Source organism: Oncorhynchus gorbuscha, linkage group LG11, assembly GCF_021184085.1.
Source record: "Oncorhynchus gorbuscha isolate QuinsamMale2020 ecotype Even-year linkage group LG11, OgorEven_v1.0, whole genome shotgun sequence".
Lineage (NCBI taxonomy): Eukaryota > Metazoa > Chordata > Actinopteri > Salmoniformes > Salmonidae > Oncorhynchus > Oncorhynchus gorbuscha.
Genome location: NC_060183.1, coordinates 49,298,346 through 49,410,838, shown reverse-complemented (window position 1 = coordinate 49,410,838; position 112,493 = coordinate 49,298,346). Strand labels below are relative to the sequence as shown.

The 112,493-nt window shown below is 42.2% G+C and overlaps 5 protein-coding genes and 1 long non-coding RNA gene across 13 annotated transcripts in view; 2 read left to right on the top strand and 4 right to left on the bottom strand.

The window, feature by feature from the left end:
- Nucleotides 1-10,121: 10,121 nt before the first annotated feature.
- Nucleotides 10,122-21,758, bottom strand: LOC124048861 (cytosolic purine 5'-nucleotidase-like). 4 transcript variants are annotated; one of them, XM_046369983.1, is made up of 18 exons: nucleotides 21,452-21,754; nucleotides 19,221-19,294; nucleotides 18,323-18,440; nucleotides 17,661-17,756; nucleotides 15,595-15,686; nucleotides 15,439-15,496; nucleotides 15,219-15,312; nucleotides 15,060-15,113; nucleotides 14,770-14,853; nucleotides 14,623-14,664; nucleotides 14,423-14,524; nucleotides 13,396-13,462; nucleotides 11,947-12,117; nucleotides 11,743-11,794; nucleotides 11,581-11,641; nucleotides 10,974-11,150; nucleotides 10,768-10,863; nucleotides 10,122-10,600 (listed from the first exon to the last, which is right to left on the bottom strand). In XM_046369983.1, exons 1-18 carry the CDS (start codon nucleotides 21,607-21,609, stop codon nucleotides 10,559-10,561), a joined length of 1,638 nt encoding a protein of 545 aa, XP_046225939.1. In that variant the 5' UTR covers nucleotides 21,610-21,754; the 3' UTR covers nucleotides 10,122-10,558. The 4 variants fall into 4 exon arrangements, with proteins under 4 accessions (XP_046225939.1, XP_046225941.1, XP_046225942.1 ...); XM_046369985.1 differs by lacking the exon at nucleotides 21,452-21,754 and having other exon boundaries at nucleotides 17,958-18,440; nucleotides 19,221-19,240; XM_046369986.1 differs by lacking the exons at nucleotides 19,221-19,294; nucleotides 21,452-21,754 and adding an exon at nucleotides 17,958-18,046.
- Nucleotides 21,759-28,047: 6,289 nt separating this feature from the next.
- Nucleotides 28,048-31,130, bottom strand: ska1 (spindle and kinetochore associated complex subunit 1). Its single transcript, XM_046368177.1, has 7 exons — nucleotides 30,950-31,130; nucleotides 30,052-30,143; nucleotides 29,729-29,853; nucleotides 29,508-29,605; nucleotides 29,056-29,190; nucleotides 28,768-28,937; nucleotides 28,048-28,569 (listed from the first exon to the last, which is right to left on the bottom strand). The coding sequence occupies exons 2-7, from the start codon at nucleotides 30,137-30,139 to the stop codon at nucleotides 28,421-28,423; spliced, it is 765 nt and encodes a 254-aa protein (XP_046224133.1). The 5' UTR covers nucleotides 30,140-30,143; nucleotides 30,950-31,130; the 3' UTR covers nucleotides 28,048-28,420.
- A 4,081-nt stretch (nucleotides 31,131-35,211) lies between these two features.
- Nucleotides 35,212-44,658, bottom strand: LOC124048860. 2 transcript variants are annotated; one of them, XR_006841321.1, is made up of 5 exons: nucleotides 43,653-44,658; nucleotides 42,967-43,251; nucleotides 42,622-42,818; nucleotides 41,691-41,861; nucleotides 35,212-35,264 (listed from the first exon to the last, which is right to left on the bottom strand). It is a non-coding gene; the product is annotated as an uncharacterized LOC124048860 (long non-coding RNA). The 2 variants fall into 2 exon arrangements; XR_006841320.1 differs by having other exon boundaries at nucleotides 42,967-44,658.
- A 2,966-nt stretch (nucleotides 44,659-47,624) lies between these two features.
- On the top strand, nucleotides 47,625-86,697 carry LOC124048858 (small conductance calcium-activated potassium channel protein 2-like). 4 transcript variants are annotated; one of them, XM_046369979.1, is made up of 9 exons: nucleotides 47,625-48,471; nucleotides 49,794-49,889; nucleotides 67,272-67,690; nucleotides 68,069-68,210; nucleotides 69,424-69,534; nucleotides 69,732-69,859; nucleotides 73,215-73,223; nucleotides 76,547-76,616; nucleotides 84,439-86,697. In XM_046369979.1, the coding sequence occupies exons 1-9, from the start codon at nucleotides 47,710-47,712 to the stop codon at nucleotides 84,712-84,714; spliced, it is 2,013 nt and encodes a 670-aa protein (XP_046225935.1). In that variant the 5' UTR covers nucleotides 47,625-47,709; the 3' UTR covers nucleotides 84,715-86,697. The 4 variants fall into 4 exon arrangements, with proteins under 4 accessions (XP_046225935.1, XP_046225936.1, XP_046225937.1 ...); XM_046369982.1 differs by lacking the exon at nucleotides 67,272-67,690 and having other exon boundaries at nucleotides 48,448-48,471; XM_046369980.1 differs by lacking the exons at nucleotides 73,215-73,223; nucleotides 76,547-76,616 and having other exon boundaries at nucleotides 84,439-84,594.
- Nucleotides 86,698-87,634: 937 nt separating this feature from the next.
- Nucleotides 87,635-91,128, top strand: LOC124047852 (developmentally-regulated GTP-binding protein 1-like). Its single transcript, XM_046368175.1, has 9 exons — nucleotides 87,635-87,843; nucleotides 88,372-88,495; nucleotides 88,600-88,775; nucleotides 89,126-89,195; nucleotides 89,289-89,458; nucleotides 89,621-89,751; nucleotides 89,944-90,111; nucleotides 90,245-90,367; nucleotides 90,772-91,128. The coding sequence occupies exons 1-9, from the start codon at nucleotides 87,805-87,807 to the stop codon at nucleotides 90,869-90,871; spliced, it is 1,101 nt and encodes a 366-aa protein (XP_046224131.1). The 5' UTR covers nucleotides 87,635-87,804; the 3' UTR covers nucleotides 90,872-91,128.
- Nucleotides 91,129-101,154: 10,026 nt separating this feature from the next.
- LOC124048857 (stAR-related lipid transfer protein 7, mitochondrial-like) overlaps nucleotides 101,155-112,493 on the bottom strand; it is a 15,573-nt gene continuing 4,234 nt past the window's right edge. The window contains exons 3-8 of the mRNA XM_046369978.1: nucleotides 106,763-106,812; nucleotides 106,276-106,386; nucleotides 104,388-104,470; nucleotides 104,141-104,240; nucleotides 103,923-104,007; nucleotides 101,155-103,288 (exon numbers count right to left, since the gene is read on the bottom strand). Of these exons, the coding sequence (XP_046225934.1) occupies nucleotides 103,122-103,288; nucleotides 103,923-104,007; nucleotides 104,141-104,240; nucleotides 104,388-104,470; nucleotides 106,276-106,386; nucleotides 106,763-106,812 (596 nt within the window). The 3' untranslated portion in view covers nucleotides 101,155-103,121. The remainder of the gene's footprint in view (nucleotides 103,289-103,922; nucleotides 104,008-104,140; nucleotides 104,241-104,387; nucleotides 104,471-106,275; nucleotides 106,387-106,762; nucleotides 106,813-112,493) is intronic.

The following is a 112,493-nucleotide window of genomic DNA, read 5'->3' as shown; positions in this document are numbered from 1 at the left end:
ATCATTTATCTATTTTAGATTGGATTCAGTTCCCCTTAGGAATCCATAAATGCAGTTCCGCAAACATTTTCCCATCAATACCTCTTATTTGCAGTCCATGGCAAGTCTCTCTCAGACCAACAATAAAGTTTATCTCAGTGAGACTATAAATGACAGTTAATTGGCCGGTATCTTGTCAAATGTCATCCCCTTTCCATTCCTTTAGCTTCCCCTCTATTCTCTTTCATAGATTGATCGATTGTATATTGTAACTCATGTTCATGAAAATGTTAATGTTTTTCTATTTGGTTTCTATGTCAGTTTGCAATCTTGAACAAAATCGATAGTAGTTATAATTTGTAATGATCTCTTTGGTCTGCATTGTGCTCTGACATGGCAAGAGATAGACTGCATCCCATAGTAAGCCGGGGCTTTGAAGACAAATGTCGAAGAGGGATGAATGAGGTTTGCTATCAAGACTTGCTATCAAGAAACTTGTTTGAGTGGCACCTTTCACAAATCAATGTTTCACATGTTTCACACCTTTCACATCAATGTTCATGACTGTTGTCTGTTCTCTTTTTATATAGAAAACAGTTTAATCAGACTACTTCTGATAAACTAAGGAGTGGTGGTGAAGAGACGTTCTGTAGCCCACTGCTTTATAAAAAGAGACGAGTGAGAAACAGAGGGACAGTGAGACCAATAACTCCTCTTCTGTGGTGTTTAATGGCAGTGTGTAAACCAAGAGATAGAGAACATCACTGTCCTATAACATCTCTGTATCCCTCTGAATTCATCATGCCCCGCCTTACATCAAACATTTTTTTGCCGATTGGCAGCACAATCAGATCCCTTCAGAGTGGGGTAGGGTGGGGTGGTGAAAAGTGGGCCCTCTCCCACAGGACAATACCATTATTTCAGCTCCCCTGATCAGGAATGCCAGATTTCACAGCCCACTACTCTCCTCCAGGCGTCAATCAAAGCTTTGCAAGGGTTCAGTCGCCTACTGGGACCGCCCCCACTGGTCCCCTTCACAGTTATGAACCAACCTGAGAGCTTCCAAAAATCTTTAGTCTATATTCAAGTCATGAAACAGTTCAAAACAGTCGTCACTACTGGAGACAACAGTCCTTATACTTAATTTAGAGTTTAAATTACCCAAATTACATATTGTTCATACACTTTTGGGTGGTTGTAAGAAGTGTCAAATGTATTATTTGCTTATTTGAGTGGCATAGCTGTGTGTACAAAAGTGTGCAGGAGTCAAGTCTTATTAGCTAAATCTGGGTAATTAGATGGGTGGAGGACTATGTCCAAATATCTACATCTCTGACTAAAATATTAATAGGTCTAACATTTTAAATATGAGGTTATTTAGTTAATCACAAATAACTGTTTATTATAAACTAGGCTACTTTATACATATCTTGAGTGGGGTTGAGGTTAACATATGTCCTAAAGCCAATCATTCTATGAAAATGGTGGCTTCCTGTCTCCTGCCTTAACCACCAGGAAAAACACTTACATTTCAGATAATGACACAAAATATGTGTTTGTTTAAATTGAGTGTTTTATTGTTAATAAAACATATCTATGACAGTTATATTGCAAAATAAAATTGCAAACATATTGTAGAATACGGTCAGTACCAGGAAAATGTCTGGTCCTTTGGGTTAGGAGTTGTGGTTTAGTGAAATTTTTTGAGTAAAATATATCATTTTAAATGTCGTAGTACAAAGGAAAGTATCATAGTTATTTAGTGGATTACTTAAACTAAAAGATCAACTAAATATTACAAATATCAATTTCATGTCACTGGTGTTACCCTTCTATAAACATTTTAAAAATAATAATAAATAATAATAATAAAAACATCCTTGCCAACTTCTTACTGGGTTAAAGGTTCATGGTGTGTCTGCACTCTCTCTTCATTTGTTAGCAATTTGATGATTAAGTTGGTCATTTCAAGCGAAGAGTTAGGATGTGTCACTGGTGTTACACAGTTTATAGTAAGGGGGAAAGGACATTTGATGAACATAATTAAGCAAATCACATGATTTTCTGATTAATTTACAATTTAAGAAGTGTGGTTTGAGCTACTGTGGCTGCCTACTTAGATATTCTTCATTTTCTGAAGATTTGGTGTTACTAGTCCAGGTTTTCCCAAACTCGGTACATGGGACTCCAAGGGGTGCACGTTTTGGCTTTATGCCCTAGCACTACACAGCTGATTCAAATAATAAATTAATAATCAATCTTTGATCATTTGAATCAGATGTGTAGTGCTATTCCAAAACAAAAAGAAAGTTGTACTAGTCACTGGGGTTACCATCACTGGTGTTATTATAGAAAAATTGGTTTTGTTTAAAGTCCATTATTACTCATCAAAAACATGTCTTAATATTATCATTAACCTTTTATGTCTTTGATTATATAAGCAAACTAAATAGTCAAATTATATTCTAGGAAGCCTGAATTGTCATTAAAGTATAGGTGACACCAGTGACAAAAAGGCAACACAAGCATATTTAATGTAGTACAAATATTAAAATGCATTACATTGTTAACTATTATCTGACTAAGTTTTGGTAAAAAATAATAGTAGTAATATTTTTTTGTTGAGTTGGCTGGTCAAAAAGCCTCGACCCTAATAACATCCACAAGCATAACCTTATCGTAGTCATTATGGTTTAATCCTGTTATAATCCATTTAAAGGCGCGTGTGACTTTTACAGTCGAAAAGGTGGATAGAGTGTACTGAAAAGTAATGGTGATGAGAAATTTGTGAATGGAAGATAGTTAGTCATGCATTCATTATTGGCTGTGGTGCTCCTTGTAGCCTATGTGACCAATCCTGGAACCGATAAAACATTGAACACCTCGAAACTAAACCAATGGCTTATCATATGGCAAAGACTAGCGCAAGAAGAAGCCAATCAGTAGAAGGCATGCAAACGAGGAATTTGCTCCGGCAGCCTCTGAATGTCAAGTAGTCAAAGATGGAGGCTGGATCTGGGAGGCCGTGCGGTTGTGCATGAAAGATTTGCTATTTTCTCTACAAGCGCGAGAGAAATGGCTTTGTACTTACGCGTTTTGAAATGACGGGATGAGTTCCTACTGTTGCGGACACATAGTTGTGGTTCATAGTGGGTTTTGTCCCTATATTTTTGGTCAACTTTTCATTTTTTTTGCCTGACGGATTGATTGTGGTCCCTCCCTTGGCTAGGTATCATTTATGAATTTGGGGGGTCCTCTGTGTGAGTGGCATTGGGCGGAAATGGCGGGAGCTCAGGGCGAAACCGGTAAATTGGGAAGGGTGGAGAAGAGTGATATTTAAAAATAATTAAGGGAAGAGAACATCAAAAGAAGGGTTTATTATTTTCATGCGCATCAAGACCTTGCTTTAAAGACTGGGCAAGGAAGAGCTCCCTCTACAAGATTCGACCAGTTTGTGTTTTCCTTATTCTGGATTAATCAGGAAAAATGCATGTTTAGTCCTTAATCAATGCACCACGTATAATTTGATGGCAATTAGAATTGTGAGCGACGTTCACGATCATGGATTGTGCATAGAGTCCATGTAAGCTATGTAACAAGTCGTCTGTGTGATAGTGAGAGAGCTGGCACGTTTGTTTTGCAGATTGTATCCATGCCTGCTACTGATAAGTATCCTTTTGACATAGAAGTTGAAAGCTCAAGAAAAACAAAAGGTTCGTTGACAAGTTTGCGTTCTTATGTTGGTATTAGGCCTATGTGAAATACCTGAATTATGTCATTGTAATCCATGGGAACTACAGAGGTAACACTGGTCTACTTTGCAATTTTACACGTAGGCTATTCGTTTTGCACATTTCCCATCTTTTGTTTATTTGTCTTGTTATAAAGTAATACCACGTTTATTTTATTACAGGACCTACGGTGGTCTATTCACTAGCAGCTGTAGATTAATTTCACGAGTTGAGCAAAATACTATGTTCAAAAGTTGTCGCCTGAATGGCTGACCAATGATAGAAAAAAATATTAAAGCCTACCTAATTATCTTTTAAATAGCCTACCTCGAAGTTTTTATTTTGTTGCACAGATAATACAACAAATAGGCATAATACATTATTGGTTGTTGAAGTAAGATTTCAGAGTCTAAACACAAAAGTGAGCAAATAATAAATGTTCCTGATTAAGTTTCAACTATGGTTTTAAGAGTACAAAGTCTACATGAAAATGTTGCACAGTAACAAAATGTCCCCCTGTTCTCAGAATTAGAATACATTTCATTAGAACTAGTCATGATTCAGGGAAAACCCCTTCTCTCGCAGTTGTGTGAGGAACAACTTGTCTTTTTTTTATGATGCATTTAAAAATGATATAGGCACAATTAAACCTGTATAAAGTAATTAGATGATTGACAAATATTTGTGTGTTTTGTATTAAAGGGAAAGAAGTTAAAATAATTAACAGTTTAGGCCTATGTGATAATGATGCTTTCAACATCTATTTTTCTGGCAAAGGAGTTCTGGTTAAATGTAGGCCTCCCTTTAAAAGATGTTTGTGTGAATTAGAGGGCAAGTAGTCTACTTGCATGTTTTTTCTGAATTGTCTCTAGAAACAACTTCTTGATAACTAATTATTTCCCTCTTAAATTGCTGCATTTCCTGAACTACTTGGTGTTAACTATCGTGACTCTCTCTAAACATTGTATATTTCGTGAGGAGTAGCCTATACCTTGTTTTTAAACTGGGTCAATTAATCTAGCAGATTAGAGTTGATCAACCATTGCTTGTTTGATAGTGTCATGGTAGAACAGGAGGATTGGAGTAAGAAGCACTACTATCTTCTGATGAGGCTGATGGTGTCCATGTTGTCGTCCATTGCCCTTTTTCTGTTGTACTACTGGGCATTGAGATGAGCAGTGCAATATTAAAAGGGCATTGGCTGATGAAACGGAGAGCCACACCTCCCTCTATTGCCTTAACCTCTCACCCCTCTGAGTTGACAGACAATAAATATGAGGGGCCTACACATGTGGCTGTGTGTGAGGCAACAGGAACACTAAATATCAGGCTCCTTCATAACTTCCTTTACAAAGATTAAACTTGTTTGCTTCTGAAGTTGAACATGTGGACCGCTGTCAGAAGATTTTTAAGTCAGTGCAGCTTTATATCTTTAGATATTATTGTGCCCACATGATATGAGTCAATTGAACAGTAATTTGCAGCTATGATCATTTTACATCTGGTGTGTACAGGTATTTGTAAAATTGTTAGGTTTGAATCTATATTATGGCAACCTAAGTAATGTTCAAACTATTGATGGGAAATGTGAGCTACACACGGCTGCTTATGTAAAAGTGGTTTAGTTTTAGCTGAATCTCTTCTATTGGCAATGGAGAATGGCTGTCCCCATGTCCACGTGCTGACACATGCTGAGGTCAGCTGCTTTGACAATGTTGCACTACTGTACCATTCATTCTAGCAGTGCAATAGTATTGTCATAGCATTTGGCCTCAGCCCTCTCTGAATTGGTGGTAAGGGGATGGTGGGTGAGACAGGAATAGGTTTATTGCTTTCAAAGTCTGTTTCAGGAGTATAGTAGTGAACTCTTGTGAACTATAGACATGTGGCCCCAGTGTGCTTTTGGAACAGGATCTAAACGTAGCCCATATAGCACTGTAAAAAGTTTTAAATAGCTCACTCTAACATCCTAATTTAATTGAGTAAAATATGTTTTCCAGATTCCAAGTAGTTATAGTGGTAAGTGAAACATCAGTAGAGCACAGCTGTATAAATTAGGAAACAAATTGCATCCTAAGACTGAAAATATTTCAATGTAGGCAAGACACTAGACAACATTTGTTTGTGTAGTTATTTTGTATTCAGATTCTTGATGTTTTCTAAAATATGTCCTTTTAAAATGCAACAAAAAATAAATAAATGCTTAAATTTCTGTCTCTTAAGTCAGTTTTAAAAGTTGTACAGTAACTTAGTGATTGTATCTTGTTGTGTACCCATGTGTAAGTTCCCCAAAGTAAATGAGCACCCTCTGTACTGGGCAATAATTTATATATACACTAGATGACTATTAGGGGGCGCTGTGTTGAAGCCACCATGCTGCCATTTTGGCACTCCCCCACTGTTGTAAGTTTTTTTAAAATTGGAAGCCATAGAAATGCATTTATTATTATGTATACATTATTTTTTGTCACATTTTTTTCTATTACAGACACATTAATCCAATGCATACTTTTAAATTAGATTATGTTAGCGAAACATTTAAAAAATGAAGACGTATGAATATATTTTCCTTAAAGTTTCATTTTTAGAGATTACTAATGTTACTGTCCCCACTACAACAACAAATAAATACTTAAATACATGTCATTTTGTCCTTGAAACGTCAATTTAAATATTGTAGAATTCAAATAATTCCTATGTAGAACCGCTCTTACTAGGGAGTACCAATGTGGCCGACCAGTGGCTTCAAAGCCTTTCAATGGCCAATAGGCAATCCAGGGTTTATATACATCATTGGTAGTGGCAGGCAGATCGGTGGGGGAGGGGAGTGTTTTGGAGGAATGCAGTGAGGCAGGTCCTATTCTGTGTATGGTGGTGGTGGGGAATGGGGTGAGCTGGGATGGGGGTGCAGGGAGTGCTCCTGTGTGTGCCTCATCTGGGAGCCTTTCAAAGGATTAGACTGCTGGGAAGTTGGTTGTGAGTGTCATCAGGAAATGTATTGTTTTGCTTCAAATAATTATAAACTCAGCTCTGTTTTTAGCTCAAAACTAAATCAAATTCATGTTTAAGCTAACATTCAACTGCCAAAGATTAAACATTTCTTAACTGTACAGAGAAAAAAGTTTGAGTGTTGGAGAACATCTCAAGGCAAAGCTCCTTGATCAATGTTACACAATGTTGGTGTACTTTTGTTTCTATTTTTCTCTTTAAAACCCCTTCAACTGTCAGTCTGAGCAAACAGTCCCATTAATACATTAGGTTCATGTATTTTCTGTTACTGAGCCTATTTGATATTTCTGCAGCTACACTATATACACAGAAGTATGTGGACACCCATTAAAATTTGTGGATTTTTCAGCCACACCCATTGCGGAGGACACAACTAATGCAATCGCCATAGACAAACATTGACAGTAGAATGGCCTTACTGAAGAGCTCAGTGACTTTCAACATGGCACTGTTATAGCTGCCCCGGTGAGTGATGTTATTGTGAAGTGAAAACATCTAGGAGCAACAACGGCTCAGCCATGAAGTGGTAGGCCACACAAGCTCACAGAACGGGACCACTGAGCACGTAAAAATAGTCTGTCCTTGGTTGCAACACTACTGAGTTCCAAATTGCCTCGAGAAGCAAAGTCAGCATAAGAACTGTTCGTCTGGAGTGCCATGAAGTGGGTATCCATGGCATGGCGTTCTCTGGCATGGAAACGCGTTCTCTGGCATGATCAATAACGCTTCACCATCTGGCAATCTGATGGACAAATATGGGTTTGGCGGATGCCAGGAGAATGCTACTTGCCCCAAATGCATAGTGCCAACTGTTACGTTTGGTGGAGGACGAATAATGGTCTGGAGCTGTTTTTCATGGTTCGGGCTAGGTGAAGGGAAATTATAACGCTACAGCATATAAATGACATACAACTATATTCTAGACGATTCCGTGCTTCCAACTTTGTGGCAACAGTTTGGGAAAGGCCCTTTCCTGTTTCAGCATGACAACACTCCTGTGCACAAGGCAAGGTCCATAAAGAAATGGTTTGTCGAGATTGGTGTGGAAGAACTTTACTGGCCTGCACAGAGCCCTGACCTCAACCCTATCGAACACCTTTGGGATGTATTGGAACATCGACTGCGAGCCAGGCCTAATCACCCAACACCAGTGTCTGACCTCACTAATGCTCATGGCTGAATGGAAGCAAATCCCCGCAGTAATGTTCCAACATCTAGTGGAAAGCCTTCTCAGAAGAGTGGAGGCTGTTATTGCAGCAAAGGGGGATCAACTCCATAATAATATCCATGATTTTGGAATGAGATATTTGACGAGCAGTTGTCCACATACTTTTGGTCATGTAGTGTACTTAGGCTTTGTACATTTTTGAAGAATATTAATTAAAAAGTGACTTTGTTTGCTTTAGGGAGGGACAAGGTATGTATTGATCATTGAGTTGATTTCATCTTGAAGTGAAGTCAGTATTAGTAAGGTGGAGCAGATCTATCTCAACCACTTGACTGTGAAATTCCCCCAGAGTGAAGAATGTGACTTGTTGAGGCTTGCTTGCATTGCTTTCTGGGAAATCCTGGAATGCGTGGAATGGGGGACGGTGCCATGGGTGTGTGTGTCTGCAGTCATATCTGACTGGGTAGAGCACTGAGAGTCCTGCACTGAATCCAACAGGTCAGTGGTTTGGAGCACCACTTGTGTGTGCCTCAGGCAAGCTCCATTACATCCTGTTAACTGCAGAGGATAAGTTAACGAGTTAATTAGCTAGTCATACGGTCTCCCACAAAGTACTCACAATTGTTTCACACACAAATAAGTTTAAAAAAAATTGTATTCCCAAAAACATTTTCGTAATGTTAAAATGTATGCTTTTGATTGAGTAAATGTGCTGTGAATAAAAGCTACGGTTTTAATCAGGGTTTTGTGTTGATCAGCTGTTAGAATAAATGAGGTAGTCTATATGTTTGTTTGAGAGAAATAAGATCAAAAGGAAAACCGCAAACATTTAATCATTAGGTTCAAATGAACTGTTGTCATAGTTGTATTCATTTTCTTTAGATGCCTGACTTTATTTAGTCTTTATCAAGATTGAGTCTCAATAATGAAATGTTAATACTGTACATTGAAATATTTTGATTCATCATCGAAATTGGTCTTCATTGTATAGTTAAATAATCATTTGTATTTATTTATAGATCTATGTAAAGGCCACATTGCCTTGAACAGTTTTGTGTTTTTGTCTTGAAAAGCAATAATATGCCATTAAATCTTGTGTAGTTATAGTCACGGCTAACTGCAATGATTGGCCATTGTATAGAGAGGGCTCGTGAATAATGAGAAACAAGGGCAAAGTGGATAAACATGACGCACCCGTGTTCCCAAACGTGACTCAGCTTCAATCTGTGAGGCCACCTTTAGCAGTGAAAATAGGAAGAATATGCCATATGTTTTCGATCGGAAAATACCAAATTAGGCCTAGGTTTCTACATTTATGAGATGTAGTAAATATAACTAAGCCTATATTTCTTGTATCATTTGAAGGTTGATAAATAAATCATTTTAAACTGCTGAAAACTTGGGAAGATTGGGATATACGAGCAAATTACTTAGCTTAAGTGCTTTAATTATCCCACGATTCTGTGTTACTAAAATCAAATCTTTAAGAAAATGATTTTGACAGCAAATGCAGTAATCGGATGTTATTAACATTTTCAACGATCAGGCGAGAGGCAACGAAAAAAACATCCATTGGGCCAGTAGCACACGCTTGCACCTCAATATGACTGTAGCCTATTTGAATACTCAATATTTGTGTTATTCGATTAATTCAGTTACACGATCCACTTCATATTTCATGAACCAATGCTTTCGATGGTAAAGGGGTTTTAATCCCTCTTATTTTGAATGTGGAAGAAACACATTATGAACCTACAGTATAGCCTTCCAAGTTTCGATGATAAAAATGACATCCCACCCATAGGTTTGCATACAGTGCAGTTGGCTGCAAGCGTTTTGCACAGAACAGCGATTTGATGCCATCCAATGGGCAGAGAGCGTACGTACACCTCAAGAACCTTGTTCGTTACACTCAAATTCATGTTAAAATGCTGTAATTTCGTTTCACAGTTATAGAAAGGATACATGTTTTGGACTCCTTACTTTTAGTTGATCTATGAATGTTTAAGACAAACAGCTAATTACATGGTCCCCATAGACTAGGGTAGGATTCTAAAAATAAAATAGGGTATGCTGTGACGAGTAGCCAACAAGAGAAGGAAATATTTGTTATACTGTATGTAATAATTGTCATAAATCCATCTAACCTTGGACTTGTGATAACCACCAAACAAGCATATCAACCACAAAGGAGCTAGCTACATCCTTATTGAACATAGGCTGATGAGCCAACCTGCATAATAATTCACCACAAACGAGTAGCATTTAATAAATGGTCACTGAACATGTTTCAGTTTACATGCTCACTGAAGTTAATATACATTTGCACAGGGAACAAAATCAGTATTGCATATAGGACGTGTAAAAGTACTGTAGCTAAATAGATACATAAAAAATACATATATTATTAAGACAATTATATTCACTTATATACATGAATCTAGAATCAGTGGCTACCCAAATGGTCTTTTCCCTAACCCTTGGCAATCTGATCACATGGGGAAAATGCAGGGGTGATTGATGAAAAACGACTTATAAAACTGTATTCCAGCAGGTGGCGCTATATTTGTCATATTGTGCCAGAGAAATTGCCAGTCCAAAAAAAACACTTTTTTTTGATCTGGAGGAACAGTCATGTCAAAACGGAATAATTGTTTTGTCAAATACATCCTCACGTGTCTTTCAGTTCCGCTGTGTTATCCTCACTCGCCCTCTGTAAGAAAATAAAAGTTATATTTTAAAATAAATATGGACTACAAAGATAGTCTTGCTTTAAGTCCTGAAAAAGTATGTCTATTTTAACAGATAAATACAGTGTTTATTTAAACAGAAAATGCAATTTGTAAATAACAGATAGCTCTGTAGGTATGAGTGTCAAACCTTGGCTTCGGCTATCTTCTGGATTTGATCCAGAACAGAGAACTCAGGTGAAGGGAAGTCAAGGGGGTGATGATCCCCCGAGGACTCATGGGGCATCTGGACAACATCAGGAAGAAATGTTTTTTTCATGGTCATTTCAGAGATTTTATGCAAGAAGAGATGCATGTCCTTGTTATTATCACAGGGATATCTGAGGTGGGACTCACCAGGACAGGTGGGGCTCTGAACAGGTAACTGAAGGGGTAGTGGAGCAGGTTGATGCAGGTGGAAGAGTACAGGTCTGCGTAACGCATGAGTTGGCTGGCAAACAGAGTCTGTCTGGAGCCACTCCGCAGCAGGCTGCCCATCTGCCCATAGGACAGATCCATCCTATAGGTCACCACCTGTAAAACACAAGGCGACGTACCCCACATTAAAAAATACTACAGTTTACTATAGAATACTGCAGTACTTACTACATAATTCTGTAGTAAACTATAGTATACTTAAGCAATAAGGTACTGTGGGGTGTGGTATATTGTCCATATACAACACCCCCCCCCATCCCTTATTACTTAAGTATACTTAAGTTATATACCTTATTTCTCTAGTATTGATGCCCTCAAGGAGAAAGCCTCCACTTCTATGTTCAAGATAATAAAACAAAAACAGTATACTAAATACTACAGTAAATACTATTATTGAATCAGGTTTGTTCTGTCAGAGGCTACAACAAAAATGTGTGCTGTTGGGGGTACTCGAGAACTGGAGTTGGGAACCACTGTATTAAAACATTTCTCAGAGAGGGATTATGTGTCAGTGGGCATGGTTTACCTTCATCCGTGTCTGGATGGCAGTGATGTCTGGGCACTCTCTACAGCTACTGTCCAGGTGCCTAAGGAGAGAGGCCAGTCAGATTGACAACATCATGCACAGCTCTGTCAAGTGAAATAATAGGTGAGTGTCACTCATAGAACAAAATAAATGCCCACTCACTTGTACAACTCAGCTAAAAATATATCAAGATGCTTCAGCTCTTCAAAAAGATCTTGAGGAAAAAGAGACACTCGTCAAAATGGTGTCCAAGATTACATTACCTAAGGTATGTAAAGTGGCCACGTTATGTGTGTGGTATATGATAGGTCAGTTTTAGGGTCACTGTGAGGTCATGAAGAGGAGGTTGACCATGTTTGTACTCACGGTTCTTCTCTGTCCACACCTGCAGCTCTTTGGCCAGCTCAGGCACCACCAGGAAGGTCTTCCAACCTTGCCTCTTCTTAGACTTTAGGATGTCCCCAAAGATGTGGTCACCCACATAGAGAATGTCCTTCCCCTTCACATCCAGCAGTTCACATACAATGTCTGAGGAGCCTGCAGGGAGGAGAGACAGATAAGAGAGGATGGAAAGTTGAGATGTGACACCCACTGAAACCAAGATGGGTGAAACTCACTATTCCTCTGTCAATTTAATACCATCTTAATCCCTTTCTCCTAACATATAGAATATGTTACCTTTTTTGATGATAATATCCCAGCTAAGTTTTGGTTGCTTGGAAGTTGGGGGCATGTATGTTTTTGGTTTCTTATTGGTTCTGGGAATGAAGCCATATGTTTCCTGACTGGTAAAATTCTGATAACAGAAGTGAAAACTTTGCCTGTTCTGGAAACAAAGTTTGTTCAAAACTTTTTACTATGGTTCCCTGAAAGTTTTCCTGGGAGGTTTTTAGTAATGTTCTGAAAATGGAAATTATAGGTTATATGAAGATAATTCAATAATGTTCTGAGAACATGTTTCAATAAGACTGCTAGCTTAGTTTTGGTTAACTGTTTTGAACACCAGCACAGATAGGACACATGGAAATGAATTTACTTAGGCATTAATCATGCAAACACATTTCTTTTTAATTGTGGCACGGTGCCAGTCAGATTCAAACCTATGATCTTCTGTTCTCTATCCATGTAATTAGTCCACTGTGCCACCAGGATTGAACTAGCATGGCCATGTTTTTTTTTACACATACAAAGCTGGCCATTTTAGTCTACACAAACAGACCCCATTTCAAAAGAAAATAAACACTCATTTAGTGGGCGCGGCCAAACACTTGAGCATTGTTGCTGAAAACAGAATGTATATGTTTTTAAATAAATTCTTAGAACATTCTCTGTACATTAGTAAAGTTTTCTTGTGTTTTTTTTATGGAAAGTTTTCTTAACATTCTCAGAACAATTAGAGAACATGACTTTAAATAGAACCATGAGAAAACCTGTCGGAAATGTTATGCTGAAGTACTGGAATTCCCACAAAAGAGCGTTGATTCTTAACGTTCTCGTAATTATTTGAGAACATTCCCAATGTCAAACCAGTTGGAGAACGTTCCTAGAACATTACCAACATTTAAATGACATGTAACCATGTTTTAACTTTTAGGAAATGTTCTGTTAAAGTAATGAAATACCAAGAAAATCATGTTTTTTGTCAAGTTTCTTAAATGTGCTGAGAATGTTCCAAAGCCAATCAACTATCCTGCACCATTCCCAGAAAGTTGTGGGAAGGTTGTATGGAAAATAACCATAGTACAACCATGCTCTCACCAACCTCTAAGAAACATTTTGTTATGTGCTAGCTGGGATTAACATTTGAATTCTTACCGCCAGAGTAGACAGTTCCATGCTGGAGGTCTCCAGTGTATGTTCCAATACGGAGCTTCCCTGTGTTCTATGTTGGATAGATATGAACAGAGCCATGTATTTAGAGAGTTGTGCCAATGTGGTTTCTGCATTATGAAGCATTTACAGTGCCTTCAGAAAGTGTACACACCCTTGACTTTTCCCAAATTTTGTTGTGTTAAAACCTGAATTTTGAATGGATTTTTCCCCCCACTACACACAATACCCCATAATGTCAAAGTGGAATTATGTTTTTAGAAAGTTTTACAAATTAATAAAACATGTAAGCTGAAATGTCTTGAGTCAATAAGTATTCAACTCCTTTGTTATGGCAACCCATACGTTCAGGAGTAAAAATTTGCTTAACAAGTCACATAATAAGTTACATGGACTCTGTGTGCAAAAATAGTGTTTAACAGGTTTTTTCAATGACTACCTCATCTCCATACCCCACACATACAATTATCTGTAAGGTCCCTCAGACAAGCATTGAATTTAAAACACAGATTCAACCACAAAGACCAGGGAGGTTTTCTAATGCCTTACAAAGAAAGGAAACTATTTGTAGAAGGGTAAAAAATAAATAATAATAATACATTGAATATCCCTTTGAGCATGGTAAAGTTATTAATTACACTTTGGATGGGGTATCAATACACCCAGTCACCACAAACATACAGGCGCCCTTTTTTTTTACAATTAAATCCATTTTAATCTCGCTTCGTAACACAACAAAATGTGGAAGAATTCAAGGGGTGTGAATAATTCTGAAGTCACTGTACTGTACAACATTCTATGGCAGCCATGTTAGCTCCCCATTAACATTACATGGGGAATATTTAAACAATGCTTTATAACTGAATGTATAGAATTACAACAATATACACAATTCTAAAAGCTGGCATAACTCTAAATATATAACTTTGGATTAGAACATTAATCTAATTGCGAGGTGTGTTAAAGGATATTTTCTATACACACCATGTGATGATGAGTGAAAGGTTCTTACCGTGTCCACTTGTCTCAGCACAGTTCCCTCGGCAAAGAACAGTGGCTTCCTGGTATCCACGACGACAAGGTCAAAGAAGGCGCGCCACGGTTTTTTGGGGTACTTAAGAAAAAATATATTGAAATGTTGATTAAAATGAATGGTAATTTGTTCCCCAAAACCCTTTTCCTTCATTTGAAACTGGAGACACCTAGACTAACCTTGGCACCTGGTGGAGTTTCAAGCAAGTATTTCATGATAGCCTAGGAAAAAGAACAAAGACACATCCTTAGTATAAAAGTGAATAGAATAGACATCATGTATTGTATAGAATGGTCATCATGTACCATGCAACATTGACAACTGACCTCCGTGTAGTTGTAATCACTGTTGGTCGCCAGGAACACTTTGGCCACCTCCTTAATACGAGTCAGGAGAACAGGCAAGTTTAGCTATCGAGAAGAAGAGAAAGGGAGAGGGTCGATTCCTCTGGATAGAGAACGTTTAGGTAATCTCAGAGACTTGTTGAAAGTCACTAATTAACTGAGGTATCATCTCATAAATTATGTCCAAAACACTTAGTCAATATACTGTATCCAGAAAAGGTATCCAATATGGAACAGCAATTAAGGGAGGTTTCAAAGTTATTTTCACTCACGTCTCTGACAACATATTTATCCAAATTCCTCAGAGTGCTTTCCTTCAGACTGCCCTATATGACAACATGGAGAGAGTCAGTCTACACATACAGTAATGTTTCATAATGTGTGAGTACGTGTGTCGGGATGGGGTGGCGTATGTACTGTATAATGCTGACCGTATCATGAACATAGTCCATTGCATCTCGAACATCCTGGAACATGCTTCTGAAGGACATGAACAAGTCACCATGTTTGAAGCCTTTCTGGCAGCTAAAAAAAAAGGACAGAAACAACAGTCACATTATTCACTTATGTTTTATGATTTACTATTCTCACAGCTGTAGAGAAAAAGAGTCGGCAACGAGAAGAGGGAAGAGGATAATAGAGTCCACTCACTTTTCGTATCTGCTGCATCTGGTGAAGAGGTCCACAAGGCAGCCATCCAGATAAGTCTCTGTGGGAGGAGCAGGAGGGCGTTACAAAGCCATTCTACTTTACTTTATTTGCAGCATGATTGTACAGAACTACACAAAATAACACGGCTGTTGCTACCTGAAAGGTTGAAGAGAGTATTGAGGATATAGAAGCGGTCAGTGTTGCCTCTCTGAATGAAGTTGTTGGGGTAGTAGTCTTGGATCTTGTCCCTGTAGAGAAGGAAAGTATGTGTACAACTAGCAAATTAAGGAGTAGCTACGGGTGCATATAAAGACGTGTAAACATGATAAAAACATGCATACTGTGTAGTAGAACCTCATTAAGTAAGCTGGTCTGACAACCTCCCCAATAACACACCAAACAGCTACTATTGGAGCATTTCTGGATGATGAGTCATTCAGAGAGCACCCACTGAGCCAGAAGATAACAAGATAACAGACAGAGTGCACGTATTCCACCAGCACTATCAACGTCACAAGACCTCTCTTTTTGGAGTCTCTTGACTATGACGTTCAGCTTGAGCTGGAGAAACATCCACTGGCCTTCTCCACTGAAGCAACACTGTAGTTTGCCTTTCTGTAAGAGTATGAGGCAAGGATCCAGTGGCAATTGAGTGGATTTGAACTGGAACAGGAGCTTCTCGATAGCTTAGCTGCTGGTAGGGGATCCCAAAGACATCTAAATCCTGTTATATGAATGGAAGATGGGCACTATGTACATGTCCAGCTAAAGTATAATCAATGTTGTCTTTCATGATAAAAAAACTAAATACACATAGTCCTACATAAGACTCACAATAACCCAAAGATTAACTCATAAGGAACTCACGTAATCATGCAATAACACACATGTAAACACATACAGACATTCATTCGCAAATCCCACGGCACCAGGTGGTGGATATAAATGTACTTTTTAATATTTGTGAGCTGGTTACATCACCATTGTAAGCCAATGGATGAATAAAGAATTCCAAATAGTGCTGCTATATCTACACCAAACTAATGTTCAGAAAAAAACTTTTAACATTCCTGCACACCTTGTGGAGTATCATGTTAGCTATGAAACAAGTTTTAGGGGATATTTTGCATTCATTTCTCAGTCCTCCATGAAACAACCAAGAACATAGGGGCTGTTTTATGTTGTAAGCTGAATATATTGGCAGTATGTAGGCCTACTGAGACAGATGCTCACAGTTGGATCTGACCAAGGTCAGGATCAGGCTCCCTTGGTCTCCAACATCGTCAGTTCTTGGGTAGAGCAGGGCAACCCACAGCCCATCCCCCTGTCACCTCATAGCCTAGTTTCTCAGTCAGTCCATCTCCTGTACCCTCAAGATAAAAACAACTCCTTCATACAGCTGCAATATATAGCCTACACACAGGTAGTGTATTCTGCTTCTTCTTTGAAATGTAACCAGCAGAGAATTACAAAACTCAGTGGATTCAGATTGATAAGATGTGTATAATATATTGGTCTTTCAGAAAACATGGTATTTTAAATGAGACATGAAAATAGTCACATATTGACCTTGTGGTTTTCTGTGACCATACTCTTTTGATGTTTGACAGAAGAACTGTTTCACCTTGATGACCCACTGTGTAGACATGCCGATTTGCTGTGTGTGTGTGTGTGTGTGTGTGTGTGTGTGTGTGTGTGTGTGTGTGTGTGTGTGTGTGTGTGTGTGTGTGTGTGTGTGTGTGTGTGTGTGTGTGTGTGTGTGTGTGTGTGTGTGTGTGTGTGTGTGTGTGTGTGTGTGTGTGTGTGTGTCATTCCCCTGTTCCCCTGCTTAGAAGACTTTGCAAAGTGGTTGTGCAGATGTGCCCTCAGTGACTGTGTTGACCCAAGGACATCCTGTTACAGAATTACAAACAGTATACTCACACACACAGTCTTGTATAACTAACTTTGTGGGGGTCACACAATTCAGTCCCATTCAAAATCCTATTTTCCCTAACCTAACCCTTATCTGAAAACCTAACCTTAACCCTAAACCTAACTCTAGCTCCTAACCCTAACACTAATTCTAACCCTAAACCCTCTAGAAATAGCATTTGACCTTATGGGGACTAATACAATGTCCCCAGTTGGTCAAATTTATGTTTACTATTCATGTATAATGAAACACGTCCACATGCGTACACACACACAAACTATTGTATTTCCTGTGATGTATCACTCACCTTTTTAGAAAGGTGAAACCATGACTGCACAGCAGAATGTTTCCATTGGAGTCCACCTTCAGCAAGTTACCATACATTGTGTCAAACACCAGGCCGCTAAGGAGGGAGGAGAGATTGGGATGAAAAGGAGGAAGAGAGAGCCAGGGGTGAATATGGTTATGCAGAGACAAGCAGAGAAAGGAATGGATGGGAGAGGGATAGATGATATCTTTTAGATTTGTGGCTGCTCTTGATAGTATCAGCAGGTTACTTTTTATTGCTGCTCTATTTTGACCAATCTTGTTATTCTACTGTTACCAGGCCTTTGGGGTAACTATCCCTGCAGGAGGTCTCTATCTGCTGATGAAGTGATAAAATGTCAGATGTTTCTCCAGCATAGTGTCCCCCTGGGTGCAAGGATACAGAAAATAGAATGCACAGAGCAACAAATGACTTGAAAAAGAATGGTTAGGGGTCATTTCATAAGTCGAGTCCCATGAAGAGCCCCATCCTAACAAACCATGCTTTGCGTCAACACAATGCTAAGGAGCTCTATTTCATGTAGAACGTAAGAAAAATAACATTTCTGAGTAAAGGGTCATGTTATGTATTACCAAACTGATCATGTAAAAATAAACCGTATGTAAATGTGTGTGGGATCAACAGGAAGAGAGGGACCTCACCGTGTGGGGAAGGTAGGGTCGTAGGTGTAATGCAGTAGCTCATGGGGATAGCCTATAGACACCAGCCTGTCTCTGAGCAGCTCAAAGCCCAGGTCCTCGTAGTCAGGAGACTTGTACTCTACACACACAGGACACATGAACAATCAGTATTCATCAATGAAAATGTAACAATGTTGCTATCCTCATATACTGTTCAATAGTTCTGAGTGGTATACTGTAGGAACATGCCTAAATATTTCGAAATATTTTTTTTTTTAAGGATAAGCTTGAAATTGGCATAGTCTAACATCTGGATCGATGTGTACAACACATCACTATATGCAATTGGGCAATTGTCACACCACTCTATGCAAAAAAATGCAATTGTGTTCGCTGTCCATAGCGTATGCCTGCCTGTACAATAACTCCACCACTGGAATTCTGTTCACAACATTGACATCAGCAAACAGCTCGCTCACACGACGCTATACACATGGTCTGAGGTTGTAAGAACGGTTGGACGTACTGCCAAATTATCTAAAACTTTGTTGGAGGTGGCGTATGGTAGAGAAATTAACATTCAATTCTCTGGCAACAGCTCTGGTGGACATTTCTGCAGTCAGCATGCAAATTGCACGCTCCCTCAAAACTTGAGACATCTGTGGCATTGTGTTGTGTGACAAAACTGCACATTTTAGAGTGGCCTTTTGTTTTCCTCAGCACAAGGTGCACCTGTGTAATAATCATGCTGTTTAATCAGGTTCTTGATATGCCACATATGGATTATCTTGGTAAAAGAGAAATGCTCACTAAGTGCATTTGAGAGAAATAAGCATTTTGTGCGTATGGAACATTTCTGGGATCTTTTATTTCAGCTTATGAAACATTTGATATTTTTGTTCAGTATAGATGAACCTACCTGCCAGAGTGTAGTCCATGTCAAAGCCATAGCATTTGATGTTCTCCAATGGTACACTCCTATTGACAAACACCCTGTAATCAAAGGAAAACAGGACAGTTGGAGTTTCTGAAGTGATTATCTGGGAGACAAACAGGGGTCAGTTGAGAAGCAGATCTCAGATGGGCATGTCAAAGCTTTTCAGAAAACCCAATCAGTTTTATAAGAGTATTTAATGGCATGGCTTGAATGTGGCTCCAAATCTGACCTATTGTCTAAGACCAGTTGCTGAAACCTTCAAGAGTAGAACTCATTTTGACAAATTGACTCAACTTCCTTCAAGCCCATGGAAATCAATCAACTTGAGCCCAATGCTGGTCACATTGGGATATGCCTCACCAACTATATTCTTGGGAACCAACCATTAAATTAAATCTTATGCTGCACATTCAGCTCGTAGTGGCGTATCGGGCTCTATATCCTACTGCACTACATCACATCACCACAGTCCTACTCTTATCAGTTCATTAACATATGTCTTCAAGCCTGCCAACACGAACAGCCACGTCCAACTAGACTCTAGAGGAAAGCTATTTAAGGTGGTCTTTTTTTAGGAGGCTGCAATGGTATTGGCAAGGATTTCCTAGACTTGGCACTGCTTATTTCTTAATGACAGTCACGTACCGTGATTCATGTATCCTGATTCAACTCATTGAGCACACTCTGCATGTGATCAAACTTTGCAGTCGGTGGTGCTGCAGCAGAAATTGTAGTCAGTTCTCTCTAGCCTCTACCACACAGAACTCCACCTAATCATCAGTAACAGGTTTATATTTCAGTAATGGATAGCCTATGTAATAACTAAATCCATATGTTATAACAAAAATATATTTGCTTAATCAAGAATGGAACAAAGACTTGGAAACCACAATGAAAAAGACAGAATGGGCAACTTCTGAAAATAGATTGCTGTATTCAGAAGAATTACCAAACTAGTTAAAGAGAGATTGCTTTCATATATATCAAATCAGGACTCTGATCAGTTCAGTCATTCACAAGGTAACCACAGAGGGGTTTCCTGTGTCACCAGGTGATATGGAGCCTCTATCAGTGACACCCGGGGAGAGAAACCCATCTCCCTCCTGCCAGAGTGGCCTACACCTCACCCTCCCTCCCTCCGTCCGTCCGTCCGTCCGTCCGTCTGTCCCCAGATCCTGCCAATAGCAGCCAGTTCAAACATATAGGGTAGCTGTTAATAATTCACCTGACAGCTTGTGTTCTAGAAGCGTATTGCTGAGGAAGCCTCACTTGAGCGAACAACAACAGTCACCCTGAGCCAGTGGGTGCCTGGGAGGTATGAACAAGGCTACTGATGGAGAATATCTGGTTTGAAGCATGAATAGCGTACACTGACAGTAATCTGTTAAATAATATACCTAACACTTGGCTGATATTGAAGTGTCCCCCCAAGTGTGATTTACACCTGAGTGACTGAGAACCTGTATCAAGGCTAGAAAATACCTAAGATTATCTTCTCTTTTAGATCTCAGCCAAACAACTAGCCTATAATGTGGAGGAAGAACAGAAATGAGTGACTCTTACAATCGAGGAGTGAAAGAGAAGGTGTCCCTGACCTCACATACCATTCCTAATCTCCACTCCCATCCACCAATCAGAACAGGTAATGTAAGTCTGTCTGACAGATCTCTGGGGCGGCAGGTAGCCTAGTGGTTAGGGTGTTGGGCTAGTAACCGAAAGGTTGCTAGATCAAATCCCCGAGCTGACAAGGTAAAAATCTGTCGTTCTGCCCCCGAACAAGGCAGTTAACACACTGTTCATAGGCCGTCATTGTAAATAAGAACTTGTTCTTAACTGACTTGCCTAGTTTTAAAAATAAATAAATCTCTGTGCATTGTCAGAACCTGATATACAGCAAAGGTGTTGGATCACTGTAACAAAGCCTATAGGCTATGTTTTCACAAAGTTATAAAATGCTCATGTAAAAAACAGAAAGCACATCTTCTCCACGTTTTTGAAAAAAATATTTAAAAAAATAAGCTGAGCCAATTAGTGTATGCCCTATGACCTTATGACCTTGATTGGCCTCTACAGCCTACAGGTTTGTGTCACATTTATACTACAGCATTGCCAGTTTTGTAAGCACTAATGTGGGATTGGACCCAATACTGAGCTACACATGTCATATCTTTATGGGTGTAATAAATATTATGCTACATCAAATAATAACTCACTTGTGCTGACATTCCATGTTCTTCACCAAGGGCACATCCGGTGAAATGCTCGGGTCTGTATCAGATTTAGTAGGTTGATCTGTCACAATCCGAGTCGGATCCTCCATAGTCGTCGCTGTAAAAGCCATTCTAGATAGGGGGATAGTGAGATCTGACATGGGTAGCCTAAATCCTAGCTGTCATCTCACTAGAAGCTTACTAATTGGAGAGGCTTTTAAAGCTCCAAAATACGCAGAACTGTGCGTAAAAGGGTTTCACTGCACGTCAGTAAACAGCCACTCCCTTGCTTTAAACTTCGTGGTTCGGTAGTTAAAAGTGGGTGCGGTGGCTCTGGGACCTACTGCATCCTATCTTGTCTATGAATTGGTCAAACTCACAGCGGACTGGAAACTGGCTTAAAAATACCGAGATAATGTAATCAGTCGCACACACGCAGAGAGGAACGTGCGTATGGCTTGAGTTCGCTGATATCACTTCTGCGATATGAGCGAAGCTGGACGATTTTCAAAAAACAACACAATGAAAGTACTAAAGAAAACAACAATTCGTTTTACATTAGGCCACATACAGGTAACTGCTTAAATAAAAGGAAACACCAACATCGTGTCTTAATAGGTCGTTGGGCCAGCACGAGCCTCCAGAATAGCTTCAATGGGCCTTGGCATAGATTCTACAAGTGTCTGAAACTCTATTGGAGGGGTGAGACCCCATTGTCCCACGATAAATTCCATAATTTGGTGTTTTGTTGAAGCTCTAGAATCTCCCATAATTGTTCAATTGAGTTGAGATTTCTGGTGGGTGGGTGAGTGACACGCACACACACACTTTATACCCCATATGCTCCTTTAAGACCCGTCTTTCAAAGTCACCGAGATCTCTTCTAGCCATGGTACCCAAAATAATGATGGGATTTGAATTGCTTAATTAACTCTGTGTGTAAGCACCTGCTTTCAATACACTTTGTATCCCTCATTTGCTCGTGTTTCCTTTCTGTTTGCAGTTACCTGTATATCCAGAACACTTATCCCCGAATACAGGTGAGAGAGAGAACACATTGAATAATTCTGATAATCTTAAACACCACAGTAATGGGAAAAAAATACTATCTCAAAATGCATGTAGTAAATCAGACAGATAAACTGTGTATGGCAGCCCAGACTCACTAATAAGAAACTCAAGGCGAGCTGATTGAATCATTCCCTAAGGGATTTAACTTGTTCATCAGGAAACCACATACAGTATGCTGACTTTAGGAGTGTCAGAGGTAAAACCTCTCCCTCCCTGATTAGCGCCTGTTTGCCTGGGGCCAGAGCCTGATAACGACAGAGACCTGGGCCTGCTCACAATACTAAACACATTTCGTAAAAGAGGGCCCAGAGAATTAACAGTTTTATCACACGGTACTCACCATCCCAAAGGTCAAAATTATTGATTTGCCATTGTGTCATTAGACTGGAAATGGCTTGGGTGTGGGGCAAATCTTTAGAGGAGTTTTAACAAATATGTTTTAACAGGAAGGACAACTATGTACAAGTCAGACACAATGTCAATGATGATGGCAAATGTTCAGAGTTTGGTGGTTGTGAGTGCCTTGATATTATGGGGTTTAATGAGGTAAAGTCTATCCCTCCCCTGAGGATCCCCTGTTGAGATTCACAGGATGCATCCCACCAGTGATCTCCATCATGGTGAGGTTCCTGGCCTCAGACATGTTGTACCACCCAAACACCCCAGACAGCAAACAGTAGTAGTCCAACTTCTCCTGTGTATAAACATACTGTGAGTGTATGTGTATGACATCAGCTGCCACGGTCCCACTTAACAAATAAGAGTCCCAATACCTATGTAATTATGGTGTAATTACAATCTAGGTACACCCTGTCACATAATACTTACAGTACCACTGTTATACCTGTTTGTGTATGTGACAAGGAATGAGAGCGAGGTTGATGTGCTCACCACTATGAGGTGGACGAACAGCACCAGCCAACTGAGGGTGCGCCAATTGTGAAGGCTGCTGACTTGAACGATTGGTTGAAGTGGAGAAGAAGGTGAAGATGAGAACTACACTGCAGTAAGGGATCCAGGAGATTTGGATCTGAACAACAAATGACAAACGGTGTGGCTTATTGATGAGCCACTGATGTTGCCACCTATTGTAAAAGATTGATGTAACCCAGTGATCATTTATAGGGACATTCTGTGGCATTATGAATGAATGACATTCATTCATAATGAGCATTGTTCCATTCATTGAAAAGATGTCACCCGTGATGACAGAGCAGTGTGTTGCTTATAAAGTGTGACTTACCTGCAGGTAGAGTAACCCAGAAGACCCTGGGTAACTGCCATGCATAGGTAATCCCTGTAGAGGAGCAGCCTTTTTCCTGTGCTATCAATGGCGAACGTGCATTAGGATGGCAGATATGGCGTCATTGTTTTAGAACTATACATTGAGTTTTTAAACTACGGTGCGCAACATGGTTCCATGTGCCAAAAGAATCTGCACAATCGACTGTGAAGCTAAAATTGGGATCATGTATACTATGCAATTCAACATACAAAAAAAGAGCAATGGAAAGCATTGTACAATATGACAAACTTAGCGAAAAGAGGAATTTGTGTTAAGTGCATGGGGCTGCCATCTGTATGCACCTCTGATATTACCATCGCCTGTCATACCAATCAGTGTCAAGTAGTTACGGTAGAAGTTTCACTGTTGACTCCAGATAAATGACATGCCACGGGAGGGGGGGGCACTCTTAGTACATACAGCGCCTTTAGAGATTATTCCACATTTTGTTGTGTCACAGACTGAATTCAAAATTTATAAAAAAGTATTTATTTTATTTACACAAAATACAGCATAATGACAAAGTAAAAGTGTTTTTGTACATTTCTGCACATTTATTGAAAATAAAATACAGAAAAATATCTCATTCAGATAAGTATTCACACCACTGAGTCAATACATGTTAATTACCTTTGGCAGTCTTCCGGAGTAAAAATTCTTCAAGCTCTGTGAAGTTGGTTGTTGAGCATTGGCCATTGTCTGTTGGACTACAGACCAAACAGGATTTTGCCTGTGCTTAGCTCTATTCAGTTCCTTTTTATCAGAAAAAACTCCCTAGTCCTTGCCGATGACAAGCATACCCATAACATGATGCAGCCACCACCATGTTTGAAATTATGAAGAGTGGTACTCAGTGATGTGCTGTGTTGGATTTGCCCAAAACATAACACTTCGTATTCAGGACATAAAGTGAATTCCTTTGCCACATTTTTTGCAGTTTTACTTCAGTGCCTTATTGCAAACAGGATGCATGTTTTGGATAATCTTTATTCTGTACAGGCTTCCTTAATTCCACTCTGTCATTTAGGTTAATATTGTGGAGTAACTACAATGCTAGTGATCCATCCTCAGTTTTCTCCTACCACAGCCATTAAACTCTAACTTTTAAATCCACCTTCGGCCTTATGGGGAAATCCCTGACCGGTTTCCTTGTTCTCGGTACCCTTCTTTGTTAGGCATTGGAAAACCTCCCTGGTCTTTGTGGTTAATTCTCGGTTTGAAAATCACTGCTCGACTGAAAGACCTTACAGATAATTATATCCTGAACTTATTTAGGCTTGCCATAACAAAGGGGTTGAATACTTATTGACTCAAAACATTTAAGCTTTTCATTTTCTATTAATTTGTAAACATTTCTAAAAACATAATTCCACTTTGACATTATTGGGTATTATGTGTAGGCCAATGATAAAATCTCAATTTAATCAATAAAATTCAGGCTGTAACACAACAAAATGTGGAAAAAGTCAAGGGGTGTGAATACTTTCTGAACGCACCGTAGTTACAGGCTTGATAACATGTAAGCTCTGTCAAACCCCTCCTTTTAAAGGTCAACCAAAACATGAAGAATGGTCATTCTCAGTACAGTGCTGATAGTTCATCAATGTTAATATAGGGTTAATTAGGGTTAGTGGTGAGGGATGTGTGAAATAGGACTCACACAGGCCACAGAGGTGGAAATGTCACACAGACCGGTTCCCAAGGCAACATGGCGCAACTGGTGGGTGGGGATCCTTGCCATATGGAACACGTCAAATTAGTAAAGGCACATCTGAAGAGGAGCAGAATGACAAAGTTCATCACTCAGTCAATCAGACTTACTGTATCTAACTGAAAAAAAAACGTACGATTCTAGGTAGGCTTTGATCAGAAAATGACATGACCATGCCATTCTACATTTGTATACCCTTTTGCTCACTCTAAACACACTGATCTCATGGATCAACTTCCTGCATCAACTCACAGCATTGAAGGTGACGAGGACGGTGAAGAGTTGCCAGCGTACGGCCTGCTCCACCACAGTGTGGCTGCGAAACCCCTTCAGGGAGGCGTTCTCCACCAGCATCTCTCCACCTCCACACTGTGGTCTCTGCTGCCCCACAGCCTGCGGATGGCTACAGAGGGGAAAGGCCAAATAAGATACACAGGTGGAAAAGGACATAAAGACAGCTAAGTCAGGCATAATGATAGTGATGATTGTGAGGATGACTATGATAACACTAATTGCAAGTACATTTTTGGTGAGGTAGTTTTCCTTAGGCAACCTGTTACCTGTCCATATTCCTCAGAGAGCTCCACCCAGGTGCTTACTTTTCTCACAGCCCTGTTGGTCGCCCCGGTCCAGCAGCAGGTATCGGGGTGACTCTGGGAGGAGTGGCAGGGTGGCAGGCTAGAGCAGGGAGGTCGCACCACTGAAGCCCAGCAACCACTACCACCTGTCCTCTGTCCCCAATAACTCACTGCAAGGACAGAAGGCTATCACATGGCATCACATAGAGTTCGTTCACCACAGGTTAAACTGATAAGCATCCCTGAATGACACACCAGAACCAGACAGCTTACCTGATCCCCAGAAGCTGAGGTGGCTACAGACACAAACCACCATTCCTCACAGCCTTTAAAGGGCACATTACATCACCACATTGGGTGGAGACTGAGGCTAACACACTGGAAAGAACAAACCATATCACAGACACGGTTTGGCAGCATAATTCCTCTAGTGAGATATTAAAAGACAGGTATAAAGATGACCTTGTTTTGTGGCCTACAGTAAAATAATTATATCAATTCATAAGATGAAAATCAGCTGACATGCATTAACGCCGTAGAGGAAATGTCCAACCATGATCATCTCAAAGGACATGGCCGTTTTGCTCAATAGCATCATCACAGCACTGCCAATGACAAACAGGTTGTTCAATAACAGGCATCTCTTTTTGGAAAGTGTGGTGGACAAAATCATCATAATTAATGTTCTACATCAAATAGTAACCACACCTTCATATAAACAGAGGCCTCTGGAGGCCCCAGATGCAGATGATGAAGGATCAGATAAGTTACTTCCCACTGCTCTTAGGAGATCCTATGCCGCTGCCGGCATGTGGTGTTCACCAGCTCCTTTATCAACTGCAGTAACACCAAGAGGGTGTCTGTGACGCTATGGAGGTTGGGTCAGTCAAACATTTATGGTTCTCAAACCATTTCTCATTTTCATTGGCATGTATCCAACTGAAATTGTTAGTTTGTTGAGAAAAAAAGTTATTCAGAGCTATTACACTCATTTCCAAAACAATAAGGTAACAATAACTGCACTAGTTTTTCAAAGCCACATTTATGTTAATACTGACGTAGTCTACTCTTGACATTTTAATACTTTTGATGTGGATTTAACAGTACTCACAGAATTGAGGTCAGGACAGATACACAAAAGTATGTGGACACCTGCTTGTCGAACATCTCATTCCAAAATCATGGTCATTAATATGGAGTTGGTCCCCCCTCTGCTGCTATAACAGCCTCCACTCTTACGGGAAGGCTTTCCACTAGATGTTGGAACATTGCTGCCGGGACTTGCTTCCATTCAGCCACAAGATCATTTGTGAGGTCGGGCACTGAATGTGGGCGATTAGACCTTGCTCGAGGTCGGCTTCACAATTCATCCCAAAGGCGTTTGAAAGGGTTGAGATCAGGTGTTCTGTGCAGGCTAGTGGATCTCGACAAACCATTTTGACCTCGCTTTGTGCACAGGGGCATTGTCATGCTGAAACAGGAAAGGGCCTTGCCCAAAATATTGCCACAAAGTTGGAAGATTGTCATTGTATGCTATAGCATTAAGGTTTTCCTTCACTGGAATAAAGGGGCCTAGCCCAAGCCATGAAAAACAGCCCCAGACCATTATTCCTCCACCACCAAACTTTACATATGACACGGTCTAGGCATGTGACATGTATGTAGCTAGTCCCTAGTTCAACGTAATGTCTTGAACGAGGGCAAATGTGACATCCAAAATAAAAATGCCTAACTGAAACTGGTGAAATGTTAACTTATACAGCTAAAATGAGTAACCAAAAGGATCAAACATCAAATCAAACACACAGTGCCCTTATAAAAATAAATGCACATCCTTGTAGGGAAGAATAAGATACAACTTATTGTGTGCATCAAGTGGTATCTGGAAAGAGATTCTTACACATTGCACACAATTGACATTAATATAATAACTGATCCAAAAGATTTGTTTAACTATTATTTTTTTTAAATATATTTATTGCCTTTCTACCTATATAAAACATGGTTGTTATGGACAAAGTCACATTGATCATCACATTGATGATACAATTCAAATGATTTAATACACACTTTGAATTTAAAAATAAGTTGCATGAATGAAACTACGTTCAAATACTAACCTCCACCCACCCCAAACAATTATTCTTCACTAGGTACATATACGTTGAGCCACAACCACTATTCTCAATATAATTATTTGTTGTATTTTCACCCCTCCCTAGGTCAATATGACAGATGTTGTAGTCGATCATGCTAGAGACAGAGGACAAATCAATATATTCAGATCAAGCTCAGTGACAACCCCCCTTTCTCCATCTCTGCTCCTTTCACAGCAGGACGTAGCGTGTGATACCTCCCCCTCGCTGTTCTCGCAGACGCTGGCAGTGACGCAGCATGCTGAGGATGCTCTGGAAGCGCTTGTCCACCTTCATCTGAGTGAACTCTTTAATATCAGCCTCTACAATGAAAAACAGACCTGTAGGGAACACAGAGGAGTAGTGTGATAGTTTGTTTTCATTAGTATGCAGGTTGTCATAACAATGCCATCTGGGTTAGAGAAGATAATGGCCCTTGTTTAGAGACAATTACTCAATGCAATGACCAACCTTGTTGTGTGTCAAAGGACAGCAAAACAGAGAGCCTTCTTTAGAACAGAGTAGTTTGACTGAGGTACCTTTTGTGTCCTTGTTCTCTTCCTCCTTAAATCGTTGATGAAGCTTGCGTGTGGCATTATTAAGGGTTTTTGCTGGCTGGTTCAAGATCTTGTACTTCCCTGTTACGGCTGTGTTAATGCTTTCCACAGCAGTGTTTAGCTGTTCATATGTCAAACGGCCTTTCATGTACCTAGAGAGAGAGAGAGTTAGAGGAAAGAGATCTTACAATAACAAAAAAGAAAAAAAACATTTAAATAAATAAAGCTGCATTGCAGTATGTGGATATAGTGCTGCTGAGGAAGACTCACTGAGGGATGGTATCAAACTCTGGGCTGGTGATGAATTCCATCTCTCTGATCTGGTTTTTGGAGGTTTTCCTGGTGTGAACCTGCTGGACTGCCTGCACATTCACAGGTCCACTCTGACCCGCAGACCCTTTTCCACTGGGATATCAAAGGAGGGGCAAAATAGAGGACAACATATTTACTTGGTTTGTACTCAGTAGCTTCTCCTCTGGGCTCCCAAGTGGCGCAGCGGTCTAAGGCACTGCATCTCAGTGCTAGAGGTGTCACTACAGATGCTGGTTCGATTCCAGGCTGTGTCACAACCGGCTGTGATTGGGAGTCCCATAGGGTGGCGCACAACTGGCCCAGCGTCGTAACGGTTTGGCCGTCATTGTAAATAAGGTCTTTTCTTAACGGACTTGCCTAGTTAAATAAAAATTTAAAATGACATCCTCCAACACACACACACTCCTTACTGGACTGCTGGCTGTCCCTTCCTGGGCATGTGTGTGGGCATGTTGTCCCTAAGGTTCTTTCCATCCTGCACATCCTCCTCAAAGAATCCCTCTAGTTCCTGTGAAACAAAAAAATAATTTGACACTGACATACAGTACAAATACCATACTTAAAGATATTGCAATCCAGACAAGCTAAAAGGACCCACCTAAAAATGTATTGTGAAGAATGCATGAAATACCTTTAAATGCTTCAGTAGGTCTTTTTGGCGGCCAACACATTTCTCAAACTGGTCAAGGAGTCCATCTATTGCAAGGATATCTTGTCCTATCTTCCCTAGAATGACCCGCTTGTCTTGATCTTTTGCTGAAAGTAGGGAATAATTCATGATAAGTTTAAATTAAATATGCAAAACCATTGAGTTCCTGTTAGCTGAAACAGTGTTTAAATACATGAAATAACAAGCTATATACACACACACACACACACACACACACACACACACACACACACACACACACACACACACACACACACACACACACACACCTCAGTTCATCATACCAATTGTCCGCAGCTCCAAGACACGTCTTGTGGATGAAATCCTGTCATTCAAGTGCAGGGTTATATCCTCAAGCTCACAATGACTCATATTGCTGAAAAAGAAAATGGGAAAAGGCCCAGCTGTTCAATGAAATGAAAAAAGGCACAGGATGGAAGACTTCCTGCTGTTCAGTCAACGTTCATTTTGACATTTGAATCTTGAAGAATGCCTTAGCCTAAATGCCTCATGGGCTTATTAAATGTCTTCCACTATCATAACCCAAAATATAACGGTTCATTACCCCATTGTTTGTTTTTGTTGGCGCTTGATGTCTTATGTGGGGAGGACTAGTTAGGAAGTGGGAATACATAGTCAACCTCCTAGACTGTCAATCCTATCTAGCTCAATATATGCATTTTGAGAGTAGCTGGCTGCATTCAACCACATTGATCATCAATTACGAACACTTACTGACAATTACGGCTGCTTCGCATGATGTATTGTTGCCTCTACCTTATTGCCCTGTGCCAAATACTGTTTGTACCATGTTTTGGGCTGCTACGATGCTATGTTGTTGTCTTATGTCTTTACGTATATAACATAGTGTTGTCTCTTGTCGTGATGCGTGTTTTGTCCTATAATTTCCTTTGGGTTTTTTTAACCCCTGCCACCGTCCCTGCAGGATGCCTTTTGGTAGACCGTCATTTTAAATAAGAATTTGTTCTTAACTGACTTTCCTAGTTAAATAAAGGTTAAATAATATTACTTTTTTTTAAATGTAGTCACAACGATGGCTAGCTAAGTTAGCTAACGTTAACTAGCTAGATAGTTAGCTAGCTTATCTGAATCCACACTGGCTCAACCGCCCAGTTAGTAAAAAACACGTTAAAAATCCAAGTAACAATGAGAGTAATTTACCTAAAGTTAGCAACACGTAGTTGACTGAGTGTTTCCGAGAAAGCTAATGTTCTGTTCTTCAACCTCCCTCACGCGGGCACGATTCGAATTTTACCGCTGTGTTCAGAATGATCACTGCTGCAACGCAGCTGCGCAGCCAACTAGACGGAATGCCCTGCCAATCTTTAAAACAGTAATATTTCCTCAGCCTCATGGCAACATTTGTAGAACAGCATGAGACTGGCTATACATCTGCAAATGGTCTCCCTGCCCCATGGCAACATTTGGAGAATTGCAGTAATTGTTTTCCTAAAACAAAATGTTTTCGTAAAATGTTTAATACGAAACTGCAGTACCCCACTGCAGTACCCCACTGCAGCCATGGCTCTGAATACCCTGATAAATCAACAACCGCGAGGACCCCTCCAGACGAATAGATAAAGCCCCAGTGATGCCTTCGGAAGAAGGAAAAGACGGCGGAAGTGTATGTTGAGCTCGAATGAAGCAGACCATCGAGCTCCAGTGGCAAGAAAAAGTATGTGAACCCTTTGGAATTACCTGGATTTCTGCATAAATTGGTCATACAATTTAATCTGAACTTAATCTAAGTCACAACAATATCAAATCAAAATCAAATCAAATTTATTTATATAGCCCTTCGTACATCAGCTGATATCTCAAAGTGCTGTACAGAAACCCAGCCTAAAACCCCAAACAGCAAACAATGCAGGTGTAAAAGCACGGTGGCTAGGAAAAACTCCCTAGAAAGGCCAAAACCTAGGAAGAAACCTAGAGAGGAACCGGGCTATGTGGGGTGGCCAGTCCTCTTCTGGCTGTGCCGGGTAGAGATTATAACAGAACATGACCAAGATGTTCAAATGTTCATAAATGACCAGCATGGTCAAATAATAATAAGGCAGAACAGTTGAAACTGGAGCAGCAGCACAGTCAGATGGACTGGGGACAGCAAGGAGCCATCATGTCAGGTAGTCCTGGGGCACGGTCCTAGGGCTCAGGTCCTCCGAGAGAGAGAAAGAAAGAGAGAATTAGAGAGAGCATATGTGGGGTGGCCAGTCCTCTTCTGGCTGTGCCAGGTGGAGATTATAACAGAACGTGGCCAAGATGTTCAAATGTTCATAAATGACCAGCATGGTTGAATAATAGTAAGGCAGAACAGTTGAAACTGGAGCAGGAGCATGGCCAGGTGGACTGGGGACAGCAAGGAGTCCTCATGTCAGGTAGTCCTGGGACATGGTCCTAGGGCCCAGGCCAGTTGAAACTGGAGCAGCAGCATGGCCAGGTGGACTGGGGACAGCAAGGAGTCATCATGTCAGGTAGTCCTGGGGCATGGTTCTAGGGCTCAGGTCCTCCGAGAGAGAGAAAGAAAGAGAGAAGGAGAGAATTAGAGAACGCACACTTAGATTTACACAGGACACCGAATAGGACAGGAGAAGTACTCCAGATAAACAAACTGACCCTAGCCCCCCGACACATAAACTACTGCAGCATAAATACTGGAGGCTGAGACAGGAGGGGTCAGGAGACACTGTGGCCCCATCCGAGGACACCCCGGACAGGGCCAAACAGGAAGGATATAACCCCACCCACTTTGCCAAAGCACAGCCCCCACACCACTAGAGGGAAATCTTCAACCACCAACTTACCATCCTGAGACAAGGCCGAGTATAGCCCACAAAGATCTCCGACACGGTACAACCCAAGGGGTGGGGGAACCCAGACAGGCCGACCACAACAGTGAATCAACCCACCCAGGTGACGCATCCCCCCAGGGACGGCACGAGAGAGCCCCAGCAAGCCAGTGACTCAGCCCCCGTAACAGGGTTAGAGGCAGAGAATCCCAGTGGAAAAAGGGGAACCGGCCAGGCAGAGACAGCAAGGGCGGTTCGTTGCTCCAGAGCCTTTCCGTTCACCTTCCCACTCCTGGGCCAGACTACACTCAATCATATGACCCACTGAAGAGATGAGTCTTCAGTAAAGACTTAAAGGTTGAGACCGAGTTTGCGTCTCTGACATGGGTAGGCAGACCGTTCCATAAAAATGGAGCTCTATAGGAGAAAGCCCTGCCTCCAGCTGTTTGCTTAGAAATTCTAGGGACAATTAGGAGGCCTGCGTCTTGTGACCGTAGCGTACGTATAGGTATGTACGGCAGGACCAAATCAGAGAGGTAGGTAGGAGCAAGCCCATGTAATGCTTTGTAGGTTAGCAGTAAAACCTTGAAATCAGCCCTTGCTTTGACAGGAAGCCAGTGTAGAGAGGCTAGCACTGGAGTAATATGATCAAATTTTTTGGTTCTAGTCAGGATTCTAGCAGCCGTATTTAGCACTAACTGAAGTTTATTTAGTGCTTTATCCGGGTAGCCGGAAAATAGAGCATTGCAGTAGTCTAACCTAGAAGTGACAAAAGCATGGATTAATTTTTCTGCATCATTTTTGGACAGAAAGTTTCTGATTTTTGCAATGTTACGTAGATGGAAAAAAGCTGTCCTCGAAATGGTCTTGATATGTTCTTCAAAAGAGAGATCAGGGTCCAGAGTAACGCCGAGGTCCTTCACAGTTTTATTTGAGACGACTGTACAACCATTAAGATTAATTGTCAGATTCAACAGAAGATCTCTTTGTTTCTTGGGACCTAGAACAAGCATCTCTGTTTTGTCCGAGTTTAATAGTAGAAAGTTTGCAGCCATCCACTTCCTTATGTCTGAAACACATGCTTCTAGCGAGGGCAATTTTGGTGCTTCACCATGTTTCATTGAAATGTACAGCTGTGTGTCATCCGCATAGCAGTGAAAGTTTACATTATGTTTTCGAATAACATCCCCAAGAGGTAAAATATAGACAATAGACAAACAGTCTGCTTAAACTAATAAACAATTATACGTTTTCATGTCTTTATTGAACACACCGTGTAAACATTCAGTGTAGGGTCGAAAAAGTATGTGAACCCTTGGATTTAATAACTGGTTGACCCTCCTTTGGCAGCAATAAACTCAACCAACCGTTTTCTGTAGTTGCGGATCAGATCTGCACAATGGTCAGGAGGATCTCTATACTTTGCTCCGTTCATCTTTCCATAGATCCTGACGAGTCTCCCAGTCCCCGTCGCTGAAAAACATCCCCACAGCATGATTCTGCCACCCCCATGCTTCACCATAGGGATAGTGACAGGTTTCCTCCAGACGTGAAGCTTGGAATTCAGGCCAAAGAGTTCAATCTTGGTTTCATCAGACCACAGAATCTTATTTCTCATGGTCTGTGAGTCTTTAGGTACCTTTTGGCAAACTCCAAGCGGGCTGTCATGTGCCTTTTACTGAGGAGTGGTTTCCTTCTGTCCACTCTACCATAAAGGCCTGATTGGTGGAGTGCTGCAGAGATGGTGTCTTTCTGGAAAGTTCTCCCATCTCCACAGAGGAACTCTAGAGCTCTGTCAGTGGTTCTTGGTCACCTCCCTGAAGAAGGCCCTTCTCCCCCGATTGCTCAGTTTGGCCGGGCAGCCAGCTCTAGGATGAGTATTGGTGGTTCCAAACTTCTTCCATTTAAGAATGATAGAGGGCACTGTGTTCTTGGGGACTTTCCATGCTACAGACATGTATTGGTACCCTTCCCCAGTCCTGTGTCTTGACACAATCCTGTCTCGAGGCTCTACGGACAATTCCTTCGACCTCATGGCTTGGTTTTTACACTGACATAGAAACATCAAGAATGATCAATGGAAACCGGATGCACCTGAGCTCAATTTCGAGGCTCATAGCAAAGGGTCTGAATACTTATGTAAATAAGGTATCAAGGTTTTCAATTAAATTAATTTGGTAAAATGTAATGTTGTTTTGAGGTGTTAAATGGTGAAGTATGCGCTGAGAAAAGTGGAGTCTATCAGAGTGACCAGGAGTGGTCTTATTTTGATTCATTGTATTTATTAAGAACAGTGGAAGATTGCAGTGAGCCTCAAAATAATCCTTACATCCAAAGAAGTTTTGTGTTTTGAACTTCGGAGTAGAGCACCCGTCAAAGGACTCATCTCAGGGGTGACGACAGATATTCAGGTTGAATACCCGAAGAACATTCCTGGTGTGGTTGGTGCCCGTCGTCTGACCCGCTGGGTCAATGGAGAAAAATAATTAAGTCTGTCGGTCTGGTTGTTTTTTGATGAAAAGCAAATACCTACGCATGTGAAGCTTGGTTATGTAAGATACGCCGTAAGAGCTTTCGTTCCCAAACCACTGTAGTGTAAAAATTGTAAAGGATTTGTCCATGTTGTCCTGGGACTGAGGCAGTCATGTCCTCTATAGAGTCCTTAACGCTCGATGACGTACAATGTCCTGCAACATACATAAAGGTGACATCATTTTACAATTGGGCATATAAACTCACATCTAGTGTATGAGCAACACAAGCTCAACGGAAGCACACAAAAAAAGCACATAGCCTGGGTATGGCGGGTAACGTTAGCAAAATGCTTGTGTGTAAACAGTTTCCCCCTCCTCACTGACCTTGTGACAGCAGTCCTCTCCCTGCCTATCATTATAGGGGTTGCATTTGATGTCGTGCAACATGACCATATAGGCTGAGGTCAGGTTGATGCCCAGGCCTCCAGCCTTCGTACACATTAAGTACTCAATGATGTCAGCTCTGTCTTGCACTGGCCAATTCAAATTATTCTACAAGAGGATGGGAGGGACTTGGGAACTAAATAATCAGTTTGCTACCCCCCCATTGACATAAAGAGATGGGGGGGGGTGGATAAAGAAATTTCAAAAGACTTCAGTCTGCATTACCAACATTCATCTTGGCCAAACAGTTAATCTCACCTACAAAACTCAAACCACCAAAACAATTTATACATGTCTCAAAATAAGCTCGTTCGACCATAACACTGGCAACAATTTTCACTCAGAAAGCATACATTGTCACTCATAACACACTGACCTAAAAAACACTAACAGGGAGCATTACATAAATTAACTTTTCTCTTTTAAGTTTGAATGATTTTTCACATAAATCAGTATTTCATTACAGAATAAGAATAACACCTTTTCATTTTATTGACTATAGTATATGTAACAAGAATTAATTAGAAATGCAGCAATTTGCTTCAATATACTTTTTTTTCTCTATATCTTTGCATATAGTAATTTACTTGTGAAAAATAAAAATTTGAAACAAAAAACAAATTCCTGAAATTCCAGGGCTGCAATAATAATTACAAAAAACATGTATCACCGCCTGGTACAGCAACTGCTCCGCCCACAACCACAAGGCTCTCCAGAGGGTAGTGAGGTCTGCACAACGCATCACCGGGGGCAAACTACCGGCCCTCCAGGACACCTACACCACCCGATGTCACAGGAAGGCCATAAAGATCATCAAGGACAACAACCACCGAGCCACTGCCTGTTCACCCTGCTATCATCCAGAAGGCGAGGTCAGTACAGGTGCATCAAAGCAGGGACCAAGAGACTGAAAAACAGCTTCTATCTCAAGGCCATCAGACTGTTAAACAGCCACCACTAACATTGAGTGGCTGCTGCCAACATACCGACTCAACTCCAGCCACTAATAATGAAAATTGATGTAAAAAATGTATCACTTGCCACTTTAAACAATGACACTTAATATAATGCTTACATACCCTACATTACCCATCTCATATGTATATACTGTACTCTATATCATCTACTGCATCTTTATGTAATACATGTATTACTAGCCACTTTAAACTATGCCACTTTGTTTACATACCCTACATTACTCATCTCATATGTATATACTGTACTCGATACCATCTACTGCATCTTGCCTATGCCGTTCTGTACCATCACTCATTCATATATCTTTATGTACATATTCTTTATCCCTTTACACTTGTGTGTATAAGGTAGTAGTTGTGGAATTGTTAGGTTAGATTACTCGTTGGTTATTACTGCATTGTCGGAACTAAGAGCACAAGCATTTCGCTACACTTGCATTAACATCTGCTAACCATGTGTATGTGACAAATAAAATTTGATTTGATTTGTATTGTATAATCACTCATACTGTACAGTACTGTGAAGGTTCTAGTTATCCCTCTCTCCTGCATTTGGCCACAAGTTCTCAACAACATCACATCTTATGTCTTCTCTGGCGATGCATCTTGGAAAGTGTCTTCTGGAATGTCTAATCCAACCCTGGCAGTCTTCAGGAGAAGTGTCTCCACACCCTCGCAGTCTTCAGGAGAAGTGTCTCCACACCCTGGCAGTCTTCAGGAGAAGTGTCTCCACACCCTGGCAGTCTTCAGGAGAAGTGTCTCCATACCCCCGCATTCATGGCATCCAGTAAGGACATCTGGTCATGTGGATGGTGGTCATAAACCTTCCTCCTCCACGCTGAGAAAAACTCCTCTATGGGGTTTAGGAAGGGGGAGTATGGAGACAGGAATAGTACTGACATCCTGGGATGTGCATCAAACAAGTCTGTGACTGCAGCAGAGTGGTGGAATATCACATTATCCCACACAACAACGAAGGTAGGGGAGTTTCTTGCCCCTCTCTCCTCCACTGGCACAAGTCGATTATGCAGGTCATCCAGAAAATAAATGAGCCTCTCTGTATTGTAGGAGCCAATGAGTGGTATGTGACACAGCAAACCATCATTGGACAGTGCTGCACACATTGTGATGTTAGCTCCTCTCTGGCCTGGGACATCCACGGTCAGCACAACGATGTGCAGTTTGCCTGACTTCCATCTCCATTACTCTCTAAAATACAGTAAATCCACAGTTTTACAGTACTTTACATTATGCATACCTGTGTATGTACCATGTTTTGGTTATTGAACAGACAACTTCCCTGGACATATTGATAGCGGAGTTCTTTCACACGTTCACTGTTTCATCCTTATTTTATGTTTCTCTAGGACTCTGGCAATTGTCGTTGTGCTGACCGTATTCACATTCCCAAAAGTGATATTATCTGCCAGCACTCTGTCCCAAATTTCTAGCAGTTTTGTGGTCAACAATGGCAATTTCCTGTGCATCTGATAATATTCTGCCTCTCCCTCCGGTGGGAGGCCACCCTTGGATCCTACTGAAAAACACAAAACAATCAATATATTTCAAAATGTCAGTACAGGTAAAAATGTGAACATACTGTAATATGTAGTTCAATTATCATTGAAGGATGCACATCTCACCTGTTGTTTTTACGGAAAATTCGTACTATTGATAAAACTGTTAAATGCTGCAGATTTGGTTGCACTCAGAGAAGAGAGGCTGGTTTACAACATGGTCAATAATTGTGGCTCTTATCTCGCCAGAGACCCCGCTCTTGGTCTTCCTCTCCTTTGTCCTCCATACATTCTCCCTCTCCCTGTCACTCTTCTTTCCCCACCAACCTGTCTTCCTTGATTCATGTTTCCGAACTAAATCATTCCGAAGCCATCTTCTTTTGTCTGTTTGGTAACGAGACTAAAAACAGGATACGTGAGTAGGCTTTCAGCTGAAATTGCCATCAGCTGTGTTTAGAATGATTAAATATTCTGCTGAGATTTTCTATATGTTTCAATCTGGCTACTGCAGAAATGCACGACCTTTGCCATCATTCTGTTTTGAATGTGTTTTTAACAGTTTTGGAAACAGTATTTGAAAACATGTGCTACAAATATATAGTTTTGCAGGTGGTGGAGTATGAATGAGAAAAGAGTTCATGGATTTCGGAGAATGTGGTCATTGAATGCATTTTGTGTGAAAGCAATGAAAAATGATTCACAGATTGGTCCACATACACTTCTGTTTCACTGACTGTGTGAAGAGTTTTGACAATGTGACTTCAGTTTTGACCAATTGCTGTTAGCCAATTTGAAAAACTAGGGACAGAGTACAACGCCCTGATTCATCAGACAATTTCTACCTGTCAGACATGGGTGAATCGAATGTAGCGATGCTTCACGTGCTTCGGGAACATCTCCTAGAATGTCCAGCATCATGGTGAACTGGCTGAAAAGCACCACTCTATCCCCCTGACAGAGGAACACAGTCACTGTGATTAATGACTACTGGACTGGAGGGATCAGAGAGAAATGTGGTTATCTGCATGTTAGAAGAGGAAAAGCCAAGGAAAGAGTGATTGTGATTGAGAGCAGGGAGAAGATGGAGTGTCTGACAAAGGTAGAGGAGCGGGGAATAAAAGAGTGACTGGTTTTATGGGGGGGGGGAGAAACCCCCAGGGAGGGCGATGGAGAAGGCTATAGCTGGTTCATTACAGGTGAGGCATACTAGCGCATAATAAAGAAGCTGTCTCCATTTGTTCAACTTCCACTCCACTTTCACACCTTGTTTTTGAGAGAGGTCAGAAGCTGTGTGAGCAGACTGAGTTTTCCTGAGTCCAGGAGCATGTCTGTGTTCAGCTGATAGTCTTGTACGGACAGGTACTGCAGACAGAGCCAGTGCAGCTCAAAGTCTGTCATGACGTCCATATCCTCCTTGGTCAGCACTGGGTCTGCGTCACGGTGGGTCGGGTCAAGAGTCAAAGCAATTACAGACTGACCAAAACACACTGTAATACCCTTAGCTTCCAGAAGCCCCATCAACAGCAGTTGCTGTAGTGGTAGCAGTAGACAAAACAGCAGTAACTTTAATATTAGTGGTAGTGGAGGTAGAACTGCCAATAGCAGTTACAAACTCATTCAATAACTGTAATTATCTTAAAACAGGTAAGTGTTCAGGCTTGACCTTGAGCATGAGTCACTCATAGCAGGCAGTTTAGTAGTGGTATAATGCTACCGGTGCAGCAGTGGATGATTGACCATCTTTTTCAACTGTTTTTATTTATTTCACCTTTATTTAACCAGGTAGGCCAGTTGAGAACAAGTTCTCATTTACAACTGCGACCTGGCCAAGATAAAGCAAAGCAGTGTGACACAAACAACACAGAGTTACACATGGAATAAACAAACATACAGTGAATAATTCAATAGAAAAAGTCTATATACAGTGTGTGCAAATGAGGTAGGATAAGGGAGGTAAGGCAATGAATAGGCCATAGTGGCAAAATAATTACAATATAGCAATTAAACACTGGAGTGATAAATGTGCAGAAGATGAGTATCATCCCATTGGTCAGTTCTCTCTCTGAAGACACATGGACACATGCTATGGTCTTAAATCAGTTAATCTGTGCATCTTAAAATTAAACTTGTTTGGCGTTTTAGTATTCCCTCAAGTATATTATCACTTTTCAAATGACCAAGATACCTTTCTCTCATTATTCCTCTCCCTAACATACTCTCTCCATTGGTGAATCCCTACAGCTTCTGCATCAAGGTGATGTAGAGCTGCTGCTTCTTGTCACTCATGGCCCAGAATGTTGGTCATACACTAGACAACTTCTAAAATCTTAACTTACGTCAGCATTTCCCCCCCTATGACAACGGAGAAAAGCATGGCAGGATCAACTGGGGAATCATTGTGCATTGTGAGCACCCACGTCCTGGGGCTGAGGATGGACGGAATGAAACATTTGGGACAAGGAAATCAGGAAATGTGAGCACGTCCAAGTTGTTAAGATTTTAGAAGTTGAGGCTATCTCCATTTTAAAATAGTACATTTCCTTCTTCTTCATTGGCTGATTGCTCCCAACTCATAGGAATCCCCACCCAGTTGACTATTTTAAGATAGTGGAAGCCCTCAATGCCAAAACATATTACATCTCTCTCTCATCAGTGCATTCGTAACAACCTAACCATTATGCAACTTCTATTCAATCAAATAAGCCTCATGGAGCAAATGAGCAATTCAGTGTTTTGTTGACCAGTTTTGACACTCTCTCATCTCTCTCTCACTCACTCCCCATACAAAAATTCCTCACTTTGTGGGTTTATTTTCGTGGACAGATTTTGGGCAGAGTAAAATCTATCACTTCACCTCTTCCTCTCTGCTGTTTCAACCAAGATGACCAATGAAAGCCCTCCCTCTCCCGGTGCCTCTAGCAATGAACTGATGTTGATGGCCAAGAGGTGGCAGTAGAGCAGCGAAGCTCATGTTCTTCAGCTCATGCTCAGCGTTCTGAGCTTTCGGGACAGGCTGCGGTCATTTGGCGATAGTCAGAGCGTAGCTGGCAGCAGACACACGGCAGCTCAAGGAGCCACACAAGGTTCCCACAAGTAGTCTGTGAGGCATGGCAACCACTTGACTACCATGAATAATGAATGAGTCACAGGTTCAGCTTACAAAGACCTTTTCAGGTTCAGTCAAACGCTGAATATATTATCATTATTGGAGTGTTAGCAGAAACCTGGCTGGGGTGACTTACACGGCTGATGGTTTTACAAGATCTCCACTAATTCCCCTGGATATTTCCAGAGGCACTTAGGCTAAGTGTCTCGCTCAGAAGACACCCAGCAGTTAGCTAACACAGTAGGATGTGAACCTGTAGTCTAATAGACTCAAGTGTACTTCTGTGTATAGTCATTCTTACATAATCGTCATTCTTCGATTTTGGACTTACGGGAAATTATTATGTTGTAGTCGACCCATTTGTTGAGAATATCATATCGAAAGAACCTGCCATCCTCCACAGACCATATACACACACACACACACAATATAAATAGGACAATCTAAACTGAATCTATATTTGGGAATCCTTTCACTTCTGGTGACTTAAACCAACAGGTTGAAATCTGTATAATCAAATCAATGTTAAGCCTTAACCATGATGGCGACAGTATGATGTGTCCCACCACTCAGAATGAACAGATGAGTCACTCACCATAGTACACCAGAGAAGCAAGACCGAACTAACAGCTGATTGAAGACGGGACAGCCGGGCATTTGTGCAGTTGACTCTGTTTCCATGGTAACGTGGATTCTCTACAATTGTTGTTCCTTGCTTTAACAACGAAACAGGAACGAGATGGCCTGGATGGTCTTCCCCCAAACCCTGCCAACAGAAGACAGGAGGTGGTTCATTTACAAACACTGATTTACAGAGACTGGATTAGCACAACAAAAAGAGAGCCCCGCTTCCCAATCACATTAACACAGGATTTCATCTGTTGTCATGCCATGTGTGCCGAGTCTCAGAGGAGCTGAAATAAACTGTTGGAGACTGGTCAGGAATAACAACTCGCCATTTCATCAGCAAGGATTCCACTCAGGTTGTTCTGGTATAGCAGAGTCAGACAATTTTGACCAATTAGCTGATAAGGCTTCAACTGGAACCAGGAGAGGTCAAAGTAACAGAAGGATGTGTGTGTGTGTGTGTGTGCGTTCAAAACTGCCTATGTACATCAAATCAAATCAAATTTTGTTGGTCACATACACGTGTTTAGCAGATGTTATTGCGGGTGTAGCGAAATGCTTGTGTTTCTAGCTCGAACAGTGGAGTAATATCTAATAATTTCACAACATATACCCAATACACACAAATCTAAGTAAAGGAATGGAAGTAAGAATAGTTATTTCCGGCTGTATGTAATAACACAAAAATGTTCTGGATTAACAATGTAAGGAATAATACATAAAAATAAAAAAAAATACTGCATAGTTTACCAAGAACTAAAAGCAAGGCAGCCCTCTCTGTCGGTGCCATTATCAATTATTTACATTTTTAGATTGTGTTTGTCTATGAAAATCATTCTACATAAATATCTGAATGTGTATGTCAATGAGATGAGTATAAAACCAGCAGCTAAACCCACTTGCTGTTGAAGATCTCAGGCTGTTTATGGAAGCCCTTGTCCCTCTCCACCGCTTGAGTCACGTCCTGCATCATCTTGTTGGTGATGTTCTCACACTTGGTCAAGAGGCTGCGCGCCACGTCCTGTTCCCTCAGGACCACACAATAGCCCTGCACCAGGTCAGTGGAGAGGCCGTTCCCTCCGTCGAGAACAGCCACCTGAGGGTACACACACACTTTAGACCAATTAGCTAGTAAGGCTTCAACTGTAACTTGGAGAGGTCATAGTAACATAGGGAATTCAGTAATGAATCACGATGAAAAGAAAACTGTGTGTGGGTTCATACAGGTTTTTTGTGCCACTCACCAGATTCTCCCACCCGTTAAATAGGCGAAGCTCGACAATCTTCTGGGCCTTCTTCACAGAGCAGCCAGAGATGAGACAGCTCAGCCGGCGATGCCTCCTGGAAAAACCAGAGGATCTGGCCCTTCACATTAGACCCTGTTCCAACCTCCTGATCTGAGCCCGAGGCATCCAAGTTCCATCTCCATGCCCTCAGCAGACACATCAAAGTCATCACTGGCCTCGTCCTCAGAGCTGGTGCCTGGATCTGGAATCATCTTCCTCCTTTTGTCTGCTCCTTCTGGCAGCCTATTGAAGGTCTTAATTATGCTCCCATTGGTAGGCTTGTGAGGTAGTGATGGGGGATGACCAGGGAGTTTGGCTGCTTGGGCTGCCTGGCATGCTGAGGTTTAGGGGGGGGAAACTAGCTGATGATGATGCCTGGGTGTCCTCTTGACTGGACCTCTCTAAGGAAGGAAAAATAATCCGCCTACAGGACCTGGGAGGGAATTTGGGCTACCTATTGCCTCAAATACTTTTTTCTCAAATAAATCCAATTGATGCTATTCTTTTAACACATGAAACTATAGGGCTACAAGACAGCGAAGGATTTAACTAGTTACCTAAAATAATGTACATGTTTTTGTTTTGTATAAACAGGCACACATAACAGACACATACACATGCACCATGAAACACAAAACTCTCACCCTCCTCTGAAAACTTGCACAGTGCTTATAGGATTTCCTCAAAATGTCCACCATGCTCCAGAAGTGGTTCTCTAAGCTCTTGTGTGCATGCAAGATAAGACAAATAGACACCGTTGTAAACCAAAAGCACACATTTTTTGTCAAAATAATTATTCATATGCAGCTCCCACATTTCAAACAATTTTGGTTCACATTTGCCAACATTTAGGATATTGATGAATGTTTTGTGGAACTGCAGTGACAGAGAACACAGGCACTGTAGAGAGGGATTCTACAGCCTTAGTCTGTAGAATGGGGAACTTAGTCTGCAGCTCTTCCAGCTGGGCTCTGGACCCTCGTCCTCAGAAACATCTGTTTGGTTGGACAAAAACACACTGGCGCGTGAATTCCGAAGGCAGACAGGCCAATTAGAGTGTGAGCTCCTCCCCACGCAAGCCTACCCCTCTGTACTGGAGATGACAAATAACAAATGAACAAGCAAGATGGCAGTATATCATCTTGGTCAGGGAAATAAACCACTAACCTCAAGGTCAAAACTCCAGGTGGGGCACAGGGCTCTTGTGCACTTGAGCGCGGCACTTTAGCCAGATTACTTCAGTAAATCTCTAGCTCAACACAGATGACTCACACATCAGGTGTAAACTGAGTATGCACTCCCACCCTGGTTTGGGGGTGTCATGGAGGCTGAAGGAGGTATTGGACTGCAGTCATGTGGACTCTAGGACCGGGATGATACCAGTATTGTAATATTTTTTCCAACGCACAAATGTGCCACTGGATTACAACATGATGTGTGTTTCCAGCATTAGGGCTGTTTTCCTAAAGAAGTTAAATCTGCTTTGTGTTTTGTTTCCTTGCCTCGATACCAACAGTATTGCGATACTGGTATTGTCCTGGCCCTAGTGGACTCACCACTAAATCTTCCTGGAGGGCTGGTTTCTTGCTGGAGTTGGATGCCCCACTCTCCTGGGAGCTGTTACACACCTCTAGTCTCCTCTTACGGGCTGGGTCTAAAACAGGACATTAAGGGGGGCATATTAACACACCATGAACATCACCACACTGTCTCTAGTTTGTGTTGCTGGGAATAGAAACCCCAGAGATGAATTGCACTTATCTCAACTTATCTTTCATGTCTACGTTTCACTAACTCATTGAATTCCATGTCACAGAACATGACACAGAAAACCCCATCCCATTCCATAGTATTGATCAAAGAAAACATGAGCTTTGGTAACATTTTCCTCAAAATCTTGAATAGTGTGTGTACAGTATGTGTGTAATGTGTTTGGCATAAGATAATATAATAATAATATATGCCATTTAGCAGATGCTTTTATCCAAAGCGACTTACAGTCATGTGTGCATACATTCTACGTATGGGTGGTCCCAGGGATCGAACCCACTACCCTGGCGTTAGAAGCGCCATGCTCTACCAACTGAGCTACAGAAGATCCCCTTAATTGCTTGTTCCTCAGCCCTGTGTAAACCTAGAGTGATGAGGTCTGATTTACAGTATTTAGATGAGTTTGGTGACTAACTTACCTCCCAACATCATGGATGACCCAGATATCTCCTCATCTGATTCAGAGTCTAGTACCACACTGTCCATGCCTCTCATTGAGCCAGGCCCTGGGGGACATGTGGGCTCTGAGGTCTCCAAGACAACAGTCTCTGCAAGTGAAAAATGTCAAAGAAAAAGACTCACAAGTGCCTACTGTGAGAGCATGTTTACTGTTTGGGCGATGCCTTATTTTGCTATATATTTGGTGTGGTCAGGGTTTATGTAAGGGTTACATTTTTTCAAACGTGTCTTGGTTTACATCCCAGTAAGTGTCAATACTGGGTCTGATAAGTCGCTCTGGATAAGAGCGTCTGCTAAATGACTTAAATGTAATGTAATGTAATGTATCAGGCACTACAGGGACCACCCTTACCAACCCCAACCCAAAAATATTACTTTCTTCGAAAAGTGTTACGTCTATGTCAGGGTTTCCCAAATACGGTCCTGGAGCCTCCACTGGGTGCACGTTGAGTTGTTTGGCCCTAGTACTACACAACTGACTTAAATAAGGGTAGCCTAGTGGTTAGAGCATTGGACTAGTAACCGCAAAGGTTGCAAGTTCAAATCCCCGAGCTGACAAGGTTCTGCCCCTGAACAGGAACCCTGTTCCTAGGCCGTCATTGAAAATAAGAATTTGTTCATAACTGACTTGCCAAGTAAAATAAAGGTTTAAAAATATATAAAAATTTAAAAAACTCATCACCAGGCTTTGATTATTTGAATCAGCTGTGTAGTGCTAAACAATATCTTGAAATTAAACAATCCAGCAAACATGACCGTTCGTTGTCAGTAAGAATCACAACCTAGCTAATTGATATTTCATCAGACAGGATTTCAAACGTTTTAGATTGATGCTGATTAACTAACGTTAGCTACCTAGCTTGCATTCCGTATATTGAGATAGAGAGTACCCTGCTAATGTCGACACTAACTACTGTACGTGCACGTGAATTAGTCTGCCTCTGACTGGTAAAATAGCTAGCTACATCCTTGCCATCAGGCGTCCTGTTTACATACACTTATGTAGAACGCTTAGTTCCATTAATTGCAGATAGCTAGCTACAACCTTGTTTCCGCTGAATTACAAAAACAGCACGTGGTCAGACAGACCAGCCAATCAGAGACAAGTGCGCATTGCGATCTCGTGCAAAAAAAATCACAATTTAAAGGGATAACACTCAGTAGGTGACACATTAATTACATTTTATTGAGCACCTTGGACAGCTCCAATAATTTCAACGATTTGGAGTCACTGGCGCATAGGTGCTTTTTCTAAACTGGAGATGCCTTCTCTGACATAATTCAAAGGGGTTTGGAGTTTTATTAACCAAGTACTGTAAAATTATCCCTATAATAGTCTATTTTAACCACATAGCCTAAACAGGCTGCCAGGATTCAGATCATTCGGGATTCCGAAAATACAAGATACAGTTTGAGAGAACAATGATGTTGGATGTTTCAAAAATACACATTCACATTCTATAATAATGTGTGGTTGCAGCAGTACCCGATACGTGTGGATGATTGGGTTCAGGCTTTGCTTTATGGCTCCCCAGATGCTCAATTTCGAGCAGTTGCCTATATTTCCTCCAGGTGACATAACTCCTCCACCCCATTAATAACACCGCTACCAGCGAACACATCAATCTGAGGGTTGAGACGGCTGCCCCCAGTCTGGCTGGAATGCAAGTCACATGGTCTGTGAATGTAACCAAGATTAACAGGCACATACCATGTGAATGAAATTGCTATCTCCAACATCTTGAGTGGCTCAATCTGCACATCAGCTACGCATTGGCTACTATCGATTGATAAAATAATAATGAGTGGTTTTGAGCGATCCAAGGAAGAGTAACTACTGTAATTGTAAATCATCTGGACTAAGCAACTAGTCAACCTATTACTTTTTAGGCTATGTATTTGTATTGCTTTACATTACGTTAGTTGTTATTTAATGACAATGGATATAAGAGTGCATTTACAATGTAATCCACGTTTTATTGACATAGACATTATGTATTCTCTTATAAATGGATAAGTCAAAAGCACACAATATGAGTCAATTTTGCACTTTTGATTTTGTGTAAACGGTAGGCTATCCCACTGGTATTTTACAGTGAACATCGGAGTGAACATCATTGAGAGCTCCCATGTAGGCTCCCACGCCTAGGTTATGAGCATATGTAATATGCCCTCAATTTTTTTCCCCTTATCTCCGTGTTTATACTTGAACAGTCTTACTTGTAAGACATTGTTTTTCTCTACTGACATGATACTTTCCTTGAATGAATATTCGAAAAAATGTTGCAACCTGTTCAATGACGTCAAGACGGTTGTTTTGGTACTGTCTATCCAATTGGAGCCATCACTTACATTCTACAGGAGCCGAAATGGGTCTAATCTTACTCCGTAGCTGTCCTCCAGGACATACCACAACGCCCTTCGGCGGGTGTATGGTGGTACCCGACTGCTGCTTTAAACAGCAGCACTGACATGGAAACCCCTTTGCAGTTGCAGAACGATTTTCTTCAAGAGCAGCAGATCCAGCATCACTGTAAGTACCAGCACTACTGCGGACCAGAGGAACGGCTCACTAAGGAGCGCAACCAATGCTGCACCTGCAATAACTGTACATGTGATGCAAGAAAAAGCCTAGTTTTTCGCGGGACGTCGCCGAACACTCAAGGAACTTTAAGGACGCCATCCGTAACGTATTCGAGGCAAGGTTCTCAGTTTAGCGTCTGTGAGTTCACGCCCTCCAGTCATGGTAGTTCATCCAGACATCATTACCATCAGCAGTGCCACAATCGGCAGCGGGGCAGCCCGAGCAGCAGCCACAGAGACAGTAACTCGTATAACGAAATAGCCATGAGTAGCTGCAGATACAACGGCGGCGTAATGCGACCGCTGAGCAACTTGAGCTCGTCCCGCAGAAACCTACACGAGTTTGATTCCGAATCCCAGCCTTTACAACCAATCTCTACTGCAGATGCGTCGGACACCCTAGCCTCTAAACCGGAGAACAATTCCACCACCCTAATGCCTTATGCATCGGGAGACGGAGGGGGTGGATGTAACAACAGTGGCAGTAAATCGGGTAAAAAGAAGAACCAGAACATTGGGCAAAAGCTTGGACATAGAAGGGCCTTGTTTGAGAAAAGGAAGCGTCTCAGCGACTATGCTTTGATCTTTGGGATGTTTGGGATCGTAGTTATGGTTATAGAGACTGAACTCTCATGGGGAGCCTATGGAAAGGTGCGTAACTCAAACCCGGTAGGCTGCAGGTCCATCTTGGTCAGAAGGATTCATTGACTGGCATGTCGAGTTTACCAGGAAAAACCGCAAGTTATTTTTTTTAGGGATTTAAACCAGTAGTAGCATAGTTGACTTGTTTTCTTTACACATAAAATATTTAGACTGTGAAGAGTTAACCCATAAACCATCTGATCAGCCATAACTTGCATGGCTGGTCTCTCTCTTGCAGCCTGGTCTCATAGACTAGACACAAAAATTGGTATGATATCTTACATTTGGTGTGTTTACATAAGACAGACGGATACATAGGGTGATCGGTCAGGGTGAATGGGTGGGCATATAAAGCAGACCTCTAGAAAGCGAACCCCTAGCAACCAAAAGGTTGCGAGTTTGAATCACATCATGGACAACTTGAGCTAATTAGCAACTTTTCAACTACTTACTGCCTTTAGCTACTTTGCAACTACTTAGCTTGTTAGCTAACACTAACCTTAACCCTTTTAGCTAACTCCTAAACTTAACACTCAACCATAGCCTAGCTAACGTTAGTCAACTTGCTAAGGTTAGCCACCAAACTACCTAACTAGGAATTTGTAACATATCATACATTTTTCAAATTTGTAATATATTGTACATTTACAAGTTCGAAATATTGTCATATTGCAAATTTGTAACATATTGTGCATTTGGAAAATGTGTAACCTAATGTACGTTTTGCAAATTCGTACCATATAATACAAATTGTAATTCTTAACATATCATATGAAATGAGTGATGGACATCCACAAATAAATACATACCATATGAAACGTAACATATCATACTAAATGGAGTGTCCCGGGTTTACATACCGAATAATACAAAATGCTTTGAGACCAGGTTACTCTTTGAGCCAGAAGTGGGTTTACAAACTCCATTGACATAGTGACACATGATCTCTCACACATTAAAGAGATGTCCTCTGTTGGCCTTAAAGGAAAACTCCACTCAAAAACTATCTTTTGGTATTTTTTTCATTAGTCCACTGTTGATACAGTCCCAAAATGTTTTGCATGTCAGCATTCAAGTTTTCAAGATATAGATCTTTCAAAATAAAGAAAGTGTTACAGTATGATGTGCTTTGCTAGGCTTTACTAATATACTGTAGCTTTGTACTATATTGAACTAGCGATGTGCAAATCCAATATATAGGCCTACCTTACAGGAGTTTCCTGAAATGTTAATGATTCAATATATAATAGCATATTTCTATTTTGTAAGATACTGTTTGTTGCATGAATGCATGTGTTGTTGTATTACTATTGTTATTTCTCTCTTTACAGGAGTCATTGTATTCATTAGCTCTAAAATGCCTGATAAGCCTTTCTACAATCATTCTTCTTGGTCTGATTATCATATACCACGCAAGGGAGATTCAGGTAACATGGTTATTCTTCATGTCATTGTCATTCACATCCCTTGAGCGGTTAGCTGTGGTTATAATAGTGTCATAATAGTGTTATTACACATTTGCTATCCAAGTGTACCATGCTGTCAAAGTGCACAGTGAGAAAAAGTATGAACATCTATGCACTCACTACTGTCATTCCTTGCTCTGGATAAGGGCATCTGCTAAATGACTAAAACATTTCTTATCAGCATGAGTGTGAGTTTGCAGAATAATTGTATCCAAGACATCCAAACCAAATCTAATTGTATTGGTCATGTACACATATTTTGTAGATGTTATTGTATGTTCAGCTAAATGCTTATGTTTCTAGCTCCAACATTGATGCGATAAGTCGATTTAACTGACTTCACTGAGTGCAATTACTCTGAAATGAAATTGATTATTTCCAAATTAAGTACATTTCCTCCTTAGCGGGTGACATAATCTAATTATGTGGCATTGAAAACTTCAACGGACTTATAAATACCTTCATGAGATGAGTTGCTTTATCATAACCAAAATACTATTTCTCCATTGTTTGCTCCACAAACAATGGTATATCTCTCTACCTATTGCTCCGGGTTTGTCTTATCATTGGAGACTTTGTAAACAAATAGCTTCAAAAAATGAATTCCCATGTTGCTCTAATGGAATGTCATTCCTTGCCCACTCTGATGGTTTATGCTTATCTAATCTGGAGAGTCGAGCTTTAAGAAGTTGTTATTCCATTGTCTACTTCAGTCTATTATCATTTCTATTTCATTTGTAGTCTTTTAGGTATTTGTGATTTCAACACTAATTGCTAACATATGAAAACACCCTAACAAGAAAGGTATTAATACATATGAACATGTGTTTTAACATATTAAAACTCCCAATGAGAAAGGTATTAATACATATGAACATGTGTTTTAACATATTAAAACTCCCAATGAGAAAGGTATTAATACATATGAACATGTGTTTTAACATATTAAAACTCCCAATGAGAAAGGTATTAATACATATGAACATGTGTTTTAACATATTAAAACTCCCAATGAGAAAGATCATCTTATTTATTGGGAGAATACTTATTCTAATTTGTTTGAGAATCAGTGGGTAGAATAGGAGCAGCAGCCAAATCAATATTTTACTATGATAGTGGCTGGCACTTGCATCTCATCTCAAGATTGGCTCCTGCATCTTCCAAACCTTCAGGGGTTAACTGGTCTGGATTGTCAGCTTCCTTGAATGGTTAGAGCACTTGGACAAACTCAATTTTATGACCTTGCGTCAGAGCATTGTTGCATTACTTAACATTTTTTTCTTCCTGCAATTCAGCACTTATGTCTCTCTCGGTTGTAGTACCACTTAATTAAAATAATGAATGGTGCTCCCTCAATTGTGTGGCTTGTCGAGAGGTGGACATATATTACGGTATTGTCAGGAACCTATTACGTTGCTCCACCAGAGTCAAATTGACCAGAGAAGAAATACGTTTGCCTATGCCAAACATTTTTTTTTACCATGCTGAGGCTGCATAAAACCCTTTTTATGTCGTCTCCTTTCTTTGAAACAGCGAGAAAACATGAAGGCTATTTACATGATTTTCAAACACCATTGTAAAACAAAGTAGATAAACCTCATGTAGCGATAAAGATTATGTGTTAGGAAAATCCTTGCAAAAATATTCAAATGAATATTACTTGTGCCAAGTCCATGAAATAATCATACTTTTCCTCGTGACTATTTTTGGGTTCAATTTTGGAGGAGAATTCATATGGTTTAGCTTGAGGGATACAGTGTGTGAATAGGCCACTAGTTCATTACCTTCTGTATTGTTGAATTACAATGGCCTGTATTCATTAGCCTCTTTGTTAAATTTAGGGCTTACAAGCCCCAGAGGGATATCAATCATTGAAACAGCTCAATAGTAAAATGTGTCTCCTTTTCAAAAGGCTTACTGTAAACTTAGAAAATGGCCTACTGTAAAGTTTTAAAATTGCCTACTGTGAAGTTTTCAAATGGCCTACGGTAAAGTTTTCAAACGGTCTACGGTAAAGTTTTCAAATGGCCTACGGTAAAGTTTTCAAATGGCCTACGGTAAAGTTTTCAAATGGCCTACGGTAAAGTTTTCAAATGGCCTACTGTAAAGTTTTCTTTGCAAGGGATGATAGAAACGCGTACTGATCAATAGCATATTTTGATACATAACAAAACCATTTACATTTCCTCAGCAAAGGTTCTCTATTGCTGTGTACATAATAAAATGTAGTGTAAGCTTCCGAGAGGGTATCATTTCCAGGGTTCTCACTTTCAGGTTTCAGATCTTTGGTTTCAGCCCTTAGTGTTTCTGTTATTTAATAAACATACTGTACATGTCATAAACTAGACTTCCTTGAGCCAACCAATTTGCTGACAACATCAAAAGGAATGGAGTATTTTGAATGACTATTACGACGATAGAAAAAGCACAAATACGCTGAGGGGTTGTTATTAGAAATATCCGATTGATACATTTTATGGCTGACATTCAATTATTCGATTTTCATATCTTCCACAGTCTTATTCAGACTGGTATATGACTCAATATAGCAATTCCCACCTTGATTAGTGACACTCACTTAAACTCCATATCTGCTGTTATTGCTGTTTGCAGCTATATTATTACTCAATACTCTCCTTAGTCAGTTGATTGTGACTCCACTCAATGGCACTTCTATTGCTACTTGCAGCTGTATCAGTAGTTGTAGTATTGGTATATATCTCTACCTAGGGAATCCTCTAACCAGGATTTCTGGAAAACTAAGGAATTTATTGAAAGTGCTCAGAATTTTCCAACCCTATCTCTACCACAGAGCATGCACCCTATCCTGTCCTCTCAATATTGGCTGTTTTCCATCCTCATTGAGATAGATTATTCATGCCCATCCATCTGTACTCACAGATGCCTGTCAAATATAGATGCATAGTTCAGACTGAAGAGAGGTGCCCACACGCTGCTCAAGCTCCTTTGAAGTGATGTACTTATCCAAATTGTACAAACAGGGAAAATTTGACTTCTACACTTTTTTGGCTGCTTAGTATAGGGACACACCTCTTGATTTTAGTTTCTGTCCTTATGGTGCCGGAAATATCCTTAGGTCAGTCTGAGGACAGCTCTTGGACATGGGGAGGCTTCAGGGACATGTCTTCTAGATTAAAGGGATTCTTCAGGATTTTGGCAATGAAGCCCTTTATCTACTTCCCCAGAGTCAGATGCACTAATGGATACTATTTTTATGTCTCTGCATCCAGTATGCTATGAAGGAAATTAGAGGTAGTTTTGCGAACCAATGCTAAATAGCGTAGCGCAATGAATGGAAGTCTATGGTATCTACTAGCGTGCTAGCAGTTACAATAGACTTCTAGTCATTGCGTTGAGTTCATCTGACTCTGGGGAAGTCGATAAAGGGCTTCATTGCCAACATCCTGAAGTATTCTTTTAAGATGGCAGTGATCGGTGACATGGTGCATTATTAGCATATCTCTCCATCTTCCTTGTGTGATGTCTCAAAGTTCAGAGACCCTCAAGACTCCTCTCCAATTAGAAGCCATATAATGTTTTTATATAGACTAATATTCTGTATGTAAACGCCAGCAATCAGCTAACAAATGTTGTAGGGCATGCTATTTCATGTTGAAGGGATGATACCAACGACATACATCTTTTGGTGACAGCTAGCGATCTATAATAATTGCATCGTTTGTTTGCTCTGCTGTCTGATCCGGTGGCAGTCGGTGCCATTTAAGATGAGGGAGGATGATTCTTTTTCTTATGAGCATGGCCTTATTTCTATTACAGCATATTGGATGACTGCCATTCAAATTCTATTTACCCAGCTCAATGTAACATCAATAGGTTTAGGCTAATTCATGATACTCAAAGTTTTCCTATACACATCATGAGGTTGCTACAACCTAGCCTATGAATCCAAGTTTACAATGTACACTACTACTGTCCAATGTCTGTGTTCTTTTGTCCGTCTTAATATTTTATTTTTATTGGCCAGTCTGAGATATGGCTTTTTCTTTGCAACTCTGCCTAGAAGGCCAGCATTCCGGAGCCACCTCTTCTGTTGACATTGAGACTGGTGTTTTGCGTGTACTATTTAATGAAGCTGCCAGTTGAGAAGGACTTGTGAGGCATCTGTTTCTCAAACTAGACACTAATGTACTTGTCCTCTTGCTCAATTGTGCACCGGGTCCTCCCACTCTTCTTTCTATTCTGGTTAGAGCTGTTATGCAGGTGAATGAGGACCCAAAAGCAACTTGGCGAAAACAGAGTCTTTAATCCAGTTTAAGGAAATAGCAATACTCCTAGACAAATCGGAGCGGTAAATAAAGCATAAAAAACAATTCCACTCGTAATCACGAGAACTGACTGGAGACTCGATAATAAACTGCAGGTTGCCTCGGGAAGGCACTTGACCGTAGCAGACTCAGACACCTGCTCACCACGCAGCATCTGAGGGAAACACGACACGACAGGGCGATACAAAGACACAGCACAGTGAACAATATACAAGGATCCGACAGGGCAGAAACGGAAAACAAGGGGAGAAATAGGGACTCTAATCAGGGGAAAAGATAGGGAACAGGTGTGGGAAGACTAAATGATTGATTAGGGGAATAGGAACAGCTGGGAGCAGGAACGGAACGATAGAGAGAAGAGAGAGAGAGGGGAGAGAGAAAAAGGGGAACGAACCTAAAAAGACCAGCAGGGGGAAAACGAACAGAAGGAAAAGCAAAATGACAAGACAATATAAGACAAAACATGACAGTACCCCCCACTCACCGAGCGCCTCCTGGCGCACTCGAGGAGGAATCCTGGCGGCAACGGAGGAAATCATCAATCAGTGAACGGTCCAGCACGTCCCGAGACGGAACCCAACTCCTCTCCTCAGGACCGTAACCCTCCCAATCCACTAAGTATTGGTGACCCCGTCCCCGAGAACGCATGTCCATGATCCTACGTACCTTGTAAATAGGTGCGCTCTCGACAAGGACGGGAGGGGGGAGGGAAGACGAACGGGGGTGCGAAGAAAGGGCTTGACACAGGAGACATGGAAGACAGGATGGACGCGACGAAGATGTCGCGGAAGAAGCAGTCGCACAGCGACAGGATTGATGACCTGGGAGACACGGAACGGACCAATGAACCGCGGAGTCAACTTACGAGAAGCTGTCGTAAGAGGAAGGTTGCGAGTGGAAAGCCACACTCTCTGGCCGCAACAATACCTAGGACTCTTAATCCTACGTTTATTGGCGGCTCTCACAGTCTGTGCCCTGTAACGGCAAAGTGCAGACCTCACCCTCCTCCAGGTGCGCTCACAACGTTGGACAAACGCTTGAGCGGAGGGAACACTGGACTCGGCAAGCTGGGATGAGAACAGAGGAGGCTGGTAACCCAGACTACTCTGAAACGGAGATAACCCGGTAGCAGACGAAGGAAGCGAGTTGTGAGCGTATTCTGCCCAGGGGAGCTGTTCTGCCCAAGACGCAGGGTTTCTGAAAGAAAGGCTGCGTAGTATGCGACCAATCGTCTGATTGGCCCTCTCTGCTTGACCGTTAGACTGGGGATGAAACCCGGAAGAGAGACTGACGGACGCACCAATCAAACGACAGAACTCCCTCCAAAACTGTGACGTGAATTGTGGACCTCTGTCTGAAACGGCGTCTAACGCGAGGCCATGAATTCTGAACACATTCTCGATGATGATTTGTGCCGTCTCCTTAGCGGAAGGAAGTTTAGCGAGAGGAATGAAATGTGCCGCCTTAGAGAACCTATCGACAACCGTAAGAATCACAGTCTTCCCCGCAGACAAAGGCAGACCGGTAATGAAGTCTAGGGCGATGTGAGACCATGGTCGAGAAGGAATGGGGAGCGGTCTGAGACGACCGGCAGGAGGAGAGTTACCTGACTTAGTCTGCGCGCAGTCCGAACAAGCAGCCCCGAAACGGCGCGTGTCACGCTCCTGAGTCGGCCACCAAAAGCGCTGGCGAATAGAAGCAAGAGTGCCTCGAACACCGGGATGACCAGCTAACTTGGCAGAGTGAGCCCACTGAAGAACAGCCAGACGAGTGGAAACAGGAACGAAAAGAAGGTTACTAGGACAAGCGCGCGGCGACGCAGTGTGCGTGAGTGCTTGCTTAACCTGTCTTTCAATTCCCCAGACTGTCAACCCGACAACACGCCCATAAGGAAGAATCCCCTCGGGATCAGTAGAAGCCACAGAAGAACTAAAAGACGGGATAAGGCATCAGGCTTGGTGTTCTTGCTACCCGGATGGTAAGAAATCACAAACTCGAAACGAGCGAAAAATAACGCCCAACGAGCTTGACGAGCATTAAGTCGTTTGGCAGAACGGATGTACTCAAGGTTCTTATGGTCTGTCCAAACGACAAAAGGAACGGTCGCCCCCTCCAACCACTGTCGCCATTCGCCTAGGGCTAAGCGGATGGCGAGCAGTTCGCGGTTACCCACATCATAGTTGCGTTCAGATGGCGACAGGCGATGAGAAAAATAAGCGCAAGGATGAACCTTATCGTCAGACTGGAAGCGCTGGGATAGAATGGCTCCCACGCCTACCTCTGAAGCGTCAACCTCGACAATGAATTGTCTAGTGACGTCAGGAGTAACGAGGATAGGAGCGGACGTAAAACGTTCTTTTAGAAGATCAAAAGCTCCCTGGGCGGAACCGGACCACTTAAAACACGTCTTGACAGAAGTAAGAGCTGTGAGAGGGGCAGCAACTTGACCGAAATTACGAATGAAACGCCGATAGAAATTAGCGAAACCTAGAAAGCGCTGCAACTCGACACGTGACCTTGGAACGGGCCACTCACTGACAGCTTGGACCTTAGCGGAATCCATCTGAATGCCTTCAGCGGAAATAACGGAACCGAGAAAAGTAACGGAGGAGACATGAAAAGAGCACTTCTCAGCCTTCACGTAGAGACAATACTCTAAAAGGCGCTGGAGAACACGTCGAACGTGCTGAACATGAATCTCGAGTGACGGTGAAAAAATCAGGATATCGTCAAGGTAGACAAAAACAAAGATGTTCAGCATGTCTCTCAGAACATCATTAACTAATGCCTGAAAAACAGCTGGCGCATTGGCGAGACCAAACGGCAGAACCCGGTACTCAAAATGCCCTAACGGAGTGTTAAACTCCGTTTTCCACTCGTCCCCCTCTCTGATGCGCACGAGATGGTAAGCGTTACGAAGGTCCAACTTAGTAAAGCACCTGGCTCCCTGCAGAATCTCGAAGGCTGATGACATAAGGGGAAGCGGATAACGATTCTTAACCGTTATGTCATTCAGCCCTCGATAATCCACGCAGGGGCGCAGAGTACCGTCCTTTTTCTTAACAAAAAAAAAACCCGCCCCGGCCGGAGAGGAAGAAGGCACTATGGTACCGGCGTCAAGAGACACAGACAAATAATCCTCGAGAGCCTTACGTTCGGGAGCCGACAGAGAGTATAGTCTACCCCGAGGAGGAGTGGTCCCCGGAAGGAGATCAATACTACAATCATATGACCGGTGAGGAGGAAGGGAGTTGGCTCGGGACCGACTGAAGACCGTGCGCAGATCATGATATTCCTCCGGCACTCCTGTCAAATCGCCAGGTTCCTCCTGAGAAGTGGGGACAGAAGAAATGGGAGGGATGGCAGACATTAAACACTTCACATGACAAGAAACGTTCCAGGATAGGATAGAATTACTAGACCAATTAATAGAAGGATTATGACATACTAGCCAGGGATGACCCAAAACAACAGGTGTAAAAGGTGAACGAAAAATCAAAAAAGAAATAGTCTCACTGTGGTTACCAGATACTGTGAGGGTTAAAGGTAGTGTCTCAAATCTGATACTGGGAAGATGACTACCATCTAAGGCGAACATGGGCGTAGGCTTGTCTAACTGTCTGAAAGGAATGTCATGTTTCCGAGCCCATGCTTCGTCCATGAAACAACCCTCAGCCCCAGAGTCTATCAAGGCACTGCATGTAGCACCCGAACCGGTCCAGCATAGATGGACCGACATAGTAGTACAGGATCTAGATGGAGAGACCTGAGTAGTAGCGCTCACCAGTAGCCCTCCGCTTACTGATGAGCTCTGGCTTTTACTGGACATGAATTGACAAAATGTCCATCAAATCCGCAATAGAGGCACAGGCGGTTGGTGATCCTCCGTTCCCTCTCCTTAGTCGAGATGCGAATACCTCCCAGCTGCATGGGCTCAGTCTCTGAGCCAGAGGAGGGAGATGGTTGCGATGCGGAGCAGGGAAACACCGTTGACGCGAGCTCTCTTCCACGAGCTTGGTGACGAAGATCTACCCGTCGTTCTATGCGGATGGCGAGAGCAATCAAAGAGTCCACACTGGAAGGAACCTCCCGGGAGAGAATCTCATCTTTGACCACTGCGTGGAGTCCCTCCAGAAAACGAGCGAGCAGCGCCGGCTCGTTCCAGTCACTAGAGGCAGCAAGAGTGCGAAACTCTATAGAGTAATCCGTTATGGATCGATCACCTTGGCATAGGGAAGCCAGGGCCCTAGAAGCCTCCCTACCAAAAACTGAACGGTCAAAAACCCGAATCATCTCCTCTTTAAAGTTCTGGTAATTGTTTGAACAATCACACCCTTGCCTCCCAGATAGCTGTGCCCCACTCTCGAGCCCGGCCAGTAAGGAGTGAAATGACGTAAGCAACCCGAGCTCTCTCTCTAGAGTATGTGTTGGGTTGGAGAGAGAACACAATATCACACTGGGTGAGAAAGGAGCGGCACTCCTTGGGCTGCCCGGAGTAGCAAGGTGGGTTATTAACCCTAGGTTCCGGAGGCTCGGCAGACCAGGAAGTAACAGGTGGCACGAGACGAAGACTCTGGAACTGTCCAGAGAGGTCGGAAACCTGAGCGGCCAGGTTCTCCATGGCATGACGAGCAGCAGACAATTCCTGCTCGTGTCTGCCGAGCATGGCTCCTTGGATCTCGACGGCAGTGTTACGAGCATCTGTAGTCGCTGGGTCCATTCTTTGGTCGGATCCTTCTGTTATGCAGGTGAATGAGGACCCAAAAGCAACTTGGCGAAAACAGAGTCTTTAATCCAGTTTAAGGAAATAGCAATACTCCTAGACAAATCGGAGCGGTAAATAAAGCATAAAAAACAATTCCACTCGTAATCACGAGAACTGACTGGAGACTCGATAATAAACTGCAGGTTGCCTCGGGAAGGCACTTGACCGTAGCAGACTCAGACACCTGCTCACCACGCAGCATCTGAGGGAAACACGACACGACAGGGCGATACAAAGACACAGCACGGTGAACAATATACAAGGATCCGACAGGGCAGAAACGGAAAACAAGGGGAGAAATAGGGACTCTAATCAGGGGGAAAAGATAGGGAACATGTGTGGGAAGACTAAATGATTGATTAGGGGAATAGGAACAGCTGGGAGCAGGAACGGAACGATAGAGAGAAGAGAGAGAGAGAGGGAGAGAGAAAAAGGGGAACGAACCTAAAAAGACCAGCAGGGGGAAAACGAACAGAAGGAAAAGCAAAATGACAAGACAATATAAGACAAAACATGACAAGAGCCAGTTTGCACTGTTCTGTGAAGGGAGTAGTACACAGCATTGTACGAGATCTTCAGTTACTTGGCAATTTCACGCATGGAATAGCCTTAATTTCTCAGAACAAGAATAGACCGACGAGTTTCAGAAGAAAGTGCATTGTTTCTGGCCATTTTGAGCTTGTAATCGAACCCACCAATGCTGATGCTCCAGATACTCAACTAGTCTAAAGAAGGCCAGTTTTATTGGTTCTTTAATGATCACAACAGTTTTCAGCTGTGCTAACTTAATTGCAAAGGGTTTACTAATGATCAATTAGCCTTTTAAAATGATGAACTTGGATTAGCTAACACAACATGCCATTGGAACACAGGAGTGATGGTTGCTCATAATGGGCCTCTGTACACCTATGTAGATATTCCATTAAAAATCAGCCATTTCCAGCTACAATAGTCATTTACAACATTAACTATGTCTGCACTGTATATCTGATCAATTTCATGTTATTATAATGGACAAAAAAGTGCTTTTCTTTTAAAAACAAGGACATTTCTAAGTGACCCCAAACTTTTGAACTGTAGTGTAGATGCAATGGTCGATAGACATTTGAGTGATCAATTTCATTGACAGACATTCAATACCTTGCACACTCTTGCCTGCATCTAGCTAAGTGTAATCATTAGTCCAACAGTTGCAAACAGGAGTTTCTATTGGACAAATTCAGGTATGTTTATTCCAGCTTTGTTCCGTTTGCTTCCGTTGAAGATAGTTTTTTAAACAAAATTTGCAGAATGAATACACCCCTGATCTTACGTAAACACAGTTCACTTTCATAGCAGTTACATACAAACAGTATGATCGCTTTTATCGTTGTATAATTCCTTATTGCATTTACGAGCTCTCCTCCTCTCACTTTTTCCTCTCGCTTGTGGACTTCATATCATAACCACTAACCGCTACACACAGCCTACATCGTTGTCACCATATTAGCTAACATCATAGTCAACATAGCTACTAACATTAGAACTAGGACGTTAGTAAATCTGCTACAATCATGCAGTACAGTGTAGAGTCTGCAAGCAGCTACACCGGCGGGCCCCGGTGGCAATCATTTAATAAAACCAAAAGCTTACATTGACTTGGAAGAGTTTCATTGTTGGATAGCCATAGCCAGCTAGCTAACATAGCATCCCTCTCTGTTTGAGCCGGGTGTTTGAGTACGCTAGCAAGCTGTATTCGCTAGGAAAGTAAGTGAAAGTGAAAATAAATATTACCACGAAATATAGCTCTCTCTCGCGCTCTCTCTCACTCTCTCGCGCTCTCTTGCTTCTCCTTCATTTCTGAAGAAATTAATTTGTTCAAAACTGTTCAACTATTGTCTACTCATGTCTACTAACTACTCATCACATTTTATGCACTGCAGTGCTAGCTAGCTGTAGCTTATGTTTTCAGTACTAGATTCATTCCCTGATCCTTTGATTGGGTGGAAAACTTGTCAATTCATGCTGCAAGAGCTCTGATAGTTTGGAGGACGTCCTCCGGAAGTTGTCATAATTACTGTGTAAGTCTATGAAAGGGGGTGAGAACCACAAGCCTCCTAGGTCTTGTATTGGAGTCAATATACCCAGCCTTGTCTAGCTTAGTTTGTCCTGGATGGTGTGTGTTTGTGCTGTGTGTGTGCGTGCCTCTCTGTGTGTATTAAAGACGCCGTGGTGTAACTGCAGGAGAGGCTGTGTGTTTCTCACAGGGAAATCTGTCCTCTGCCTGAGACGCCAGACTGGAGTCAGATAACCATTGCTTGCTGGTGATCTCAATGTTTTCACTGAACAAACAGGCTTTCAAGGGCACAGGATGAGAATCCAAATGTTTACTAATTGATCATGTTTGCTACCCCATGATCAATTATATGATCAGAAACATAGATGTTATATAATTTATATGAGAAACGTCTCCAGCTAGAGCACTCCAATCAAAGGGAGATTGACTTATGATATTATCTTTTCATATAGATTTTTTATTTCAGTTGAATGCTACGCATTCAGTAATTACTTTGATTTCAGATGCAAAATAAAATGTAACCTACAGCTTGAGATTTACTCAGCAAAGTAGCCTCTTAGTGCCTCACTTTGATATCATAAATAAACCATTGCATGAATTTCTAATTGGGCTGAACCTCTCAACCTAATTCACTAATGAGATTGAGCAATTTCTTTCGCTCAGTGACAAGATATATGTTCCCATCTCCACATTACACAGACAGATTAAATATTGAGCTGGACTCCATTAGTTATATTGAGCATACTGAAATCAGTAACCAACCCAGGCTGCAACCAACACAGGGTGAGCTTCTATGGATACTGTAAGAAAGAAGGCCGACAGAGAGACTAAGGAATGGAATGACCTCAGGACATCCTTAATGGTGTGGTCTGGGCAAAGATGTCGGCACTGTGGCTTAGGCTCACCCCGGCTGGCGTGGGTGCAGCGTTCCCGTGATGAGCAGGGGAATAGTCCCTTAATGATTAAACAGTATTTGTATCCATCAGACGACAAGCCAACCATCTGAGAGCAGCCACTGGACCGTGACAGGAGGCTATATTTGAAGAGATTGTCCTTGGTTGGAATCGGTCACTCTGGATCTTTGTGTCTTATCATTGTGCATTACAGGGGCTCTGCTTGTAGGACACCATGCGTAGCGACACTGCTCTTTCTCTCTGTTATAAAGATCATCATCTGTGTGTGTTTGCGTTGGTGCGTGAGCACGGGTCAACAGGCCATTTTCTATGCGTCCCTCTCTGCTCCCTCTTGGACATACTCTTTATTAGGCTATGGATCATGGGATGGACTATTGTCGTAGCATTGAGGACCTTTTAAGCTTAGTAAGCCATGAACCCCTTCCGTCTTTTTATTCTAGGAGGATATGAACTGGACAAGTTATACGTGCGTATGATATACTGTAGAAAGAGACTTGACTGCTGTCCCTTCTTAAGCCACATACATAATTCCAGGTATTCCGCTGCAGATGTACTGTAACTGTAAGTTACTCCCCCCCTCCCTCATAACTAGTGCTTCTGCCACTAGCATGGAATATGTTTGATGCTCAGAGGTAAAGAGCTCTTGAGTGTTGTATTTCAGGTCATGAATTACCATAATTGCTTTTACAGACCAATAGGCTTTTCTTATATGACCTGGTTTTGAATGTTGGAATTACACTGTTTTAAAGCAAAACGCTTTCTTTTGTTACATTGAGTTGTTGTCTCAAATACAAATGAGAGCTTTCGTGCTGTGTGCAGACCATATTCTGTTTGGACTGTTTTGATGGCTTAGGTCTGTAAAGACAGCGTCTGTTACATAGTGGAGTAACAGCTTGTGTTTCCATGTCTAAGTTACACTCCCTTGGAAAGACTTACCAATCAAGGCTATACCAACAGAGAGCCTGGTTAGTGTTACAGCGTCTCTCAGCCTAGGAGTCTGACAGATGTCAGAGCTCTCAAGGAGCTAGATGTTGTTACAGTATGTATTCAATATAGGCATCATGCACATAGTTGTGTGCTTTAGAATTATATTTGTGGGGGAACCTTCCAATGTGGTGTTTTAATGAATGAATTGGGTAGAGATGTTGCGTGGGAGGGTTTTGTATACGTAGCTGCAATGTAGTTTGAGCTAGAATGTGGGTCGTTCATCTTGAAATCTATATTACTCGGTCTCTGTGTTGCTTTCTTTATGATGCTCTATGCTGCAATGATGCTTACGGTTGGAATTTCCTGTAGCTTTCGATGGGAAGCGTTTGGCTTGCAGGCTAGCTTTAATGGGAGTGTCACATTTGCCAGGATGTAGTGTCAGTGTGCCTGTGGGATTGGAAGGCTGTAGTATGTGCATTGCTAGCCTGGTATCAACTGATAACCGTCAGTTTGGTATACTTTTGCAGAAAGATATGCATCACGAGAGGTGACGCATAAATCAATACATTGCATTCAAGGCAAAAAAAAGTCTGTGAGTGTATGTGTTTGTCTGTCTGTGAGTCTTTCACGAACTTACCCATTGTGGCTTTATCACCAACTTTCTTTTAACTTGAATGGAATGTATTGACTGATGCGTCAATGCCCTTGACGCACATCTAGAGGTGGAGGTGGGAGAGAGGGAGAGGAATATAAAGAGAGATGAGAGGAGGGGGAGAGAGGGAAAGAAAAAGGGAGAGAAACAGAAGGGGGCGCATGAGGCAGGGGGAGAGAGGGGTGAATAAGGGAGTGGGAAGAGAGGAGGAGGAAAGAAAGATAGGAGAGAGAGAGATAGAGAGAGACAGAGACATGTCTGTCTGTGAGTTTATCTGCCTGCCTGCCTGCCTGCTTGTCTGAGTTTTTCACCATTTCACCCAATGCAGCTTTATCAGCAACTTTTGAATGCAATGTATTGACTTAAGGGTAATGTCTCTTGATGCATATCTGTTTGTATCACAAGATGTCGGTGGCACTATAGCGCAATTTCCAGGTGTACATTTGTTATTTTCAGGGTGTCGTAGAGCTAAAGATGTGAAATTAAAGCTTTCTTTGGTAAGTGGGAAATATATACAGTGGGGCAAAAAAGTATTTAGTCAAGTATTTAGTCAGCCACCAATTGTGCAAGTTCTCCCACTTAAAAAGATGAGAGAGGCCTGTAATTTTCATCATAGGTACACTTCAACTATGACAGACAAAATGAGAGAGAAAAAAATCCAGAAAATCACATTGTAGGATTTTTAATGAATGTATTTGCAAATTATGGTGGAAAATAAGTATTTGGTCAATAACAAAAGTTTATCTCAATACTTTGTTATATACTCTTTGTTGGCAATGACAGAGGTCAAACGTTTTCTATAAGTCTTCACAAGGTTTTCACACACTGTTGCTGGTATTTTGGCCCATTCCTCCATGCAGATCTCCTCCAGAGCAGTGATGTTTTTCAACTCCCTCCAAAGGAGTTGACTTTCAACTCCCTCCAAAGATTTTCTATGGGGTTGAGATCTGGAGACTGGCTAGGCCACTCCAGGACATTGAAATGCTTCTTACAAAGCCACTCCTTCGTTGCCTTGGCGGTATGTTTGGGATCATTGTCATGCTGAAAGACCCAGCCACATTTCATCTTCAATGCCCTTGCTGATGGAAGGAGGTTTTCACTCAAAGTCTCACGATACATGGCCCCATTCATTCTTTCCTTTATACGGATCAGTCGTCCTGGTCCCTTTGCAGAAAAGCATGATGTTTCCACCCCCATGCTTCACAGTAGGTATGGTGTTCTTTGGATGCAACTCAGCATTCTTAGTCCTCCAAACACGACGAGTTGAGTTTTTACCAAAAAGTTATATTTTGGTTTCATCTGACCATATGACATTCTCCAAATCTTCTTCTGGATCATCCAAATGCTCTCTAGCAAATTTCAGACGGGTCTGGACATGTACTGTCTTAAGCAGGGGGACACGTCTGGCACTGCAGGATTTGAGTCCCTGGCGGCATAGTGTGTTACTGATGGTAGACTTTGTTACTTTGGTCCCAGCTCTCTGCAGGTCATTCACTAGGTCCCCCCCATGTGGTTCTGGGATTTTTGCTCACCATTCTTGTGATCATTTTGACCCCACGGGGTGAGATCTTGCGTGGAGCCCCAGATCAAGGGAGATTATCAGTGGTCTTGTATGTCTTCTATTTCCTAATAATTGCTCCCACAGTTGATTTCTTCAAACCAAGCTATTGCAGATTCAGTCTTCCCAGCCTGGTGCAGGTCTACAATTTTGTTTCTGGTGTCTTTTGACAGCTCTTTGGTCTTGGCCATAGTGGAGTTTGGAGTGTGACTGTTTGAGGTTGTGGACAGGTGTCTTTTATACTGATAACAAGTTCAAACAGGTGCCATTAATACAGGTAACGAGTGGAGGACAGAGGAGCCTCTTAAAGAAGAAGTTACAGGTCTGTGAGAGCCAGAAATCTTGCTTGTTTGTAGGTGACCAAATACTTATTTTCCACCATAATTTGCAAATAAATTCATAAAAAATCCTACAATGTGATATTCTGGATTTTGTTTTTCTCATTTCGTCTGTCATAGTTGAAGTGTACCTATGTTGAAAATTACAGGCCTCTCTCATACAGGCCTCTCTCCCATCATTTTAAGTGGGAGAACTTGCACAATTGGTGGCTGACTAAATACTTTTTTGCCCCACTGTATCTATTTCAATGATTCAAGATTTAGTCATTTATTATCGCTAAATATATGATCTAGGTCATTGATGCCATTACGCTTTGAGGAATGGGACAGCATTTTTTTCTCTAATGAGGATCCTAGAGTTGTACTAAATGGGTGTTAGTTGGCAGGATGTCAAGTCATAATGTGTGACTTATTTATCTCCCAAGTTTTTGTGCTCATTGTGAAATCTGAATTATTAAACGTTCTGGTGTTTTGACTGATCTGCTAACATATTTGGTTGATATGTGATAGATTTCAGACTTCTCATTTTGTTTGAGATGAATTGATCTTGAATATTTAATTCATCTTTCATTCTTATTCAGAGGTTTAGACAGTGGGGTAGACAGTAGGAGCCATGGGAAGTACATACGTTACAGGACCAATTACAAAAACTCAAACAGAACAGTTGTTTGAAAAAGTCAGACGAAAGACCAAAAACAAATTTGCATAATCATGTTCCCCACACACTGGAGGGACAGATATCTCTTGATGCAGCGCCAATAATTTAAGCATCATAGGATGGCTTCAGTTAAAATGTGTTAAATTTCCCTTTATATTGAATGGCTGAGGTCACGGTGAATATTGCTCTGAAATTTGATGACGGCAACATTTTGTGAAGTATCTCCCACCAGTTGTGACAGCCCATATACAACCCATAGACCTTGAGGTGATTGAGTGCAGGAGCGGCTGAGGTGGACTATCGGTATTGCGTGTCAGAGAGGGGAATGATTTGACAACTGTAGAGAGGAAGCTAACGTTGCTCGATTTCATTTAGTCTGCAATCCATCTGCAGAGGAGTATGCCGGGTGCAAAGGAGGAAGCCGTCTCTAGAGACAGAGGGTAGTAGTTTATCTGTAGATCATAAACACAGTCAGATAGATCACTTTGATTGAATTACACTGAGGGGTGTATTTGGTCTGTCGGTAGGGGACGAGGCCAATGAGGGCATCAGTTCAGGGTGGATGGAAGCATTGAGCAATAAACTGCGGGACTGGTGGATAGCTTTAGACTGGAGTGAGAGAGATGAAAGGTGTTTATGTGGAGAAAAAGTGGAAAGGAGTGGAGGCCAATGAGGAAAGGAGATGGAGAGGAGGTGTACAGCACAGCTGAGTGTGGATAGAGGAGGATAGGATAGAGGAGAGTCATTAAAGGTAGTGAAATCAGTCCACATCAAAGCCCACAGTGGAGTGGCCTACCTTCTGCTCTGTGGCCAGGCGATAAAAGACCTATGCTAATGTGGGAGGTGGCAGATGTTCTTATCAGTTTAATGCTTTGAAGTCGGAAATGTTATCCACATGCAGGAGGTCCCATAGACTTCCGTGACAGAACCGTGTGAAAAGTGTAGCGAACGCTAACAGTTAATAATTGGAATCACTGAACGGCGATCAGTCAGAAACCTGAGTTCATTCATTTCCATTGATTGAGTGTGCTCGTAATAGTTTATGTTTGAAAAAAAATCTATTTAGAATGATGCCATAAGGATTCAAATGCAAGGCTGCATTTAACTAGAGCTAGTTCAGTAACCTCCATCTGCTTCCTTCTCCCCCTTCATCCATGTTGTTATTCAGTTATTCATGGTAGACAATGCAGCAGATGACTGGAGGATAGCCATGACCTACGAGCGCATCTTCTTCATCTGCCTGGAGATCCTGGTGTGCGCCATCCACCCCATTCCAGGGAACTACACCTTCACCTGGACAGCGCGCCTGGCCTTCTCCTACACCCCGTCCAAGACGGACGCAGACGTGGACATCATCCTGTCCATCCCCATGTTCTTGCGGCTGTATCTCATCGCCCGCGTCATGCTGCTCCACAGCAAGCTCTTCACAGACGCCTCGTCCCGCAGTATCGGGGCGCTCAACAAAATCAACTTCAACACACGCTTCGTCATGAAGACCCTGATGACCATCTGCCCTGGCACCGTGTTGCTGGTCTTTACCATCTCGTTGTGGATCATCGCTGCGTGGACCGTGAGGGCCTGCGAGAGGTCTGGACCTACTGCCCAATCGCTGTCACGCTATGCTGCACAAAGCACTGCATGAAACATAAATAAGACCCCATGGTTTGGTCAGGGGGAACAGACGTTAACTCGTTGTGCATCCTACTGGAGGCTTACATCCAGATATAGTGCTCCCTCCTCACATTCCCAGCCATACCACCATTTTTGTATGCAGATCTTCTGCTTGGGAATGTCAAGGGATAGACAATTATGGCCCATAGTTTACGTCTTGTTAGGCGATAGGAGAATCAGTTTACACTTTATTTATATTGCACATGAATGAGGCATGGATGTACTGTACGTATGATGTATAAGACAAGTATTTGGCAAGCTGACTCCAGGCTGACGCTATACCTTCTATTCCAGATACCATGACAACATGGACATAACCAGCAACTTCCTAGGAGCCATGTGGTTGATCTCAATTACTTTTCTAACCATTGGATATGGGGACATGGTCCCCAACACTTACTGTGGAAAAGGAGTCTGTCTCCTCACTGGTATTATGGTGAGCCCTACACTCTTACAAAAAAAGGTGCTATCTAAAACCTAAAATAAATATTCAGCTGACCCAATAGGAGAAACCTTTGAAGGACCCTTTTTGGTTCCAGGAAGAACCCTTTTGGGTTTCATGTAGAACCCGTTCCACGGAGGGTTCTACAGATGTCAGATCTTAATTTGACATTTTTTGTCGCACAAGAAAAATAAACCTGCACTAATAAACCTGCACTAATTTTCAGGTACTCGCAAGGCTCAACTGAATTTCCTGATGCAGCAGGAAAATTCTCTGTGCCAAAAGAGTGATTAAGTTAAGATCCGACATCTGTACATGGTGTCAGGACCCGGTTACGAACCCGGGTCTCCGGAGTGAGAAACAGTCACTTAACCAACTGAGCCACGAATAGTCGGCAGAACCCAGAAGATGAGGCAGACACAGCAGTACTTGAGATGGTGTATTTAATGAAGTAAAAAGTTAAGTTCTTCAGGAAAACATGTAACTCCACAACCTCAAAAGGAATTTCACAAGAACAAAGGTAATCCTCCAAGAAAAAAAGGTAAATCCACAAGGTGGAAGGTATAGCACAAAAAGCCTCAAAAGATACTCAAAAAACAAACAAACAAGAACAAAAAAACAGAATTCCACAAGAGAGTCCACCGGGATCAACAAGAGTTCACAGAGTACTAGGGCTGGGTGCTAACATACAAACACAGAGCAAAGAACTAAGGAAAACAAAGGGTTTAAATACAATCAGGGGAAACGAGGCACAGGTGCAAATAATAATGGGGATCAAGGGAAAACAAAAGGTCAAAAGGCACAATGGGGGCATCTAGTGACCAAAAACCGGAACAACCCTGGCCAAATCCTGACACATGGAACCCAGAAGGGTTCTCCTATGGGGGACGTTTATTGCAGAAATTATATTACATTCTCATGCCACTGCGTCTCTCTTTTTCAGTGCTGCTTATGAGGTATATTTAAAAAAATCTAGCCTTTGGGTATCTGACTTTTAAAAAAAACCTGACAATATATATATTTTTTAAATCTCCGGTGGGGTGGCAGTGCAGATTCATGTATATTCAGAGGATATTAATTTGAGAATATATATATTTTTTTTAAGCATCATTTCCTAATATTATGCTTCTAAAAGTAGGTTACATCTTTTTAAACGGACACAATAAAGTCAACCTTTATAACGGTGTCTGTCTGTTGTTCCTCCCAGGGAGCCGGCTGCACAGCCTTGGTAGTGGCTGTGGTTGCAAAGAAACTGGAGTTAACCAAAGCTGAAAAACATGTTCATAATTTTATGATGGACACCCAGCTGACAAAAAGAGTAAGTAAATACGTTACTTGCATGTCGTTTTACATTTTTAAATGGTAAAGAATCATCTCAGCTGCCCTGTTTCCCTATTGTGAAGCATTTCAGGAAGACCAAGCATGGTTGAACATGGCTACAGTATGCTTTCCATTACAGTAGGAGTGTTTTATTTACCACAAACGGTGTTTCTAACCCTACTCTTTGTGTGTCAGGTGAAAAACACTGCTGCAAATGTACTCAGGGAGACGTGGCTCATCTACAAGAACACCAAACTGGTGAGGAAGATGGACCATGCCAGAGTCAGGAAGCACCAGAGGAAATTCCTCCAAGCCATTCATCAGTAGGTACTCTGCCTAAAACTCTGCTCCTGGCAGTGTGGTAAATACATATTTCCCCTTGGTATCTGCAGTCTAACACTTTCTCATACCGTACAGTATCAAAGATGAGAATACGAACCTGAGAGCTGAATTGTTTGACACCTGTAGCCCAAATTTATATTTACAATGTGGAATATTTACAGTTTTTTCTTTTTTCTTGCTCATTTCACTCCATTGTTTTGTAATATTGATAAGTTGGAAGGGTGTCAGGAAGTATTTAGTTCCAAAGCATGTCAGTTGTGCCCTCTTAACAGCTCAGAGGTCAATACTGTGGGATATCTCAATGGCAGTTACACAAATTATGCAGATGATATGCACATCGAAAGTATTTACTTCTGTTTTGAGAAATAATGAATTATAGAAACAGTTATGCTATATGAGTATGCACAAACATTTCCAGAAACGCTCATAGGCCAATGATCTAACTTTAAAGTTGACTTGGTAGTAAGATCGTTCTGATGCTAACGGATAAACTCTATATCATCATGTAGTGGTGTTATATTGGTGTTACTGTGCTACTGCAAAGTGGTAGGCTATAATTGCAAAGTAGTCATTCAATCTTTTTTATTGAAAGCAATTTACTTACTAGATCAGGAGAATGTAAAATGACTGGGAGATCTTTCTCAATTGCTGATAACTTATCTGCACTTAATTACTAGTTGTCTAATCTGGTATCTTCAAAGCAACTGTAAACCATGACAGATGTGCTGGGAAGGGCCCAGACCCTTTTTTACCCTAACCTAAACTATTCATGATAAACTCTTGAGGACCATTTTCACTCCCCTGCCTTCTCAGTGGTGACAGTAAAACCTCTCATCTTTCTCTCGCTCCCTCTTCCCTCCCCCTCTATCTCATCCTGCATCACCATGATGTAAGGAACTGCCTGTTCTATTGCTTGTCAAGATGACTGTGAGTGTCTTTGTTGTGTACCTAAAGTCTGAGCCAAATATCATGCTGACCTCTGGGCCTAACCTCTGAGTTGTTCCTTTAGCATGTATCCTTATGATTAGCCAGTTTCCCTGTCAGGTAGTTTCTTAGACAGTCTACAGGGAGAATGAAAGTGCTCTCTATCTCTAAAACCCTATTGATTTCCATGTCCTCTCCTCTTGGTGTACCGAAGCTGTCTTATAAGCCTAAGCCTACTTCTAACACTGTATTTTCCCCATTTTAACGACGCAACTGACTATCATATCAAACGCAATGATATATTTTTCCTCTTTGAGATCTGATCTGGTTTACATTACTATGATGACTAGGGTCTGATTGTAATCATATGCATTAGTGAAAATGTTCTCTTGTTTGATATATATTCTGTGTTGTGATGCGTTTTCTGTGTGTTAACGGGTCTGTGTGGTCTCCTGTGTGGAGCTTTTAATTTGCTCATGATTCGTTTCATCACTTACCATGATGACATTAAGAGTTTCGATTTTTGAAAGGGATTACAGGTAGAGAGTAATGGCTGCTTCTGCTGCAACCCCCATCCAAAATGCGACTGTTTTATAGGCTTCTGTCATAGTTGCGCAGGCAGAGGTACTATGTCTTTTATAGCTGAATTCAGGCTATTTGTGGTAATGACAGCATATCATGTCATCCTCCTCTTCTCTAGGATGAGCTAATAATGGGAAACCCTCAGAGCTTTGGCAGAATCTCCACAGGACCAGATTCAGTTGTAAAACGCCACATCCACCACTTTGTTCAAGGGCATGCCCATCTCCCCTTTTATACAGGCTCAGTAAGCTGTATGAAGAGGGAGTGGGTCTTAGCAGAGGAGTTGGGGTTCAGAAAGCACCTCCTGGTGTGTGTTAAGTGATGCCTGTGGCCTCAGCTGCAGGGTTCAGCTCCAAGTGTGGGCTGCCTGGGAGAATGTACATACACTGTGTGTTGGGAGGAGTCAGTGGCCACAGAGAGGGTGTGCCTGGGAGCATGCTCATCCCTCAAATGGAGCTGTATTGCATTAGTGGAAACCAAGAATGTTCTCAGGGCAGGTCTGCCAGTTTTGACTAGCAGAAGCGACTTTTCTAGCAGGTTCGGATAATTAATGTGTTGGTTAGGAAAATTAACGTGGCAGGTTAGGAGAATTGGGTTAGGAAAATAATTAGGATGAGCTAAAATTGTCCCTGACGCAACTCGAACATACCTAGCTACAACCAAGCCTGTCCTGAGAACAGTCTTGGTTTGCTCTAATGCGATGCTGCTCAAGTGGAGGGCTGGAGAGGGGTCAGTGACCTGTCTTGAAGCAATAGTGGTGGGAAAGTATGAATAATCCCTATGCTTCCTCCTCGGGCCTGAGCCATATCAATCGCCCTGTAAGATCCTCCACCAATAGCATTTTGGGGACAGGTCTGAGGGGAGGAGGAGGTAACTTTGTTCTTTTTCCATGGTCTCTGCAGTGTTCCTGGTGAAAACCAAGATAAATGTTAGCTAGAGAACGTGTCAGACTGCCACGGCTGTCTGTCTGGTCATTGGTTCACTCAGTGAGGCTGGTCTGACAGTGCTGCATGTCTGATAAACTGGGCCGGTCTGTAGGGGAGGATTAGGACAGGACCTCGTGGAGTAGCTAGCAGGTGCCAGATCAGAATAATGTGACAGGAATATTGAAGCCTTAAACCCCATGATTCCTTGGTTATCTGTGGTGAGGCATAGCTGTGAGGTAAAAAGATACTGCTGCCACCCGAGAGGTGCAGTGGTCTAAGGCACTGCATCGCAGTGCAAGCTGTGCCACTAGAGAACCTGGTTTGAGTCCAGGCTCTGTCGCAGCCGGCCGCGACCCGGAGACCCATGGGGTGGTGCACAATTGGCCCAGCATAGTCCGGGTTAGGGGAGGGTTTGGCCGGCAGAGATGTTCTTGTCCCATTGTGCACTAGCAACTCCTGTGGCGGGCCGGGCGCAATGCACGCTGACACGGTCGCCAGGTGTACGGTCTTTCCTCCGACACATTGGTGCGGCTGGTTAAGCGGACAGTGAGTCTTGGCTGGGTTGTGTTTTGGAGGACGCACGGCTCTCGACCTTCGCATCTCCCGAGTCCGTACAGGAGTTGCAGCGATGGGACAAGACTGTAACTACCAATTGGATTCCACGAAATTGGTGAGAAAAAGGGGGGAGAAAAAAAAGAAAGATGCTGCTCATAGTGATGATGGTATTAAGTGGATGTTAGTGTTGTTGTTATTCAAAATGGCAGCAGTGGGATTCAGGTTGCAGTACCCAGGCCTGAACTGGAGACTGATCCTGCCATCTGGACGCATTTATCTGATGTTGTAATAATTCATTTGTCTATGTTATGTTTCCTTTTTTTCCCGTTTGTGTCGACCAATGCAATAGAGCTCGAAAGTAAGTCTTCGCCTCACATGTAGCTACAGAAATGTTGTGTGCATGCAAATGAGAGCTTGCTTTTTTGACTCAGTGATGTGAGAAAAATTACACTCCTTCATTTGATAAGTGAAATTCATACCATAGCTACACATTTAGATTTCCCATCGAGTACTGATTGATCACACAATGGCACATAATGTACATTTGTCAGGAACACTATATTTCATTTTATATAGTTACACAACACCGTTAAGATTTTTATTTGTCTTTTAGATCATTTACCTGAACAACATGAGGATTAGGCCAAAATAAGTTAATAGGATGAACTAGTGACTAGCCTACAAAAACTCAGCATGGTATATTTAGACAAGCAAGACCTCTCGATCAATTCCGCCCTACTTTTCTTCTGTCAAAGCGTTACACATCTGCCAATTAAACATCAATGCTCATGTTCCCATGTGTCTTCCTTTGATGAATTTCAATTATGGGTGATGGAGGGTGTTATTCTTTCCATTGTTGCATGAATGTGAAGAGAATTTGATATTTAATCAGAAAGCAAGCCACTGATTAAACTCCAATAAACTGTGCTTTCATGAACTGAAGGATGACCGCTAGTGCTTGAGGAGAGGAGAGGCTTGCTGTAATAACTACAGAATAGAATCAGGTCAATGTTTACTCCCCCTATCAATCTGCTACATTAACTAGGGCTTGGGGTCATCTTTCGCCTTGTGAAACCATTGTGACGTCTGCTACAGTTACATTTCCTCCATTTCTCTCTTGGATGACTGGTAGCAACAAAGACAGTGGCCATTATGAATACGCCAGTAGAATTCACAGATTTATTGAACCTTTATTTACCCAGTTAGTTTCATTGAGATAAAAATATATTGTTCAACAGAGACCTGGTATGTAGCTCATAGCTGCACCAAAGTAGCCACCCTCTCCTTAGTCTAGTGTAATGGCCTTAGTTTATCACATTGGTGTGACCCATTTGTCTAGCTACAACTAGCATGATGCCTGTACACAGCCAGATGTTTTACAATATGCTGGAGGAGATGAGAGGATTATTTGGCAGGCACACAGACCATCCTCTGTATAATGCAGTTTGACAGTCCCCTGGAGTCTGCGCCTATCCAGGAGGCAGGGATAGAGGCAGGAGGGAGGTTGATGTACAGAAGGAAGTGGGACAGGAAGCAGCATGCGTCCGTTAGCTTGGTAGCTCAGTAGAGGTGAGACAGGGACACGACCTTAGAGGGGAAGGTCAGGTTAAGCCTCCGGGATCTTGTCCTGCTTTAAAGATATTGTGCTGTAACTGACACAGCATGAATCCCAGTAGTCAGGCAGACACAGCCGGGGCAGGGCAGAGTCGGGCTGCAGAACGGCCTGGCCATTACACTGAAGACCATTTAGGATCAGTCTTTTCACAGCGAGGTAATCAGGGGTCATGACAAAGAGAGCATCCCAGAGAAAATATATGGTGCAGCACTACTGAGATTGCCTTAAAGAATTCAAAAGGGCATTGAAAAGCTTAGCATAGCTGTTTTCCCCCTGACGAATAGCAAAGCAGTTAAGCACCAATTGAAAGACCAGGACCGCACAGGAACACTGAATCACAGAAGGACATAGAATATTGAGCATGAGTGGGCAAGATGCTTTCACATTCTGACCCCAGCTTCCTGCCTGCCTTGTTCATCAACACCATTTGACAGCTATTGGTCATCCAACCGTGAAATGCAGAATTCTGACAAGTCTTACATCTCAACTGCACAAACATTTTAATGTTGATTCTCTCATGTCTTTCACTCTGGTATCTTTTTTCCTTTCAATTTGCCAGATTACTTAACAATAAAAGTGCTATTTTTGCAATAACATTGGCTAGTTGTTTTAGAATGTGCTTCTTTTGGACCATACAGCTACCCCTCACTAGCTGTTGAGGCATCGTCCTTTGCCTGTAGTGTCCTTCAGTGGCTCCTGTAGTGCCCCTTGTTGCTCTAACCTGTCATCTAGCTCCACACATTTCTGCCTTTGTATTGGAATGCCTAACAATGATGCTCCATTGCATGAGACTAGATGAATCTGGGCCTATTAGCAGAGGGTCCCTGAAGACCCCTCGTGTTCTCCTCCTTGTTCTATGGTGCTGTACACCCTCAAATTCACACAGTCTAATTAGAGCCGCTAACTCAAAGCCCATCTCATCAGTTTATACAATTAGTCTGAGAGCATTGGGTTTTATCTGAAAGAAAAAGCTGGTCACAAGGGCTATGTTACTGTCATGCCTCCAGCTCACTGTGTGTGTTGGTCTCATTCTGATTTAGCATGCAAAACGGGTGGTTGCAGGGGGGAGAACTCTTGATAGTTGCTGTTTTTGACTCCCCAGTGAGTGTGGGTGATAAACATTTGCTCTAGTAGCCTAATTAAACCGGAGATTTGAATTATTTAAGCCAGCTGTGTGGATTAAAGCAAGTTACTAATTTCACTCTGGCTCTTGAAGAAGTGTATTTTTGTGTTTTTAACTGGTCTGCATCACCAAGAGAGAAAGGCCTCATACCAGCTGGATGAGTTTCTCACTATGTAACAATGTAGCATATCACTGTTAGTAACTAGGTCATTTTACATAAGATACAGTACCAGGTGGATGTTCTCTTTGATCAATAACTGGTATACGACATAAAGCTGCAACTTTACTGTAATCGTTGTTATCCTTTTTATGATACATTTGATTCATTTTATCATTAAATTCTATTTTACAATGCTGTATTTATGTTGAACAATGAATTAATACCTGCTTTTGTGTAGAGTTTGACTATCACAGCACCTTAGTTGGAATAGCAAAGTGTTTTTCTATTTTGAGAATGAAAATGATCTTACTCGAAGGTGGATTAAATAATTCACAAGAATCAAACAGAGAAACGTCTTCCAGGTGTTTGGATGAAGCTTTTAGCATGTGTATAAATGTTTGTTATGGTTAGAAAACCAGGTCCCGCGACGTATGATAGTTTATATACTGCATTAATCGTTTATTTCAGCTAAATCCCATTGCAACAGATTGTATCTACCTAGTTGAGCCCTTGTATATGCCTTTGTCTCTAGAGTTCAGGGGCTGGAGATTTACTGCAGTAATAGACACATTCTCCTCTCTGGCAGCTTCTCCACTCTGTGGTCTTCACTTGCATGCAGTCAATCAAACTGTCTGAAACCAATCCTGCATTCTCTACACACATCCTGTGCATGTCCTAGGAGTGAGTGCTCTCTGTGTGTATTCCTTCTGTGTGCACAGATCTGTTAAACCCATCTTTACCGAATAGATACATTTATTGGGTTCTGAATGGTCTTCTGTTCAGATTGAGAAGTGTTAAAATGGAGCAACGCAAGCTGAATGACCAAGCAAACTCACTAGTGGACCTTGCAAAGGTAAGCTGGACTGACAAACGTCACATATTCCAGTTTATTTTGGTTGTGAAGTTTGGTTGTGCATTTGGATTGATCTCTATCTAACCCACTTTTTGATTTGAAGGATTCCATGTGATACATGTGATATCAATGCATTGGGGGAATTAGTAACACATTTTCATATAAACAAACAAAGTCTACAGGTGTCAAATAAACAGACTTTCCATATGAATGTTAAGAAGAACCAGTTGTGTAATGTCATTGAAAGAAAATAAGATGCATTATATTTCTACTTCTTGAACTGGGTGCAGGACAGCCTGGTCCCAGATCTGTTTGTGCTCCTGCCAACTCATTGGCATGACAAGGAGTTGGCATGATAGCACATTAAACAGACTGGCTCTCAGGCTAGATGCAGGAATGTTGTTGGTGGAAACATACAGTATCTTGGTTTCAAAGATTATATAACGATATACATACTGTCAGGGGTGGAAAGGGGGGGGGGGGGATCCCTATGGGAACCCTCCATTGTAAATTCCTTGAATTCAGTGCATTTGTACATGTCAAAATGAAAAATGAAAATGAACTACATGTAAAACTGCACATTTTTGCATGTCAAAATAACTTCCCAGAAGGAACCTGGTTTCATCAGGTTCCCTCCATTTCCACCTTGTTGTAGGTGAAAACCTACAGTATCTTTGTTTTAAAGATTATATAAAGGAATGCATATTATTTTATGAGATCAGGATACCCATCCTGATAGGTACGTCAAACTAATTTACCTTTAGGTTTGGTTTCCCAGACTTAGATTAAGCCTAGTCCTGGATTAAAAAGCATGGTCAAGGAGAGTCTTGAAATGGCTTTTTAGTCCAGGAGTTTTCTTAATCAGTGTCTGGGAAACCACACTTTGATGGTATTGAACACATTGCTATCTTTCAGCAAATTTCTCTTTGGTGGTGATCTTGTGATAACAGACATTGACACACCTTAGGGAAAGACTAGGCAGAGACCTAGCCTGACGCAACAAAAAAATACAGTATACTAACCTGGAAAGGGAGACATGCTGTGAGTCTGATGTGAGGATTCAGCCAGAAACAATGAGAGAGAGGACTGACATTCAAATGTCCACCACAGTCAAATTGGTTTCAGGCCACCATGCCACAAAATACATTAGTTAGCTAATATCACCTTATCACAGAGTGCTATGAAGGCTCACAGTGAGTTAGGAGAGGATTAAGATTGGGGAAGAAAACAAGTACAGCCCATTCGGCCATCTTTAATCAATGTCATAAGTGGCTCTCGCCATCAGAGGGCAGCATAGCATTAATCATGACAGTACATGAGCTCCCCGTAGATAGATGGAGATGTATAATGGAATTTCAAATAACTTTGGCAGCTGCATAGCCTTTGCAAAGCTATGAGAAATCCCTCACATAGCAGTGGTTTCCCTACAGTTGTAGCAATTTCGGGCAGAACATAAAGCAGTTGGGGATCCCGAGTGGCGCAGCATCTCAGTGCTTGAGGCACCACTACAGACACCCTGGTTCAAATCCAAGCTGTATCCCAGCTGACTGTGATTGGGAGTCCCATAGGGCAGTGCAGAATTGGCCCAGCGTCATGGGTTTTGCTGATGTAGGCTGTCATTGAAATAAGAGTTTGTTCTTAACTGACTTGCCTAAATAAATAAATAAATAAATATATTAATACAAGATACATTAATAGTGTGGTAGGTCTACAATTACAGTATCCTAAACACTTTTTTTCAGCATTTGTCCTCAAACTGAATTACCATTTCATTAATAAAAATGCAGGATATTTATTTATTACATGTTATTTAAATTTTCTACACTTTGATTTACGGAGTCAGTTGGTAGTCATTATAATTTCAGCTACTTTGGGGTTTTGGGTATACATTGGGTCAAAGGCCTATGTATACCCACATGTCCAGCTTCCTGGACCCAGTATCGGCTAAATCTGGGTCAGTGAAATCAGCCCACAATTACACAAGCATTTTTGTGCCTCAATTGAATATACTTACAGTCCCAGTCTACCCTTCACTGAGTTCTGGTCATATTTTATTAGTGTTATATTATAAAGATTTAATGCATTCCCAGTTTAATTTGCTTATGATTTACAGAGGCATACTCTTGACTCAGTTGATCTACAGTAAAAGTTGGTAGTTTGCATACACTTAGGTTGGAGTAATTAAAACTTTTCAACCACTCCACAAATTTCTTGTTAAACAAACTATAGTTTTGGCAAGTCGGTTAGGACATCTACTTTGTACATGACACAAGTAATTTTTCCTACAATTGTTTACAGACAGATTATTTCACTTATAATTCACTGTATCACAATTCCAGTGGGTCAGAAGTTTACATACACTAAGTTGACTGTGCCTTTAAACGGCTTGGAAAATTCCAGAAGATTATGCCATGGCTTTAGAAGCTTCTGATAGGCTAATTGACATAATTTGAGTCAATTGGAGGTGTACCTGTGGATGTATTTCAAGGCCTACCTTTAAACTCAGTGCCTCTTTGCTTGACATCATGGGAAAATCAACAGAAATCAGCCAAGATTGCAGAAAAACAATTGTAGACCTCCACAAGTCTGGTTCATCCTTGTGAGCAATTTCCAAACACCTGAAGGTACCACGTTCATCTGTACAAACAATAGTATGCAAGTATGAACACCATGGGACCAGGCAGCCATCATACCGCTCAAGAAGGAGACGTGTTCTGTCTCCTAGAGATGAGCGTACTTTGGTGTGAAAAGTGCAAATCAATCCCAGAACAACAGCAAAGAACCTTGTTAAGATGCTGGAGGAAACAGGTACAAAAGTATCTATATTCACAGTCACAAGAGTCCTATAGCGACATAACCTGAAAGGCCGCTCAGCAAGGAAGAAGCCACTGCCCCAAAACCCTCCATAAAAAAAGGCAGACTATGGTTTGCAACTGCAGATGGGGACAAAGATCATACTTTTTGGAGAAATGTCCTCCGGTCTGATGAAACAAAAATAGAACTGTTTGGCCATAATGACCATCGTTATTTTGGGAGGAAAGGGGGAGGCTTGCAAGCCGAAGAACATCATCCCAACCGTGAAGCACGGGGGTGGCAGCATTGTGTTGTGGAGGTGCTTTGCTGCAGGAGGGTCTGGTGCACTTCACAAAATAGATGCCATCATGAGGTAGGAAAATGTGGATATATTGAAGCAACATCTCAAGACATCAGTCAGGAAGTTAAAGCTTGGTCGCAAATGGGTCTTCCAAATGGACAATGACCCCAAGCATACTTCCAAAGTTGTGGCAAAATGGCTTAAGGACAACAAAGTCAAGGTATTGGAGTGGCCATCACAAAGCCATGACCTCAATCCTATAGAAAATGTGTGGACAGAACTGAAAATGCGTGTGTGAGCAAGGAGGCCTACAAAACTGACTCAGCTACACCAGCTCTGTCAGGAGGAATGGGCCAAAATTCATCCAACTTGCGTGTAGAAGGCTACCCAAAATGTTTGACCCAAGTTAAACAATTTAAAGGAAATGCTACCAAATACTAATTGAGTTTGTAAACTTCTGACCCACTGGGAATGTGATGAAAGAAATAAAAGCTGAAATTAATTATTCTTTCTGCTAGTATTTTGACATTTCACATTCTTAAAATAAAGTGGTGATCCTAACTGACCCAAGACAGGGAAGTTTTACTAGGATTAAATGTCAGGAATTGTGAAACTGAGTTTAAATGTATTTGGCTAAGGTGTATGTAAACTTCTGACTTCAACTGTATGTGTCTATCCACAATTCACTTCTTACAGAGAGAGGCTCAGATTGGTTTTGGCAGGGCAATAACTCTAAATGTTGCATTTTGCTGTCGCCTCAAGGTCCCATCCTTATTTTCATGAATTCAGAGGCAACCATAAAATTGGTTCCTCATTTCATGGGCTATACATCAAGGTTTCCGATATAGATTCAATCTCTCTAAGCATATCAATTCTAAATTCCTTGATCATCTGTGGAAAATTATTTTCTTTTAAAACATCATAGGACGTGATGAGTTGTTGTGGTAGTGATGCAACCTAGCGAAACGTTATCTGCCTCAGTTGGAGTGTCAGTGGTGAATAGCTGTCAGTGTTGTTTTGGTCCTCAGTGGATCACTGTGATTCTAAACAAGCCACCCAACCCATTATTCCTGCCCCAAATGAGAAAAGGACCAGATGAATGATGGATGGCATTGGCCACAGGCTGGCAGTGATTACTTTCATAGTGAACATTAGCTCGGTACACAGCAGCCCTCACTCCCACTCTCCAGCCCCCACAGAACTGGATATCTCACTGTTTGATAACATGCCATGTCTCCAGAGGAAGAAGATCAACTTCCTGGCGCAGAAGTTAGTAAGTGTATACAGCAGAATTTCTCTGCAAGTTATCAATTCATATTTGATTTGCTTATCTTCAGCATCCGGTTTTCCCACTGGGCACAGACATCCATTCAACGTCTATTCCACGTTCGTTCAACATATTTTCATTGAGATGACATGGACACAACGTTGATTCAACCAGTGTGTGCCCAGTGGGTTGTTTGTTGTGATGATGAACCTCTGTAAAATGTTAATTAGGCTACCCGTGTCCAGACACACTATTTGTTATATTATGTTGATCTGTCTCTGTCTACATTGACTCAGCTGTGCGTTTCTAACACTCTTTTTATCACAGTGAATAATCATTTCGTTTTGGAGGGCACTTTAAGATTGTTCTCGTTTCAACAGTCACCGAGACAGTTGCGTTGTAACCCTTTTGTCTGAGAATAGCTGTAGACTGAGTTCAGTTCTGACAGGAATGCAAACTAATAGCCTGTAAAATCAACATCTCCAAGGAACAGTTTAGTGCTGTAGTGGGAAACCGTAGATAGTAGTGATTAGATACTTAGAATGATGCAACCCATGATCAAATGAATCACAAGCTGTATCTAGTTACATTTACATTTACATTTACATTTAAGTCATTTAGCAGACGCTCTTATCCAGAGCGACTTACAAATTGGTGCATTCACCTTATGACATCCAGTGGAACAACCACTTTACAATAGTGCATCTAAATATTTTAAGGGGGGGGGGGGGGTGAGAAGGATTACTTTATCCTATCCTAGGTATTCCTTAAAGAGGTGGGGTTTCAGGTGTCTCCGGAAGGTGGTGATTGACTCCGCTGTCCTGGCGTCGTGAGGGAGTTTGTTCCACCATTGGGGGGCCAGAGCAGCGAACAGTTTTGACTGGGCTGAGCGGGAGCTGTACTTCCTCAGTGGTAGGGAGGCGAGCAGGCCAGAGGTGGATGAACGCAGTGCCCTTGTTTGGGTGTAGGGCCTGATCAGAGCCTGGAGGTACTGAGGTGCCGTTCCCCTCACAGATGCGAGCTTCAACTGGAAGCCAGTGGAGAGAACGGAGGAGCGGGGTGACGTGAGAGAACTTGGGAAGGTTGAACACCAGACGGGCTGCGGCGTTCTGGATGAGTTGAAGGGGTTTAATGGCACAGGCAGGGAGCCCAGCCAACAGCGAGTTGCAGTAATCCAGACGGGAGATGACAAGTGCCTGGATTAGGACCTGCGCCGCTTCCTGTGTGAGGCAGGGTCGTACTCTGCGGATGTTGTAGAGCATGAACCTACAGGAACGGGCCACCGCCTTGATGTTGGTTGAGAACGACAGGGTGTTGTCCAGGATCACACCAAGGTTCTTGGCGCTCTGGGAGGAGGACACAATGGAGTTGTCAACCATGATGGCGAGATCATGGAACGGGCAGTCCTTCCCCAGGAGGAAGAGCAGCTCCGTCTTGCCGAGGTTCAGCTTGAGGTGGTGATCCGTCATCCACACTGATATGTCTGCCAGACATGCAGAGATGCGATTCGCCACCTGGTCATCAGAAGGGGGAAAGGAGAAGATTAATTGTGTGTCGTCTGCATAGCAATGATAAGAGAGACCATGTGAGGTTATGACAGAGCCAAGTGACTTGGTGTATAGCGAGAATAGGAGAGGGCCAAGAACAGAGCCCTGGGGACACCAGTGGTGAGAGCGCGTGGTGAGGAGACAGATTCTCGCCACGCCACCTGGTAGGAGCGACCTGTCAGGTAGGACGCAATCCAAGCGTGGGCCGCGCCGGAGATGCCCAACTCGGAGAGGGTGGAGAGGAGGATCTGATGGTTCACAGTATCGAAGGCAGCCGACAGATCTAGAAGGATGAGAGCAGAGGAGAGAGAGTTAGCTTTAGCAGTGCGGAGCGCCTCCGTGATACAGAGGAGAGCAGTCTCAGTTGAATGACTAGTCTTGAAACCTGACTGATTTGGATCAAGAAGGTCATTCAGAGAGAGATAGCGGGAGAGCTGGCCAAGGACGGCACGTTCAAGAGTTTTGGAGAGAAAAGAAAGAAGGGATACTGGTCTGTAATTGTTGACATCGGAGGGATCGAGTGTAGGTTTTTTCAGAAGGGGTGCAACTCTCGCTCTCTTGAAGACGGAAGGGACGTAGCCAGCGGTCAGGGATGAGTTGATGAGCGAGGTGAGGTAAGGGAGAAGGTCTCCGGAAATGGTCTGGAGAAGAGAGGAGGGGATAGGGTCAAGCGGGCAGGTTGTTGGGCGGCCGGCCGTCACAAGACGCGAGATTTCATCTGGAGAGAGAGGGGAGAAAGAGGTCAGAGCACAGGGTAGGGCAGTGTGAGCAGAACCAACGGTGTCGTTTGACTTAGCAAACGAGGATCGGATGTCGTGGACCTTCTTTTCAAAATGGTTGACGAAGTCATCTGCAGAGAGGGAGGAGGGGGGGGGGCGGAGGATTCAGGAGGGAGGAGAAGGTGGCAAAGAGCTTCCTAGGGTTAGAGGCAGATGCTTGGAATTTAGCGTGGTAGAAAGTGGCTTTAGCAGCAGAGACAGAGGAGGAAAATGTAGAGAGGAGGGAGTGAAAGGATGCCAGGTCCGCAGGGAGGCGAGTTTTCCTCCATTTCCGCTCGGCTGCCCGGAGCCCTGTTCTGTGAGCTCGCAATGAGTCATCGAGCCACGGAGCGGGAGGGAGGACCGAGCCGGCCTGGAGGATAGGGGACATAGAGAGTCAAGGGATGCAGAGAGGGAGGAGAGGAGGGTTGAGGAGGCAGAATCAGGAGATAGGTGGGAGAAGGTTTGAGCGGAGGGAAGAGATGATAGGATGGAAGAGGAGAGAGTAGCGGGGGAGAGAGAGCGAAGGTTGGGACGGCGCGATACCATCCGAGTAGGGGCAGTGTGGGAGGTGTTGGATGAGAGCGAGAGGGAAAAGGATACAAGGCAGTGGTCGGAGACTTGGAGGGGAGTTGCAATGAGGTTAGTGGAGGAACAGCATCTAGTAAAGATGAGGTCGAGCGTATTGCCTGCCTTGTGAGTAGGCAATACATTGATAGTAGTATCAATGTCATGCTCTCTCTCTTCTCAGCTGAGGGGCAACTCCTAACTTCCATTTCAGTAAAATTTTCACTTAGCCTTTTGACATCAATGCATGACTGAGTGAAAATTTGACTAAGTCAGGATTTGCCCCTCAATTGTCTCAAATGCACTGTTGCCATGTGTGTATGTCTATGTGTATTCTTGTGATGTCTTTGTTTTGTTCTCTTCGTCGCTGCTGTCTTCGCCTCTGGACAGATCGTCATTGTAAATAAGAATTTGTTCTTATTTATTGACTTGCCTGTGTAAATAAAGGTTCATAAAATATGCAAAATAAGGTAAATAAAACAAATAAATAATTTTACAACTGCCTGCAACCTCTCTAGCCTAAAGCACCCCGTGCTCTGGGAGGCTCTCACCCTCTTACTCTGACTGTGAGTCTCTCCTCCTCCTCCAGACTCAGAACATCATGTATGACCTGATCTCAGACCTGAACGAGAGAGGGGAGGACATGGAGAAGAGGATCGCCATGCTGGAGACCAAGCTGGAGACTCTGCTGGGGAACCTGCAAGCCCTGCCAGGACTCATCAGCCAGGTCATCAGCCAGCAGCACAGGGACTTCCTGGAGGTGCAGCTCCAGCCATACGACAAACACAGCCCTGAGCGCTCACAGTCTGTCTCCAGACGGAGGTCGTCCTCCACGGCACCACCCACCTCCTCCGAGAGCAGCTAGAGTCCAAGTGGAACACCTACAAAGAAGACTTTTGCCATCATGTGGCCAGGTTGCATTTATTGTAAAGCCTTTCAATAAGTGTTATCCAAATTCTGATGACAGAATCCAAGGTACCGGGACAATGGATTTTAAACTGATGCTGTTGTTTGTTTTTTATTATCTCAAAAGATGTTGTTTTCCTTGCTCTGGTGACAGGACTGTAGAAAAATATGCTTTCCTCAGTAAAAACTATTAGGCCTATCGATGGGGGGCTGTGATCAGAACTATACTCCATCTCTATGCAGAGGTAGCCAGTTTTAGGACTGCAAGGTTACCGGCCGGGTGTAAAGATATGGCACTAAAATAGTGCTTCTTCTCACAGACTTTGTGCTTCCGCTGGCTTGATTCAGATGCCGTGTTCCTTAAAGCAAGCTGAGAAATCAAGGGACCTGTCAATCAGCGAGCAGTAGAGCAATACTTTTTATTGAGGAAAAAGTATTTGATGGAGATGAATGAACTGCAGACAGAGGGCAGCACAAGAAGGTACCACATACTGTCACTCAGAGGTACCATATGCAGCTTGAAATATGAGGAAAAAACATATATCTTTTAGGTTAGAAACAGCATCAACTATAGCGTTTTTTGTTGATGTTGCTGAGTGCCCCTGTAGAATGACTATTTTTGGGGCCACACTGCAAACAATTTAGTCCTCTTATCAAAATGAATGCATCTAAATCTGTACTTGCACTTACTTTTTAATCAATGCACTTCAATACTGACTGACATATTATATACATTTTTGTTGCTCCTTAAAATAAGAACAATTTAGATGTGTTTGGGCATGGATTTATGGTCAATGCGCAATTAATAAATTGTGAATTAGTGAGGGTGACTCAAGTCAAAGCCCTCATGCTATGTACCACAAAGGGACCTCAATATCAAACTGCTAGGCTACTGAAATTAATATTTTCAATTATCACAAACACAGTTTGTTCTTTCCTCAAAATATCTCAACTCTTGTCCTGGAGGCACTTAGTATTTATACTGTTTTTTGCCTCAGCTGAGCAACGCTAGTTGGTTGCAATGCAAACCAATAACTCACAAGAACAGTAACTCACTTTTAAAAGAAAATTCATATTTTTATATGTTCATGAGGATAAGCACACCTCCGCACACCTCTTACAATATATGTCTTTCACACAATATTTACAAGCAAATGATGATGGAGAGATATGAACAGAATAAATGATGCAACACGTTGCATAGGTCGAGATTAAATCCAGCATATTCAACATATCTTCCAGTAAACCTCCAGGACCAGGGTTAAGAAACCATGTTGAAGAGCCTCCCATCATCCCTACCATGATCAGGCCTGTCTTGTTTCTGAAATGATAGCTTACTTCAGAAGAGGTTCAATATATCTCTTTCAAAAACCATAGGAATATACATTGTTAGTTCAAGAGGAATGTATAGAAGATGATATAGCAACTTACTGTGTGATCACTAACCACATATCCTTAATAATGAGTGGTGGTTATCAGATTGAGAAGTAAAATGTCAAAACCTAACTGCAAAAAAGTAATCTCTGACACATATAATTGTGAAAATATTGTATGTGCTCAAGATTATAGCATTATTATCAACAAAGCTTTGTAACTTTGTTTTGAACAGCAATAGCTTGGCCACTGGCCAGTCACAAAGGGAAATAAAGGTAACCTTCCACCATTTATGCACATTTTGGCAATATGCACCCTCCCTCCTGCAAGGTTTTCAGAAGTTAAAGGAGTGTGCCACATTCATCTGATGGGCACTTATCTAGTCAACTTTCTGCAATGACCTTGTCCAACCAACCAAAAGCTCAATCCCATCTACAGTGTTGAATGTACTGTTGTTGGTATTAGAGCTTTAAAACACTGACAGTCGATCCAGAAATTTTAGCAACATAGATACTTTTGAGATATTATGTACTGTATGCGATAGAAATATTAAACAATAAAAACTACTATTTACCAGATGCGTGTGCATTACTAATACCATCCATTTTACTGGAGACAGGGACGGACTGAAGGAGGGAGGGAGGGAGGGGAGGGAGGGAGGGAGGGAGGGAGGGAGGGAGGGAGGGAGGGAGGGAGGGAGGGGGAGGGAGGGAGGGAGGGAGGGAGGGAGAGTGCGAACGAGAGAGAGTGCAAGCGAGAGAGAGAGAGTGAACGAGAGAGAGCGCAGGCAGATGGACGGAAGGAGGAAGGAAGGGGGGGGAGACAGGGACATACTGAGAGGGGGAGAGCGGGGAGAGAGAGGGGGTGGGGGGACGAGAGGAGGGAGGGAAGGAGAGAGAGAGAGACGGGGACAGACGGAAGGAGGGAGGGCACAAGAGAGAGATGGGATGGACTGAGGGAAGGAGGGGGAGAGAGAGAGACATAGAGAGGAGGGGGGGGGGGGAGAGAGAGAGAGAGAGAGAGAGAGAGAGAGAGAGAGAGAGAGAGAGAGAGAGAGAGAGAGATGGGGACGGACAGAAGGAGGGAGGGAGGGCACGAGAGAGAGATGGGATGGACTGAGGGAAGGAGGGGGAGAGAGAGAGAGAGAGAGAGAGAGAGAGAGAGAGAGAGAGAGAGAGAGAGAGAGAGAGAGAGAGAGAGAATTATGTGCGTGTTTTGAATTCTGCAGCGTCAGATACATTTAATTTATGATTTGTCAAAACTAAGCATGAATCTTGTATTTGAAATGTGTTAAATTACATAATTTCTGCAACATTCATGTCATTGCTGTTGCACGAAATATGTCATGTCAGCTAACTTGTTTTATTTGTATTTTTGTATTCCTTTTTTTATGCTTGATAGCAAATACAAATCTGCAAACTACTTCATTCCAGTAGGTGGCGCCAACTACAACGCCTTTTCTGAGTTTGCCCAGTATGCCATCGAGTTTCTTTGGTTTGCTTCCCTCTTCCTCCTCGCGAGAGCCGCCAAGACCCCAGCCACAGGTTGAAAGCATGGGTGCTAGCTGTTGCTAGCTAGTATTGTATGATTGCGTGATAAAACTACAACATTTTAAAACTTTGCTATTAAACTTGTTTAATCGTTATAGTGATATCATCTAAGGACCAGCTACAAGATGAGTTTACTCGCTAAAATAGCAGAAATTGAGGCCGAGGTAAGTTCGTTAACGGTCGCGAATGCTAGCTAACGCGTTAGCTGTGAATCACATTTTTGTTTGGCCAATTGACTAGATGGCTAGCTAGTTGGCTAAATTTAACTTGGCTAATCAAGGCCTTACAATGGATTTCTCCTTTTAAAAAATGAATAGAACCATAATATGATGTCAGGCACCTGAGTCTGAGCATAGCTGTGTGTTATTGTGCTTTTAATGTAAGCTAGTGGGTACTGTAAATTAGCTAGCTAACGTTATATTGTTGGTAGGGTAACAAACTAGCTATTTAAACACCAGTAGCATGCTAACCGGCGCCGGTACGTATAAAACCACGCCGGAGATCCCCAGTTTTGACAGATTGTAATTCACCCCGGTGTCGTGATGACAATGTTTTCTTTGTGATCAGTCGAAAGCCAGCCATCGCAATAACTTGGCTCTGGACAAGTAGGCCTAGCTAATATTATAGTTCTGCCTGTTGTCGTATTGTGTTGAATATGAATGATTTAAACATCCTCTGTCTGTGTTGGGTAGATGGCTCGGACTCAGAAGAACAAGGCCACGTCTAACCACTTGGGGTTGCTCAAAGCTCGCCTGGCCAAGATGAGGAGAGAACTTATCACACCAAAGGGAGGCAGTGGAGGAGGCACAGGGGAAGGTGAGTCCTGACTCGTGATCATCATATTTTGTGTCGATAAGTTGAGGTGGACAAGATCTTGTCATATTGTAATAAATACTAATGTGTCACTCTTTGTTGTATAGGTTTTGATGTGGCAAAAACAGGTGACGCCCGTATCGGGTTTGTAGGGTTCCCCTCAGTGGGCAAGTCTACTTTGCTAAGTAACCTGGCAGGGGTGTACTCTGAGGTGGCGGCCTATGAGTTCACCACCCTCACCACAGTACCAGGAGTGATCCGCTACAAGGGTGCCAAAATACAGGTACTTTATGTGCATCCTACACCTCAGCTTAAAGGGAAAATCCACTCTATGTGGAACTTTCAAGAAGACAAGTGTCACTTCCACATCATCATGCTTCTTGAAAGTCCAATATCTTGAAAACTTGACTGCTGACGTGTAAAACATTTTGGGACTGTATCAACAGGAGACTAATGAAGAAAATACCAAAATATGTATTTTGGGTGGCGTTTTCCTTTACGGCCAATAGAGGACAATATGTACTAACAGTGATAATTGGTATTTTTGCTACTTGTACTTTTTACTTAATTTGTGGTGGTTTTGCAGGAGATGTTTCAGTATTTGTATGTTTATTCCACTTTTGTGTCTCCAAGCTCCTGGATCTCCCAGGTATCATCGAGGGGGCCAAAGATGGCAAGGGTAGAGGGCGACAGGTCATCGCAGGTGAGAGCCATCGGTGAATCATCAGAACCATACACAAACATGTCACAATCACACCTTGAAGGTAGTTTGTAACTGTGGTCTTTCTTTTCCCAGTGGCTCGAACCTGCAACCTGATCCTCATAGTGTTGGATGTCCTAAAGCCTCTGGGCCACAAGAAGCTGATTGAACACGAGCTGGAAGGCTTTGGAATCCGCCTCAACAAGAAGCCGCCCAACATCGGCTTCAAGAAGAAGGACAAAGGGGGCATCAACTTCACCGTCACAGTACGTCTGTTTAATACATCACTTTCACGTCCAGCTCAACCTGTTCCCATTTCTCTCTCTCTTCACAGCTCTCTATCTCTGGAAGTAGTTTCTTCTTTTATCCCTCTCATTTAATTTCAATGGGCTTATGCTGGTGTTCTTCCTTTCTTGCTCCTTCTCCAGTGTCCACAGAGTGAGCTGGACGGTGACGCAGTGAAGAGCATCCTGGCCGAGTACAAGATCCACAACGCTGACATCACCCTGCGCAGTGACTCCACGGCTGATGACCTCATCGACGTGGTGGAGGGAAACCGGTAAGCAGCTGAGCACTTCTACAAACTCAGGGATGTAATTTTTTGACTTTTTAAAATTCTTAATCATCAATTAATCAATGATTGGATCCAATCTATACCCCCTAGCCAACGTCCCGCTATACCGCATTCCAAAGTAAGGTCAACGCTCCCCTACAGACCTGCTGACATAACAGTTCTGTTTAATCCCACCAGAGTGTACATCCCCTGCATTTATGTGCTCAACAAAATTGACCAGATCTCCATTGAAGAACTGGACATCATCTACAAGGTGCCCCACTGCGTGCCCATCTCTGCCCACTCCCGCTGGAATTTTGATGACCTTCTGGAGAAGATGTGGGACTACCTGCACCTAGTGCGCATGTAAGGAAATACAGGGTTAGATGGGACTTTGGAACCCTATATGAAACATAACTCCTATTACACACAACTGTTTTGTACTACTTGGATAAATGTTGTTTTTGTGAATTAATCATTTGAATGTGTTGTCCCCCAGATACACCAAACCCAAAGGCCAGCTTCCTGACTACACATCTCCAGTTGTTCTACCTACTGAACATACTGCCGTGGAGGACTTCTGTTTGAAGATTCATAAAAGCCTCCTCAAAGAATTAAAATAGTGAGTACTATACTGTTGATGAATGGCTTTTGTGCATCTTGTTGATGTTTTTGAAAAGACTGGGGTACACTCCCAGTATTTAACTGATTTAAAGCCACAATCAGTAAGAAATAATTAACTTTAAAAAAAACTATACTATATAAAAACTATATATAACATTTTAAAAAAACAATTACATTCCAATTTCACATGGGTACAGGCAGCCCAATTCTGATATGTTTTCCTTTAATTGGTCTTTTGACCAATCACATCAGAGCTGATCTGATTGGTCAAAAGACCAATTAGTGAAAAAAATATCAGAATTGGGCTTCCTGTTTAAAGCTGTGTCCAGCACACAGACAAATATGATTCAATGTTGCAGCTGGTTGGTATTGTTCTAACAGTCCGTCTTCCTGTATTTTCAGTGCTCTGGTGTGGGGTGCTTCAGTGAAGCACAACCCCCAGAAGGTGGGAAAAGACCATGTCATGGAGGATGAGGACGTTATCCAGCTGGTGAAAAAGTAAAAAGACTCCTGATTGCTTAATTTGCTCATCACATGAAATAGTCTGCTGCTCATGAAGACCCCTCTCAAACATATCCACGGGAACATCTGTGTCTTGTGGTTCTCAATTTTATTTTCGAATTTGAAAAACAGAAAAGAATAAATATGAATGTCCATGTTGCGTTTACCTCTCATTTATGCCGACATGTGATTCATTAAATCCATTGAAGAGTATTATCCTTGAATCTCAAAAATATCAAATAAACACCATAAATATGACTTATGGGATCGTCTTTTATTTTACATTATGTCATTGGGTTTATGCCTTGAAAGATGCACTGTAATTACTATGTTGAACAACAGTGACACATATAACTTCATAACATTCACATTTCCCTCACAAAATCCTGCCCCAGTTACATGGGTGTGTCCTGCTCCATCTCTGTACTTTCAATGGTGAGAGACTGTTCTTATGAAACGTTCTTATCTTCTTTAACTTATTTTTTACATAATGTTGCTGCAACTGTTTCTTATGAGAAAAAATAACTTCTGGACATCAGGACTGCGATTTGCTCACCACAAACTTCCCTTTAACGAGTCTTGACGAGCCCAACGTGAATGATCTACTGCTTTTCTGGGAACAGTCCCAGATCCCTGTCATTTGTGTGAAGAGAAGGTAGATAAAAAGGGCCGGGGGGCGGGCTGCCTTCTGAGAAGTTGTAGGCGATCGAATAAACTCCCACTGCCTTCCATTCTGCTAGCAAACGTGCAATCCTTGGAAAATAAAATCGATGACCTAAGTGAAAGATTAAACTACCAACGGGACATTCAAAACTAATATCTTATGCTTCACGAAGTCGTGGCTGAATGACAACATTATCAACATACAGCTGGCTGGTTATACGCTGTACCGGCAGGATAAAACAACGTCGTCTGGTAAGACAAGGGGCGGCGGACTATGTATTTTTGTAAATAACAGCTGGTGCACAATATCTAAGGAAGTCTCGAGGTTTTGCTTGCTTGAGGTAGAGTATCTCATGATAAACTGTAAACTGCGCTATCTTCCTAGAGAGTTTTGATCTGTATTTTTTTTGTAGCTGTCTACATACCACCACAGACTGATGTTGGCATTAAGACCACATTCAAAGAGCTGTATTCCGCCATAAGCGAACAGGAAAGCACTCACCCAGAGGCGGCGCTCCTAGTGGCCGGGGACTTTAATGCAGGGAAACTTAAATCCGTCTTACTAAATTTCTATCGGCTTGTTAAATGTACAACCAGATGGGGGAAAAACTCTGGACCACCTTTACTCCACACACAGAAATGCATACAAAGCTTTCAACCGCCCTCCATTTGGCAAATCTGACCATAATTCTATCCAGCTTACAAGCAAAAACTGAAGCAGGAAATACCTGTGACCCGCTCAATACGGAATTGGTCAGATGACGCGGATGCTACTCTACAGGACTGTTTTGCTAGCACAGACTGATACTGGAAAATGTTGCGGAATTCATCCAATGGCATTGAGGAATACTCCACCTCAGTCATCGGCTTCATCAATAAGAGAATCGTAGCACTCATGTCTGTAGCCATGAAGTGCTTTGAAAGGCTGGTCATGGCTAACATCAACACCATTATCCCAGAAACCCTAGACCCACTCCAATTTGCATACCGCCCTAACAGATCCACAGATGATGCAATCACTATTGCACTCCACACTGCCCTTTCCCACCTGTACAAAAGGAATACCTAAACTCAGCAAAAAAAGAAACGTCCCTTTTTCAGGACCCTGTCTTTCAAAGATAATTGGTAAAAATCCAAATAGCATCACAGATCTTAATTCTAAAGGGTTTAAACACTGTTCCCTATGCTTGTTCAATGAACCATAAACAATTAATGAACATGCATCTGTGGAATGGTCATTAAGACACCAACAGCTTACAGATGGTAGGCAATTAAGGTCACAGTTATAAAAACTTAGGACACTTAAGAGGTCTTTGTACTGACTCTGAAAAACACCAAAAGAAAGATGCCCAGTGTCCCTGCTCATCTGCGTGAACATGCCTTAGGCGTGCTGCAAGGAGGCATGAGGACTTCAGATGTGGCCAGGGCAATAAATTGCAATGCCCGTATTGTTAGATGCCTAAGATGGCGCTACAGGGAGACAGGGCGGACATCTGATCTTCCTCGAAGTGGCAGACCAAGTGTAGCAACACCTGCACAGGATCGGTACATCCAAACATCACCTGCGGGACAAGTACAGGATGTGGCATGCCCGAGTTACACCAGGAAAGAACAATCCCTCCCTCAGTGCCCAGACTGTCCGCAATAGGCTGAGAGAGGCTGGACTGAGGGCTTGTAGGCCTGTTGTAAGGCAGATCCTCAACAGACATCACCGGCAACAACATCTCTTCTGGGCACAAACCCACCATCGCTGGACCAGACAGGACTGGTAAAAAATGCTCTTATCTGACGAGTTGCGGCTTTGACTCACCAGGGGTGGTCGGATTTGCGTTTATCGTTGAAGGAATGAGCGTTACACCAAGGCCTGTACTCTGGAGCGAGATCGATTTGGAGGTGGCGGGTCCATCATGGTCTGGCGGTGTGTCACAGCATCATCGGACTGAGCTTGTCATTGCAGGCAATCTCAACACTGTGCGTTACACAGTGTACACATCCTCCTCCCTCGTGTGGTACCCTTCCTGCAGGCTCATCCTGACCCTCCAGCATGACAATGCCACCAGCCATACTGCTCATCCTGTGCGTGACTTCCTACAAGATAGGAATGTCAGTGTTTTGCCATGGCCAGCGAAGAGCCCGGATCTCAATCCCATTGAGCAAGTCTGGGACCTGTTGGATCGGAGGGTTAAGGCTAGGGCCATTCCCCCCAGAAATATCTGGGAACTTGCAGGTGCCTTGGTGGAAGAGTGGGGTAACATCACCCAGCAAGAACTGGCAAATCTGGTGCAGTCCATGAGGAGGAGATGCACTGCAGTACTTAATGCAGCTGGTGTCCACACCGGATACTGACTGTTACTTTTGATTTTGACCCCCCCCCCCTGTTCAGGGACACATTACTCCATTTCTGTTAGTCATATGTCTGTGGAACTTGTTCAGTTTATGTCTCAGTTGTTGAATCTTGTTATGTTCATACAAATATTTACACATGTTAAGTTTGCTGAACATAAACACAGTTGGCAGTGAGAGGGCGTTTCTTTTTATTCTGAGTTTGTGAGAATGCTATTCATTGACTACAGCTCCGCTTTCAACGCCATAGTGCCCTCAAAGCTCCCAGGGTCCTTAGCTTATTGATGAGCCCTCACAACCAGAAATAACTAGATTTTATGGTTCATGAAAAAAGCTCAAACTGGATATGTCTTTTCATTGTGATAAATAAATTAGACCATGACCATTTCAAGTTTATCTTTCTACAAAATATATATATATATATCGAATTTTTAGGCAAGTTAGCTGGCTAACTATCCTGCTTTGTAGTATACCCCTCTGGACTACACATTACTTACCCAGAGACCGTCTCACTGTGTCCAATACAAAGGCTTTATTTGAAAGGCCTGTTGGCCACTGATTTATGTGACATTGATGATACAGGCAGTCAGTCAGGCTGGCATCCCACCCCCTCTCCAACATGGGTGGTCATTCAGGTTAATCAGTTCATTCACTCAGACACAGTCTGGGGACATTCTACCCCATCTGTTCAGAAACACAGATAACCCACTAGTGAATAGCATTTCATCAGATCTTGAAGCACTTTAGCATGTATACATTATCTAATGCCAATGTGTAGTAACCCAGCTGTATGAGATGGATCAGCCATTTTGTTTCAGAGCACTCTCCAGTTGCCACACGTCAGCAGTTACGTAGACAAGTTTTTTTTTTGGCGCATGATTCGATGGATATCATGATAGGGTCATATCGGAAATTTGCTCAGGACACTTTCAATAAAGTGCCTCCGTGTGTTAATGATCACAGAATGTTTCACAGAGCAGGACACATCTGATCAAATCTGATCTCAAAATAGTGTTTTATAACCAAATAAAAGATGCATGTCACGTTCTAAGGAGGGTGATTTTATCTGAATCCATAAGCATGTCTGTCTATGATGTACAGCGAGAAAGGGAGGGTATGGACATGGCCTAGTCAGCAAATAGTGCATTTTGAATTGATCACTGCCTTTTACTATAGTGGCCAAGTAATGTCATAACCGAACACCAATATTGCCAAGGCCTACATTATGATACACAGCCTTATCACTCACAAAAAAATATATAATTTTTTAATTGAAATGTTCCCACATGTTTGGTTCTTATTTTGTGTATTGTTTAGATAACACTAATGTGTTCACTCTAAAGTAGCATTTCAATATATTGCTCTAATTACATTTTTAGAACAGTCATCCAATGACAACAGATCTATTCAATAACACGTGTTTGCAAGAAAGTATCCTTTTCAATTGTTCAGGTGAAGGAAAAATCTGCTTCAAGGGGAAACCTAGCATTGCCCTCAACACGTCCTGTAACAACTCTCCAATGGTATGAAGAGGACTTTATCTAGAGCGTATTCAATGTTGGGGATAGTTGTCAGTCTTTGAGACAGAATGGCCACTTTTTCTGAGAAAAGCTGCAGAGGTTTCGACAGAGCACTGGCTGGCTGATCAACAGCGGCATGAGCGATGCTCCTTGGGACAGTGCCCCTCCCCCACCCTTCCCCTCTGTAAATTATAGCAGCACTTTAGGTAATGAAAGAGTTGAAGACCGGCCACTAATAAAAGCCATTAAGTGAATAAAGCACTTCCCCCTCTAACGAAATTAAAGAATCTGCCCCTTCAGAGAGGGGAGGACTCTCTATTAATATTTATGAAATGCGGAACCAACCCCCCCAAACTCCCTGTACCACATACAATCCCACCCTGCCCCGAGTCCTTCTCGCCAGTCCACCTATCCGAGGAGAAAATCCCTAACCCCTCCTAACTTGAAGGAGGGGCTGAGGGTACGGGCTTTGGTGGTGTTGGAGAAGACGCAGTCATGACAGTCCGTCTCCAGTTGAGCTAGAGGCGAGACACCCAGCTCAGAGGAGCACCTGCTCTTTGTCGCGACCCTCAACTCTACCCCACCAAGCTGGATGTCCCACCATCGGCTCTGGGGCAGGAAGGATGGAGCCTGAGGGTCTCCATGGACAGACCAGGATGGAGGGAGTGACTTTCCAGTGACACCAGTTGGAGTGCTTCAAAGATGGCTGAGGTATAATGGACATGTGAGGTATAACAGGTAAGTTATATTGAAATTCTGAATGTTCTAGTGTTTCTAATGTTTTGTATTTGCCTAATTGTCTTGAGATCCTCTGACAGCTTCCATGACCCTTGGTCCACAGTACCCCTGGTATTACAGCTATTTAAGATGTCTGTTTTTCTGTAGTCTTGCCTTCAGTGGAAGAGGACAAAGATGATCGTTATCCAAGTCCTGTGGACGAAGCGAGACAAATGAAACTTTCTACCGTCTAATATACAGTGTATTCTATAAATTGTGAGGTTTATAGTTTAGAAAAATATAGCTTAGTTTGAAAGACCTTAGTTTTGGATACTCAGAGAAATTGAAATTGTTAAAACAGCATGTGTGAAATCATATGTCCATGCATAAAAACCATGACACCATCCCACCAACCATAATACCATCGCGCCACCTTTGTCCACCTGAAACAATCAAATACTCAGATGGACAGCTCTATCTTTGCAGTGCAGTTTTCCCTGGACATGTCAACCTTCCATAGTCCATTTTCCCCCCTTTATTTTCACTTCTAGTCTGTTACCAAAACCCCATGCCCATCGCTCTATACACAAGTTGTCAGTCACTCTTCCATGCATATCTTTAATCATTTCATCACACAAAGTGGTTCAGTTGTCGGAGCTTAACTTGATTATCACTGTAACCCTTCCCATTTCAATAAGATATCCCAGGGGATATAGTAAAGAATGGAGGTAACAATATTTCCAAACCCGCTGATGGGGCTGTCCTCACAGGTCTTTTAGAGAAATCATCCGTTTTCCATCTGTGGAGGGCATTATTTCATACTGACTGGCTGCTGAGTCCAGTGACCGATAACCAGGTTCGAACCACCATGTCAAAAGTGGTTGAGTCTCAGGTCTGATGAGATGGCAAATTTCTACAGATGGACACTGGTGATATGGATGGCTGTATCTGCTGTTCCCGAGCTGTTCCATCTTTGTCCTTGGACATTGAGACTATTCTTTGTCCATTAGCTGGAGGACCTAAGAGCTGGAGATATTGATGTACTTTAACAAGATAACCATAATTTCACCAAACTTTGTTTTCATTGATTCCCCATAACGTAGTAGTAATTTCATTAACAAACTCTTCCTGTTGTTCTGTTTTGATTCATATGATGTTGATAAAAAAAAAATCTGAGTTAAATGGTGAAAATGTATGTTTTTTTAGGTATCTGGTGGGGTGGGGTACGAAGGATGGGAGGGCGTGGTTTGTCGCAGTCTATGCGCAGGAAGGGCGGTGCCCGCATTCACTGCAGTGAGTGTGACCTATGACTAATCCTTTTTTGTAATTTTCTTGATGTCCCTCGCCACACTGTATTACGAACACTTCCCCTATCTCTATAGTGTGTAAGTCGGTGTCATTTGGTTCCATCACTCAGCAGGTCTGTAGTAACCCTCCCTGATGCCAATGGACATCCACCACTTCTCCTCCTGGGCTATCAATGCTGTAGAGTTATGGTGTTGTCCTCGGATCACAAGCAAAGTGGTTGGAAGACCAAAGCATCAAGAAATAGCATATTCTGGTGGCGGATTGTTCCTTTCGTGATTTTAGAGCGGATTTCAATATTCACTCATGATGGACTGACTGGCTCCAGTCATGCATTTTTCTATCAAAGTGATCAAAATGTACTTTTTACAGGATTCTACTTTTTTAGCTCTACCATCCCACCTTTAATTGACCAGACTGAACCTGGTCCCACATGACCTCAGATGGCTGTACATCTCCGCTCAGGACCCCATTGTGCTTGATCTAACCATGCAGTACTTCTTCTGTCCATGGTGGTGCCAAGCACTTTGGAGTCTTGTGAGCACTCTCCACACAACATGCTTAACTGGATGTAAAACAAATCCTACATATTTATCCATAGTTATGACAGAGCTTTGTCCAATTCGGATTCTCACCACTTTTCTCTGAGGTGGGCCCACGTTCACCCCTCCTCAAGGACTTAAAGTGGTTGGAATGGTATAGCCAGTGTGTGTAGATGGACTTTCAGTACAATATTTCTTACACCCATCCAATGCGTTTTAATAGTTGAAGGTGAACGAGTACACACTTTAAAGAGGAGAATTAGGCTCCATTGATGCACTAGTCTAGTGTGAGGTCAAAAGTCACAACTGCACATTTTCCATTGGGTAAGATCTGAAGCCATTTTTGATTTGATGATTCGAAGGACAATTTTTACCCTTTATATTCTCACAAGTATGTTGTTTCTGTGGGTCCAAATAAATTAAACAAAAAGACTGTGTGAATCTATGAAATTTAAATGAATTTGTCAGTGTTAAATGGACATGGATTGGAGAGGACAAAAGGAGAGAGACTTATTGAATTATTGTGAATAAAGCAGTTTTGTGGTTTCCTACAAGCTGGTTGCAGCGTGGCAGATTTATGGCCACAATCAATTAGAGCAAGTGTCTCCACATTTGCTAAGGCACTTTAATCTCCACCAGGTCGTCAGACTTCACGGGATCAAAGTACTCAAGACTGTGGACATATTGGCTCTGAAAACCATACTGCTGAGACATTAATTTATCATGTCATTTGGCACAATGTTACTTATGCCAACAAGTTTTCAATCCCAGCGATAATGGGCATGTAGGCTGATTTCACACATATACTCAGCTTTCTTTTTATCCAGTTTTGTGGTCTGAATTCACAATGGGGGGCATTTAATGCAGTCTCTGGGTGGTGCGAAAGGAATTACCTTAAAGATCACATTCGCTCATTTGAATAAACTCTCAAAAACATTGTCAGCCTCTGATTTTAAGGTTCAAAGAAGTTTTATCCAAAGGTACAACGTTCTTCAGACTTTTATGGTTCATTTGCATCATAAAATACTTTATGATTTGTATCAACTGGGTTTGTCAACCAGATGATTCAGTCTAAGCACAAGTAAAATATCCAATGTCCTCATATATGGAAGCAATGAGGAAATGGCTTTCCCCCTGTAAAACAGAACTGACCACGTTTTCGCTCAGACAGAGAATGTTTTATTTACCCACTTATCTCCTCCATGCCATAAAAACCAAACCTTGCTTTCTTTGTCCAGGAAAAAATGATATTTTAGGTCACGGATGCCATACATGATCACACTGCACATTTCCAGTGGATGGTGTGGTTTGACATTTGTACCGTTTCACATCCTGGACCTGCTTCAGCCATCTGTTGTCTGCATATAACACTGTATAGGAGTTTAGGCATTTCATAGGAGAACGTCAGAGTGGGGCGGGCGGCTAAGATTTAAATGTCCATAACAATTGTTCATTTTGGCAGAGAAGTACATTTGTGTCCTGAAAAGACTAGGGTATCGAGCTAACAGAGATCTGGCCACTGGGGGTACGTGGCACCCATCTTACAAAAAGAAGGTTGAGCGGAATAAATAAAACACATCCAGGAAGGAGCAGCTTGGCATTGCAGGAGAAACAGCACGACTGACGAATGACTCGACTGACGAAATTATTGTTATGGCGGCCCTAAAGGGACAGGATATGCTGATTTTAAAAAATGTTATTTAACTAGTTAAACTTAAGAACAAATTCTTATTTACAATGACAACTTACCCCGGCCAAACCCTAACGACGCTGCCAATTGTGCGCAGCCCTATGGGACTCCCAATCACGGCCAGTTGTGATACAGCCTGAAATCGAACCAGGGTCTGTAGTGACGCCTCTAGCACTGATGCAGGGCCTTAGACCGCTGCGCCACTCGTTAGCTGATGAAGACAATGGCACTGCACTAGCTAAAGCATGCAAGCTAGATAATGTTGTAAAACCTTTTAATACATTAGTATTTCATTACTTGTTAACATTTAAGCATTGCATTTCAATAAGCATTTAACACATTATATAGTATTTAAAGGCTTTTTCATCAAGGTTACTATAGTGTAGCCAAAGATTAAGGCAAAATACAATATACTTCAAATGGATTTATTGAATCTGATTTGTTGCTCCATTTCAACATGGCAACTAACTTATTTCCTGGTTTCATAGATTTTCCTGTTCTTCTCAATTTATTTTACACAATTTCTAAGGAATCAACTTCTGGAAATCATACACAAGGTGTTCAACTGCATGTTGAGAAAGCGATTTGGTTTATATAACACACCACTGTGGCCTACAGGAGGTGACATAGTTGTCTAGAAAGACAAGTGTTACAATCACAAGGTGGACATTACAGTAGCTCTACAACTGACCATCTCAAAACAAAAAGCTCAATTAGAGGCTATTTCCTCTCACAACATTTCAAACAGTTATATACTGCTAACTGAACAGTTTTTCCCCAGACAGAAAACAAGTGTGTTTATCACAAAGGTAAGAGTAGGCAAACGATCTTCAGACTTCATGAGAGTAAGTTACTTTTAAAGGGATGGTTCGGAATTTTGGAAATAAGGCCATTTTTCTACTTCCCCAGAGCCAGATGAACTTGTGGATACCATTTTAATTAATGTGTCCAGTCTGAAGGAAGTTAGTTTGCTAGCAAATGCTAACTAGCATCAGCACAATGACTGGAAGTCTATGGGTATCTGATAGCATGTTAGTAGATACCCATAGACTTCCAGCCATTGTGGGAGCCAAGGAATTAAACAAAATTACCCGTACCATAGTTCAATAGCAACTTTTAATCAGTGGTGTAAAAATACTTTAAAGTAATGTAGTTGTTCTTTGGGGTCTGTACTTTACTATTTATATTTTCCAACTTTTACTTCACTACATTCTTAAAAGAACATATTGTACTTTTTACCCCATATATTTTCCCTGACACCCAAAAGATCTCGTTACATTTGGAATGCTTAGCAGAACAATGGTCCAATTCAAGCACTTATCAAGAGGTCATCCTACATCTTCTGATCTGGCGGACTCACTAAACACATGCTTATTTTGTAAACAATGTCAGTGTTGGAGTGTTCCCCTGGCTATCCGTAAATTAAAACAAGAAATGGTGTCGCCTGGTTTGCTTAATATATTGAATTTGAAATGATTAATTATTTCACTTTTGATATTTAAGAAATTACATTTACTTTTGATACTGAAGTATATTTAAAAACCAAATACTTTTACTCAAATAGTATTTTACTAGGTGACTTTCACGAGTCATTTTCTATTAAGGTATTTTTACTCAAGTATGACAATTTGGTCATTTATCCACCGCTGTTTTTAATGCACTTTTACATTTCTAACTGAGTAATGGTGAACTACCAACAATCTGTTTCATGGAACTGCAGTCACGCATGTACTGTAGTCACGCATGTACTGTAGTCACGCATGTAGTCACGCATGTACTGTAGTCACGCATGTACTGTATACTGAAACCATAAATTAATGAAACTTTCACTGAAAACCCCCCCTGTTTTAACCAATATCAGCAACACAGAAAGAAAAGAAAATATCACACAGAAACGGGTGTTAATTCAAATTGTACCAGATTGTCAGGCTGTAAATAGAAAAGTCACATGTTGTGTTAATCTATCCCACAGAGCACACATTCATGCCCCTTGGTCCACCAGAAGGAACTAGGTAATATATCAGACCGGGGGAAAAAACATTAAATATATTAGACATATACACACACACACAAGGATGCAAAGGGCACATGATGTTACTAAACACGTGCCTTCCAAAGCTCATCAGTAATAGAAAAAGCACTACTATTAGTAAGGCCACTTTCACTGTGAAGGTACAGTAACAGCTGAGCAAACAAACATCTTCCTCTGTAGTGCAAACTATCAAGCAGTGTCTTAATAATGCCTGTTCCATTACTTTGAACTTTGCACTCAGGACAAAGTACAGTTATTCAGTCACAGTCATGGGAGCAGCAGGTAGCCTAGCAGTTAAGAGTGTAGGACCAGTAACCAAAACGTAGCTGGTTCAAATCCCAGGGCAGACTAGGTGAAATACATATGTCCATGTGACCTTGAGCAAGTCATTTAACCCTCATTGTTCCTGTAAGTCACTCTGGATAATGTAAATATCCATTCCATTGGAAAGCAGATAGTTAGGTGGCACAGGAACACATGCTTATTTTTCATAGAATTTCTGGATCAGGGCATAAAACATGGACGAGTGGAGGGGAACTGCAATGTTTGAGCATTTGCCCCATAGAGGATTTTGCAGTTGCCATAAGACACCTTGGACAGGAAGACACTGCTAATCTTCAGAAGGCTGTTAGAGGTGACCTGGCAGTTTAAAACACAGACAAGGTATGACAAAGAAGTGAGACACCTCAGTTCTGCAGACAAAAACATCACTAATCCCATAACGTGAAAAAGATACCACTAGATCCCTTAAATCCACTCACCTGTGGAAGTCAATGTGCGAGGGAATTCAGCTAAAAAGCATGTTCCTTGAGTTCCTGGTATCACAGCGTTTTTATTTATAGATGTTCTCCTTTCTCGGTTGTATAAACAAACTATGCATGCATGCATGTAGCTAAGCCTCCACAACGAGCTATTTCAGTGCGGATATGACCAAATAAGGAACACAAACAAGGTGGCTGGAAGAAACTAGTAGACATGGTGGATGGAGTGAGAAACAATGCTTTGGCAACATCTCTATAGAGGTAATATTTTTGGTGCAGTCTCGCTAGTTGGTGTAGCAACTAGTTAACAAAAGGAGGCATGATGGACACCTCTCCCCTCAGGATGTTGGCTTTCTAGCACTATTGTTTCAAGGCAGAAAGCTCCAATGGCAATTCTCCTGGCAGAAAAAGAGAAGTCTTTCCTCCAAAGGGTTCAAAGGCTCTTGTTGGTACTGTTTAAGCTTCTCATGACAATTATGTTATCAATATGGCTATGACCATTATAACCACTCAAATAGCAACAGCATAGCACAAGTATGGCATATCTTCAATGTATGTATATTCCAGCTTCATTTGATATCCCATCACCCCTTGTGTCCAAAAGCCTGTGTTTTGAAGGTTGTTGTATGCGAGCAGATGCAGGTTACTCTCCCCAACCCTGCTAAAAGAAAAAGTCCCTTAGGCGTAGATCTGCCCAGGGTGCGTGTTGTCCCCAAGCCGGTCCTGACTGGGCTGGTGCTTGGTGTCGTTGGACTTCACGGAGCTGGCATAGTCATAGATCCCTACCTCCAGGTTCTTAGCCTTCAGGGCTGCAGTATGCAGTTTCTCCAGAAAGTCAGGCATACCTATGAGTGAGGAGGGCAAAAGATGATGACCAGGATAACATGCAACCACATGACAAACTACACTCATGGCAGTGGAGAATGCAGACCTCAATTACCTACTTTTTTCATTTTAAAGGGTTTGATTGAATACTCTACCCAAGGTGACTCTCCATCCAGATAAAAGTAAATCAGACCAAGAAGCAAAGCAGTGAGCTACAATACCAGCAGATCAAGTTGTGGGTCATGCTGAAGAATCAGCCAATAACTGTAGCCCAGCTACCGCAGGCTAAAAAAACATATTTTTAAAATATTTTTTAAAGACTATACCTCTCCCATTGCGTTAGGGCAATATAATAGTTTTGCATTGTTAGTAGCTGCATTTGATGTAAAGATCACTGGGAATTGTTTGTTCCTTTTGTGCCCAACTGCCCTTCAGTGAAGCACTTCTGCTGTGTCGCTTCAGAGGAATATCTGACTATGTACGGACAGTACCTACATTTACGATGAACAGATGGCTGTCCTTTTGAATAAGGAGGGCTGTTCCTGTAAATATCCCATATCTTTTGTTTGATATTCTAACAATTACTACATCCAGTTTACACTTGGGGATAATCATTAAGCTCAGTGAAGAGAAACCAGGAGTATGAGGGCTCACCACTGGACACCATCCAGCTCACACAGTAGCGGGGAAAGGCGGTCTGAGGGTCGTCGCTGTAGGTCAGAAGGTAGTTAAAGCCATTCTGTGGGTCAGGACAACATGACAAGGTCAGATACTGTAATCTAACATGCACACAATAAGCATAGAACAAAAATCATAAGTCACTATAGGGTAAGATTATCTGTTGTCTTGTCTTCAAGGGCCTCTCTATTCACCTCATCAAAGGACTTGTGAGGGCGAATGACCATCTTGGACTGGTATGAGTGGACTCTGACATAGTCCTGAGTTTCTGGGACTCCAGGATGCTGAACTGCTCTAAATGACACAAAAAAAGTAGAGAAAGGGAGAAGAGGGAGAGTAAAAAAATAATATTCCAAGCATCTGAGTGGGGGAAAAAAGTGATACAAAATTACCTCACATTTGTATTTAAATATAACTATTTTACATGAATTCAACCCTCACCTGGAGATCAGGACCATCAGATTATTCTCCACATCAACATTGTAGCGACGCACATAAACATAGTCCCTCGAGTACATGGGATACTGTGGGAAGATAATCCAACAAATCAAAAATACAATACAAAATGTAGGATACAACATGTTGCCATCTGACCTACGACATAGCCCTTATTCAAGGAAACATTGCTTCTGCTTCATAAAATACAATACTGCAGCAGTTCCCAAGCTAGGACCCATGTGGGGTCGCCTGATATGTAAATGCATTCGCAGGAGAATTTCCAAAATCCTGAGAAAAAAAAATGTACACCGTACCAGTCAAAAGTTTACATTGTAGAATAATAGTGAAGATATCATAACTATGAAATAACACATGGAATCATGTAGCAACCAAAAAAGTGTTAAAAGATACATCTCGTTTTGTCTATTTGAGATTCTTCAAAGTAGCCACTCTTTGCCTTGATGACAGCTTAGCACAGTCTTCGCATTCTCTCAACCCAGCTTCATGAGGTAGTCACCTGGAATGCATTTCAATTAACAGGTGTGCCTTGTTAATAGTACATTTCTGGAATTTCTTTCCTTCATAATGCATTTGAGCCAAGCAGTTGTGTTGTGACAAAGTAGGGGTGGTATACAGAAGATGGGCTAACCAAATAGGGCGAAGTCCATATTATAGCAAGAACAGCTCAAATAAGCAAAGAGAAATGACAGTCCATCATTACTTTAAGACATGAAGGTCAGTCATTCCGGAAAATTTCAAGACCTTTGAAAATTTATTTTGAAAATTTCTTCAAGCGCAGTCGCAAAAACCATCAAGCGCTATGATGAAACTGGCTCTCATGAGGACCACCACAGGAATGGAAGACCCGGAGTTACCCCTGCAGCAGAGAATAAGTTCATTAGAGTTAACTGCACCTCAGAAATTGCAGCCCAAATAATGCTTCACAGGAGACAATGAATCAGGATGTCATGGTCAAATTGCTGCAAAGAAACCACTACTAAAGGACACCAATAATAAGAAGATACTTGATGGGCCAAGAAACACAAACAATGGACATTAGACCGGTGGAAATCTGTCCTTTGGTCTGATGAGTCCAAATTTGATATTTTTGGTTCAAACCGCCATGTCTTTGTGAGACGCAGAGTAGGTGAACGAATGACCTCCGCATGTGTAGTTCCCACCGTGAAGCATGGCGGTGGTGTGATGGTACTTTGTTGGTGACACTGATTTTTATGCCGCGATATGCCATCTCATCTGGTTTGCATTTAGTGTGACTAGCATTTGTTTTTCAACAGGACAATGACCCAAACCACCTCCAGGATGTGAGGTCTATTAGACCAAGAAGGAGAGTGATGAGTGCTGCATCAGATGATCTGGCCTCCACAATCACCCGACCTCAACCCAATTGAGATGGTTTGGGATGAGTTGGACCGCAGAGTGAAGGAAAAGCAGCCAACAAGTGCTCAGCATGTGGGAACTGAGCATTAATGCCATGTTCAAAACAACTGGGAACGGCCATCTAACTCGGAATTCCAAATCGCAAACTTGGGCCTCTTTGTAGACTCTGACGTCATGATTTGACCTCGTATTTTCCAAAGCTCCCAGTTGTCTTGAAAGCACCATAAAACTCCTAGTAGCCTACCCTTCACCAGCTCATATCTGTGTGAAACTGGATTCAGTGCTCTCTTTTGCATTAAAACTGTCTGCTTGCAAGTATCTGTAATAATCAAATTAGAGCATCATGAGCAAGGCAAGAACATGAAGCACTCACAACAGTCAACAAATGTTACTTTGTAACATCCGAGAGAAACCACTGAGGCATATCACAAGTGCATGACTGATAAGCAAGAGTTCTGCATTTCTAGTGTGCGAGTTGGCAGGGGAAACTTACAGGGAAACGTGTGGCCCAGTGCACAACCTCTGAGCCTGTATTGACGTCCCGGTCCACCACCTCCAGCTTGAGAACCAGAGCATCCCATGTCTTCCTGTACTCCATGTCCAACTGGGGCAAAGGGCAGAACATGAGACAAGAGAGGAGCAGAGGCGTAATATAGCACGCACATACAACACCTAGAGCTACATACTTGCACAAAAACCTTACACTCCACCAAGCGCAATTGGGTAAATAGACAACAACAAGAGCTAAATATGGACATAGACACTCAAACGCAAGAGGAGCGTATGAACATACAGGGAATCTGGTGCTGAATCTACAAACAAGTCACTTGTACAGGTGACACCACCCATTTTTCTACAGAATACATTTCTCTACGGGTTCATTAAAAGCACTAAGTTTCCTCTTTCAAACAAATGTGTTTTTTTGCATTAAATTAATTTAGCAATTTAGACAGTTAGCATAAAGGAAACTAGCTTAGTACCTGGACATTGAAGAACTGTCGGGGGGTGACGTCGTTATAAGAACCCCAAACTGAAAAGATGAGGGAAAGGGGTCTTAATGATGACACCAGGGATGTCCGACAAAAGATGAATCTGTTCTTTCATACAATCGATTGGTCGAAATTTTAAAATGTGTATTTTTCCATATATAGGACACATCCTACGTGTTTTAATCAAATCAACTACACTGCAGTCGGAAAGTATTCAGACCACTTTACCTTTTCCACATTTTGTTACTTTACAGGCTTATTCTAAAATTGATTGAAGTTGTTTTCTTGCACCCTCATCAATCTACACACAATACCCAATAATGACAAAGCAAAAACAGGCTTTGAAATTGTTGCAAATGTAAAAAAAAAAGACAAAATATCACATTTACACAAGTATTCAGACCCTTTACTCAGTACTTTGTTGAAGCACCTTGGCAACAACTACAGCCTTGAGTCTTCTCGGGTATGACACTACAAGCTTGGCACTCCTGTATTTGAAGAGCGTGTCCCATTCATCTCTGCAGATCCTCTCAAGCTCTGTCATGTTGGATGGGGAGTGTCGCTGCACATCTATTTTTAGGTCTCTCGATCAGGTTCATGTCTGGGCTCTGGCTGGGCCACTCAAGGACACTCAGTGACTTGTCCCGAAGCCACTCCTGCATCGTCTTGTTGTGTGCTTAGGGTCATTGTCCTGTTGGAATGTGAACCTTTGCCCCCTTTGTAGGTTTCATCAAAGATCTCTCTGTACTTTGCTCCGTTCATTATTGTCTTGATCCTGACTAGTCTCCCAGTCCCTGCCACTGAAAAACATCCCCACAGCATGATGCTGCCACCACCATGCTTCACCGTAGGGATGGTGCCAGGTTTCCTCCAGACGTGATGCTTGGCATTCAGGCCAAAGAGTTTAATCTTGGTTTCATCAGACCAGATAATCTCGTTTCTCATGGTCTGAAAGTCCTTTAGGTGCCTTTTAGCAAACTCCAAGCGGCTGTCATGTGCCATTTACTGAGGAGTGGATTCCGTCTGGCCACTACCATAAAGGTCTGATTGGTGGAGTGCTGCAGAGATGGGAGAATCTTCCTGAAGGACAACCATCTCCACAGAGGAACTCCGGAGCTCTGTCAGAGTGACAATCAGGTTCTTAGTCACCTCCCTGACAAAGGCCCTTCTCCTCCAATTGCTCAGTTTGGCCGGGCGGCCAGCTCTAGGAAGAGTCTTGGTGGTTACAAACTTCTTCCATTTTAGAAAGAAGGCAGCCACTGTTCTTGGGGACCTTCAATGCTGCAGGAATGTGTTGGTACCCTTCCCCAGATCTGTGCCTCAACACAATCCTGTCTCGAAACTCTATGAACAATTTCTTTGACTTCATCGCTTGTTTTTTTCTCACTGGCACGCACTGTCAACTGTAGGACCTTATATAAACAAGTGTTTGTCTTTCCAGATCATGTCCAATCAATTAGGTTACTTTACTTAAATCCCTCATTTGTTTAGTTAAAACATTCCCTATTCCCAACCCTTGCTCTCTTTCCATGACACATATATGCATTGCATGCACGAGACCAATAGGGCCTGACCTAAAGCATATCATAATCACACCAATGAATTGGTTATAGCAAACTCTGAACACTAGATTAAAGAAGACTGGAGGTATTGCTCGCCTGAGGTAGAATACCTCATGATAAGCTGTAGACCCCACTATCTATATTATTCGTAGCCGTCTATTCACCACCACAACCCGATGCTGGCACTAAGACCGCACTCAACGAGCTGTGTAAGCAAACAAGAAAATGCTCATCCAGAAGCGGCACTATTAGTGGTTGGGAACTTTAATGCAAGAAACTTAAATTCATTTTACCTCATTTCAACCAGCATGCCACAAGGAAAAATAAATAAAAAAGAACTCTAGACCACCTTTCCTCCACACACACATACAAAGCTCTCCCTTGCCCACCATTTGGCAAATCTGACCATAATTCTATCCTCCTGATTCCAGCTAACAAGTAAAAACTAAAGCAGGAAGTACCAGTGACTCGCTCAATACGGAAGTGGTCAGATGACGCAGATGCTACAGGACTGTTTTGCTAGCACAGCCTGGAATATGTTCCGGGATTCATCCAATGGCATTGAGGAATACACCACCTCAGTCACCGACTTCATCAATAAGAGCATCGACGATGATGTCCCCACAGTGACCGTATGTACCCAACCAGAAACCATGGACTACAGGCAACATCCTCAACAATGTATAGGCTAGAGCTGAAGCTTTCAAGGAGCAGGAAACTAATCCTGACGCTTATAAGAAATCCCGCCACACCCTCTTACGAAGCATCAAATAGGCAAAGCGTCAATACAGGCTTAAGATTGAATCCTACTACACCGGCTCTGAAGCTCGTCGGATGTGGCAGGGATTGAAAACTATTATGGACTAAAAAGGGAATCCCAGCCACGAGCTGCTCAGCGACACGAGCCTACCAAATGAGCTAAATGCCTTTTATGCTCGCGTCGAGATAAGCAACACTGATGCATGCATGAGAGCACCAGCTGTTCATGACAACTGTGTGATCACGCTCTCCGTGGCTGATGTGAGCAAGACCTTTAAACAGGTCAACATTCACAAAGCCGCTGGGACAGACTGATTACCAGGACATGTACTCAAAGCATGCGTAGACCAACTGGCAAGGGTCTGACATTTTCAACCTCTATGACCAAATTTGTAATATCTACATAAACAGACCACCATAGTTCCGGTGACCAAGAAAGCGAAGGTAACCTGCTTTAATGATTACCCCCCCATAGCACTCAAGTCAGTAGCTATGAAGTGCTTTGAAAGGCTGGTCATGGCTCACAACACCATCAAGCCAGAAACCCTAGACCCACTGCAATTTGCATACTGCCCTAACAAATCCACAGAAGACACCATCTCAATCGCACTCCACACTGCCCTTTCTCACCTGCACAAAAGGAACACCTGTGAGAATGCTATTCATTGACTACAGCTCAGCGTTCAACACAATAGAGCCAATAAATCTCATTGCTAAACTAAGGACCCTGGAACTAAACACCTCGCTCTACAACTGGATCCTGGACTTCCTGATGACGGGCCACCCGCAATTATAAATAATAACAGAGGCTGGTCTAATGGAAAAAAATAATAATAACAGAGGCTGGTCTAATGGAAAAAAAGTGTAAAGCCTTCATTACAGCATAGCAAAGATTAAAAACTGATGAATTTGTGAAGTTGTTTGTCCAACATGTGGTTGTGAGGCTTGGTGCTCACGGAATTAGTAGACTACTCATTCCAGGGTTATTATTATTGTTTATTTATTTTACAATTTTCTACATTGTGGAATAATAGTGAAGACATCAAAACAATGAAATAACACATGGAATCATGTAGTAACCAAAACAAGTTAAAATAAATATTTCAAAAAATATTTCATTTTCTTCAAAGTAGCCACCATTTGCATTCTCTCAACCAGCTTAATGAGGTAGTCACATTGAATGCATTTCAATTAACAGGTGCACCTTGTTAAAATACATTTGTGGAATTTCTTCCCTTCTCAATGCGTTTGAGCCAATCAGTTGTGTTGTGGCAAGGTAGGGGTGGTTTACAGAAGACAGCAATATTTGGTAAAAGACAAAGTCCATATTATGGCAAGAATAGCTCAAATAAGCAAAGAGAAACAACAATCCATCATTACTTTAAGATGTGAAGGTCTTCAAGTGCAGACGCAAAAACCATCAGCACGATGATGAAACTGACTCTCATGAGGACCGCCACAGGAAAGGAAGACCCAGAATAACCTCTGCTGCAAAGAATAAGTTCATTAGAGTTAAGTGCACCTCAGAAATTTCAGCCCAAATAAATGCTTCAGAGTTCAAGCAACAAACATCTTAACATCAACTGTTCAGAGGAGACTGAATGAGTCAGGTTTTCATGGTCAAATTGCTGCAAAGAAACCACTACTAAAGGACACCAACAATAAGAAGAGACTTGCTTGGGCCATGAAACACGAGCAATGGACATTAGACCAATGAAAATGAATCCAAATTTGAGAATTTTGCTTCCAACTGCCATGTTTTTGTGAGACGCAAAGTAGGTGAATGGATGATCTCCGCGTGTGTGGTTCCCACCGTGAAGCATGGAGGTGGTGTAATGGTGCGTCGCTGGTGACACGGTCAGTGATTTTTTTTTGCCACACTTAACCAGCATGGCTACCTCAGCATTCTGAAGGAAAAAGGGGGAGGCTTGCAAACCGAAGAACACCATCCTAACTGTGAAGCACGGGGGTGGCAGCATCATATTGTGGGGGTGCTTTGCTGCAGGAGGGACTGGTGCACTTCACAAAATAGATGGCATCATGAGGTAGAAAAATGTGGATATATTGAAACAACATCTCAAGACATCAGTAAGGAAGTTATAGCTTGGTCGCAAATGGGTCTTCCAAATGGACAATGACCACAAGCAATACTTCCAAAGCTGTGGCAAAATGGCTTAAGGACAACAAAGCCAAGGTATTGGAGTGGCCATCACAAAGCCCTGACCTTAATCCTATAGAAAATCTGTGGACAGAATTGTAAAAGTACGTGCGAGCAAGGAGGCCCACAAACCTGACTCAGTTACACCAGCTCTGGCAGGAGGACTGGTCCAAAATTCACCCAACATTGTGGGAAGCTTGTGGAAGGCTACCCAAAACATTTGACCCTCGTTAAACAATTTAAAGGCAATGCTACCAAATACTAATTGAGTGTATGTAAACTTCTGACCCACTGGGAATATGATGAAAGAAATAAAAGCTGAAATAAATCACTCTCTACTATTATTCTGACATTTCACATTCTTAAAATAAAGTGGTGATCCTAATTGACCTAAGACAGGGAATCTTTACTAGGAATTGTGAAAAACTGAGTTTAAATGTATTTGGCTAAGGTGTATGTAAACTTCCGACTTCAACTGTATGTATGCGCTCATCTCAGTGAAATGATCCACCTAAAAGCCAATTCATGCTTGACACGATAGGTGCTGGTTCTGCTCACACTGCCCTACCCTGTGCTCTGACCTCTTTCTCCCCTCTCTCTCCAGATGAAATCTCGCGTCTTGTGACGGCCGGCCGCCCAACAACCTGCCAGCTTGACCCTATCCCCTCCTCTCTTCTCCAGACCATTTCCGGAGACCTTCTCCCTTACCTCACCTCGCTCATTAACTCATCCCTGACCGCTGGCTACGTCCCTTCCGTCTTCAAGAGAGCGAGAGTTGCACCCCTTCTGAAAAAACCTACACTCGATCCCTCCGATGTCAACAATTACAGACCAGTATCCCTTCTTTCTTTTCTCTCCAAAACTCTTGAACGTGCAGTCCTTGGCCAGCTCTCCCGCTATCTCTCTCTGAATGACCTTCTTGATCCAAATCAGTCAGGTTTCAAGACTAGTCATTCAACTGAGACTGCTCTCCTCTGTATCACGGAGGCGCTCCGCACTGCTAAAGCTAACTCTCTCTCCTCTGCTCTCATCCTTCTAGATCTATCGGCTGCCTTCGATACTGTGAACCATCAGATCCTCCTCTCCACCCTCTCCGAGTTGGGCATCTCCAGCGCGGCCCACGCTTGGATTGCGTCCTACCTGACAGGTCGCTCCTACCAGGTGGCGTGGCGAGAATCTGTCTCCTCACCACTGGTGTCCCCCAGGGCTCTGTTCTAGGCCCTCTCATATTCTCGCTATACAC

Bases quoted from the DNA above. Each gene is read 5' to 3' on its own strand.
- LOC124048861 (XM_046369983.1), bottom strand. From the start codon at position 21,609: ATGTCAGATCTCACTATCCCCCTATCTAGAATGGCTTTTACAGCGACG. The intron at 13,463-14,422 runs GTAAGAACCTTT...TATCCAACATAG, and splicing joins TGCTGAGACAAGTGGACACG to AACACAGGGAAGCTCCGTAT. The intron at 11,642-11,742 runs GTGAGTGGGCAT...CTCTCTCCTTAG, and splicing joins TTTTTAGCTGAGTTGTACAA to GCACCTGGACAGTAGCTGTA.
- ska1 (XM_046368177.1), bottom strand. From the start codon at position 30,139: ATGAGTCATTGTGAGCTTGAGGATATAACCCTGCACTTGAATGACAGG. The intron at 29,854-30,051 runs GTATGATGAACT...CCCTACTTTCAG, and splicing joins CTTGGAGCTGCGGACAATTG to CAAAAGATCAAGACAAGCGG. The intron at 28,938-29,055 runs GTGAGTCTTCCT...CTCTCTCTCTAG, and splicing joins GAGTTTGATACCATCCCTCA to GTACATGAAAGGCCGTTTGA.
- LOC124048858 (XM_046369979.1), top strand. From the start codon at position 47,710: ATGGAAACCCCTTTGCAGTTGCAGAACGATTTTCTTCAAGAGCAGCAG. The intron at 69,535-69,731 runs GTAAGTAAATAC...TTTGTGTGTCAG, and splicing joins ACACCCAGCTGACAAAAAGA to GTGAAAAACACTGCTGCAAA. The intron at 76,617-84,438 runs GTAAGCTGGACT...CTCCTCCTCCAG, and splicing joins CACTAGTGGACCTTGCAAAG to ACTCAGAACATCATGTATGA.
- LOC124047852 (XM_046368175.1), top strand. From the start codon at position 87,805: ATGAGTTTACTCGCTAAAATAGCAGAAATTGAGGCCGAG. The intron at 88,496-88,599 runs GTGAGTCCTGAC...TTTGTTGTATAG, and splicing joins TGGAGGAGGCACAGGGGAAG to GTTTTGATGTGGCAAAAACA. The intron at 89,459-89,620 runs GTACGTCTGTTT...CTCCTTCTCCAG, and splicing joins GCATCAACTTCACCGTCACA to TGTCCACAGAGTGAGCTGGA.